At 38.4% G+C, this 141,220-nt stretch overlaps 13 protein-coding genes, 3 long non-coding RNA genes, 3 other non-coding genes and 1 pseudogene across 24 annotated transcripts in view; 9 read left to right on the plus strand and 11 right to left on the minus strand.

The window, feature by feature from the left end:
* Positions 1-11,815: 11,815 nt before the first annotated feature.
* On the minus strand, positions 11,816-13,890 carry LOC116194727. Its single transcript, XM_031523613.1, has 2 exons — positions 13,768-13,890; positions 11,816-13,285 (listed from the first exon to the last, which is right to left on the minus strand). The coding sequence occupies exon 2, from the start codon at positions 12,855-12,857 to the stop codon at positions 12,192-12,194; it is 666 nt and encodes a 221-aa protein (XP_031379473.1). The 5' UTR covers positions 12,858-13,285; positions 13,768-13,890; the 3' UTR covers positions 11,816-12,191.
* Positions 13,891-31,302: 17,412 nt separating this feature from the next.
* LOC116194875 (transcription repressor OFP8-like) lies at positions 31,303-32,588 on the minus strand. Its single transcript, XM_031523782.1, has one exon. It carries the CDS (start codon positions 32,421-32,423, stop codon positions 31,506-31,508), a length of 918 nt encoding a protein of 305 aa, XP_031379642.1. The 5' UTR covers positions 32,424-32,588; the 3' UTR covers positions 31,303-31,505.
* Positions 32,589-42,650: 10,062 nt separating this feature from the next.
* LOC116194771 lies at positions 42,651-44,869 on the minus strand (annotated as a pseudogene).
* Positions 44,870-53,086: 8,217 nt separating this feature from the next.
* On the plus strand, positions 53,087-54,035 carry LOC116197416. Its single transcript, XR_004155034.1, has 2 exons — positions 53,087-53,402; positions 53,879-54,035. It is a non-coding gene; the product is annotated as an uncharacterized LOC116197416 (long non-coding RNA).
* A 2,319-nt stretch (positions 54,036-56,354) lies between these two features.
* Positions 56,355-57,114, plus strand: LOC116197228. The gene is made up of 3 exons (XR_004155006.1): positions 56,355-56,631; positions 56,743-56,844; positions 56,919-57,114. It is a non-coding gene; the product is annotated as an uncharacterized LOC116197228 (long non-coding RNA).
* Positions 57,115-57,312: 198 nt separating this feature from the next.
* LOC116197227 lies at positions 57,313-60,559 on the minus strand. Its single transcript, XM_031527303.1, has 5 exons — positions 60,087-60,559; positions 59,935-59,972; positions 59,196-59,466; positions 58,681-58,967; positions 57,313-57,896 (listed from the first exon to the last, which is right to left on the minus strand). The coding sequence occupies exons 1-5, from the start codon at positions 60,390-60,392 to the stop codon at positions 57,455-57,457; spliced, it is 1,344 nt and encodes a 447-aa protein (XP_031383163.1). The 5' UTR covers positions 60,393-60,559; the 3' UTR covers positions 57,313-57,454.
* Positions 60,560-62,429: 1,870 nt separating this feature from the next.
* On the minus strand, positions 62,430-65,853 carry LOC116198037 (protein CfxQ homolog). The gene is made up of 7 exons (XM_031528345.1): positions 65,570-65,853; positions 64,899-65,009; positions 64,683-64,781; positions 64,466-64,576; positions 64,063-64,366; positions 63,471-63,610; positions 62,430-63,223 (listed from the first exon to the last, which is right to left on the minus strand). The coding sequence occupies exons 1-7, from the start codon at positions 65,708-65,710 to the stop codon at positions 62,687-62,689; spliced, it is 1,443 nt and encodes a 480-aa protein (XP_031384205.1). The 5' UTR covers positions 65,711-65,853; the 3' UTR covers positions 62,430-62,686.
* Positions 65,854-68,833: 2,980 nt separating this feature from the next.
* Positions 68,834-74,998, plus strand: LOC116195282 (DDT domain-containing protein DDB_G0282237). 4 transcript variants are annotated; one of them, XM_031524353.1, is made up of 12 exons: positions 68,834-69,063; positions 69,144-69,248; positions 69,857-70,038; positions 70,252-70,424; positions 71,448-71,890; positions 71,982-72,075; positions 72,194-72,540; positions 72,684-73,105; positions 73,187-73,358; positions 73,464-73,625; positions 73,703-73,791; positions 74,535-74,998. In XM_031524353.1, the coding sequence occupies exons 3-12, from the start codon at positions 69,926-69,928 to the stop codon at positions 74,683-74,685; spliced, it is 2,166 nt and encodes a 721-aa protein (XP_031380213.1). In that variant the 5' UTR covers positions 68,834-69,063; positions 69,144-69,248; positions 69,857-69,925; the 3' UTR covers positions 74,686-74,998. The 4 variants fall into 4 exon arrangements, with proteins under 4 accessions (XP_031380213.1, XP_031380215.1, XP_031380216.1 ...); XM_031524356.1 differs by having other exon boundaries at positions 68,835-68,995; XM_031524355.1 differs by lacking the exon at positions 69,144-69,248.
* A 257-nt stretch (positions 74,999-75,255) lies between these two features.
* On the minus strand, positions 75,256-78,065 carry LOC116195283 (alcohol dehydrogenase). The gene is made up of 8 exons (XM_031524358.1): positions 77,583-78,065; positions 77,103-77,238; positions 76,946-77,015; positions 76,753-76,846; positions 76,385-76,598; positions 76,130-76,271; positions 75,791-75,961; positions 75,256-75,662 (listed from the first exon to the last, which is right to left on the minus strand). The coding sequence occupies exons 1-8, from the start codon at positions 77,920-77,922 to the stop codon at positions 75,471-75,473; spliced, it is 1,359 nt and encodes a 452-aa protein (XP_031380218.1). The 5' UTR covers positions 77,923-78,065; the 3' UTR covers positions 75,256-75,470.
* A 4,739-nt stretch (positions 78,066-82,804) lies between these two features.
* LOC116193643 lies at positions 82,805-83,677 on the plus strand. The gene is made up of 2 exons (XM_031522386.1): positions 82,805-83,018; positions 83,118-83,677. The coding sequence occupies exons 1-2, from the start codon at positions 82,805-82,807 to the stop codon at positions 83,675-83,677; spliced, it is 774 nt and encodes a 257-aa protein (XP_031378246.1).
* Positions 83,678-97,353: 13,676 nt separating this feature from the next.
* On the plus strand, positions 97,354-102,265 carry LOC116196550 (probable chlorophyll(ide) b reductase NYC1, chloroplastic). The gene is made up of 10 exons (XM_031526328.1): positions 97,354-97,959; positions 98,636-98,714; positions 98,858-98,993; positions 99,269-99,343; positions 99,420-99,615; positions 100,132-100,200; positions 100,637-100,776; positions 100,886-101,008; positions 101,340-101,532; positions 101,705-102,265. Exons 1-10 carry the CDS (start codon positions 97,624-97,626, stop codon positions 101,891-101,893), a joined length of 1,536 nt encoding a protein of 511 aa, XP_031382188.1. The 5' UTR covers positions 97,354-97,623; the 3' UTR covers positions 101,894-102,265.
* An 8,334-nt stretch (positions 102,266-110,599) lies between these two features.
* LOC116196937 (proline-rich receptor-like protein kinase PERK1) lies at positions 110,600-114,371 on the plus strand. Its single transcript, XM_031526898.1, has 8 exons — positions 110,600-111,474; positions 111,620-112,168; positions 112,318-112,404; positions 112,520-112,590; positions 112,715-112,791; positions 112,927-113,074; positions 113,294-113,455; positions 113,759-114,371. Exons 1-8 carry the CDS (start codon positions 110,850-110,852, stop codon positions 114,053-114,055), a joined length of 2,016 nt encoding a protein of 671 aa, XP_031382758.1. The 5' UTR covers positions 110,600-110,849; the 3' UTR covers positions 114,056-114,371.
* Positions 114,372-115,866: 1,495 nt separating this feature from the next.
* On the plus strand, positions 115,867-119,932 carry LOC116197631. Of its 2 annotated transcripts, XM_031527810.1 has the most exons (11): positions 115,867-116,157; positions 116,429-116,623; positions 116,723-116,807; positions 116,921-116,996; positions 117,109-117,282; positions 117,358-117,463; positions 117,883-117,992; positions 118,129-118,218; positions 118,305-118,385; positions 118,705-119,448; positions 119,578-119,932. In XM_031527810.1, exons 1-11 carry the CDS (start codon positions 115,920-115,922, stop codon positions 119,668-119,670), a joined length of 1,992 nt encoding a protein of 663 aa, XP_031383670.1. In that variant the 5' UTR covers positions 115,867-115,919; the 3' UTR covers positions 119,671-119,932. The 2 variants fall into 2 exon arrangements, with proteins under 2 accessions (XP_031383670.1, XP_031383672.1); XM_031527812.1 differs by lacking the exon at positions 115,867-116,157 and having other exon boundaries at positions 116,482-116,623; positions 116,730-116,807.
* Positions 119,933-120,158: 226 nt separating this feature from the next.
* Positions 120,159-120,251, minus strand: LOC116198329. Its single transcript, XR_004155265.1, has one exon. It is a non-coding gene; the product is annotated as a small nucleolar RNA snR60/Z15/Z230/Z193/J17 (small nucleolar RNA).
* Positions 120,252-120,376: 125 nt separating this feature from the next.
* LOC116198342 lies at positions 120,377-120,457 on the minus strand. The gene has a single exon (XR_004155277.1). It is a non-coding gene; the product is annotated as a small nucleolar RNA U83 (small nucleolar RNA).
* Positions 120,458-120,747: 290 nt separating this feature from the next.
* On the minus strand, positions 120,748-120,853 carry LOC116198332. Its single transcript, XR_004155268.1, has one exon. It is a non-coding gene; the product is annotated as a small nucleolar RNA Z43 (small nucleolar RNA).
* Positions 120,854-126,371: 5,518 nt separating this feature from the next.
* On the plus strand, positions 126,372-127,336 carry LOC116196067 (dynein light chain 1, cytoplasmic-like). Its single transcript, XM_031525594.1, has 2 exons — positions 126,372-126,672; positions 126,785-127,336. Exons 1-2 carry the CDS (start codon positions 126,535-126,537, stop codon positions 126,926-126,928), a joined length of 282 nt encoding a protein of 93 aa, XP_031381454.1. The 5' UTR covers positions 126,372-126,534; the 3' UTR covers positions 126,929-127,336.
* Positions 127,337-127,746: 410 nt separating this feature from the next.
* LOC116196066 lies at positions 127,747-131,772 on the minus strand. Of its 2 annotated transcripts, XM_031525593.1 has the most exons (4): positions 131,353-131,772; positions 129,368-131,007; positions 129,131-129,275; positions 127,747-128,796 (listed from the first exon to the last, which is right to left on the minus strand). In XM_031525593.1, exons 2-4 carry the CDS (start codon positions 131,003-131,005, stop codon positions 128,171-128,173), a joined length of 2,409 nt encoding a protein of 802 aa, XP_031381453.1. In that variant the 5' UTR covers positions 131,006-131,007; positions 131,353-131,772; the 3' UTR covers positions 127,747-128,170. The 2 variants fall into 2 exon arrangements, with proteins under 2 accessions (XP_031381453.1, XP_031381451.1); XM_031525591.1 differs by lacking the exon at positions 131,353-131,772 and having other exon boundaries at positions 129,368-131,331.
* On the plus strand, positions 128,682-129,373 carry LOC116196068. Its single transcript, XR_004154753.1, has 2 exons — positions 128,682-128,822; positions 129,111-129,373. It is a non-coding gene; the product is annotated as an uncharacterized LOC116196068 (long non-coding RNA).
* Positions 131,773-139,945: 8,173 nt separating the features above from the next.
* Positions 139,946-141,220, minus strand: part of LOC116194300 (probable protein ABIL5) — a 2,982-nt gene continuing 1,707 nt past the window's right edge. Inside the window, exons 4-7 of the mRNA XM_031523081.1 lie at positions 141,112-141,211; positions 140,943-140,970; positions 140,300-140,504; positions 139,946-140,205 (exon numbers count right to left, since the gene is read on the minus strand). Coding sequence (XP_031378941.1) covers positions 140,119-140,205; positions 140,300-140,504; positions 140,943-140,970; positions 141,112-141,211 — 420 coding nt within the window. The 3' untranslated portion in view covers positions 139,946-140,118. The remainder of the gene's footprint in view (positions 140,206-140,299; positions 140,505-140,942; positions 140,971-141,111; positions 141,212-141,220) is intronic.

Consider the following 141,220-nt stretch of genomic DNA (forward strand, 5'->3'; position numbering starts at 1 on the left):
GTCAATACGAGCATAAATCACTGCAAGATGGGACCCACCGGGCGTGCTAGAAAGTTGAACCACCTGAAATGTTTCGCAGGAACTCTCAAGCACACGCGCTTAGTGGTGTTAAGCGTCAGGCATGCCAGGACATTGTCCTCAGGTTATGAGGTGGAGAAAACACTAGCCGACCTCATCGGTCAAGTGCCTAGTGCTTCGGTCCCTGGGATCTGAAGGACTAGCTAGCGACTGGATTTCCTCGAAGACGTGTCAGTTTAGTGTGCGGTGCTTGGATGATCGTCAGACGATGTCACAGCCACAAGGGAAAGGCCGCTTTTGTCCTCTGAAAACATGCGCGTGATTATCTAGCCCGGTCTTTAGTGGAAGACAACCTAGAAGGAGGACTCGAAGCCAACGATTTACAACCCAAGGAGGCCTGCGACTAGCGCTGTCTCGGCTGCAGGTAGCCGAGAGGGATAAGCCAAAGGCCAAAACCTTGAATTGGTGACTAACTTGACCCGGAAGCTAAGATTAATCGTAGCCAACAGATCGGAAATTTGGTGACCCCGGAATATTGATAGATTTGCTTCGGAGAGCGATTTAGTGCATGGTATGTAAATGTGCAATAAGTAAAAAGGTGCAAGAAAATTAAAGACAGAAAAGTAATGAGTTTAATTGATTTGCCGAAGTGTGGTAATACAATAAACGAGCTCGACTTAAATAGGCTAGACATACGAGTTCCACTCAAGAAATAGAAATCGGGAAATAACATAGAAAACTAAATAATTAGCTAACCCTAAGACTATGTGGGAAATAATCCACTTATTTGGAGAATATCATCAACCTAAGTAGAGCAACAAAATATAAAAAAATATATAGAAATCCATCCCATGGATAAATTGCCTTCAAACCCAGCTTGAATTGCGCCCATATTAATTCGCACGCAATGTGGAACTTGTCATAATTTCCTTGATTCAACGAACATCTACTACCTTGGAGCTCCTGCCATTATGCAAGTTAACAAATTTTCATCTACTTGGCAATAATAGATTTCCAGGTGACGAAAATATATGTCTAACCATGAAAAGCAATCTTGATGTATGTCCAAATTCAATCTTCAATTTCTCAGAAATTATCTGCAATTGCCATCTTTGCATAGCCAACCTATTCGCGGTAGTTCGGACTCGGTTTTGCCGCAAATACAGGTGGGCTCTATCATGAACTTCGATCATGGGCCACTCCTAGTAAGTCTCACGGGCTTTAATCGATCCATTACACGTCTTGTGCCCAACTTACCATGAAGTGCGGAAAATGGGTGTAAATAATATTACTCTCGTAATTCCTAGAGATCGAGCATTGAAGATTATTTTTCCTCTTGACAAGTGCGCTTTCCGGAACTCGAACTTGCATTCTCCTCCTTACAACAATACTTTGTTGGTGCATGTAATCTAACTTTAACACCACCCACTACGTAACATGAAGAATAGTTACACCAAATAATTTAAACAGAAAAAAGCAAAGTAATAGGCGGATATATAAAAGTGATAAAAATATATTAAAAATTATAGTTTTAAGTTAACTCCAAGTTGCAAACCCTAGATGTCGTATAGTAGTTGAATTCTCCATTAACATAATATGTAGTACACGATCTTTCCCTTCGTTCCGGCTATAAAGGGACCTTACATAGATGGCTTTCTGTGTTAATTACTATCTAATTTGATCTTCAGCATGAAAATTGAGATGCAGCCCTAGTACTTATTCATTGGCTAACCCTACAAGTGCTCGAATTTAGGCGTGTTAATGGAGCAATACGGTAATGGTAGGTTATTGTCTCCGGGTCAACTATCTTCCAAAGAGGACATATGACACATATATACTTAGTATGTGAAATGTTGTTCCGGACATGGCTTCACTCATTTTGTAGTTCACTACCAACTTCGGTTGTTGAAATTCAATAAACAGAAGTTCACTTATATTGGTGAGAAATATTCAGTGAAGTTCATGGTCCATCATCATAATTTGAAGCATAAGTTCTTTCTCTAGCTGAACCAGAAAAAGAAAATTGAAAAGAAGATAGCCTAAAGTTTTTAAGTGGCCTATAAGTAATTACACGCATGTCCATTCCAAAATCTCAGGCTAATAAGTGGTGTACCTCAAATCCCTTACAAATTCATGATTCTATACTTAATTTTCCTAAGTGAAATATTATAATTCCTAACTAATGTATGCCTTCACGTGGCAAAATATGGCTTTGTACTTTTGCTACACACGGCACATGTTCACTTGAATACCAACCCTTAACAGTTATTACAAGTCGTGCTTCTACTTTCGTTTTCTGATTATAACCACGAGAGGTGGGACTTCATCTTCCACACTCGACGATGGATGATAATTGACTACGAAACGGGTTATCTCTTTCGCATTCGGTCTTTTTTATTGACGGGTGCGGTGATCAGGGGTGTGGGAAGAGGAACAATTGACGATGAAACACCAATTTTCCACTTCCCGTCTCAGAGCTTTTGATAACTCTATGAAAATAGAGTTATTCGACTCTATTTTTGGGCTTAGATTTGTCTTAGTGGTTTTTAGTTTAGTTTTCAATCATATGCGTTTTGATAGGGTTTAGTAGTTTTTTTTAGTTTTTGGCGATTTTAATTGATTTTAAGACATTTAGTTGATCAATCTTTTGCAGCCTCTAAGTTCTTCATTATTTAGACAAGTTTAACTTGAGCTTTTTGGTGCAGATTGCATATGGATAGAAAGCTTATCGAGTTAGGAGAGCAATGGTTTAGACAATTCGTGATTTGGAGCTTGGACAAGGAAGATACGACAAATTGAGGTTTGATGTAAATTGCAGAATTACAGATTCGAAAGGGCCCAGGTCGCGAATTCGAATTCCTAGATCGTGTCTGCTCAGCCCACTTGCCCAAAGTTTGATTTTTTTCTGATTATTTTTGTTAGTCCGGAGCATATTAGGAGAAGAAAATAAAGACAGAGATATTTTGATTTATTTGGGTTACTATTATGGGTCTTAGGAAAGATATTTCTAGATGCTTAAGTTAGGAAATTAGATTTGGGTGAGATTTTAGATAATTTGATGTCTTTGTCCCTTATAAAAGGCAAGGCTAGGGCACGCGTTCTTTGTGGATAGCAGAGGAGAGGAAGACACCATAGAGAAGAAAGTCGACTTAGGTTTTAGGGATTCACGGCAAAACCTTGCCATTCTTCTTAATACTTTTGTTGATTTTTTTTAAATTTAATGTCTATGTTGAATTCGTCTATCTGTTTTCTAATTCCTTATGGGCTAATTTCATATGCTAGGATAGCAATTGAACTCGCATGTTGATAATTCATTTATTTTCTTTTGATCTAATGAGTTTGTGATTCTAATCTATTAAGTCTATTTTCGTGCTTAATGGTTGCAATTGCCTGATCACTAATTGTATTGATCTCAATAGTCTAGATGAACTTGAAAGGAAAATCTTAGATATAGATTAGGGGTAGACTAGTCTAAGATCGGCTTTGATAGATCGTTTTTTGGGGAAATTCGGGTCTACGATTGATTTGTGGGCATGATAGAAATATAACTATTCACCTTAGGTAGCCGAAGGGTTGGTACTTAATGAGCTTGCATTAATTCTATAACCATAGAAATATTGGGGATCAGTTAGTGTAAGTATTTTCTATTGTGATTCGAAAGAATCTTAAGGATCGTTAAGAACCTATGTTAGTAGATAGGATTTTAAACGAATTAGGGGTAGAGGGAATAGTTCGAATTAGGGGAAATATAATTTTAGGTTGTCTCCACCAATTGATTATGGATTGTTCTTGATTTGTTTTATTTTATTTTATTTTAATCAATTGATCTTTGATTTGTTTGACTTCAATTGAGTTGTGAATTTGGATTGCTAGTAGAGTTTTAGGGCAAGTCCTCGTCATTGTAGTATTGTGGTGAGTATTCCCGCTTATCACGCGGGAAATCCGGGTTTGATCCCTGGCAATGGTGCCAAAAACTTGTTTGACGGTTTTTTAACCCCGCAAGTGCACGGCCCGTAACAAGTAATATAAAATGAGTAGAGTATCGTTCCCACGAGGACTTGACCTAGAATTCTACTAGTGTTCGTAATTATCAAAACCTAAGTGAAGTCAAGCTCATCGAAAATCGGTTTTTGAAATATAGAGAAAATAAATAACAACCGAAATTCAATTGGTGGGACGATCTAGAATTATAATTTTTCCCATACTTCGCTAATCCTATTTACTCCCTCTTTCCTTAATTCGATTAAGAACCAACCTACTAATCTCAATTTCACAAGTGTATCCTATGCATCTTCCGAATTGTTTAGAAAAAAAATCTAACTCAACCAATCCTCAACATTCTTACGGGAATTGCAATTAAGCTAAATTCATTAAGTTCCAACTTGAATTGGCTACCTATGGTGTGCAAGTATATTTCTATCTTACCCACTAATCAACTCAATTTCTCGAGATTGAACTTAGACTATTCTATCCATGTTCTAAACCTAAAATTCATCTTCCAAGGTCACTCAGATGAACATATCATAATAATTATCTGTTCAACAGATTTCAAACCACGGAACCCACACTCAGTTCTGGCATGATATGAGTCCACGCGAATGTGTGACTCACTTTGATGCAATGTAATGTTTCATTTAATTCTATAAACTGTTAGGTTATATCAGTCCAAAAAATTTTAGCCGATAAATAATGGCATCCAATTCGTTTATAAACTCGTGATTTAAAAAAAATAACTAAATAAAATATTGTGACAATTGTCCTTTGTGGTGAGGATTATTCCCCGTGTACGTCTGTAGTTCCATTTTTTTGCGTGTGGATGAAAAGGGCAAGACATACATGCGCGTTGGATATATGTTCTTTTCATGATCTCACGACTTTTGGAGCTAGCTAGATAGGTTAAAAGAGTTACTACGACATTAATACTTATCTTCGCAGTATTTTTTATGCGGATCGTTAGCCTTCGAAGCACCAAACTTTATATCAACTAGTAACTACCCCATCCACATTTCATTTGGACGATAACAGATCTAGGATTTTTCGTCCAAAGGGAACAGATACAATGGTGCAATCTCAAGGAATTAATGTGGGAAATATTATTAAAGAATGTGATGACTTAACACTGGCATTTTAACATCTTTTTCTCAATACATATATATCTCGAATTTATGAGCGCACAAAATTGATAAGAGTCCATGCGCATTAGCGTTATCACGTTCTACGAGCCTAAACATAAGTGAATGCGTGCACAATGCAGATGACTTGACATATACTGAAAAGTAAGAGTAGTCGCTCGATACACAATCAGCAGTCTATAAAATATTCAATTTGTTTGTAATTTTCTCATTCTATCCCCTCAATATATTCAATAAATCACTTCCACTGTTCCCGTAATCAGTTTTGATTTCGCTGCCTGATTTGATGCAATGTATACATCCCCTAAAAGGCCAAGGAGGCTAGTGATAACTTATATATACCTACTTCTTTCGTTTGAGGTGAATTATTGGACCACCGCGCCACTAATTTGAGCTAGAGAGCTAGGGTTTGGGGGCCATTGATCAATCATGTGTATGATCATTCTAAAAATTGTACTTCCACATGTTACATGGGGAAGTTCAATAGCTGTACATATATAATATATGGGAGTAGTGAGGAGTTATGCTCACCATTGAATCGACTTTCGCCCCTTTCCTGATTTTCTTTTCCTCAGGTCGTGGCGGCAATTACGTGGAGTTCATCACTTGTCCTTTTCATTCCATGGTTTTTGCACATGCACGTACGCAGAATGCGTATCCAGATGCTAGTGTGTGACTAAACCTTGAAAGCCTGAGCTACAAGAAAAGCGAACTCGATCTCCATTATCTTTTGATTTGAAAGGCTCCTGAGTTTGATGACATGCAAGTAGCTGTAATCCCCTGATTCAAGTTAGTAGAAGTAGGCCGAATTATTTCCTTCAATAATATCAACCTGCAGAACCAAACTAGAACATATTGTCCGTTGAAATTCGGTTTTCTAATACGGTATCATTCCAGCTAGAAACACGATTGCAACTGAAGTAAAACTAGATTAATTCAAAAGGGAGCTTTTCTGCTTGACCCGCAATGCGACAAGGGATGAAAGTCGGCCTACGGAGGCACTTCTGAATGGAAATCAAATTAAACGCAACGGAATCGTAATAACGATAATTAAAATTTTCATCTCATGCACATCGGATCGTAACCCGTAATCAGATTTCGGGCGTGGTATCGCCTTTTATTCGAATTAAACAACGCAGTCTATAGTTTCTATAAGGACAATCGAATTATACCTTTCGAGATTGAATCCTTTTGTAGAGTATTGTAGCCGACCACTCGTGTGGCCTCTAGCTTGTCCACACGAACTTGTTCGTCTCCAAGGAATTGCAAGGCAGTCTTGGACGTCTTTCTTGTAGCTAGGTGAGAAGAACTTTTTCGGTTTCTAATCGGCTAGCAAGCAAGAAGAATTGGAAGTAGGCTTCCATTTTTTTTATTAGCCGTGTACCCTCTGATCTCTTTCTCTCTTTCGATTTTGTGTGTGTATTAATGGCCCACATTAATATATAAAACATATCCCAATATAATTTACATAATGACTCTAAGAATCAATTTGAAATTAATTAATTAATTCACAATTAATTAATTTATTGCCAATATAATACCATTACACACATAAGTCATCTTATGACCAAAATTTCAAGAGAGAAAGACTATTACATCCTGGACGTAAGTTTCCACATCTAGGTTTTCTAATTATGGAAACCTTTCAAATAAGGAAACTCTCGTATTTCCTTATAAGAATTCACATCGATACCGGATTTGACTTCGGGATGTGCTAGCAACTCTACAACTATACTGCAAGTATAATCCGAGAATTGATTCCTAATTAACTGCCTTAATTATACTCAATTTATCATCCGTTAAAACACGTCATATTATGTGTGACTAACTAGGTCCATCACTAAGTGGCAATGAGATTATAATGCCAAACTCCTTCGACATTACCGAAAACTCTTTCCGTAACCAAAAGCTTAATTCCCAAAATGCCTTTAGTTCCCAACGATTATGAGTGATACCTAGCATCATATCAGGATAATCCAAATAGTGGCGAATGTGCAATTTGAACATTCTGGTGAACCAACGATCATATATGCCATGAACTCAAGTCCATTCATTGCAGATCCCGATCTAGTTAGGGTCATGATAAATGTCAAATCCTATAACTGACCATATGAAATCTCTGAGCTTCCATTCATAGATCATCAAGACTTAAATTAGAAACCCCTTTCTATTTTATGTCCAACCACCTTGGCCAAAGATTTCCCGATCAAGAATAAAACTCAAATCCATAGGATCTTTCCCTATTTACTCAGGTCAATGAATCATTTCTCGAAAGGTCACTTACCTCCATACATAATTAATCAGGACCACTGTCTGCTGAATATTCATACTTACCACAAGTACATAAGCAGGAGTAAATCCTTACTACTTATGTATGAGATAAGCATGTCATCTCAAGTATAAGGACTATATGACTTATACGGTCTAGATAATATTCATTGATAACCATAAATCATCATGTGAATATTATCATACCTCACATTCGATTCACTTATCTCCATAAGTATCTACATGTTTGTCTCGATATCTAATATCAAATAGCATGAGACTCGCTATTCCATTTTTGTCAGTATCTATATATTAATCATGGATAAAAACAGAGGTGACGGTCTTAGCCAGAATAATAGTGCCTAGCTAAGATTCCAATGACCAAGAACAATTTAAAGAACTTGTACCAGATAACTTTGTCACTCATATTCTCAACTCTTTGAAAATGAAATATTTGCCAAGTATCTTAAGGATTTATTCTAATAAACATAAACAATTCATGAATAATATAATAAATTTTATTGTCATAAATAGGAAATATTCAATTGCAAATATCAACTCCAGGGCATATAACTAACAACTTCTGAGCTCTAGAGATACCTGTTATATTAACATAGCACTTTCAGGCCCTGAAACTCTTGAGGTACCTTGAGATCTTAAGGAAGGGTGTCGCAAGCAGCAAAATACTTCAGTATTTCTCATTTCAATAGAAGCAAAAAAAGTTAAATAGAGTACTAGTTTAGAACATTCGCGCGATTGCTACCCCTTAGGAGTTTGAGCCATCTTTCCAACTTAAAAAGTGGATTCTTTAAATTCTGTTGGTGATGAGAAAGAAATATATAATATAGTAGCACACGCTTTCATTTAGTAATCTAGCGGTTTCGTATTCGATTCTCATTAGTGGGACTATGTACCCTTTATTTAGTTCTCCTATTTCTATTTTCTTGTAATAGGCCCATAAACATCTTTAATTGTAACCGAAAAGTTGTATTGGTGACATTTGCCCAATCTAATTAAATAACTAAGGGATTTTGTCTCAGGCCCCAACTCGATGTTGTGGTTAACCAATCAGATGGTGTGTGCAGGGTGGAGGATTTCAAAACGGACTCTCCGATTTTCATAGAACTGTAATCATAGTCAGCTCGACCGGAAAATTAGTTAAGGTTCTTATTTTCAGGTACAATTTAGTTCTTATATGAACTGGTTCAAAGATCCAGTCAGCAACTTTACTCTCACTTAGATTGGTAAAGTGCCTGGGCATCTATTTTTTTTTATCAAATCAGTGATTATGATTTAATGAATCATATGTAATTCATTCTCCTATCTCATATGCCCACTGATAATGTTAACGGGCGAATTCCAAACAACTCAGATAATCAAAATATAAAAATTAATACTAAGTAATGTTTGGTTGGGGCCAATTACTTGACAACATTGTCATCGAGTCATTTAAAACCTAAAACGCATTATATGCATTAATTGTCCGAAATTATCTATACAGACATGTAAAGAGGCCTTTATGCGAAAGTCCAGAGGATTTTTTGCATAGTAAGAATCTTTTGTATGGTCCTACACTTGTTTTTAGATGCAACACTTCCGAAGCCTCACAATCACTCTTTATATCAACGAATCCAATTTCCAAATGGAGAGAGGAGAGAGAATTTTCTTGGACATCACTATTGATTGCAGTTCTCGTGCAGAACCACCCACTCTTTTAGACTCAGATGGCAACCAAAGAGAGGTTGAGAAACTGCCCTAGGGAGAGGAAGCAACAGAAAAGGAAAGCGTGGATCTCCGGTTCCTTTGAGGGACGAGTTCTTTCCATTTACATGTACCGTCACATCAGCTTCAAATTGAAATGGTAATTCAACATCAAAAGAGAGTACAATATAGTGATTCATATCCTCGTCTGATAATCAAAAAGTTTTCAGTTTAATACTTAGTGAAACTACCTATGCTCTTTTATTAATTATTCGGATTTTTATTAGATTGTAATAACTTCTTGGGCCTCCGTTGTAACAAAAAAAAAATAGTAGGTCAATCAAAGAGAGTGTAACGCAGAGAAAGGGGATTTGGTGCAATAGCGCAAGTCGTTGCTTGTGATGGCTTTATTAGCTATTGAGATTTCTATTTCATTGTAGTAAATTCATAAGTCTCTTTTATAATTCAAAAAATATTATAAGTCTCGTAAGGAATTCTAATAGGTGAAATCTCAGTAAGACTCCCTAGTTACTTTGTGGGAACGGCCCGTGTCTCTAGTTACATTACATGTTCCCCTCTACTTTTCCATCTGGGGACCTTCCCATTGATTCTAAGGGAATCTTCCTGTTTGCAGCCTCTCATGCCTTAAAGGTGGTAGTGACTAATAAGTGAAGGGGGCCTTGGAAGACACTTTTGCATTCCTTGTCTCTAAGGTTCCAACTTGAGTAAGAGCTGTATGTGTAAGATGGGACTAAAAGGTATGAGATCCACTCACTTATGTACACTAAAGATTCTCCATTAGCCCCATTGCCTTGTTCTTTGTTCTTTTCAGTCCACTAGTATCTTGAAGCATAATGAATCCGGCTAATTCAGATACGAGCTAAGTCGGTCCACTAAAATATACGTAAGACTCTCCAATCACATAATTTTTCCATTCATATTACTTAAACCCGAAATCTTACTCGAAAGGAAGAGATGCCGAATCACTTGAGACTGAGTCGGTCTAGCTCCATTGTCTTGTTCCATGGGGTCATCAGCTTCACGACTTGCCTTGATGCTGTTGAGAAAAAGAAAAAGCGGTACTTATGGAGACGTACAAGCGTGACCCCATATATATATATAATTATATATATGTATGTCTATGCGTGTGTGTGTGTGTCTGTGCATGTCCTGAAAAATATTGTTTTCAGTGAAAAATGTTCCTTGTCGCATTTGAGAGTTATATGAAGGAATTATGTTGAAGAGTGCTATGGGATTGACATATATACCATACATATAGAACATGAATCTCGATTTGCATGTAATCGGGAATCTCTCGATATGCCCCCTATATTGCAAATCTATGTGCTCATACAACTGATAGAGATTATGTCCAGATCTTATTCTCTTCGGTGGGATAACTTCACTATTATATATGCTACCTTTTAAATTAAAGATCAAAGATGGGTTGACATCATCTCGACTCTTACAAAATCTCATCTTGCAAATATGAAAGAAAACTCCGAGCTATAAGGGTCGGACTAAGTTATCGCCTTTATCATCTTTTTGGGCAATATCACCTTTATCACCGAATTTGATATGATACAACTACTGGTAAATCCAGTAGAAGTTCAATATGATATCAGATATAGAATCTACATTCTTCACATCACAAACCAAATTTAGGGTGCTATCTATTCTCATGATCTCGCCAGCAACCGGCGCCCTGCCTATCCGTCTCGTGTTGTCGCTTATGCTTTTGTGCACCTGTTATGCATCTCTAACCACCTTGTTTCAAGTCTATATATAATAGCTAGGACGCTTGAGCAGGTCTCCTCTCACTTGGCATCCACGCTGGATGCTCGTGAATGCACGTATTCAACATCGATCCCACATAAGAAACATAGAAAGAGAAACCTATAGGTTTACATATAGATATCATATGATACAATCACTTTATGGTATAATCACTTAAAAGGATCATTGATTGACTATATATTTATCTCGCATCGTATTTGCCCTTCGGTTTAGATAAATCAGAATTTTTCTTCATTTTCATCAGTCACTCAAAAATGGGGAAAAACGTTGTGCCACCCGCAAGTACAAACTCTACTTGTCGACAATTAATAAAGACTTGCATTTATCTCCCACATTCTTGAATTTATCTCGCCAGAAAAGAATAAGGCCTTCCATAGTATAAAGCTTCTCTGGAGGGGACATTGTGGGCCGCTACAACCAAATGGGCTTCTAATTGGAAAATCTGTCGGACCAATACAATAATGAACTTATGGCTCTTCAAAATGCTCAATATGATGAATAGGCCCTTCTACGCCATTGCCTTCAGGAGATTGTCTTATCAGTAGGCAGTCAAGCTAGGCCCATGTCAAGTGCAATGAAACCCAGCGTGTCACTCGTCACATTTACGGGATTAACCCGTACCTCCGTGCCCAACCGATCACACTCCGGCTGATGCAAACCGAGCTCACGACCTTCTGAAAGAGAGTTCTATGTCATGCCTGCTCTAAACCTCCTTTCTCAAAATTACTTTTTCTCGATAGTACTATTACTAATAGTTGGTTGTTTTGTGTAAGTATTACTTCTAGTTTTACAATGACAGGTCCCCAATGCAAAATGATGTATACTTGCATTCAAATGAGATCTTTGCCTTCTACTCATAAATATTTGATCCATGATTATTCAAGCACAAAACGATAAAATTAACAAACATTGCGTTGAATGCAGAGGATACATTATTGAACAAGTCAAATGGACTAATCAACAGCAAAGGGACCAACTAACGGGGCCACCTGAAAAGAGAAAGCACCATGCCCTGGTGAAAGAGATCCATCAACAAAATGATATTCATGAATTACAACCACATCGAAGTAAGAAAATCCGAAAATCAAATGAAAAAGAAGATTGAAAAATGGCTATAACATATGACACCAAACCCAACAGACCGTGAGCGATCGACATGAGATTGCTGGTAATTAGAATATCACAAAATTATTCGTAATAAAATTACTGCACAGACTTTTACTGCTCTTTAATCTTCGTTATCCAACAGTTAAACTTGCATCATAATTCCGAAGCCTAGGCATGTCCCCGAACTGTCTGTTGCCCCGACTTTGAATTGTGGGACGAACTGAGAGCAGGGGAGCCGAAGAACTCCGCATACAACTCCATGAAGAACTTTTCGACAATGTCTAGATAGGTCGGGCAAGTGAGGAGAGAGTAGTAATGGAGAACCTCTTCAATGTCCAGTACATGTTCTATGTTGCTCACATCAATCATCTCCAACTCCTTCAGCTTCTTTGCAACCAAGCTATTCCTTTCCTCCCTCCCGCTTTTCGAGTTTTGAACAAGATCTCTTCTTGCTCCGAAACGGGCATCGAGATTGCCCATTTTAGGATGATGATCCTCCCTCCGACTCTCCATTCGGGGAATGACAGTGTTGTTCTTCGATGGAACTTCTTTCTTCTCTTGCTTCTTCACATCTAGACTCGACTCAATCTTCCTCTTGCCCCTCCTCTTCTTCAGCTTCTCAGAGTCCCAACGGTTGGAGAAGTCTGCATAGAAATTGTCCAAGTCGCCGTGGGAAGGTTGCGAGCATGCATTCCCATAATTCCCACAAGGGTATGCAAATGGACTCGGGGTCGCAGTGTCCTTCGGTAGCTTTTGATAATTGGGACCCGAGAGAAAAGATTTGACGCTTTCGAAGGTCTTCTGGAAGAACTTCTTGGTGCTTCTCAGGATCATGTTGGCGCTATTGATGTTCTCCCAATAACGTTGCTTCTCTTCGAACTATCCGGGTCTTTGTTGTGATGATTCTAAGTGAAGGCTTTCTTTATACAAAACAATAGAGGTGGAGCCATCGAAGGTTGTTGTAGTTTTTCTTTCTCGAGATATATGCTAATAGGCCAGCTCCATTTAGCTCTTGCCCAATGACAACCATTACCGGCCTAAGCAAAGATGAGGTGAAAGGAAACTGCATATGTTTCAAGAATCAATCGGCTGATAAAGCTGGTTAAAACGACAGAAGGATATTGGCCCCCGGACTCTCTCTTCGATCGAGGATTCTCCAATCGATCGATTGTGGTTATCTTGTCGTTAGACAACGCTCCTTTTGTTGGCTTTATGTTCTCCTCTTTGCCTGCTAGAGAGTCCCCACTCGAGATTTCTTACTCCTAAATCACAAGAGAAATGGGGAAAAGGTTGAGAAAAGTTTTTGATTATATAATTAAGAAGCGAAGTTTTCTTTGCTTTTACTTTTGGTGGGGAAGTTGGTGGTGTGAATTGTCATCTCTCTTTAGGGGGAACAAAAAGGAATTAGGAGCGTGTGATGACGGAAAAAAAAAAAAAGAATTTATAACTTGAGGGTTGAATATATATAAATTTCCGGAAATTAAGAAACTAGTTTAATTTACTGATGTCATTAGAGTAATCTTCTGCTTATTGTCTTTTTTTTTCAATTAAAAACAAGACATGGGTCTGGGATAAATAGAAACATGTAAATAAAGAGCTCCAGAGAGTTCATATCGTGAGAAGTGAATTCAGAATAATGTATCATACTCTGATTGAAAATATGCAAGGAACAGTGTTTGTGATAATACATCTAATATTTTTTCAATTCAAATGGCGGCTGAAGGCTATAAGAAGTGGATCTCACCTCGAGGCCGGATCATAAGCAGTCTATTTCAAGTGAGGTTGGACCTAGCAGTTTCCATGGATAAGAGCCCATCGGAAAGAAATGAGTGAGGTCTAGAGGAACTCCAGACGAGTCGGGACATGGCTTTACTTATGCAAACTCGGAGTAAAGCTGACCTAACTATATGATTATATTAGCTTCTGTGAGCAAAGTACCTACTCCTGGCTAATAAACTCCACCCTAAGATTAATTAGCCATCCTCTACCAATAAAAAAAAAGGAAAAGAAAAGAAATTTTCCGTCCTTTTTTGTTTTTTGCCAGTATTTTCCTTAAGTCCAGCTTAATATCACTTCGATCGACCTAAACGAATAATATATGTTGAATCTAACGTGTCACTGTTGTCTAACAAATATGACTTCAAAGATTTTTCAAATCACACTCTATCCGTTATTAAATCCTAAATGCTAAAAATCCTTTCAGTGCGTTTTTTATTATGAAAGAAACCCATATGTTTGCTGCAAGAAGTAAAAAGGGACACAAATAGTCTCACCACAATAATCGAACGTGAAATCTCTAAATTATCAAGTAAAAATACGTATTAGTATATCATTTATTATAGGGTAAATTACAAAAAAAACCCAAATTTTATAAAATGTCTCAGTTTTGTCCTAAATTTTATTTTGTAACAAAAAAAACCATAAGTTTTCTAAAATGTATCAAAAATGACCTCCGTTATAACTTCCGTCAATTTTTGCCTATGTGTGACCTACGTGTGACCTACGTGGACTGTTAAAGGGACCCACCATCAGCAGCAAAAATTGACGGAAGTTATAACGGATATCATTTTTGAGACATTTTAGAAAATTTATGGTTTTTTTGTTACAAAACAAAATTTAAGACAAAACTGAGATTTTTTACAAAATTTGGGTTTTTTTTTATAATTTGCCCTTTATTATATATTAGAATTTTTATTTTATTATACTATACTGATGAGTCTCTTTTAAAACCAAAGAAAAAATATATATTATTGTACTACACCCCTTTTCTCCAATTTTGGTAATTTTTTTGTTGATAACTACTAATTAATACTACACAATGTACACATAATCCGGCTTATTAGTAAATGGGGGAAAAACATAGCGGACCAAGTCCACATCTGAGAGAACAAGCTGTCCCCACAGGAGTGGCTTTTACAAATCTGGACATTATTTATTCCAATATGGTATTGACAATTTCTTTATGCCCTTTTATATTGGTATAATCATTCCGCAAATCGCGCAGTGGACTATGCATCAAGTATCCGTAGACAAATCTCGTCTTATTCTTATTGTGATACAACTGATGATGTTTCTGCCACACCGAAACAGGTATAGTGCAATGGCACACTCTTTTATTTAGAAATTAATAGGTTGTAAATTCAATTATTTGCTGAGAATGCTAACATCCTTTATTTAAATTTACATTTTTATGTATTATATTATACCACAGACCTCATCTGTGACTAAAAGAAATTATTTTGCCCCTACGTGAATTTAATCTGTAGTTGCAGGGGTATAAATTTACTAGAGAACTTTGAGGCATGACCAAGGCCAATGCCAAAGCGAGATTTTAGTCTTGTTTACACTCATTTTTCGCACTTCACAGTAAATGGGGCCTAGAACTGTGAAGCTTGCGAGATCGACCCATGTGAGGATGATAACCCACAAGCAAAGTCCGTGATGAAACCGATTCAAAGTTGCGGAAACACCCAACCTGGACCGCCGTAAAATGGGTTGGTGGCTCATGGAGGGAAATAGTGGATTATTTCCAAGCATAGGGAGAAACGAAAGTGGACGACATCTTGGCAACGTCCAAAGATTGTGTGTGCACAAATTTATTTTCATCCATTTTGTGATTGATGTTGGGGCGGTAATACAATAAAGAGACTTGGCTTATATAGGCTAGACACGAGTAAGGCCCAAGACTATGCGGGAAATATTATCCACTTATTACCTAAAAAAAAGGTAATTAGCTAACCTAAGACTATGCGGGAAATATTATCCACTTATTACCTAAAAACTCGACTAATGAAAGAAATAAACATTTAGCATATTTGGAGAATAATTCTCCATTATTCCATGACTAAACAAAGCTAAAGACTTAGGAAAGAAAATAAAATAAGTGGGAAAGTCATTGACTTGTGTTACACGTCCATATACTGCCATATGTTCTTCCATGCATATTTCCTTCACTTTCAAATTGGCTCCGTGAAAGTCAATGTTGCCTTCCTTCCTTGGTCGTGAAATATCATGTGCATATTTGGATGCCACATCTCGAACCAAAGGAAACTTATTTGCCTTGGATGAAATGACTTAGTGCACACACAATATTCGTATTGTCCCAAGATCTCGTCCACGTTCATTTGTGCCTACGCTTGGAAATAATCTAGATTTGCCTCCATGAGCGATCAACCCATTTTATGGCGGTCTGAGTCATGTGTTGCCGCGACTTTGGATCAGTTTTATCACGGGCTTCAATTGTTGGCTATCCTCCTCACATCGATCGATCTCGCGGGCTTCACACGTCTAGGCCCATTTACCGCGAAGTGCGAAAAATGAGTGTAAACAGTAGTCAACATTTTTACTATTGTAATTTACCCTGTCAAAAATATTCTTGACCACCCAAACACGGGAATATTAGCTAATAAGTTCCATATGATCCTTTTCTTTTACTTTTTTTATTAATTTTTTTAAGGTTGAGCCGTGCCTTGAGACCCAATGCTTTCTTCTTCTTTTTTTAACTGACGATGTTTCCAGCCTTCTCCCAACTAATCTTCCAGGTCCCATGCACCTATGCAACACACCTGACATATAAACTGGCCATTTAAGTCGAGGCATGTGGCCTCAAGGGGAATCGAACCTAGGTCAGGTGGATACTGGATCTCATTTTTACCATTAGACCAACCCCTTGAGGTTTAAGAGCCAATGAATTGATTCAGATGGTTCGACATATTTTTCTTCTAAGCAAGGTTTGAGTTCAAACTTGGTGAAAGAAGAAAATTCTTGATTATGAAAGTTTTTCCATTTAATGGGTCAACCCAACTTAAACCTGAATAAATAAACAACTATTGAACTTCTAATTATTAGATAATACAACATCACAAAGATAAATCTCGAAAAATCCTTGTCTTTCTCAACCTGACTATGTACGTCCAATTCCAAATATAGAGATACATTTGAGAATGATGATGGAGATATCCTGCAGGCTTTTATGGCTCATATGTTAGGTGAATATTTGTGTAGTAGCGGGTAATTGAATAGTTTAGCTTCCTCTTGCAATGAGACGTTGTACTCTTAATTAAAATAGAAACCACCGTTCAGGAAGAGAGGATCAGATCGACCTTATTAAAAGTTGTCCTCGAATGGCAAATTCTCGGTAAGATCTACCTATAGGGCACTCATGTGAGAGGCGTGATTGCAAACCAACGTGCTTTGGAAGCTCATTTGAAAATGGAAAGGACCACAATGGGTGCGGAATTTCCTATGGCTATCTAGGACAGCCGCTTGCTCACCAACGAGCATAGAGCACAAAGAGGGGTTGGAGGCTCAAGCACCTGCCCCTTTTGCGAGTCTGAGATTGATGTTAGGCTCTGATACCCGTAGAATATCCAACCAGGCCTATAAGCTATTGGGTCCATCTCCAACTCAAAATTTCAAGCTTGTAAGTTGCGGTTTCTAATCTCTTATTCGTTGATTTCTTTTAATTTCTCCGTGTTGGATGATTTCTCTAATACCCATCCTCACGTAGCATCGTTTGATCTTTCTCATCCTTTACCTACACGTGCCAAGTGAATAATTAAACACTCGATCTCAACAACTTACGTAGCGTCTGCTCTTATCTCTTCCGGACTTGGGCCTTAACTACCTTGAGGTGGGCTTCATCTTCCACACTCGAGCGAAGGGATCAAATCAATTACTAGCTAGGCTTCTACTTCCAGACCTTGACCTCACTAGCCACGAGTTCCACACTTCGGCTAAGCGTGGTGTGAATCCCTACATGAGTGCGCAGAAACCTAACCCGTTCTGATAACATGTAAAATTCCATTGGGTTTATAAGCTATTTGGCTCATCTCTAACCTAAAACTCGAGCCAATAGGTGGTACTCAGTCTATTATAAATCCATGGATTTCTCTTTAATTTTTCCATATAAGACAATCTCTATTAACATAAAGTGAATGTAGTATGGAGGCAACTGATTCCTATCAACATATGACAATCTTTTTTCATGAACGATAGAGAGCAGTGGTTGATCAAGAATTTGTCATGCTTAAAACCAAGACCGTATGGTATTTTAGGGGCGCTCATATCCACCATAAGCTGTTGGATGCTTTGGAAGTGGCTCAATTATCAATCTTCAAGCTATATGTCACACGACCTACAAATGTGTGGGGGCTATATTAAGATAATAAAGAGTTGAGTTTACCCCATATCTGACTTGTCTACTAGAAGCTCTCAAGGACATCGTGTATGGAAGTTGGCGGGGTGGACTGCTTCTAATGTTGGGTTCATGAAATTAAATACAAATGGGGCAGCAAAAAGGAAACCCAGGATTGTCAGGTGCTGGAGGTCTTGTGCATGATCATAATGCCATTTGGTTAGAAGGATTTGTCACGATATAGGAATTGCTACATCCGTTCTTGTCGAGCTATGAGCGGTGAAAATAGGACTCGAATTGTATGTGACTTGGGATGAGGAAGGTAATTCTTGAACTTGATTCTAAAGTGGTTGTTCCACTCCTACAATCGAATATGGAGGAGGTCGGTGTCAATGATACCATCATTAGAGATATCAGAGCTTTGCTTCATTGGAATTAGTCGGCCATCTTTGAGCACGTGTATCGGGAAGGAAATAAATGTGCTGACTGGCTGGCAAATCATGTGTTGGAATGGAACTACCTATCGGCATTCAAAGGATTAGCCATTGCCTAGCTGGGCTCAATTTCGTTTTCTTTGGGGATATTATAAGGGCTAGCATACCTCGCTATTGTAATTGTTAATTTTATTTAATGCATTAGGGCCTTGGTTGGGTATTTTCACCAAAAAAAAATTGAAATAGAAACCTCTCATTTTTCCTTAAATCATTATGCTCATAAACTTTTTCAAGAGCCCATTTATTTTATTTTATATATTCATATAATATTATACTATATTAAGCAAAAGCTTAGCTAGATAAATAGTTTTAGTTCTTTGAATTATGTCTCTGACTCTCCCTCTGAGCTTTGATTCTGATTAATCTGATCAACACATCATCCTCCATCTACCTTCTTCACCGTTTTCACCCTCTTACCAAACCTTCTCATCCCTATTTCAACATTCTCATCTGGCTCACCAATTTCCACCAATCCTCCAAATACCAAGCATTTCCTCCAGTCATCCTGGATCTAACCAACCCCTCATCTCCCAAACTTTAACCTTATCCCCTGATCTTCCCGTACTAAAACTCAAGCCTGACTCAACCAAAACACAAGACAGATCATGCAATGCCCCCCACGGCAAAGTTATAGCAAACATGGATCTCCAAAGAAAACCCATTAAGGCCAAACTCATCAAGTCCTGGAAACCTTATTCACGAGGTTGAGGCTAGCAACACTGGCACCAACTTTTATCTTTTCAAATCGGCATCAAAAGCTGAAAAATGCAGACTTTTGTGTAAGCCCTTGGTCAGTCCTTGGATTTCATGTCATCCTTAAACTGTGGCAACCCAATCTCGCACTTGATGAACTCGACTTCTCGATAACAACACTTTGAGTCCAAGCGCACAACCTGTTATTCGATCATCAAACGAAGGAAAACGGCAAATTACCGTCTTCTTGAGGTCGACTCCTCTAGCGGCACCAACTATGACTCGGCTCCCTTCATCCATTTAAGGGTCGAGCACCAAATTTCAAATCCTCTCAAGAGCGGCTTCTACATGGAAAGATAAGACCCAAGAATCTTTGCTTTCAATTCAAGTATGAACGGGTCTCGAAATTTTGCTTCAATTGCGGCAAGTTAGGGCACACCGAGTATAGCTGCTCGATTAAAATCGCTTTCAACACCCAAAAGAAGGATACAAAGTTCGGAATTCACTTCTATGGACCATGGATGCTAGTCCCCCGTAAGTACACATGAGACTCAAAGGAGTACAATAATGATAGATCATTTCCTCTGACCGGATTCTACAGGGAAAGAGAAGACTCTATCCCATTTGGTTTGGCAATCAAGTTTTTAAAATTTTCACTATAATAACTTTACTCACTACACAATAAAAATCAACAACACAATTATTACTTTTCCCTTTTTCTTCAATTTTTTTTAACCATTCAATTCAATTTTTAATATTAAATTCTCTCAACCATCCATTACTTTTTCTACAATTCAACAACACAATCATTACTTTCTCTCAACTATTCATTACTTTTTCACACTTTTTTCTCATAATTCAATAATACAAACATTACAATCAAATTAAAATCAAAACTCAACTCTATTTAACTCTAAAACCAAAAACAAGAATCTTTGGATTCAATTCAAGTATGAACGAGTTTCAAAATTTTGCTTCAATTGTGGCAGGTTAGGGCACACCAAGTACAGTTGCTCGATTAAAGTTGTTTTCGACACCCGAAAGAAGGATAGGAAGTTCGGAATTTACTTCTATGGGCCCTAAATGCTAATCCCCCCTGGTACGTACCCACGAGACTCAAAGGAATACAACAATGATAGATCCTTTCCTCCGAAATAGAACGGCTAGCTATAAAGCTCTTCTTAGAACTAGTCTACTCCGACCCCATATTCATCACCGTGTGAAGATAACTCGCTGGTATTGTGCAACCCCCTCCACAACACTCAATCTGTACTATCCTTCGCACCAGTACCAATCAACGTCCCTACTAGCCTTATGACAAGCCCCCTGACACCCCGTCGCAACCCTGAAGCCCCTCTACCCTAGACATCCAGCATAGTCCCAGTTTCCTTCCTCGGACTCGACACATTTAGGTAACCACACATTTAACCTCACTTATAATATAACAACCTTACTCGCTAGACCCTTTTCTCCCTTCCCCATTAACCCAGCCCACTCATCTGCTGGACTCATGGATCTAGGCATCCTTCTTATTGGTCTAAAGAGGAAAAAAAGTCGAACTTTGGCAAGGCCCGAAAAAGATAAAGCTCAACCCTCCACCACAAGGCCCGTAATTCAGTCCATCTACCTGTATTACATGCTTTACTATCCCACTTCTTCAATCTCTCAATATTCCCGCTCCTGATCCCCAGCTTACCACCAACTACAATCACAGACAATCCCTCAACTCCATCCAAATTGAAACTTCAGCATTCATAAACCACATCGCTACATAGACCATACTGACCACCCAACCCTACCTCTCCATCCCCCTACACAATATCCAGCACAATATCAGTGAGCAAACTCTGATTTTCAAGAGACTAAGTTTAAAGAGACTCACAAGGCAGAAGCACAAGGATAGCTCAGACCCGACCAGTCCAAAAGCAGAGGAGGCGTGCTTAATCGTGCCCCCACCCCCCCAATGTTAATCCTTGCCTGGAACGGCTGAGGGTTGGGTCGCCCTACAACTATTCATTCTCTAAAGACCTTGGTAAGAAATCACGCTCCTACTCGTCTCTTTCTGTTTAAAACTAAATCTAAGTCGGATAAGCTCCTAGGAATTTTAATGGGGCTGGAATGCAACTGCTGTTTTTTTCGACCCCTTCGGGGACGATCAGGAGGTCTCTGCTTGGCACTAAGGGATGGAGTTAATGCAGAAGTCACGACGATCAGTGAGAATTACATAAATGTTATATTCTACTCCTCTCTTGACACAATACCATGGATGCTCACCTTTGTCTATGTATCCCCCACTGCTTCGCCCAAGCCTAGATATTAGGAAGAAATGATCGCGATTGGGAATTCATTTGTCGGTCCTTGGTTATATTTGGGAGACTTCAACGATATCACTTCTCAGAGAGAGAAAAGAGGAGGCAAGTCTTTTGGCACACTACTTCTTCACGATTGTTGCAATTTATCTAAGATTTGGGCATGATAGACTCGGGTTTCTCTGAGAACAAGTTTACATGGTCCAATCGAAGAGAAGGGGATCACAACATCAGAGAAAGGCTCGACCGTGGAATAGACAATCTTTCATGGAGAGAACTGATCCTTAGGGCCTCCATAACCCATATATCGGCGGTAGCGTCTGATCATAATTCCAATAAGTATTACTTGCTTTGGGACTTCGATTCTCCTCATAATTGATAGTGAAAGTCAAAGGAAGTCAAGAACCTTTTTTATTCAAGGAAATGTGGACTTGTGACCAGACTTGTTTCGCCACCATATGGACCTACATTACAAGAGGCTCAGGGATGCTTCGGCTCTGCTTAAAGACAAAGGAAACGAAGGAAGCTCTCAAGAAATGGAATCAAGAAATGTTTGGCCATGTACAGACAAAACTGAAGCAGCTGCTGACAGAGATAGACAACTTGCAACAGGCCACTCCAACAATAGCTAATTTGGCCAAAGAAACATCATTGTCAGCAGAATACCAAGAATGGCTCAGAAGGGAAGAAACATTATGGAAACAAAAGTTGAGGACCACCAGGCTAACTAGCACTAAGCTCAACACTCGATTTTTCTACCTTGCCACAATAATCCATCGAAGACATAATTCCATCGAATTCATGAAGACTCCCTCCAACTAATGGACCTCAGATTCTGAACAAATATCCCAATCTTTCATCAACCACTTCCAGCAACTCTTCACCACCTCTAACCCTAATATCACACCCTCTCTAACTGAGCTATTCCCCCTAATCATCACTCCCATGGAAAATGCCTCCTTATGTGTCATATCGGATAATCTTGAAATTCAACGGATAGTCTTCTCTCTCGGGCCTCGAAAATCACTAAGATTAGATGGTTTTCCTGCACTATTCTATCAAAAATACTGGAAGCTCATTGGGAAGGGCGTCACAAGAGCAGTTCAGAGTTTCTTTCAAATTAAATTTCTCCTAAAAGAACTCGATCATACATTTATAACACTGATTTCCAAAGGAGAAAACGCTGCAACAGTGAACAATTTCAGGCCTGTAAGTTTATGCAATATGGTTCATAAAATCATCCCTTCAATCCTTGCAAAATGCCTAAAACAAGTTTTACCAAAATCATCTCACCTTTTCAATATGCTTTTCTCTCAAGAAGAGGCATTTAGGACAACTCAACAGTGGCTCATGAAATAATACACCATTTGGACACTCATAAAGGCAGGGATCATCTCACATCTATTAAAGTCGACATAGATAAGGCTTTTGATAGAGTAAAATAGTCGCATCTCATTGAAATTATGAGAGCCCTTGGTTTCGAGGAGAGATGGATACAGTGGATTTTCCAATGTATATCGACAGTCTCTTACTCAATACACCTTAACATGAGCCCTTCCGGCTTTTTCAAGCCAACAAGAGGAATAAGGCAGGGGGGCCCTCTTTCCCCCTTCTTATTCATCTTGGCCAATGAGGCACCATTAAGGAACTTAGCAAAGGCTGAATCCCAAAACCATTTTAAAGGCATCAAAATATCTCGAGGAAGTCCAACCTTTACTCTCTTTTCGCAGATGACCTCTTCATTTTCGCAAAAGCTACAAACAAAAACCTTACACATCTTTTCTAGTTTTTGGATGAATCCCTCTCTTGGTCGGGGCAAAGTATTAATAGACAAAAATTGTCTATGTTTTTCAGTAAAACATTTTTGCTCCCTCTAGAATCTTAGAAAAGGTTCTATTAACTCCACATACTTCGGCATCCCCATGCTTATCCTCAAAGCTCGTACAAAACCCTTTACTCCAATCTTAGACCGTATCACTAGTAAACTTGCTTCTTGGAAATCTAAATCCTTTCACAGGCAAGTCAAGGAGTCTTAATTCGAAGGGTAGCTTCAACCATGCTCACTTACAGTATGTCTACCTTTCTACTTCCCAAAACCATCACTACTAACTCGACTCTTTTATTCTGGAATTTCTAGTTGGGCTTTTCATCCTTAAGTTCCCCCAAGATCCACATGAAATCTTAGGACTCTCTTAGTATTCCAAAATAGCAGAGAGGTCTCGGGCTTAAGAAATGTTCGATAACAATCTAGCTTTTCTCTCCAAACAAGCTTGGGAACTAGCAAACTAAAGCGACAAACCTCACCGCCTCCTCTTGAAAGCTAGATACCTTAAACATCATTCATTCTTTTCCCATAAATAAAAAGCAGGCTCCTCCTTCTTTTGGCAAGGTCTTTGTATAGCTCGCGATTTGTTTTTCAAAGGAGCAATCTTCCGTGTAAGTGATAGTCTAAGCATAGATATCTAAAAGGATCCTTGGGTACCTAACTGCCCGTGTTTCTTTCAACGACCCTCTCCTGCTATAAACCCTAACGAGCCCTACCATATTTTCAGTGTCAGTCAGCTCATACTTTCGGACTCCTCATGGAATATATATTTGCTTAACCAAATCATTCACCCTTCTTCCATACCACATATTCTCCTCATCAAACCTCTCAGTCCTCCTACTACTGATAAATTGATTTGGAAACCAAGCTAGAACGGTGTCTTCTCCACCAAATCAGCCCACTCCCTTTGTCGTGAAAACTTCACTGACCAGCCTCATCCCTCTTTTAGTGACTAGAAAATTCTATGGAGGGCAAAAATCCACGAGCGTCATAAGCTACTCCTATGGAAACTTGTATGGGGTATACTATCCATGTTGGATAATCTCTCACGCAGATTCACAACAAATAGCATAGATTGCCTTCTCCACTTCGAGGAACAGGAATCCATTGATCACTTGTTCATCCATTGCCCATTTGCTACTATAGTCTAGTTTAACCTTAAACGGCAAGTAAACTTTGCGGTTCATCCTCACTTGACTGTTGTTAACTGGATATATAAGCTTCTTGGCATTGACAAAAGCTACTAGATTTCAAAGGAAATCCAACACAGCTTCCTCAATCAAGTAATCATCACATTCGACTACCTGTGGTAACTACAAAACAGCAACAAGGAAAAGATGGATAGACTAAACCCCATTCAAGTAGCACAGGAAATAACTAGGAGACTATCAAGCTATGAGGATGCCTAGAAGAAACATCAGAAACTGAATTCTCACCTTCCATCCAGGAGCCACAACTTTTCCATCATGTTCACCTCAATGTTGCTTTCTACAATGGAAAGGTCTGGAATAGCATTATATGCACAAATGTTTTTGGCTCGTTGCTATCTGCTTGGTCCTTCACTTCTGCAGCTACTGCTCCGATGCAAGGGGAACTGGATGGGTTGATTAAATCAACAGAACTCGCTCAACAAATGGAGATTACACAATTCCATCTGCTCAATGACTCCAAAGACTTTATCGACAGCATCCAATCGAATTCCTTCTATCTACCACCACAACTTGCTGAACAGAAAGACCGCCTTCTGAGCAAACCGTTCTCTTTTGTAAATTGGACTATCTCTTACCTTCCTAGGAACTCTAATTTTATGGCCTATAATATAGCTAAATGGGCTAGTCGTTGTAACCATGTTGTTGGCCCAATCAACATCTCCGATCTTCCATCTCGACTTCTCTAGAAAGAGATGGAGATGTAATTGGCATGACTGCTATATGCTTTATGTCATATATTCAATGAAGGAATTACCTTCCAAGCAAAAAAATATATTAAGCAAAAGTTTGATTTTGTAACTCCTATCTTATTTATAGAATGTGGTTGAAAAGTCGGAAGTACCTCTTATTGTTATTTTACATATGATGCAATTTAAAATAAAAGAGGGGCCACTTAGAGAAAATAATAAAAATAAAGGAGTCGAATGACGATATTATTCACACTTAATAATATTTTACCTACTCTCAGCCTCTCATGTGTCATTCTCCGCTTATTTTTGCCCTTCCTCTCAACCTGACTATTCCACATTTTTTATTACATTTTTTTTTCTTATACAAATTCTTATTTTCTTCTTCCCTTTTTTTCTTATCCTTAATCTTTTTCTGTCTCTTTGAAATTGGCCCATCCATGAGAATAATGGAAAAAAGTCATTACAGATGGAACGTAGGACGCGCAGGTTGGGCTTGCTATACACAAATAAATTTCAAAAGTGTATATATATATATATATATATTAATATTGTTGCATGTATAAATCATATGATGTTCGCCACAATTTTATCAAATTTTTTCTACCATCCATATTCCATTATTATGTCATGATCTTCTCTCGATACTTCCCTATCTTTTGAATTGGTAGGTCATCGATATTTCAAATTGTATAGTCAACATTTTTACAATAGCATTAATTTACCCTATCGAAAATATTTTAGGTCACACAAAGCACAGATTACTGTCTAGTTTATAATAGTTTTATCTCATTTTTCTTTTCATTTCTTTTAATTAATTTTTTTGGGTTGAACCGCGCGCATCTCAAGGATTTCCCCCTTTTTTTTTGGTTGACAAGCATTTCCTCCCGATTTTAAGTGACAGCCCGCTGCCACTAGCTTTCTTCTTTTTCGTAATCTAATTATATGTGAAACTGATTAAGATAATCTCACATTGATGATGTAGTTATCTAAAACCCTAAAATCGCTAGTTTAATTTGCTGCTGAATAACACCTCCCCACAATTATATCGGAATGTCTTTTTAATTTTACTCTATGCTGGGATAAAAAATGTGGAAGCTTATATAGTTTTTTTAGACCCCTTTTTCGTGCTCTAGTAGCGACTTTCATTGTCTTAACGAGCCAAGCCAGGTCGCTCCTATCACAAATGACTCGAATTCGAGACTAATCCGGTGACAAACCTCGCCCCTACCGACTTATGGGTGAGTCCTTCTTCTGATGATCCCTCTTACACAAAGATTTGAACTGACCTGTGGGCAAATTGAAGGCTCAGCCGATACACATGCAGCTTTCGCTTTGCAGAGCCCAAAGCATTTGAAATTAATGCAACTTTGCCATTGTTATGGGGGAGAGGGACTCTCAGTACTGTACAGGTCCAACAAAGCAAACATGGCTCGACAACCCAAAATGTAAGACCATTAATGAGAGCGCTAAGGCATGTCTACGCATAATAACAGAATGGCTCATCCACCCAAAAGAGAAGGGAGAAGGGAAGGGAAGGGATGATGCCATCGCCATTGCCAACACACCATTAATGAGAAGAATATAAGAAGACACGACCCTATGGAAACATGCTAACTGTTTGTAGCTCTCAGCCTCTGCCATGCCTTTTCACTATTTCAGACATTCCTCAATTAGATTCCTCTTCCTTTATTAATTAATTCTCTAGTTCATCATCAATTCCTCCCCTCTCCCTACATCCTATGATCAATTGATTCAAACAAAAGGGCATGTCCTACATAGGCTACCCCGATTGAAACATTGCACCAATCAGGGGTAAAAAGAATTCATCATAGATTTACCCGAAAAAAAAAAAAGAAAAAACATCCATCCTAGATTTGTTTCTTCTGTCTTGTCAGTTAGCGGGTCACATTTCACTGTAATATTGTTAGATTTTCTAGTGGCCGAGACTATCTTTATAGCTTTTATACCGATAAATATATGCCAGTAACTCGACCTTGGAACATGCCTCCGGGTAGTTGAACATTCTAGTCCCAAGATCATTGTTATGTCTCGACTACTTCTCAAATCGCACGGCAGCGTCAAAATATTGAGATACTATATTACTGTATCATAATGATATCGGGAACTGAATCATCTTCTGAACCCCTTCTAGAAAAAATTAAAGCATATGTAAGCCACATTCGCTCAATCTTGATCTGCTAAACACAGTCAGGTCAGGAATGGCTCGTTTTCACGGTAAACTTGAAGGGATATCTCTATTTGCATGCCAAATACACTTTATTTGTTGTGAATAAAAGAATGCATTTGGTGAGGAAATTGACGTTGGTAGATGAATGGGAAAACATTAATGACTGGGCAATTTATTAAATGAAAGCTCATTTTGTATATGTGCCCAAATAAATACTATCCATCCTTTGTAGCTATAGTTTAATGTAACATAGCTTTCAATGTCCAGAAGCAGCATAAAGGGTTTACCTTGATTAACAGTCACCCCACCACTTCTAGGAAGAATCAGAGATCAGCGGAACAGTTTCTCTTGTTTTATTTTTATTTTTATTTTCAATCTTTTTTAAAATTTTATTTTTGGGGGTTTGTGTTTGTATATTTCCCTATCTAAACAGTTAATTTGCTCACCGTTTTCTCATATCCTCTGTCCGTTCCTTTTCATTATAACCCCCTATGCTGCACCCATTTAGCAATTTGCCCCCACCCCTTCCTTTGAAATTGACGTTTCATCAGTTGTTTCTATTAATCTCCAAAGCACAATTCCTTTCATTGGATCTGCTTCCAAAACCCCCCTTATTGCCCTAATGTTACCGCCCAAGACTTCATATTGCAACCCGTGTTGTAAATTTGAAAAATACATGGTCCGATTTTTGTTGATTATGAAATTTTCGAAATTCTTAACCGAAGTATATATGATTCTCCCGGTCGAAGAACTACATATAATAAAAAAGCAATCATTTGGAATTATGTTCGAACCTTCACATGTTGACAAGTATATATGGTCATAAGATTAGGACTTTAATTAATTGTTAATTAGTTATAAAATGGGGACTAAATGAATTTTCTGGTATGCATGAATCCTTGTGCTCCAATCAGTTCCAGATCACTGTAATCTACTGTAGAGAAATCTCAGTTAATATCCTGATTGTTTTGTTTTTGGTGAGACAGAAAAGCCCCTCTCCCATTATTGAAAAATGATACAAAATTGTCAGGATTGGGCACTATGCTACAAAATTAAAACGCTGCTCGAGATTTAAAATTATGGGTCCTTTTCTTTCTTTTTTTTTTTTTTTTCCTTTTCTTTTGTCTTTTGGCTCTTTTTCGAAAAATAAGCACCAAAAGGAAGTGTTGTACTATTTGAGGTTTTTTTTTATATTTGTAATACAACAAATTAAGGTGCACCTAACCCTTATGTGGACCGACTAATTTGAATTACAACTAAAAAAAAAAAGTTTCTTGTCTCTTGGAACTCGGCCAATTTCTGATTATTATTTTTTAAAAATTTTTGGATAAATCGCTCAAGGTATTATATGTATTGTTTTGCGTAGAACACGAATTCTTGAGCTACTGTCTTCTTTTGGTAATATAATTTTTTTTTGGTAATATAAATTATTGGGTGATGATTATCTAAAGCATGCGTTTGACACTTAAAAGGAAAAACGAAATAATCTAGCATACGTCGTATTAGATTAACCTTACAGCATAAAGATTTCCTCTATGATTTGTTCCTTTTAAGTTATGTACTCTTATTGTGGAATAGGGGATGGAAGCCCGATTAATTAACAAAATCTAAATGGTACATATATAGTCGAGACAAAGAAGCCCCAATGATACCCTCATAAGGCAAAGCAGAATGTCACGTAAGAATTGATCAAAATATCCAAATTATAACTAACCGGAAGTACACATTGCAAAAATGACGGTATGTTACCCTACGATGTAATACGTCAATGATTTAAATATTTTGACGTTAGTATGAGCATTTACGTTTGATGGAACGAAAAGCCTTTTTTTTTTAATGAAAACTCTAGACAAGTAATGATTTCATATGGTCAACCCAACTTTTAGATAACACCCGACTATCATTATCCAAAAATTGTTTTTAAATTGTGATCTTAATCCACTATAGTATAATATAATATTTTATCATTACGTATGTTTCAAATGTATACCCAATTTGAAAACTTGGTCTAATTAATTCCACGACCGCGTTTGGCCTAATAGTGAATGTTCCCTACATGCTAATCCATTCTAAATTTCAAAGTCCGACACATTTAAGATGTCATATAAATAAATAAATAGATAAATAAAAATTAATGATATATATTAGATATCATCACATTTGTCAACCCAAACGTAAAGAGTTATGGCTTTTGAGACCTTCTTTTTCCCTTTTTTCATATAATTTCATCAAAAAAACCAAAAAAAGTAACGGCTGAATTCTTTCTCTTTAGGCTGCTATTCAAAAAGTAGATTAAAGTGACCTCTCATTTCTTACTTGGAAAACTTTTGGAAGAAGAAGAAATAGGTGGGGATCTTTTTCCTATTCTTTTATTATTACAAATTCATGGGAAAATAAAATTTGAAAAAGTGAACCACCAGAATGTACAAACTGAACTCTCATTAGGAGAATTTAAAATTCAATGAAAGTATTTCGTTGTCATAAGTGAACATGGATTGGTCTCAACTAATAAAATGACGACTGCCCGTATGTTATTGGAAAAAAAAGAGAGGAAAAAGTGAATAGAAAAGAAATTAAGAAAGTCCAAGCCATGGATGGGGAAGAAATGGGGTACAATAGCTATGTATGGTATGTATGTATGGCTTTGTTGTACAATAATATTACAGCCTTTTGCTTTCAAATCGAAGCCAGCCAGTACTCTCATATCAAAGTCGGGAGGGATTGAAAAGTCTAATCCAAAAAGCTTCATTGAGACAAACACCCAAAGACCAAATTGTCCCTTTTGGCATTGTTTTTCTGCTTGTGCCATTGAAAGAAAATTCTGCCATTGAGACTTCTCATCATCATCAGAAACAAAAAGTGTGCTCCTTTTGAAGACAAGTCTTCCTTTAACTGTTCAAACAATCACACGAATGACCCAACCAAACACTGGAAAAAGCCAAGCCGAGGCTTACACGATGGAAAGAATTTATACACAAAAAAAAAAAAACTGTGCTGTCTTCTTTGCTATATCATGTTTCAACAAAAAAAAAAGGACCCCCAAAAGAGACCCTTAGAAATTGTTCATTTTGCGTGGAAGTGTTAAGAGATGAAAACCAATCGAAGCAACAATGAAGTGCAGAGTGAGCGAGCTTTATCTATAATGCACGGGTTCAAACCGTATTGATAGTCCTTCATGCATGTCTACCTAGCAAGTCCACTCTTAGGAGAAAGTCTTATATACAATGCTGGTACCATATGATAATAGCGCAAATCAATAAAAATTTATCATTTTGATCTTTAATATATAAGAAAAATAGAAAAAATTTATTGTTGACAAAAGTAATTCATTGTTGGCAAAAATAATACTTTTTCTATATCTTGTGACATAATATTACGTGATACCACGTTGCATGCAAGACCTTCTCCACTCTAAGACTGAATTAGTTTCACTTTCAATCAATAACTTTTGCATTTCAAATAAAACTCGGAGGCTATAACCTGTGTCCCAATTTTAGCAACTATTCAATTATGAGATATTGCATATGATTAATTAGAAATTCGGTATATTAAGGACCAAACTGCGGTGATGAAATACAGAAAGATGATTACCTTTACGGTTTAATCATTTGATCCATAGATGAATTAGGAAAAGATATTACCTTTATGGTTCAATCATTTGAAATGGATCGTATGATAACGAAAGGAAATTGATGAACAAAAGATCAATAATGACCATATGATCGAACACAATCTATAGTAAAGAGAACTAGAGACCGAATTTTCTGAGAAAATGTAAAGACATTTTCCACTAGAGCTGGAACCAGTCAATACAGTCAGGAACCTAATAAACACGATAACTAAAATTTTATGCTAATAAACGTTAATTAGCATCCTTAATCCTTCAGAAAATTAAAACTTAAAAAAATGAGGTAAAAAAATAATTAGTCCATATTCTTCAACTCCAGCAAAATGGTGGTGATGAGAACAGCGTCTCCCATATCTCCGTGAAGACCTCGACGATGACCCCGTGGTGGCGGCTCGAGTTCAGGGCAAGGAAGCACTGGAGCAGTCGCTGGAGCTCCTCGGCTCCGAACAACTGCCGCTCGACTATCATCTCCACCATCGACGTCCTGAAATCCCCGTACGGGTCACTCGACCGCTTCACAACCGCAAAGCTGTCCTTGATGTTGCTATGTACACTCTCCGCGGGAACATCACCAACTATTTTCCGGCGAGAGCTGGTGGCCTTCCGGTCGCTCAGGCGGCGGCTGCAGCGGCGGCGGTGGCGGCGGCGCCGAGCTGCCGAGGAGTCGTCAGAGGAGAGACTGATGGAAGAAAACGGGGACTCTCTTTCGTCCCCCCAGTATCGACCGTCATCCTCTTCCTCCCTCTCGTCGTCGCTGCTGAACCAATTTCCAGCACCGTAGGTCGTGTTGGTGTCCTGCGACGACGTGCTGATGAACAACGGTCGATGGCTCTGCTTCTCCTTCTTCTTCTCCTTCTCCTTCTCCTTCTTCTTTTTCTGGGTTTTGGTACTCTTCTTCGGGGTTGTCCTGTAGAAGGGGCTGGGAGCAGGGCAGGGGAGAGGGGAGTAGTATTGATGGCTTCTGCGGGGGAGCAGGTCTTTCTTGGCGGAGACGATGCAGGTTGGGTTGATGGAGAAGGTGGGGTCGGGGCAGGTGGGGCGGCAGAGGGAAGGGAGTGGCCGCTGATCTGCAGCAGTGGGGCGGAGTAGATGGGCGGATAGAAGGGGCTTCTGCGGGGAAAAGACGGTCCGCTCGGCCACGTCCGAGAGGTTACGGGGCCTGCAGGAGCCGAAGGAGGACCGGAACATCCGGGAGATTCGCAGCTTCAATCGGTTTTCCTTCTCCATTCAATGAATATTGAACCATCAAAAAACAGAGATGCAAACAGAGAAGTCAGGGAGGTTATCGTTAATGGAAGAAGAAGAAGAGAGGTGGCGGTGTTTTTGAAGAGAAAGTGAGAGAGAGAGAGAGAGAGAGAGAGGGAGAGAGGGGTTTACGTGAATCGTAAATGCTGCTCTGAAGAAATGAAGGTGTGAAATTTGTCTATGGCGATTTTAAACGAGAGGAAGTGTCTCCAAAAAGTCTTTAATTCAAAAAATAAAAAATAAAAAAATAAATTAACTCACGTCTATTGATTTAAAATGTTCGACGCTTATCCCTTTAAATAAGTATTTTTTTTGGATAAATGATGAAACTTCATTGATAACAGATGAATTTACATCAGAAATCAATACCATTTTCCTCTATACGGAGTAAAATAAAAAATACCCAAGAGCTACTCCCAAGTCAACTAGTTGCAGTATCAAAATGGTGAAACATATGCCTCGCAATGATAGAGTGTGCAATTTTGCATGAGAATCGAGGGAGAACAGACAACTTTGCTTTCACATCCGAGAAGATCCTTCGTATTATAATTGTTGGAGGCGAGACTTGATTCCGGTAGAGCCTGGCGTTCCTCTCCCTCCAGATGCAGTAAATGTAGTGAGTCCAGAGAAGTTTAAGACAAATAATATCCAGCTTCTTTCCACGGAGAGAGGAGACCCAGCAAAGTTCCGTATTCCAGTCGACATTGTGTTTGTTCATTCCAACACGGTCTAATAAACTTCTCCAAATCCCTTGGGTGATAGGGCATTCAAAAAAGAGGTGATTTCGGGTCTCCAATTCCAAACTACAGAATTCGCATTCGGGTGCAGTAATCGAGATTCTCCAACTCATAAGCCTATCTTTTGTACTCAATCTATTATGAATACAAAGCCAGCTAATGAAAGAGGATCGAGGAAACTGCCCCTCAAACCAGATTGCGTTCCTCCATTCCATCTTCTGGCTTCTGGGACTAAAGCATTTCCACGCACTAGCAACAGAAAATGTCTCGGATTTGTAAGCCGTCCATGTGACCCTATCACGATCAGAGAGTTGAATTGCATTAGCGAGATCACGGAGCAGGCCAGCTTGCAGATCCGAGCTTCTAGGCCAATGCCAGCATCCATCAACCAGAATCGAACTAACTGTTGCGTGCTCCCTAATCGACGGAAAGCACTGGAGCCCCCTGGTGCAATAGTTTATTAAAGAACCGACCGGTAACCACTTGTCATACCAGAAAGATACATTCGTACCAGGGCCAACACAATAGCGGATATAGGGAGACATCAAAGTCCTCAGCTGCAAAAGTTTTCTCCAGTTCCAAGAACAATCACCAGGTATCCTTAAAGACCAAATACTTCGGTCTTTGAGTTTAATATTTAGCAAAAAAGAAAAAAATCTTGGGTTCGAGTATTATGAATGAAAAAAAATTCATGCTCAAAGAACTTTATCCATTAGTGAATCAACCCGACTCAAATTAAGATAAGTCGTGATCTATTTGGACTTCCGAATATTATGGTATATACTAAGAAAAAAGATTTGAAAATCTAAAATTTTCTATTCACCCAAAACATAAATTTAAAATTATCTGCAATAAAATTCCACCAGCAGAAATGCAGAAAATCTGTCAAGGAATGTGGGATAAAAGAGAGGAATTTAGTGCAGAAAATTCACTCTCGATCTGGGAAAAAAAAAGGAAAAGAAATAATACTCTCATCATTGAGTTTAACACGATTGCATTCATGTCTGATCTGCAGTTAACGTACGAAAGAAGTGGCCTAAAATGAATTCCTTAATCGAATAATGTTGCATCAATACTTGCCTTATTAGTCACCGCTAGCACCCTAATCTAGATGGCGGTACAATATCACCGCATGGTTGGTGATCGACCATATGCCTTTACTCGATTATATCTTCAACATTTAGATGATGATAATGATTCATAAGAGAGATTGCAAGAGGAATCTTACTAGTATCTAGTAAAGACTTTTTTTTAGAACAATTATGAAGTTCAATCACTGAAAATTCAATCAGTTGCCTTTTGTACGAAATATTTTTGTACTCAAGAATAAATGTTTCATACTCAAGAACAAACATTTCGTATAAGATAATCAGCCGACTGCATGCATGAATTAGTCGACCGATGTGTCTGTACAAACATTTGTTCTTGAGCACAAAATGTTTTTTCTTGAGTACATAAAAAAATTTCATACAAAGGGCACCTAACTCCTCCGTTTGGTAAATTTAAAATAACTTAACTTCATTTTACTTTTTAATTAATTCAATAATACAATTATTATTTTTTATCTTTCTTTTTTATTTCATAATAAATTTTCTCACATATTTTTTCTTATCTATCATTATAAATAATTTTTAGGGTAAATTGCACCGGCGGTCCAAAAGGTTATATGAATGTTTCAAGTTTGTCCAAAATATTTTTTTGGTAACTTATTGGTACAAAAAGTTTTAAAACCGTTTCAATGTAGTACATTCCGCCAATTGCCCCTGACACCGTTAACATTTTGCTAACGTGACACATCATATGTGTCACTTTTGCTACGTGGAACCAATCACAGTGCGCCACGTCATTTAAGAGAAAATAAAATTTGAAAAAGTCCAATAAAAATATAAAAAATACAAAAAATAGTAAAATAAAATAAAATAAAATTTTTTAAAAATTTATTTTAAAATTTTTAAAAATTAAAATATTAAAAAAATAAAAAATATTTTTAAAAATTTTAAAGTTATTTTTAAAATATTTAAAATATTTTATTATTATTTTAAAATGTTTTCAAAAATAATTTAATATTTAATATTTAAATTATTTAAAATTTAAAATTAAATATAATAAAATTTATTTTAAATTTTAAATTTTAAATTTTAAATTTTAAATTTTAATTTAAAATTAAAAGTTCCAAATTTTTTTATTTTAAAAAAGTTTTAAAATAATTTTTTATTTTTTCTAAATTTTTACTATTTTTTATTGGACTTTTTCAAATTTTATTTTCTCTTAAATGACGTGACGCACTCCGATTAATTCCACGTAACAAAAGTGACACATAGGACGCGCTACATCAGCAAAATATTTGACGGCATCAGGGCAATTGACGAAATGTACTATATTGAAAAGGTTTTGAAACTTTTTGTACCAACAAATTACCAAAAAAACTTTTTGGACCAACTTGAAATATTCATGAAACCTTTTGGATCATCGGTGCAATTAATCCTAATTTTTAATATACTAAATTCTTCAAACTATTCATTACATTTCTCTTAATTCAACAACACAATCTTCTTCTTTTTTATCTTCTTATTCAATTTTAATAATAAATTTTCTCAACTATTTTTATTTTCATCCTGTGAAATAAAACTAAATCAAACTCTACTCCGTTATCAATCGCAACGTCAGTGACCGAACCTAAGAATTTCTCATTTTTTTTATTGATCAGTTACACTAAGGAGACTTCTCAAAAGCATTAATTTTCGGACGACATATTTATGCTTCAGAGTGTGTACTAATGGCGTTACCGTCATATGAACAAATAATGAACCTCATGTAGTCTGATAATGTTAATTTTATAAAATAGACAGTTGTGATCCTCTTCAGAGTTTCTTATGATATCAACACACAAGTGACAAATACCGGGCACGCATTTGCCTTCATGATAAATCGTGCTTGTTATTGAACAATGTTGTATTAAGAAGTTCTTTTTCTTCTCCCTTAAGGCATAGAATTCTAATTCGAGATTTAGGCCTTATTTGGTTTTGAAGTAATTTTTTTACTCTACTCCACTTTAATTTCACTTATATTCAATTCAACAATATAATTATTATTTTTCTCATTTCTTTTCAATTTTTTTATCTTAAGATTAACTACCATTCAATTTAATTTTTAATATTAAATTCTCTCAACTATTCATTTTCCACAATTGAACAATGCAACCATTACTTTCTTTCAACTATTTACTACTTTTTCCCATAATTTAACAACACAATTATTACTTTTTTATTTTATTTTCAACCTCCACCTTATTATTATAATTAAATATATATATATATACATAGTTGAAATAGAGTTGAATTAAACTCTAACTCCATTTCAAAATAAGGCCTAATTAATTGTGATCTGCCGAGTTCGTGTCGCATGGTGAAAGCTTTTTGGTCAATTTGTCTTTCTCAGTGTCTCATCATGAACAGTGCATAATGCGAGCAGGAGAGGAGATTGTTAATGGGCCCAGCAGATGGCCCCTCAATGGATTGGCCCGTAGGGAATTTTGTTTGACGTCAAGATTGAGGCAATTGACAATATCTAATCATAGAAAGGAAATGATGTTGGCTTGCGGTCCCCTCTATTTCAGCATTTGGCCAATTCAGTATCTATAATTTTCTTTCAATTTTAGGCACCCCTTGGTTATGAAATATAATTTAACTTCACTTAACTCTACTTTACTTTTCTCTCGATTCAACAATACAATTATTACTTTTTTTCTTTAATATAATAATAAATTTTCCCACGTACTTTTTCTTAACCATTATTAGAATTAATTTTTAGTATTAAATTCTCTCAACTATTCATTATATTTTTATCAATTCAACAATTTTATCTTTTTATTTTTTTTTCAATTTAATAATAAATTCTCACACATATTTTTTTATAACCACCATTATAACCCACTTAAATATATACATAAATATAACCTTCACTCCATTACCAAACGTCACATTAGTCCTTCTAGTTTAGATTTAAGCCTCTATTATTAATATTGCAATTTTTTATCAACTTAGGTTGATATAAATGGTTTGACACCTCTTTCTCCTAAGCAAAGTTTCGGGTCAGAGTAATAGAAAAAATTCACAGTTAAGAGAGTTTTGCCTCTTAATGATATAGACATATCTCGGATATGAATTAGTTTCTTCCATTGTTTTGGGACTCTTAAGATGGTTCTTTCCCGAGCTTCTCGTACCTCTCCTCCATTCTTAACAAAGAAAAAAAGCCGGCTAATAAGCTAACAGAAAGAGACGCTCAGTCAAGACATCAACAATTTTGCCGACTAATATCTCAAGACATCAATTTCTCTAATTACCATGGACATTCATATAACGCCATCCTTTCTTCCTTCCTTCCTTCCATTCTTTCATCTTTTTCCTTTTTTTGGGCCAGTTCCGTATTTCCTCCTCGTTATTCGAGTCTTTGGAGGAAAGGATCAAAGTTATGTTTAGTATATTGGAATGGAAAGGAGAGTGAAATAGGTTTTATAATATGAAATATTATTTTATTAAGAGAAAATTTATCGTTTTTCTAATTGAATTCGAAAATGTGAATGATTGTAATAAAAAAAGGATTAACTTATTTTTCAAGATTTAAATTTATATGTATATTTATATATAAGAATATCAATAAAAATATATCACTCTTAAAAATTAGTTGAAAATGTAGAGTATTTGGGCAAAATGGCTTACCCACAAAGTGTGGGTGTCTATATTATATAATGTGTGGTGGTACAAGCATTTTACATATTTGTCGCCTGAATTACACATTCTAACCATATATACAATATACACTAATACACCTCCTCAATCTGTTAGGTTGCAGACACCGGTAGATTGGAACTGTGCGACTGAAATGTCGAGACAGATACGTTCTTCATCAGAATATTTCGCCAACTGTGATAATGTGGGAAAATAACGAACAAGTAGGTCTCCCCGGGAAATCCTCTCCCTGACAAAGTGATAATCAACCGCGATGTGTTTGCTGCAACCATGCTGCACTGGATTAGCCGCAAGATAAGTAGCACTGATGTTGTCACAGCAGGCTATGATAGGGCTAGGAGAATGAAGGCCAATATTAGATAGTAATTGGCATAACTAGATACGAGCCGAGTCGATCCACTAATTGGTAAAAATCTCCCGATTATAGATTTTTTTCATTGACAAAATTTGAATCCGAAGCTTTATTTTAGGGGAGATCAAACCACCTAAGCCAACTCACTATGCTGATGGTTTTTTTTTTTTTTGCCCCCGCATCAAGGCCTGTTATTTTAGAGAAAGCAAATATTAATGCGTTTCAGCATTTTGCTGCTGAGGATTTCATTTTTAGGCTCTCATCGGAAAAATATGTGGCAGTGAAATTGGGATTAAGTGGAAGAGAATTGACTGAGTCATTTCAAGTTCAATGATTAAATCTTGCCCCAAAATTGCAAACAATGTTCTGCCACCTGATCAACAACACATATACAAATAAGGAGAGGTAGCCTAGCAGGGGACCAATTGATCGATGGGCGCGATAGCCATAGGTGGTGAGATCGATAATGCCAGAGAATTTGATTCTGGATGATTTTGAATCATATCTACTAAAGATGATAGAGTTGCCATTCCAAAACAATGCATGAATGACCAGAAAACCAATCATCAAAACGGCATTTATCTACCGGAAAGGAAAACCAACTCGAACTAGCTAGCTGGATTCCGCTGATTCATCGCGTGAAACAGAAATTAATAGCACAAGAATTCTTTTATGGGCAGGCCACACGGAGATTGGATCTTTGCAATCGTATATCGATGGGGTCGGCACATTGACAATGACCATGCATTAAAATCATCAAGCGCTGGCGAAATATCATCAGAATACAAAGGTAATATTGTCACCTCTTCCATGTTTTTTCTCCGGTGAATTCAAGTACCAAAGTCCTCTTCCTTTCCCTATACTCCTGCATATATATATGTATGTGTGTGTGTGTGTATGCAGTGATCCTCCGTGAAGGGATAATTTGTCATCACGTCGGTGTCCGTCTCGGAGCCGTACAATTATTAAGCGACAATAGAGAAGATGACTTTCTTTCCCTGTATTTTTGGGGAAAACTAGAGGAGATGACTTGATGAGGGGCTAATAGTAACATGTATCCTCCCGAGAACTCCAAACTCTTTTATCTTTTTCTTATTTTTTTTCTTTTTCTTTAAAATTGTTTTTTAAGACAAGGACTTCAAACTTGCATACATCTAATTCTCGGATCCATGCCTCTTTTGGAATGGATTTGAAATTCACTCGTCTGCTAAATAAGACTTATATGAAAACAGTCATAATGAATAGTCATGATTGATCGATCTGATTTGGTACTCTTCGTTTATCAAAGTTCAAATTTTCTGAACATCTCGATGTTGGACCATTCATGCGTCTTTTGAATTAAAGCTGATCGTTTCCCTCGCATACTAAATAAGACTGATGCGGGAATTGTAATAATCAACGGTCATGATTGATCGGATTTGATAATTTCATTTTATAAACCGATAAAAATAGCGTTTAAAAGTTTATATGAAGATATTCGATGATAATATAGGAGAAGAAAACCCTTTTTCCTCATGAGCCCCTCTATTCTTTCGAAATCGCTTGAAATATTGAGGGAGAAGAATCTCAAAGTCAAAGTAGCTTCCAACAAGATGAGAACACATCAAAAAGAGGAGCTGTAATTTGAATTTTGTACTTATTCATTTCAAATGACCAGACCAAAGGGCCAATAGCCAGCGTAGGTTAGTTAGTGGGTGTACACCGTTCCAATTAAAGTCGAACTTAGCTTAGTGACAAGAAGAAGAAAACTACACTTGATATACATTTGCTGACCCAACACTCACAAGTGTGTGTGTGTATATATATATATATAATTAGTGGGTGTACAACCCTTCCAATTGAAGTCGAACTTAGCTTAGTGACAAGAAGAAGAAAACTACACTTGATATACATTTGCTGACCCCACACTCACAAGACTGTATATATATATAATACATAAGTGTGTATTATATGTAGATTTTTTTCCGTCTTCTTTCTCAACTTTGTGTCCGAATTGGTGAGCTCCCTCTCTCAATTGAATTTTCCATTTGATGTATAAGTAGTTCGGTGTTTGTCCAATCCAAAAGTTCAACTTAATTATTAGGTGGGGAATTGATTCTTCTTATAAATTCATAGAAAACTTCTTAATTATTTTATATCGGATTTCTAACTTATTAACACCTTACATAGTAATGTGAAGTCACTCACGCAATAGCCCGAGTCCTACCGCGTGCCTGTATACCCGTCTGCAACAACTCACCATGAGGCAACCTGACTCTTTTATGCTCGGATGTAATAAATCACAAGGTGAGCTTTCTTTTTTGTACTCTTTCTAGGAGAGGCAATAGAGATCATGAAGCAGGATTTCTCTTATGCAGCTGAACTTATCGACCTATTCGAGTCTAATGAGCTATAAACCCAAACGGTGCTTAAAACCTTCTCTAATACCTAGTTAAATTTCCACTGTAGTTATACGTTGTTGATCTCATATCTTAATAAAAAAATTCTAAGCAAATTGGATGGTGAGCACAATTTATGTATTCTCTCAATCTAGTCTATGCGTGGCAATGCGGTTTCACACACTTATCTATGCATGTCACATGCTCTTAAACACATGTTCTCGAGAACTAATTATGAGGTAGACCTCCTACTCCAAACTCTAGTTTTAGTGATCACGAGGAGGACTTTCCTCTTGCTTACTCGAATTTTGGCATGGTATAAGCTTACACTTATACATATAACCTACTTTTTATCAAGTTAGAAGTAATCTGACTCATATCAATCCAAAAACTTTAAGTAGCGAAATGCATTCCTCTTATATACCCATGGAGTATTTTATAATTTCCTTCGCTCTTTAAAACCATTCGAATTACTTCGTTATAATTAGACTAGGGAAAAAAAAATCCTTCCTCCCGATCGTTTGAAACATCCTAGACAATTATCACGCCATCAGAGCAATAAGGTACTACGAATATATCAATCATAATTTTACAACAAATTATAAGTAAGTACTTCATATCTATACTGCTATATATAACAAATTTTCTTTTATTTTAATGGATCCAATATCACATGATTAAGTACATCAAATAAAATAAAAATTCGCAAGCAATTCTTGTATATTTTTAATTCGGGCGCTTTCTACTAGGAGCGTGCTAGTACAGGTACCATGTTCATTTCATGATACCCGTACCATACTCTATAAGGAATATGTTCCAAGAATTTGACACCGAACCCTACCATATTGAGTCTTGGACTCCGAACCTGTATTGTATCACAAGTTCTAGGTATCATATTGGAACCCTTTATTTTTTTTTCCCACCAAATAAACAAAAAATGCTCATTCATAATCAATAATTACGCAAAACAGAACGTCAACATAAAAAAAAATATATTTTTTTAAATTAGTAAATATTTATTTTAATATAAGAATATCTCAATATAACTATATATATATATATATATCAGAACCTGTTTTCACATCTTCCTTATTTTAATATTTGGACTCTACCCTATTTTCAATACGAGCTACCCGGACTCTATCATAATTGGTAGATTTCGACCGGTTTCAAGTATATCCGGTATCCGTGCACGCCCCTACTTTTTACCGATGAAATTTCTATTTAATAGCAATCAAAATTGAATGTCACACTCCAACTCGGATGAAATTCTTCTAATCCTCAACTCCACTTTTCCCTCTTTTCTCTCCATCTTCCTTCTTTTGTCTCTTCCTCTCCCCTCTCTCTCTCTCTCTCTCATTCTGCAAGAAGTTTCGGCCACCTTCACATTGTTTTTTTTCTTTCTTTTTTTCGCGGTCCATTTAACTATTATTTTCTATTCCTTGATTAATTATTGTTAACATTGTAATGTGAAAAATTATGTTCTTAAATCTTCATAGATATACTAATTAAAATTGTAATTAAAAAAATCCTTTTTAAGTTTCATAAATAAATAGACTACAGTCTATATTTTGGAAAAGTAAAAGAGGAAACTGTATTTACTTAACACTCTCTACTTTTGCTTGAGCTTATCACTCCCTCTTCGCGTATGGGGTTCGGAGAATGCAAAAGCCCAACTCATGGAACCAATTGAAAGGGCGCAAGCCGAAAGGTGCAAACACTCAAATTCTGGACATTAATTTCGACTTACCGGCCGGAGTATAATCTCGTAACAGAACTCACCCGATTGTCACTGCTCAAATATCAGTCTTTGTTCGCAGACAGTTGGATTTCTCTCACTTCTGGTCTTATGGACTGCAAGATGAGACACCAACATTTAATGGGCCGTGCTCTCAAACCATATATCAAGTTGTTTGGGTAGTTCCGAATATGCGCTGCCATGGATGCTTATTTTCTTGGTTGCTGGTTCTTATCAGAAGTCACATTAGGGGATAGGAGATAATAATGAATCATGTCCACCGATCAGTCATAATCAGATTCGATAGCTAGCCAAGGCTGGGCTGCTCGACATGATCACTTTCACTTTTTTATTAAGCATGCACTCCATGGCCATGGAGAAATCCCTCGAATGCCCAATTTGACTAAGGCATCTACAATTAAAGGATAACAACTAATTACTAGTTACAAAAAGAAAAACTGAGAAATCCGATCATTAACTTTTGCTGCTGGTACTCGGTCTATCATCGAAAAGGGCCTCGATCTCTTCGAGGCTTTTGCCTTTAGTTTCTGGTAGGAAGAAATAGAAGAAGAATGTAGCCAAGGCCATGATTCCCCCTAGCAGGATAAACATGCCTCCGAATGTAATTTCCCTTGAAATGCTTAAAAAGGACATTGCCACTGCCCCACTCACCAGCCTGTTAACCGATATTGCCAGGCTGGTCCCTTGGGCCCTAAGCCTTGTCGGGAAGATCTCGGATGAGTAGACCCATGTAATGGGCCCAAGCCCAATCGAGAAGAACGACACGTCCGCGCAGACCGCCACCACGCACAGCGCGATCGCCCAGAGCGGCTTGCCCGAGCTGGAGCTCCCTAGGAACTTGGAGCCCATGCCTAGCCCTGTCAGGGAGATTGCCATCCCCGCTGAGCCCAGCATCAGCAGGGGCCGCCTCCCGAACCGGTCCAAGAACAGGGCCGAGACGAACACGAAGAACGTCTTGACAAATCCCATGATGATCGTGACTCCCATGAGCTGCTGCCTGTTATCAATCCCCGCATCCCGGAAGACCTCCGGGCTGTAGTACACAACGGCGTCATTCCCAGACGCCTGCATGAAGAAATTGACCCCGATGGCGGCGATGAGGATCCGGCGGACGGGCCGCGAAGGGTTCAAAAGTAGCTCCCTCCAAACACCCTGGCCATGCCGATGGGCCTTATCTGGGTCAAGAGATGCGGCCCTGGCCATCTCCTCGAGCCTGTCCTGGGCTTCCTCCTCCGTCTCCGAGGTCTTGATCAAGATTTGCCTTGCCTCCTCGATCCTGCCCTCCGTTACAAGCCAACGTGGCGACTCTGGCATTGCCATCGCCCCTAGCACCACCGCTGCTGCCGGCAGCGCCGCCAAGCCGAGCATTAGCCGCCAGTTAATATCAGATTGAAGCCCCGACAGGGTGTAGTTCGAGATATACCCAAGCAGATCCCAATGTTGATAAACACCTCAGGCAGGGAAGCCATGAAGCCCCGGGTAAGAGAGGGGGAGATTTCAGCTGCATACACAGGGGCAATCATGAGGGCATACCCGACTCCAATCCCGGCCACGAGGCGCCCCGCCATGAGGAATGAGAATGACGGGGCAAGGCCCATTAGGAGGGCCCCGATTAGGAAGGTGGATGCAGCTAGGACAACGGTGTACCTCCTGCCCAGCCAATCAGATGTCCTCCCAGATGCCAAAGAGCCAACCAGAGACACCACATTCAACGACCCGACTAGAATCTCTACTTGGGTGGATGTGATATTAAGATTCTCTTGTATGAACAATACTGCCCCGCTCATCACCCCGATATCTGCTCCAGCCCAAAAACGGTTAATTATCCGATTAAACACCATAAAAGATATTTCCTTCAGCCACCATATAGGAATTTATAATTTACCAAGTTCCATCTTTGGTAGCATTTTCAACTAGAAAGATATTGCAACCAATCGTGTAAATACTATTATATTTCGTAAAACTATACGACTAGCTGAAGCTCGGTATGGAGGCGACGGGAGGCTCACCGTATCCCAACAGGACGGAGGTCGTCGAGGCCAGGATGGCCCCGCCGAGGGCGTAGCAGTTGAGGCGGCGGGGCCTAGAACCGCTCCCGTATACATGAGAGCGCCGTGACCGAGCATTGACGTGCTCAGTCGCGGGCTGATGATCTGCTTCTCTGCAGCTGCAATCCGCCCCATGCTTCGCACCTGCTTCGCGGGAGAAAAGAAGAACCGGGACATCAGATTCTTGCTCTCCTTCTCTGGGGATCTTCTGTAATAAGGGACCGTAGAGATTCGGCTCCTTCATTAATGGAGGAAATGGAAGGATTGGCGAAAATAGAGCAAATAACGTTGTGGACGCTGTTCAAAGGTTCTCCGACCTCTGTCTGTGTCTGTCTCTCTGTCTCTCTCTGTCTTCTTGTGGGGGGGTAGAGAGAGAAATGCATACTAAAATGGGTTAGCACAAAATCAAATACTAATAAGAATGCATGCAGCATGTGAGGTGGAACTTATCATTATTGCGCCAAACAATTTTGTCTTGGCCACCATTAATTTTTGCATATGCTTTTTATTGTCCCTTTTCCTAATCCTAAAAGCCCGCATGGAAAATGAAGTTTTTCTTTTATTATTTTCCCTTTTTTTCCATTAGATATTTTAAATGATAATTATCTATCTATTTACGTTCAATTTGCTTTCTTTTTTAATTAAGATTTAAATAAATTAGGTTAAAGACTGATTGAGAACATATACATGCACTAATTACTTATTCTTTTATGTAGTCAAACTGCAATTTAGCGTGGAGTGTTTCTTGTAGTAATCGAGATGGCCGTCCCAGAGCAAGAGGATCGACTTAAGGTGGTTTTAAGATACTACGTCTTTATTATAATCAAGTTTAGAGAAGGTCGAACTCCTCCCCGACTATAAATTATTTAATTTCACCTGCGAAAGGCGTTATATATAGATTGTTAAATATTAGGTAAAATCATATAAGTTAATTACATAAGCTTGTTTGGTTTTAGAATAAAAATTTTACTCTACCCAACTCAACTCTATTTTTCCACAAATTCAACTTACAATCATTATTTTTTTTCTTTCTTTTAATAATATTATCTCACTCGCGTTTTTTTAATCATTTTTATAATTAACCTTTTAATAATAAATTTCATATCTAATTTACATCTATATATACATACATATATATATTCTCACACGTCCATATATTTTTTAATATTTGTAACAATTATTTTTTTTATCTTTTTTTATTTCCCAAAAATGATTTGAGTTGAGTTAAAATTTCAATTCAAAAACCAAACACACCAAATGCACTTTCTTCCACGTTTTGTTTCCTGTTTATTACTTTTTGATAATGTCATTTGTTTGTAAGCAAGATTAGACCCTCACGCGTCGATGTTGTTAATATATTTCAATAGAATATACAAAGATAGATCCAAAGTTCGCATTTATTATATATGGTGTAAGACGATTTGGTTAAAAAGTCGAAGAAATTGAAAGAGAAATTTGTGGCATGATTAAAAGAAAAGGATATTAAAATTGAAAGCTTCTTTCTTAATAACAATGATGAATTTTCTATATCGTGAAGTTGATTATTATACGTCCTCTACTTTCCGAAAAGCCACTTTGACCAAAGAACGGTCAATGAAGGTCGGGTCGTGGAAAGCACACGCCTCTATGGATAGAAATAATTGGAAATCTAGTCAATTACGCCCGCGTTAAATTATATAAATTCTAGAAATATCTTAATAATTTATATTGTATAAATTTAAGCAATGAGATTTTGCAGTAATTTATATAGACATTAATGAAGCGATAAAACTAGAATAGTTTTTTTTTAAAAAAAAAATATTGAAAAAAAAAGCATCTATATATTTATAGGTATTTAAGATAAACTCTCGAGCATCGTACGATATGAAGTCTCTGTTAGTATAATAAGAATGTGCTATGTCAGCAATTTGAGAACTTTAGGAGCCTATAAACATGCCACAACAACACCATGAGAATTGCACTTTGAGAATATTGAACGATTAATTGACCCTTCATCTTCTTACCAAAAGAAAAAGAACGTCTCAGGTAAATCTTAGATTTGGGTTTGTCTGAGTGATATCCGCCTCTTGCCTATAGCTAAAGTTGCCCCCTTCATCCGCCATCTTGCCTCAACGCCGGCGGTTGCCACCACATCCTTCATCTGCATTTTCTCTCAATTGTTTTGCCTTCGTCTCGCCCCAGCGCCAGTATTGCCACCAGCATTCGTCTCCTTGCCCCTCTTGCCTATCACTAGTGTTGTTGCCCCTTTCATCCGCCATCTTGCCCTAGTACTGGCAGTTGTCACAACCTCCTCCATCTGCGTTTTTCTTGATCGCTCTCTGTAGTACCTCCATCTCCCCCCAACGTTAGTATAGTTGCCACCATCCACATCCTTAACCCAGTTGTTTACCCCCCCCCCCCCCCCCCCCCCCCCCCCCCCCCCCCCCCCCCCCCCCGATTCTCGACAACTTTATTTTGTATGTATTAGGCCTAATTTATTGCAACTATCCTTATTTTTCAAACTTACCTCTAGGGCTTGTAAAAAAGATCGCGGTCTTGGCGGGTGGCATTGGATGGTAAGGTCTTGGGCACAAGTGTTCGACATTTGTGCTCTGTCTGGTTTTGCAATCAAATTTTTAAAATTTTAACTCTAACTTTAACTCTACACACTACATAAAAAAATCAATAACACAATAATTACTTTTTCCTTTTTAAAAAAAAAATTTAACCATTCAATTTAATTTTTAATACTAAATTCTCTCAACTATCAATTACTTTTTCCACAATTCAACAATACAATCATTACTTTCTCTCAACTATTCATTACTTTTTCACACATTTTCTCATAATTCAACAACCCAATTAAAATCAAAATTCAACTCTACTTAACTCTAAAATCAAATACACCATTGATGTTTACTGGTTCAAATTTTGATTCCAATGTCACTAACCATGGGATGTGAACTCTTGAAATTGTAGGTTTATTTTGTTTCTTAAGAATGCTAAATCAATTCCATTATATGCAAATGGGAAGAGTGTGGAATTGTTTACACCCAATTTTCAAACCTCGCTTAAATTAAGGAGTTCGAGGAGCACGTCGCTGATAAGGTGGGCTTTGTGAGCATAATTGGATCCAAACGAGCAACCCATGATTATTGATGCAAGCAAGCAAGGGCCCAAGCAAGGAGGCCAGTCCCGTGATTAAAACCCGAAGCTTACCCGACCCGAAAATCTCAGCAATATCTTATTCGGCCAGCCGAGTACCGGTTGGCAGCCCTAAGATGGAAATCATGGGAATGATCTTCACGGTAAGGCAACTGCATATGTAGACACTCCTCATGGATGGTGATTTGCGCGGCAATAATGGAAACGCACAGATTTCCTTTTGATTGGAGATTTCTTGCTTATGTGCATGAGATTTCCTTGGAAAGTGAAGATTATATGGAGTTCATATTAGAAAGTTGACTTGCATAGAATCCAAGAGGATTCCAAGGCAGGAGGCGACCAATACATTTTCTGAAGGATGGAGAAGATTATATAGAGGGTTGACTTCCTTATAAAGGAGTTATGCATGAAAGATGATGCTTGATATGAATGGACGAGTTTTGGATTGACATGACATTATCTTTGATATTTTGATTTTCATATCTTAGTTTTGGCAATTAGGAACATTGCAGATTTATTTTCCAAGTTTGCTAAATTATTTGTTCCTTTTATTAGAACTAGTTGATTAGATAATAAATGGAGAGGATACCTCCAAGTAGGTAATTCTAGAATAGCTACTCTTTATTTTCTCTGTTTACAACGTATAGGAATATGTTAGACGCCTATAAATAGTGGAAGTCAAGACTATTGTCCCCCCTGGGGCACAAACACAACATGCTTTGCTAATATATCGATTCGTTCCTTTATCCTTTATTTTTTCCTTATATTTGTGTTCTTGTATCGCACCTTACATATCTACCTTTCTTGCACTTCAACACCATGCACCTTTAATTCCTTTACAACCCCGATCATTCGTCACCTATCACTTCGATCCCTTTTCGAGCTTTCAAACAAGCAATGGACTTTCACTCGAGGTTAGGTTTCCGGACCTAGGTGCGGCTTCTCTAGGCTTTGCGAAGCCGAGATCCACGCACTATGAATCTTTCAGGGTTCGTGATCGCATTGCTCTGAGGATTGGCTTCCGGGGCCATCCATTCCATCGAGTCGATGGTTCCAGCTTAAGGCTCATATCTTTCGACTTGGCAAATAGCCGAGACCCACACTAGCCACTTCATCAGAGTTAAGGCTTTCAGGCCGAGGCCAATATGTCTCACAAGCCAGCCCAGTTTGAGATCCACTTCTCTCATAGGCTAGCTTAGGCCGTGAACCATTATCCTCAGGGCCGGCTTCTAAGTCATCCTAACCATAAAGACCGGCTTTCGGGTCGTCTTTCCACAAGTATTAGGTCACTTAATCACGCGCCACTTGAGAGGAGTAGTGAGATACTAATGAAGATGGAGTAGTAAGTCTCATATTATTCGATATTTGATATCAAGACAGACATGTGAACACTTATAGAAATAAGTGAGTCGAACTGTGACGCATAGATAATATTCACGTGGTACTTTACTGTTATCAATGAATATTATCTTGACTATATTAGTTCATATAGTCCTTAACTTGAGATGGCACGATTATTAATTAGGATTTTCTCCTGCTTATATACTTGTGCTAAGCATGGATATCCAACTAACGGTGGTCGTAATTAGTTATGTATGGAGTTAGGTGTCCAGTCAAGATGAGATTCATTGACTTAAGTAAACATGGAAAAATCCTATAAGTTTGAGTCATGTTCTTAATCAAGAAATCCTTGGATAAGGTGGTTGGACTTAAATAGAAAGGAGTTTCTAGTTTAAGTCTATGAATCTAAGAATAGAAGCTTAGAAGTTCCATATGGTCAGCTTATAGGGTTTACATTAGCCATGACCCTAACTTGATCGAGATCTACAATAAAGGGACTTGAGTGCTTTGCATATATGGCCATTGGTTCATCAAAATGTCCTAACTGCACATTCATCATCACTAATTGGATTATCATGACATGTTGTTAGGCGTCACTCATGATCTTTAGGAGCTAAGGTAATTTTGGAAATTGTGCTTTTAGTGTGGAAAGGAATTTCCGAAAATGTCAAAAAAATTGACATTATAGTCTCATCACCATTTAGTGATGAACATAATTAGTCACACACAATAGTACGTGTTTGAGCTAAAAATTAATTGATTCTAATTAAGGCAGTTAACTAATAATCAATAATAGGATTAGACTTGCAATGTAGTTGCAAGGGTGCTAGCACATCCCGAAGTCAAATATAACATTGAGGTGGAGTTGTTTAAGTAATTATTATATTCGATATAATAGTGTTCTTTAATGAAAAGTTATTATATAGAATGTCTATATATTAGCAAGTGAATTACATTTTTTCTCTTTTGGACCAATGTGAGTTATGAGATAATTCACAGGTGGTTTTAGAAATTACTTAAGTCATTTGGACTTATTTGCAAATTATAGTTAATTGTGAATTAATTATAAATGCTAAGTAATCCTAACGGCTAATTGGCGAATATATAAACATATATATGCGTGTGTGTGTGTGTATGTTATATTTTTGTGAATGGCTGAGTCAGTAGATGACCTAATTCACGCCCAAGGAGAAAACAAAAACAGAGGCACACCGCTGGTCAACACCAAAAAGGAACAGCCGTGCCCATTCTCAAAGGCCGATTGGAGAAAATTGTTTTTTCCGTGGAGTTCACTCCCCGTTCCACATTTACTCGAGAGCGTAGTTTGATCGTGTGGGCGACTCGTGGATACTAGTTCAAGTCGAAGAGGAACAACCCCTTGACGATTGACACATTCGTGTGGCCAAACTAGAAGCCGAACACTTGCGTGACTTGAGTTGAGTATTTGAGTAGGCAATTACTTGACGATCTTGCAGGATGTTGCGAGGTAACTATCGCTAAATCCTAGTAAGATTATCAAGTTAGCATTCTTTAATCATGGGAAAGTGATACCACGCATTCGGAATAAGATTTCGCATATCAATCTTGTATGTTGAATAATAAAATTTTAATTTATCTTTTATTCTGCTTCCGCCATATTTTTTTATCATTTTCTAACCGAAATTTTGTTGGTGGATGAATGAAATTTATATTTTACATACAGCTATTCTTATGAAAAGTGCCTTGGTCCTTTTCTCTTTCTTTTTTTTCTATCAATATTACATTTATTTTTTTAATACTACATGTAAACTACAAATGCCAGCGGCCATTTTAATAAAAATACTCTATTATTTATTTACAAAATATTAACTTTTGTTTCTTTTCTTTTTTGCTAACCTGGGGTGTCCGGACTTCGCTCGACTAATCTCCAGGACTCCGTGAACCCCTAGCGGCGCACGGAGCGGGTAATTACGCCAAAGGCGCTTCAGTGGCTCCAATGGGATTCGAATCCAGGTCTCGAGATAAACTTGGGTGCACATTAACCACTAGGCCGAACCCCTTGGAGTTACAAAATATTAACTTCACATAAAACATAATAAGTAATCAAATCATGCCGAGAAGGATTGGCCTAATGCTATGCTCCAATTTTTCTGTCTTTCTTCTCTATCCCTATTAAAAACACTTGCACACTGTCAGAGCAAGACTTGCAATATAATTACATCAAACATCAGTCTTGATGTTTCGCGATTACAGATTCTCCAAAAAATAAATAAATTATTACATTAGCTACCAAAGAAAAAGAAATAAATGAAGGATAGTAATAAAATAAAAACTCCTATCATTTATTTACAATACCTTTAAAAAAAAAAGTAAGGGTCTACGGCAACGCGCGGGTTTCAGATCTAATTTATTAACTTCGGGTCTTAAAGGGACAGACAATCAATCACGAATTGAGGGATTGCCTAAAAAGCCGACCTGAAAATTTCTCGTTAAGCGGATTGAATAATCTTCTCACAAGAGTTGACTTAATATTCAATGCTCTTTGTTCATTTAGTAGAAACTTTCCAAATAAATTTGTGTAAATGATCTTACCATCATACTAATGGGTGTGCAGATTACAGTCAGATCGCAACAGTGAGGAGGGTAAATTTAATTCAAATCGTCGTACTGTATATAGGATAGACTATACTATGCTATTATTTTAATAGACTATTATAATCTTATTCATTCTTCTTTATTACGACAATTATATGTGTTATTGTAAAATTCCTCAATATATCCCTTATACTCCTTGAATTGCATGTTTGCATATATAGTTCCTCGAAAACGGTTTTGTTGTTCCAATGAATTAAATATCCGTAACAACTATAATCGCAGAACCGCCGACACCAACAACCTCAGGATCATAATCATGTAAGCTCAATTTTAATAACAACCTCACATGGCGTAACTATATGGGTCAAGATCCCGCTGCAAAATGTTCGATTTGAATCATAATTGCACCAGGACTCGAGAGTTTGGATTCATCACCGCGACCCCAATGAGATATCAAATAAATATCATCCATTCGCAAGTCTATAGTCAGTGTACTATCATTGCAAGCGAGTTTGACAACAAATAAGGGGATATTCCCCTCTTATTTCTTCCCAAACCTTCAGGGAGACTTGAACATTGTGTTTGTTTCAACTTAATCAAATAAATATTTAAAAGTTAGTTATAAGTTAGTTATGAGGAAAAATGAATAGGAGATTGAGGGAAAAATGAGAGACGGCAGTCTAAATTTCTTAATCATAAGCTAAAACCCACTTAATGAAATAAATAAAAATTTTAATTTAATGAAATAATTTTTTTTTCACTTATTGATATTTTTAATCTATCACCAAAACATCTTTTTCATTCTTATCATTTCTCCCATCTTTTATAAATTTATTCTTTTAACTAATTAAGTGCTTAAGAATTAATACTTAATTTATTAAATGCAACCTTAATGTTTGTAATGTTATAATTGAGTTACGTCTGATTGGTATGAAAGCTCAATTAATTTGATACTTCAACAATGAGCGAAAGAAATTTCTTTTTTTTTTTTAATTTTTGGATGAACAACGAAAGAAGATATTTCAATTCATTAATTGTTGCTGTCGGGGATCAAATAATTCCCACGTGGGGTTTGAACATATAATCATTTCTTTTCTTTTAAGTTCCTTTTTTTATTATTATTATATCTTATCAGCTGGACTGATCTGACATGTTTACATTTACTTTTGGGATTGTATTGCCTGGCAAATAAGATGCTCTTTACAATTTACAAGCTCATCAACAGTGTTTAATGCATTTACTAGGTTTTATAGTTGAAATAGAATAAAATCATCATGTTGCCTTTTAACTTTGCATCTGCTACTTGCATCGATCATTTTTTCATACAAACTAAAAATTAGAGCTAGGACTCGGCCTTTTACTTTTAAAAATAAAAAAAAATTGGAGCTTACCTTTTCAAGTTAAGATTAAACATGACAAAGGCGAGCAATATCGGCTCCTATTCATACGCGGTCTTTATAATAATGGTTAAGCTAACTAGAGTGCTAATTAAGTAGTTTTCTAGATCAATTTATATTATATTAATGCCGACTCCTCCGGCCCGAGTGATGAGAGGGTTTCGCTCGGTTTAAGACAATTTGCCTCATCAGCATTTTAGCAATTTTATAAGTATTTGGTTAATCGTCTTTTTAACTCCTATCGTAATCTCTCTGTCATCGTTACAGTTTTTACCTGTCTCCCTTCCCTTCTCCTTCCTCTAACCTCACTCGCAGACCTCTTTCTTCCTATTTCTCCCGGAGCATGGAAGTCCGATTCTCCATCGCGAGCTCAATGGGGACCCAAGAATCAGTCAGACCCTCAGCAAGCCCATCGCTAGCCGACTCAAGAAACAGGCTGCAGTCCATCCTCGGTTCCGCAAGTTCATTGTCAGCATCGCCCAGGTACTGATCATCTACCCATGACTATCGCTCCAATGTCAGCGTAACCGTTAATGTGATCTATCTGTTTATTGATATCATTTGATGGTTTAAACCGATCAGCGCTTGAAAATGGGATCTTTTTCTCTTGGGGTTGTCCGCGCTTTTCCGTGAGCCTAATTTGCTTTGATTCACCATTTGACTAACTGATAAGGTGTATTTCAAATTTGTTTTCGTTGAAGCACATGATTCACTTTGAAATTGAATCAGCAATTGGCAGGTCCAGCAACTCCCGAGCATGTCTTCATAGCAGCGCAAAATTCAAAAAGATTAGCTATTGTAATTTTATGTCATCATCTGAGTCCGCCATTACTATTTTGTCGTTGCTGATGGACTTCCACTTCACTGTTTCTTTCTGTTCTTATTCTAATATTGGTTCCATGCATATTTCTGCTGTCAGAACTAAGGATAATTCACATGGTTGTGTTGATGATGAGCAGGCAGGATCCAAGGGCTGCACTGGGCTGTGAAATATTTAGCTGAGGTCTCTAATGTGATAATTGTCCAGCAAAAAGCGGAGGGCATAAGAAGGATGTTACCTCCCAACATATTTTGGAAAAAAAAAAAAAAAAGAAGTTGCCTACCTGACCATACGAAGCATGCGTACCTTTAGGCAGCATTGAAAATGTATGCATATACTATCAACATATATGTATATATATAACAGAAAAATATTCACCGCAGTTGTTATTGAAATATATTTCTTCTCCTCTAATTAATGTTACTAATAGAATTTGTATATAACAAAATACCAACTAAATACAAAAAAAAAATGCGGGTATGCCTGACGGGAATCTTCCATTCATTTGATGAGAATTTTTCACATAAACATTTTGGATAGATGCTTAGCTGATGATCAATAATCTCTTCAGCTCTCCTTATTGAATATATGTGTAGGTTTTTAATATAATTACCTAATAACGGAATATTTATTAATTATCCTTAAATTACGAAAAATCTCTATGTTCTACATCATATTTTTCCTTTGACATTTTAATGAAGATCCGTTGGGTGTTCTGCTTGAATAAAAGAACAAATAAAACACATGAACATATATATAATATTAAAAGGCCTAGTTTGGTACCCCCGCTACCAGGAGCTCAAGTCCTTTGATGAGTCAAAAGCTGGAGTTAAAAAGGCCTAGTTTGATTGATATTTGGCCAAAAGAAACACACACACGGCAATGCAACTTGCGCTTTTGCTATTTGTTTTTTTTTTATACGATTTTTTTTGGGGGAAACTCCAAGCTACAACAGAACAAAGAGACCACATGGAACAATCCATTATCCATCAAATAAAAAAAAAATCCATTATCAGCCGATTCCATTTTCCAGGGACGGCCGATGGTTTTATTAATAATAAACGGATATGAAATTGATAGTAATTAAATAAAGAGAGAGAGGAAAAAAAAAGAGCCATCTTTTTTCAATAAAGGCTTAAAATAATTTTATCGACATGAGTGTTATATATATATAAAAAAAAAGAATAAAAAAAAGTTTTTCTCGGTAGAAGCAATGACTTCCAATTAGTGGACCACTTTAAAAACAAAACCTCCGACTATTAAAATTTTACGATTTAATCAATAGAAATGGTCCTGCTTCATACAATCCCAAATAAAGTATTAAAATTTAAGTAAAAATTTAATATTTCATTGAATAATTAAATTCCTTAAAACTCGTCTAATTTATTAAACCCTGTATGTTGCTTACATATAAAGTTATTCATAATTTTTTTAGAAAAATGAATTTATAACTTCTTGTGAATCATGTAATTTTCAAAAAATAATTTCTAATACATTAAATTTTAAACTAATATCGGACGGTTAAGTGATATTTTTTTTCAACTGACTCATATCTAATGTGCATTGCATATTTATTTAATTATTTGTTTATTATGCTAAATTGTTACATACATTAAGTTCTAATGTTTCTATTAACATATGGTAAATTTTCACTTTTTATGTCACCCTAATTTTGTAGAATTAGTACTTGTCATATTGTTTTTAAAATTCCTGCAGCATTAATTATTTTTAAATGAAAATTATGCTCACTAAATTCTAGACTGCTTATTTTATCTAATATGCATGGCATATTCATTGATTATCAAAAATAACACACATATAAATCATAAATGTTGGTGAAGATGAATTAGTGGCCTTGATATTTCAGTTACGTCTATGAATTAAAATCAATATTTTAATCTAATATTTTATAACATTTTTCTTTAAAATACTAAAGATATATATATATATTGACAATTTTTGTAAGAAATAAGTGACTTTTAGTCATTTACATTTTAATTCTATGCGTGGAATTGTATATACAAGATGTGAACTTATATGTTGAATAATATGCTTATTTATTCTTTGGGTAATATAACTATATATTTATTTAGTAATTGTAGTATTTATTTTTAAAAGATTGGTAACATTTATTACATGCATTTATTACTTGACCTAATTTGTTTTACTATATATATATATAGATATAGATTTATATCGATTACTTAAATCTATGTAATTTATTTTTTTACTTAACTTATTATAGTAACAATCATTTTAAAATAATTATACCACAAATCTGCCCCTGTTCTCATTGCTAGTATAATAGCATTAATATATTATGGAATAAAATGCACTAACCTCCCTTGATGTTAGAGGAAATAACGCTTAGCTCCATTTGTTGGAAAATTAGGCGCTTAGTCTCATTTGACTTATTTGATCAAACTATTACTTTTGAGAAAAATAACAATTTGGTTCATATCTTATGGATTTTTCTTTTCAAGACCATACATTTATTTTTTTATTTTTTAATGATTGAAGCAACCACATTACATAAAATATTTGTAACACCTTGATTCACTGTTGCTATTGCAAGATCACATCCTATACATATTTTCTCCCAAAGAAAATGGTGAAGCCTTTCCTTTCAGCTTACATTGATTTATTGAATAAGTTTTTCTCTTAATTTAATTCTTATTGTAATTCTTGGAAATTAAGCCAGCGAAAAGGATCTCTCTCTCCTTTTTTTTTTTTCCCCTTTATAATGTTTCTAGTTTTATTTGAGTTATTATGTGCTGGGCAGGGGAAAGGAACAAGACTCACACGGTCACACCCTGTGCGTGTGCTGCAGCTGCCGCAGCTTCTATCTCCAGAAAAGCCGCTGCTGATTCCACCCTCGCCGTATCCGAAGATGTAAGCTGCATGTGGATCCTGTAAATATTCAATTCTATATCTACAAAACATTTTTTTTTCTTTTTCTGGGCAGTGTGCTTGTTGATATTGAATTTCTGAATGTTTGTTAAGGTAATTGAATCAAGGAGGCTATTTGTCGGAAGACAACTGAAACCGGCAGGATGAGGTACCTGTGATACGTCTCGTTCCGGTTCAAGAGCTGTTTCAGTGAAGGTACACACCAAAACCTACTTGATATCCTCCGAATTCTTCATAATTGATTTAGTTCTGACTAACATTTGTTTCAGGCACTCAGGCAGCTCCAATGAGAAGGGGATCCTCTGCTTCCACTTGAAAGATGGCCTCTCAGGCCTGAGTAGGAAGTCAGGAAGCTTCATTTCCATTTTCTGTTGTCTTTTCCCTCGTCATTTCCCAGTTTTAAATTGGTGTCTTTTGGTTACGGAACCACAAAATGCTGAAATCCCGGTAGTTCATTTCCCAGTTTACATTGGTGTCTTTTGGTTACGGAATCACGAAATTCTTAAATCCCGATCAAATGACCGAATAGAAGAAAGCAGCACATTGTTGACTGTTAGGTTATCACTTACTTGGGACAACCGTATTTTATGAAGGCCAAATCCATGACAAAGATGTAGGGAGTAATAGAAAAACAAAAATCAATGGTCGACATGAACCGCAATATTGATGCAAAGCTGTTGAATATATTCACTGTGACAAATAGATGAATTGTTTAATCTACCAGATTCAATCATCGTCCATGCCAAATCATTTGCAGGTTGAATAATCATATTTACATTGGCCCAGTGGGTACCCATTGTTGTAACTACATCACCTGTACACTGTCAATGTAACGAGAAACCTCCATTGCGATCTCTGAGACCCAGTTCACAGTGGTCCCGAAGAATAGCTCCCAGAACCACAGATCAACTGCGAGGACCAATGAGAAGATCAGAAGAGCTAGGGTCTGGTACCGGTTCAGTGGCCACCCAGAAACCTCAGCCATCGTCTTAAGGAATGGGATAGGACTGGTCTCCACGTCCCGGTTCCTAATGGACCATGCAGTCACCCACTGGACCCGCGAGGGAACCAAATCAAACTCTTCCCTCAGTCGCCTCCCCAAGTCGGGCATGTGACCTCCTCCGTAGAGGATTGCTATTCTCCTGTGCCCATCTTCAATGGCCCTTCTCAGGGCATCAATTGCTGCTTTGTTCCGCTGCCCAATTATAACAGACTTTTCCTCCACATCTGCGGTCACTTGTGTGAACCTTCATGAAAAGCTCATGCATCAGTTTCCCAAGCAGAACATGTTATGAGCCAGGGAGAATAAAAGGTGTTGACTGGGTGTTGTTTTTCCTTTCCATCTCTTCTTAGTTGCACTTTTTTAAGGAAATTTTACAGAACTGTCAATTGTATACTCGTTGCACGCATAAATGCTTCATGAATAGACAGGGTATCATGATGGGAAGGATGATGCAGAAGATTGACAAGAGGAAAGACTCCTTCCTAGTGCCATGAGCTGTAAAAGCCCAGATCGTCTGCACAAATAGAAAGGAACAAGTCTCATGACATTCATTGCCATTTGTACGTTTTACCATTAAGATCTCGTCACTCTCTGTACTTGGACTTTCTTCAGTGTCGCCAAACATGTCGACAACAATAACTATAACAAAAACCATTTCATTTATAATGCCATGTCTTATATGTGGAAATGGAGAGGAGACTCTACTCAGTATGCAGAATGGGACTACACCATTCGATGATTCTATTCCATGCATTTTCTACTCCTTTATACCAAATATGTCCCTACTGCAATTCAATCAGACTCCCCATATCACTATGTTTTATCAAAATCAATTATTGCGAAGACATATATAAGCAGGTGTCTCCCTACTCTTTTTTCACATGACCTTCTGTGTATAGTCATAGGTGCAAAGTCCATATCTGAATCTAGTAATATCATGTGGCATTAGCAAAAGATGCACTGTTATTGCGAAACATTGTGCAATCTCTATGAAGAGTAAAAGAAGAGAGAAGAGAAGAGACGCTCACTCAGATGTCAGTCTTCTAGCCAAAAACACCTTCAATGCAGAACCCAAGTCAAGTCTCGATAGAGCTTCGAGTTCAGGGTACTCTGTTGCCTGACTTCCTCCCTCGGCACAAACACTTCCAATAATAAGTAGGCCCACCAGTGGCATCGGGAGCACCCGTGAGGCCCATAGAAGTTTGGATCTCCAAGGCCCGAGGCCTTCTGGAACTGTAGCCGTTTGGACCATTGCTTTTGTTGATTTGATGGTCATATCCCTTGCAAACGTGAAGAAGCTTTCACCTTTTTCAAGCTGAAAAGTGATCACGATTGATTAATTCTCAAACCACATCAACCCAAAAAGAAGCGTTCTCTTAAAACTTCCAATGAATGCAGCAGCATGCATATCGGCCTATCTGCTGTTAACTGACCTCTCTCTCATTTTTAAGCATTTCATCTACTATGTTTTCTCAAACGGGCTCGAAAATCTAACAGGGTATGATGGGCACACAGGTCTTCAAGCTAAGGTGCAGATACAAACCTGAAGTAACTTGAAAGTCTCGAAATCGAGATCAGCGTGGTACCAATTCTCAGCCTGATAGTCAATACAATCTAACTGGAAATCAAGCATTAGAATTCGGGCCATCTGTCTCTGGATGCAACCTAATATGTTAAAACCCCGTGAGCGTGAGCTCTTGAGTCTCTTGGTCGCTGCTGGATTTCGTCGGTTCTCCAGACTCTCTCGACTGGCGACCATCTCGTAAAGCACACAATCATATGGCTCTAACTCTTTCTGGAGGGTCGAGAAGTACCTTCATAAACAGCCATACAACAAGCAAGAACGGAAACCATTATTCACTTGATATCACACATAAGAGAATTGCTAAAATAATGGAAACGTTGGCACATTAGAACTATTTATTGCCCAATTGCGTGATAAACTACATTCAATATGATGCCCCTGCTCAGTTATGTACGGACTCATCACTATCAGACATATCGAAAGATCATAGCCTACTGGAGCTCGTCAAAAACAAGATAAGAAAATTGTGGCAGCATCCAACCAAAGCATCACCAAAACATTATTAGCCCCAAAAATATGAACAGCAGATAATGAAACATCCTCAACCTCGTAATACGAAATGGAGCAATCGTGAGTAGCTAAAACCCGAAAACGGAAAAGGCCAAGTACATATTCCGTTTCAGAATGTCTAAGCATATGTAACAATAAGCAGCACGAGCAGTAACTTGTGGTAAAGAAGAGTGTGACATAGACATACTCCTTATCGGCAATATGAATTGTTGACACCAAATCAACCTGCAGCACACCAAGAACAGGAAGAGAAAGGAAAACAATTTATTCGGGTAAAACAACAAGAACCCATCTTCAATAACTTCAGAAGAGGAGCTAGGAAACTGGAACTCAGTTTACCTGAAGAAAAGGCCAGAGAAGGGACCAAGGGAACTTCTTCCGGTAGCTGACGACGGCGGTCTGCAGCTCGCCGCTGCCCTTAACGCTGCCTTTCTTGAACCTCATGAAATCCGCGATCGAGATGCTGTTCTGCAGGAACTGCTCCGTCGACCCATCTTCTATGGACTGGTTCGCGACGACCCGCAAAGAGAATCTGTGCAATCGAGGGGTGTGGTGCTTAGAGGAGGAGGAGGAGGAGATGGTGGTAGAGAAGTGTCCGATTCTAATGGGTGTGTATGCGGAGGATGGGGAAGAAGTTAACACCATAGTTTTTTCTCTCCACACCCACCTCCTCTCCGCAGCCAACCCAACACCGATAAGAGAGAGGAGCAGAGCAGAACAGAGACAAGAGCTTCCAGTTGAAGAACGAAAGGGACGGAGGGGAAGAGGAGGAGCTGAGCCTGAGCTGCTTCTGTTTCCGATTGCGGTTATTAGCCACACCGTGCGTTATGCTGCACAATTTTATTTTATTTTTCCTTTTTTTCTTTTTTTCTGCAGGCATTTCTCTCCATTTTTTTCACCATTTATATAAGAAAAATTCTTAATGATAAAATTACTCCTTTTTTTTTTGTTAATGTCATCTCATTACTTTCTTTTTTGGGATTTTTTGGTTAATTCAAAAAAAATGTAACTTACCCTCTTTCCTAAATGTAACGAAAAATGAAGAATGTTAAAAATTAAGGGCTTATCGGTTTTGGAGTAATTGTTTTTACTATTCTCCACTTATCTTCAATTTAATAATACAATTATTACTTTTTTCTTTTTTTCAATTTTTTTATCTACCATTCAATTCAATTTTTAATACTAAATTCTCTCAACTATTCATTACTTTTTTCACAATTCAATAATACAATTATTATTTTCTCTCAATTATTCATTATTGTTTCTCACTTTTTCCCATAATTCAACGACACAATCATTAATATTTTATTTTCCCTTTTCACCTTATTATTACAACCCAATTAAACACACACACACATATATATATATATAAAGTTGGAATGGAGTTGAATTAAACACAATTAAAACTTAGTTTCAAAATTTGCTTTTTAACTTTCCTTGACTTTTTCCTTTAGAAATTTAATACTCTTAATTTTTATAAAATAAAAATAATTTTAGAAGATATGTAATTGAAATATTCGAAAATAACAAAATAAATAAAATGGAAGATGCTCGAAGAGGAGCTTGGTAGGAGGCCCTTCATCTACCATGGCACCCGGATTTTCCAATTTGTTATATGAAAGAAAGAGAGGATAAAATCTTAGCAACGGCGGGCCGAAGTCGACCACCGCCCGAGTAAGGTTGCATGATGTTGTGCCCCTAACTAGCATCTGCTTGCTCTACCTCTCCTCTATTATTGCATATGTTTTTCTTTTTACTATTTTTTCTCTGTTATTTTTTAAAGAAATTAATAGAAAAAACTAGTGAAAACGTGGATGAAAAACATATATATATATATATATATATAAACTTGACGGAAAATACATATTTGGCTATAAAAATGATTTTCAAAAGGGTATGGTTTAATTTTTAATAACTTCCATTTTTTACTATATTTAAAAAAGAGTAAAGTATAAATTTTTTTCTAGAAATTAACTTTCTTTTTTTTTAGGGGAAGTTTGTGTTGCTCCATTTTCCTTCTTTGAAAACTTATACGATTCTTCCACTTAAGCAAAATTATTTTCGATAATATGGCGGGACATAACAAATCATCTCGCTTTTACTAAACTTGCAAGCCACGTGACATGACAGGATCCCAGCAATTGCTCATAACAGCAATATGTTCATTCAACATGACCACATAATGTAGGTATTATGCGTGTGAAGACTTATTAAACTGCAATCACCTTAAGCTGCAAATCACTTTAAACAATAGGCATGCATATAGTAAATTGCTCAAAAATTAAAATTGCCTACGCGTTGCATAGTGAGAAATGAATTACTTAAAAATAAAAAAAAAGTGTAATAATTACACACATTTTGAGTAAATCACAAGTATTTTTAAAAAGTCAGTTTGAATAAGTTATTCAAATTATCCAATAAACTTTTTTTCTTTTTTTGCCCAGAATTTCTAATAAGCTAAAAAATTTACTTACTAATAAATTACATAGATTTTCAGTACATATTTGGCTTTCATAGTTGTACCAACTACGGGAGGAGGGACGATAATTTCCTAAACGTCTCCCTACATTTTTTGTCAGGTTATGTAAAGATTCAAAATTCTAGCTTGCACGCGAAGTTGCAGTTGCAGTTGCAGCAAAGCAAGACTCAGAAAGAGAGATTAGTGATAGCAAAGGCACCTCATACAATAAATATATCAATCTTTATTTTTTCTCACAAATGATGAATGAGTTTATGCAAAAGAATGATCCCGAGAACAGCGTCATGAAACAATCGACTGAGTCACACCCTGAGCTTATGTTACAAATCAGGACGCAAAACCCTCTCTACAAACAATGTTGACATATATTTTGAGCTCATCCACCCCGAGCCCGCCCCTAATCCTAACAGCAACCAATCATTTTGTATGACATAAATAAAAATACATGGGACACAGGTTTTTAATGCGATAGCAACTTAAGCCCCGCCTCTAAATCCTCCAAAGTGATTGTTCTCAGTTCTTCCACATCTATGCAGTCGAAATCAAGACGAAGATCCAAATACTCCCTGGCATTAACAAGAACCGTGTCAACTATACCTCCATTCATTTCCCGGCGCTGCTGCTCTGTAGTTCCCCTTTCTATTAGTTCCGCCACAGCTTTTCCACTGCAGGATTCATGCAGCTTAAACCCATAAAGCAAGCTGTCTTCTCCCTGATTGTTCATCTTGATGTGGAGAATCTTAGCCAAGTCTTCCGAGGAGAAGTCATCGAACTGGAAAAATTTTGTCACCCTTCTACAGAAGCCTTCATTGGAAGATATAACCCGTTTCATGGGCTCACTGTAGCCCGCGAATATCACGACGACACTTCCACTGTCCATTACAGACATTATTTCCTCCAAGGCCTCCAACCCATAATCTTTATCGTCCGATTTCTGCATAGGGATTAAACGGTATGCTTCATCCACAAAGAGAATCCCTCCTTCGGCTTCTTTAATCTGCACATTCAAACTTGCAAGTTTAGGATATACCACAAAGAGGATACTACTTTCTGCATCTTCAATTAATGCAAAATTCAAGTCAATTTTTTCACGAGCTGGAGTTCACATTGACCTCGTAACTAGGCCTAAAACTAACCAGAATCTATGGGCCTCTCTGGAGAAGTTCATGAGCAAGGTACTGGTTCCATAAGGAATGCCGTATTCAAAGAAGAAAACAGAGTGAACTGGGAGGGAGGAAGATTACCTTTCTCCTGGTCTTCGGTCCAGTGTGGCCAACGAATTCCCCAACCAAATCTGTCCTTTGTACTTCAGTTACCTTGTCCGTGGGTAAAATCCCAACCATATGTAGTAATTTTCCGAGAATTCTTGCTACCATAGTCTTACCTGTAACATCAGATGAAGCAATAGATGAAAATTAGTCACATACAGCTAGAGCAAGCTCTTAATGCAGAGCTCTCAATATAATATTTGGTTCAAGAAAATTACATAAATTTTTTCCAGTTTTCCATTTTTCCATTCTGACAGACAACCACCATAAAAGTGCGTTGAATCACACTATTGGTTACCAGCATGTAGTAAAGTGTGTTTACCTCTTTTTTTTCCCTCCTACTTTACATCATAATTCCTCAATTCTCCCTAATCAAACAAAATATCCTTGACAACATTCATTGAGCTATTGACATAAGTAACATCTCCAATTCCTACAAACGGACATCAACCCAAGTCTCTTTCAAAAGCATTCAAGAATACAAATGCTATATCATTACATTCCATTTAACAAATGAACAATATACAAATAAGAGGACAAAAGCACATGTCCTGTATCCAGCAAGTACCTGTTCCAGGATTTCCAAGAAAGGCCATGTGAGGAGGCCTCCTGGCGCCAACTTTCAACCCGAGTGCTGTGCGCCTCTCATCCAAAAGCATGCCCTTGGCCCATTTCCGTAACTGCACCTTGAGTTCGTGGAGGCCCACAATGTTTGATAGCTCTCTCTCAAGTGCATCCATCTTGGCTTTTGTTTCACTGCATGCTTGAAGAGCTTTTCTCCGTTTCTGCTCTTCCATGTAGTTACTTAGCATTTCCCGCAACTTCTGACTTGCTGAACCTCGCGATAGATGATTCAACGGGGTCATGCCCTCCTGCATTTTAAGTTCAAACACCAAAAGCTAGGTTTAGGACTTCTATTCGTTTGAATAATGATAGAATAGAAAAAGGAAATTTTAGAAAGTTTTCATTACATTGTCCTCGGCACTGCAGTCGGCATTATGCTCAAGCAAGACCTTGACAGTTAGGCAGTCCTCAGCATGGAGAGAATACCAAACAGCTAGGTGCAATGGGGTCATTCCATTCTGTAATATAGCAATAAAAAGAAGAATATTTAATCAGAAAAGAGGAAAATATATGTGATTGATTGCAAACAAAGTAAATCAGAAATGAGGTGACAAGATGGTACACATTTGCTTTGGCTTCGATGAAAGCACCACGAGCAAGGAGTAATCGTGCAGTATCAGCACATCCATTCTTCGCAGCCATGTGCAATGGAGTTTCCCCATACTGCAAAAAAAACAAATTGTACGATACAGTAAATAAACAAACAGACAAATGATATAACCATCACGAAAGAAAGATATCTGCATTACTAATTTACACTGCGAGTCTGATTCTACTTACCATGTTCATGGCTTCTATCTCGACCTTTTCGGGTCCTTGCCATTCGAGCAGGAACTTAACTACATGCGCTCTATTGTTACCCGCAGAAACATGAAGGGGTGTCTGTGCCATCTGCAACAAGTACGAGTATTAGTGCAGCTAAGGGGTGCAATAAAATTCAGGCCTTGATTGAAGAAATCTGAACAAGAACAAGATGCTTTGGACCTAATCACATTTCATAAACCCTCTGAACGCTCCAAACTCTTCCCATTCCCTGACAGGGATGTAAAATATATATCTCCCTCTTTGATCTATGTGCAATTTAACTCTCATAGATTTCATGGAAGTGACCAATCATAGAGATGTCAAATCTTGCGAAGCAATGCATTAAGCAACCATTTGGGAACGTTTGCACAACAGAGGCATTGACCCAACAACACAAATCTGCACTGAATATAACAGAAACACAATTTGAACCGCACAAGCGCACCAATGCAGAATCGAAGACCATGGGATTGCACCGGAATTCTCCGAACGAATTACTCGAATTATAAATCTAATGCCCGCAATAAGTGAACGACGATATCGAATTCACCCAAGTAACCAACTTTCGAGCAAATCTATCCCATTCAAGCGGTATTCATTGGTGCTCTCAAATCGGGCAAGTGAGGAAAGGGAATGGGCGATCTTACGACGGGGTTTCGCTCATTGAGGAGAGAAGGGTTGTCGCGGAGTAGCTTCTGGAGGGCTGGGAGGTCCCCGGCCTGGGCGCAGCCGTGGACGGTGGTGGAAGGCTTCGCAGATCTAAAGCGGTGGTCCTGCGGCCGCTGCATTGTCTTAGAGAGAGAGAGAGCGATAAAAAGAGAATTGTGGGCGGGGCGGGTGTGCTGCTGTGGGAGGGAGTCGTTAGAGGTCAAGAAGGAAGGAAGGAAGGCGGAAAATGGAACAGAAGACCCCCGCGTCCGGCTTTCCCCACTAATGGAGCCATCCTATGTATATGTAAAAATAAATAAATAAATAAAAAGACAGTTGATACTTGATAATAAGTCCTTTTCTTCTTTCCCATATTTTTTTTAACTTTTTTATTTTTATCTTTTCTATTTCCAGTATAAAAAAAAAAAGATAATTGTTGTGAAGGTCAAATGGGTAAATGGCCCCTGAACTTTGGGACTCTTTTAATTTTGTCCATCTGCTTTATTTTAGTTGCTCAACTTTGGAAAAACATTAACGATCTTTCGCTCCTCTATCAAAAATTCCATCCAACTTTTTGGTCTATCTCACATTGTGACACCAAGTCGCCATGTAAATAGAAGAAAGATATACAAATATCGGGGGTCAAAGTGGAGCCACTGGCGATTGTCCATGGTTTCTCAATTGATGTGAAAGGGGATTCAATCGGGGTCAATCTAGGCACTCATTATTCCCACTTAAAAGAAATTCTATTTTGATAAGAGAATTAATACTTAAAATCTGATTTCACGATAGGTTCTACTGTTGATTGAGAACTGACACTTGAAAACATCATATACGTGACATCGTCTTGGATGACGGTTGTAAGAGCTATCGGGGTGATTTTCGGTGATAGTTATTGGTCCATGTGGCTACTTTATTACGGCAGATCATGAGATATATGTGAACAAGTTGGTGATTTTTTAATGGAGGGGCAAGATTTGACATTCTTTCAAAACTTTAGGGACCGAAATAAACTAAATCAAAGTTCATGGACATAAAAAAAGGTAACCTGAAGTCCAGGGAGCATTTCCTCCTATTTGACCTCATGGGGATTCCTGGGATGTCGGATCCTAATCTGCCAACAAAAACAAAAACAAGAAGATATACATGATGCATAACACCACATTATCCAGCAAGAATCGAAGCACTTATCTGTAAAATTTATCTTCTTCTACTGTGAGTAAAGCTTTAAAGTTATCCTAATTAAGTCGACAACAAATTGAGCTCACAATTTAAAATTTTACTAGTTGTCTCAAGAGTTCAAAACTCCGAAAACACCTCATGGTTAAGATTGAATTAACACCTAAACTAAAATTAGTCTTATCCAATTGATTAAAAAAGAATCAACAAAAAAGATCGAAATATACAGTGCCAGTCTAAGATTGCCCTTCACCAACGAGCATAATTTATTTTCTCCTTTTTAGGTGTCAAAGAGCAAATAGGGGCAAATTTCACTTCTTTAATAATAATAATAATAATAATAATAATAATAATATCAATTATGAAGCAATATATGTCTAAGGACCCCAACTGGTGCCAACTAAGGTTGCATTTGCAGGATATGCAAATGGCTTACGCAATACGCAAAATTATCATATCCAGCTCAATTAACCATTGTCGTTTTCATTGCACTAGCAGATCTTATATTTTATGTTTTTTTACCTTCTTTTTTAATATCTAATAATGCCAATGCCAAAACGTGCTACGAATCTATAGATAATTGTCCAATAAAAAAAACTAACTTTATAACTGAACTTGGGTCCAAGTACCCTTTTGTTTTTTAGGGTACCTGGATCTTATAAGACCGATTCTTAAATTTAGAATTCAAATCTTATCCTATTGAATAATGGAATTGAACCATACCCAAGACCTGTATATCTCATAAGTTCTGAGTACCCATTTGAAATATTTCTTTTTGGCACTTCTTCTATAACAATCCTATAAATAATTAAACTAGTAAATTGGTTTATTCAAGTAAATTGAGAAAATAATCAAATCAATATAGCAATATAGGAATATAAGTGCAAGACAGATGATGAATTATTATAAGAGCCCAGAAAGAAGAAACGAACACGAAAATCTACGAAGGGTCGGGGGTTGGAAGAGGGGAAGAATGTAGCCATGGAGGGGACAAAAAGCAATTATTCGAATTTCTTATTTTATTTATTATTTATTTATAGTTTTATTTATTATTTAGCATATATAACATTATAACGTATATGATACGTATTGCATAATTAAAGGAAATTGGTTATAAGTGTCGCTTCTATTTCCAGCTCAATGGAAGTGGCCACTGTCGAGCTCCACCGGTCAGTTCCAAACTCCAAGTGAGTGACCCCAATTTGGGTTGGGGGTGGGTTGCCGGCGTTCCCTACTGATCGGTGAGTTCTTCGATTCCAATTGGTGGGGACTTCTCGGAGGCCACTGACTCTCACTACCGGCCACTTCCCCTCTTCCTTTTCAGGGCTTTGATTTATTTTTTTAATAACTTTTATTAGGAAAAACTTTTGGGACCTACTCGGTCGATCACCGTGAGCCACATGGTATCATCGAGTACGCATAAGCAATTTCAGTTAAAATTAACATAAAATTTGACGACATGCCAACATGGATACTTATGCAAAAGAAAAATATTTGTGTTAGGATTGATAAAATATATAAAATTTGGATTTTTTTATTATAAACGCTTTAACTTATTATATCAGATGCTTCGTAATTTACAGTATGGTGATTATTAATTTAATGTCAATATCTTTATAATAGGTAATTTGAAAAAGAGAATGTTGCACAGAACTTTTATCTTTCCATTAAGCATTACTATAGAAATCGAAACATTTTTTTAGGAAAAAAACCAAATTAAGTATTTCATAATTACAATGATGATTCCAAGATTTTATAGTATTTTAGCTAGCACTCTCTTAATTGTTGAAACTTTATTATATAATTTAAATAAAAGTCATAAACAAAAAAAAATAATGTGGAAAAGCTAATATGTGATCTAATAATGGACCAGAAGCTCGATGAGAAAGTCCGGAGGCCCATATAGAGCACTTCTCATTTTCTCTTTCTCGATCCAATCGCCGGCCCATGGATGAACGAAATGAAGGGGCCGCGGCATTGGCTACTGCAAAAAAGAACACGTGCGAATCTTCCGCTCCCTCCCTCCCTCCCTCCCTCCCTCCCAACCGCGTCTATATATACGTAACTCGTTGCTTTGCCTACGTCCTTCTCGCTCTCTCTCTCTCTCTCTTCGTCTGAGCTCTCGCTGCCTCCCTCCCTCCCTCCTGAATCTGGACCACATAGCAATAGCTGCCTGTATCTATGGCACTGCATGTACGGCTCAATTTAGCTTGACAAAGGATCTCTCCCTTTCCGCCGAGCCAAAGGTACTGCAGTCAAACCTCCGGTCCCGTTTCTGGCGGGAACCGCCTATCCTCGCTCTGTTGGCCTTCCGGTGAGTACTGTTGTTGTTTTCTACGAGTTTGGTGTTTTACTGAGGTTTAGTACGTCCAATGCTCGTCGTTTGCCCCCCAGGCCAACGGAATCGGACTGTTGCGTGTTCCCATTGATGATCGCTCGGCATTTGATTGTGCCGATACGCTGTTTCTTACTGGACACATCCTAGGGTTCTATCTGTCGGTAATTTCCGTTTCGTTTATAATCTATTATCAGATTCTCATCACCTCTCCATCCAACCCTGTATTAATTATCTGCTCTGACGAATTGTTGCCTTCCATTGATTGAGTCGGCATTGGCTTCGTCTTGATTCCTTTAGGTTTTCGTTCATTATAACTTTTTAAATTTCTCTCATTTTTTCGAGTTGGCTTAGCTCAATCTAGATATAATTACCCTATATGTTCTTTCGCTCGTTGTCGCCGCCTTAGCATTCTTCCTGACATTGAATCACTTTTATCTTGGTCGTCTAAAGTCTTTTGTTATTGTGAACATCATGTGTACCGTGCAAGCAGATTACTCTGTCCCGGATGATCGAGGCTCTGACTATGAATGCAGCGTTTTTGCATAAATTGATCATGAATGAATGTGCTCCAACTCTGCAATCCCTGAGTTTATTGTTTATTTTCTTTTCTTTTCCTGTTATTACCTTAACTGCTGCCACTTTCTTTCTAATACAATTGTTTTTGGTGCTTACTGTTTTTTCCACATTGCTTCCTTTACCTGACTTAAAAATGCTCCAGTTGCAGTTGTTCTGCTGTTTCTAATCTTAAATATTCAATTACCTGTAACAGGAACTTACTTCCCCGTTCAATTCAGTGCATTGTGCAGCTCTTACTGCTTTTGTGTATAGATAATTAAGGATGCCTCTCTACAAAAGAAAGCCCTTCTCCGTGGTAGAAACGCCAAAACAGTTGGAGCCCACAGAACTAGTATACCAAGTTCGTTTCACGAAAGAGATATTCCGTGATTATCAGTATCCTTCTTCAAGTGCTGCTCCAGTCATATCTTGGTACTATTTCAGCCAGTTGGCTTTTTATAAACTTTCAGTGCTTGAAAGGCCAACTCAGACGAGGATTTCCCTTTTTCCCCCTTGCAAGTCCACGGTCTTGTGGAATTCCTTTAAGCAGCATGCTTTCTTTGATTAGCTGGACGATTATCTTGCAAGCTTATCCTTAACCTTAACAAGAGACTATTTGAACCGGATTAATTTGTATCGCCAGAGGCTATGGACATGTAAAGCCACTGGAAAATCTAATTTGACCTATGAAGAGGCTTTGGTATCAGAGAAACGCGCTGCGGAGAAGGTTCAGCAGTTCCCTCAAGAGCTAGTGGCACCTGCACTGCGCATAATTCAATTCAGTGAGTATATTGATACTAAACTCATGAACTTAAGTTAACATCATCATCTACACTGCTTCACTCCTTGTTTGATCCTTAGAGCAAAAGTGAAGAAAAAAATATATGGCACATTGCAGTATGAAAAGCCAAAAAAAAAAAAAAGGTCGCATGTTTGTATTTGTAAGTTATCTTAACATATATATTGAATAATGCCCAATATCCATTGCCTTTGGCTCAGAAAATGTTCCATTTAGTCTAATGATAAACAAATGTAGGTGAGATGTTATATTTAGGTTATGTTAATGAGTGGACATGTAATACCAATGGCATTTGTGATTGCAAATTGCTGATATTAAGTTGCTTGAACAAGCTGTTGCAATACCTTATATTGTTATATGATGGGTATTTTTGGAACTTGATAACTGCACGCCAGCAACCACTGAACTTGAAAAGTGAGTTAGGGAAAACAATTATTTTGCTTCATGATTTCTATTTATTTAAGAATCCTCATGAAACAATTATTCCCATGCTTGGTATAAATGTGCTTCTTGGTTCACGCATCAATGTCAAGGTCTTTTGGTCCTCAACAGTCCACGAGGCTTGGTAATCTGACTTTGGTTCCATCAGTATCCAAGCAATTAGTGTAAGGTAGACCAAATCATGCATGAATCCATGATATAATGCTGGATATATTGAGCTGCGTGGTACAATGTACTTTTGCTAATTAACTCTTGGATAATTTACGATCAAGTGTCACTTTCATTTCTTTATGATTTTGAGTGCCATATTTTGCTACTTTAATTTTTCAAAATAAAATCTGCAATCTTCTAGTATTTTGACAAAGTTTTCTGTGTGCCCTGACATTTTATCAATCTTGTTCACTTAGTTTTGCTGAAATCAAATTGCCATTGTTATTCTTGTTTTACTCTGTTGCTTCTTTAGGTCGGTACGCTTCTATATCTGATCTCCTGATTCTAGTCATTACTTCTTTAACCTTATATAGAAGTTAAATTATACTTCATTTGGTGATATATCATCTTGCAGACATGCTTCCCTTGAAAGATCTTGCAGACACGATTGCCATGAAATTGCAGGACTGCTTGTATGAAGGTGTTGAACTGTATGGAAAAAAAGAAGATGGTGTGTTTCCATGCAGAATAGTGAAGGTACGAAATCAAGGGGCTAGCTCGATCCAATATGAGATATGCTGGTTGGGCAGAGATAAGACACCAACAGGAAATGCTCTAGTAAATGAAGAAGAGCTAATTAAGAAAAAGCTTCCCTTCAGTAGAAGTATGTTGAAGTCTTTTATTCGGGAAACTACTTATCGGAGTGCACCATGGGTGCTTCATGATAGACTGGCGGAAAAGCATGGGATCTCAAACAATCTTCCAGAAGAGCTAAGAAGCAAATTTTATTTTCACAATGGAGTTCTGGTCAACTTCAGGAAGAGAGTGAAAAATGCGGAAGAGCAAAATGGAAATACGGTAGTCTAGTTCTTTTTCTTCGTTTCTGTTTTTCAATTTGTTACTGTCTCTCTGGAGCACTAACAATATGGGTCATGATATTAAAACACAGGTCGGGCAAGAATTATGTCGTGTATATAAAAGGAAGAAGAAAGTAGCGGGGGAGAAACTTGAGGACTTGGGAAATGAGGGGAAGAATGATAAAGGTATCTTGAATGATTCCTGTTCTGCTTCAATGTCGTAAGTGCATCTGGTTGAAAACCAACTGTGTTCGTTAAACGTACTAAACTTTTTTTTTCTTGTACTGTTTCTTTGGTTTTGCAGATGGTGATCAAACAACAGTGGAGGTCATTAAGTATCCCATTGAGGACCTCTTAGTAAAGCCCGGAGCAGATGATCCAGCATTCACCACTCGTCCTTCTCCATCGAGGGACTTCAAAGTTCCCTTGGACTGTGTTGGGGATCTTTTAATGGTTTGGGATTTTTGTTCTTCTTTTAGCAGGCTGCTGCATCTGTCTCCATTTTCTCTTGAAGATTTTGAAAATGCCATCTGCCACAAAGACAGCAATTTGGTTCTTATAGTAGAGACTCACTCAACACTACTGCGGTTGCTTATAAAGGATGATGGTGAATATTCTGCATACATACAGGGAAAAAGGCGCAAGTCAAAGGTCTAAATTGAAACTTTATTCAGAATAATTTAGGTCCTGAGAATTAACTTTGCTTTTTAATGCTTCATTTAATTATTTCTTTGCATGCTCATTGTTTGGGATTTTGGTGACAAATCAATCTATTGCTCATACGTTCATTGCAGATTACATTGATAACATGGACAGAATATCTTTGTGATTTCTTGGACATGACTAATGCTGCTGATTTACACTCTCATATTGCCACTATCAAGCGGGGTCATTATGGTCTTATAGAACCTCATGCAAAATTAGAAATTCTCCGGTTGCTGGTGAATCATGCCCTTGAGACTGATCTTGTTAGAGAGCTGTTGGATGAGTACATAGACCAATGGCATGAACTTGGAGCCACAAGAAGAGGGGAAGCACTGCAAGAAGCCAAGAAAAGAAGAGAAGAGAAGGAGCATTTGAAGGCCCAATCTGACTCCAACGCTGCCATTGATGAGAATAGCCTCAATGATGTAGACAAAGGCGGATTGGATAATAATAATGGGAAGCAGAGTGGCGAAATAGCATTGAAGAAACACAATCATGTGTCGAAGAAAAGGTTTGGCTTAAGAGATGAGAAGACTTTATTTTGACAAACATCACATTATGTTATATTCATTATCTCCTTTTCCTTTGTCAGTGTGAGCGACCGTGCCAATGGTGCTTTCAAAAATAATGCCAGGTTGCAGAATGGGGATGCCGCAGTTAGGGATGGCAGCATGCAGCATTCGCACAGGAAAGGATCGCGTCAAATGGTGTTGAAACAGGGCACTGATGAAAGAAAAGTTCCCACAAGCAGTAAAGAACAGAGGGTTGGCCTAGTCTATCTTTCTTTTATCTTCATTTCCATGCCCATATCTGCTTCTTGGATGAGTCAAATGAAGAATCCTTTTCTCTTTGGCTGGATGATTATTCAGAAACAACATTATGAGAGGGAGATGGAGAAACGCTTTATACGTACCAATCCTCTGGGGAGAGATAGACACCACAACAGGTATTGGTGGTTTCGGCGTGATGGAAGGATACTTGTTGAGAGTTCAGATCACAAGCTGTGGGGATATTACAATACAAAGGAAGAGGTATCTTAGCTTGCCGCTTTGTTTAAGGCCGCATGATTTGCGTGAATTTTTTATCCCAATCTTGACAATTTCTGCAGCTTGATTTGCTGATCCGCTCATTGAACTGCAAGGGTGAAAGAGAGAAGGCTCTTCATAGACAGCTTGAGAAATATTACACCAGAATATGGTATGTCTCTTACTTTATTAGCAGAAGTCTAGTTGTTTGTTTGGCCATTGAAGAGTGATAACACCTGAATATAAGCTCACTTTGATTCCAGGACAGATTGAAAACATTTTCTATTTGCTGGTTTGTGATATCACAGAAGTTGCATCTGTAGATCTGAATGTTTCTATATGTAACAACCATAGTTCTCAGAGTGCATGCATGTTGCAGGGCATGCTTTAACCTAGAGTGCGTTCAGAGTCCTTTTTTTTTTTTTTTGGCTATATGTCTTGGAGATCCTAACGGAAAGTAATAATATCTGGCCCACATGATAGAGGCAATAAAAAGTTGTATGTTTTGCTAGCGAAAGTTTGTAAACAAACATGGTGCAGTCAATTTATTCCAAAAGCTTAAACTCGTTTTGAGTGTGTCCCATTTATGTACGCTAGAACAGTATTCAAACATCCCTCCACTTGGTTAGCTGAGTTTTTGGTGCATGAAAAGTCCAAAAGGAAGTACATCAAATAGAAACAGACAGCTGGCAGTGATAGGCCTTGCCAACACAAGTGTGCGAATTGACCTTTCTCCCAAATGATTATAGTTTGTAAGACGTGCATCTGAAAGTTACCCATCCTATTAGCCCCTGTTTAGCTGGTGTGTAAGCTAATATGTAATTTCTGGAATCCCTGCATATTATTGTGTCATTTTGTTTCTATGTTTTGTTGGGTGAGAAATTAATTGTTGTAAATGATGTGGATACGTTGTAGCACGGAACTGCAAAAGAGATCAAAGGAATTGGCTGACAAGATAGCGATGGAGGAGGCAGTGGTTCGTCGGTCAACTCGTGTGCGAGCACCACCAAGGGATAATCCTGCTAATGCCTTTCTTAGGTATGTTAACAAGTGGAAAGAAGAGTAGCGCTCCTAGTCTAGCAAGTCTAATTGGATGCTATTGTTTAGTCTAAGAATTGAGTATTAGGCCCTTCAGTGTTTTTTCCAGTGAGACGGGCGGGCATTAGTTCAATCCTCCCTTTTCTTGACTTGGTCTCTCTGCCTTTGTTGGAGAAGGCTCTCCTTCTCGATTGGACTGCATTTTATAGGTTTTGGCTCTTAGGTTGGGATGACATATTTGTCTTCAATTGAGTAAGACTGTACAAGCAATGAAGATCATGATGTGAACTACAGTGATTGTTTTTCTTTTTAGCATAAACCTTGCAATTTTTTTCTTCTTCTGCTGCCGTCTGAAAATAAAAGACCGATGAAATCTTCACAACACATTTTTGCACCTGACATTTTTTCTGAAAATCAGCTGTTTAAAACTACTTTCCGTTTTGTTTCAGTCCTTTTTTTTGTTTTCCTCATGTCCCATGGACTGGACTGGAGTCCTCCTGCACTAAGGGGACGAAAAAAGAAAGGGCTAGAAAAGGAGAAGCTAATTCCAGAGTACTGGTAAGATTAACAGTATCTGCCGAAACATGGCCCTCTCGGATGGAATGGTGCAAAAAGCATCATAAATATCACTTGTTACCAACATGTTATGCAGCAACATCAACAAACGCAGAACCCATCAGTCAGATTAACGGTTTAGTTTGAAATGTGATAAGCTCAAGGGCGGGGGGAGGAAGACAGGCTTGTCCTTTTTATTTCTAAAGAAACTGTGCTGGGAAGGGAGAGTCTCCCGCTCTGCTGGACTTGAGAGTGCACCTAAGCAATCTCGACAACAGCTCGACCGATGATTTTTCCTTGATCCAAATCCTGAAATGCTTTCCCAGCCTCCTCAATTTTGTATTTTCTGGAAACGGCACTATTGAGGTCGAAAATTCCAGATTCTGCCAGCCTAACCAGCTTGGGAAGATCCTGCCTTGCCCTAGCACCATAGGACCCGATGACTTTAATCTGCTTACAATATATACATGCATAGACATTAGACAGAGAGAAATCAGTGCTTAGTTTACAATTAGTACAAAAGGCAGGCAGATTCTCAAATCCAACAAAAGTCTCTTAATTAGTATCATTTCCTGCACCTTTCTACGGACGAGCCGGTTAATATCTATCTCCCCGACCGAACCAGCTTTTGCAAGTCCAATCATCACAGCCTTTCCTCCATCTCTTACGGACTCTACGCACTGTGAAAATGTCTGTGGCTTTCCCAAGGCTTCAACAGCAATATCGACGCCCGCTCCCCCAGTTATTTCCTGCCCAATGAATGCAGTAAACAGGCGATGCATATGTATATATATGTCCAGAAAGAGAAAGAGAGAGGAGAGTGGACCATCCACTGAGATGAGGTCATAAACTGGCAATCAAAGTCATTAACAGGAGATCTATACATATATTACATTCCAGAGCTTTGACATACATACCTTTATCTTCTCAACAGCGTCCTCTTTAATTGCATTCACAGTATGAGTGGCGCCGAGCATTTTAGCCTTCTGCAGCTTTTCATCATGAATGTCTACAGCAATGATATCAGAAGCACCATATGCCCTTGCCATCTGCAAGCAACTGAAGTATTTGCTGTACAGTCATACCTAGGCATCCAAGTGATCAGAGCCAGATGCAACATTTCCCCCAGTATCAAAGTTCGTACCACCACAAGAATAATGTGCAAGTCTTACCTCGATCCAACGCCTCCAATACCTACAACAGCAACAGAATCCCCGGGGCGCACCTCAGCTGCATGGGTCATAGCACCATATGCTGTAAAAACTGCGCATCCTAAAATTGCTGATTCTGTGTATGGCAATGAGCTGGGAAGTACAGCTAGTGCATGTGCTGGAACGACACAGTACTCAGCTAGGCCTCCCATGCTGTACATGTAGACGGGTTTTCCTGCAAATAATATAATGTTGTTTGGTCATTATAAGAGGAATCAAGCTGCAAAAGAGCCAATAAAGGCTCAGAGGATTGACTCAAGAACAAATTTCATGAGGGCTCCATTGTAGAACTGATGATACCCAAAAGTACGAGTAAAAGCAAAACTTGCCACTGCTATGAAGAAATAGCCTGGTTTCACCATCGTATAGGGTTCCTTTGGCCCGGTTATAAGCAAAGAACTCTTCGCATAAATCATCATGACCCTGTTTATCAGTTCAACTACAATCAATAATAATCGCATTGTCACAATATTTAGAAACATATAATTGAAGGCATATGTCTAGAGTGGCTGCCAATGTGACCTTGGAACAGTAGAAGCAACCGCCACAAGGCATGATGAAGGCTCCAACCACATGAGATCCAACTGGTAATCTGCAAAAAACGGTGAAAAACAACGAGGCATGTGAACCATGATTCTCCCTCTTACTGGTCAAGGGAAACTGGGAAAAAGAAGAAAACCTGTGAGTGATCTTTCGGTCGGTGAGGGGGCCATGCTCGACGACTTCCCCCGTTATCTCATGACCAATGACACAAGGAGCAGAGAATGGGATTTCTCCTTTAAGAACATGGAGATCAGAGTGACAAACTCCGCAGGCTGTTAACATACCCAATACAACACCACTTAACATCTATCAATCCAAGCTGGAATGCGATATCTATTTGACTCAATCTTTCCGACATCATCCGAGTTGCAAAAATCTTATTTTTGGGATCAACCACCGGACATAGTGCCGAATGGGACCGACTGTAACCGTGAAAGCTTCATCCTTGTTTTCATTTTCGTATGGCGGAGATTCAAATAACTGAATGGAGCATAGTGTATTCACTCTATGCAAAAAGCAGAGGAATCAATCAATCAATCAATCAAATATTGAAATGAAACAGCAGCAAAGCAAGAAGGGGAGGTTGATGATGATGGTCGGGGATGGTTTACTTTACCCTTGGTCTTGATAAGAAGTTCGCCTGCTTTGGGGCGAGGGAGCTGGAGCTGCTCGAGCGAGAGGGGCCTGTCGGGCTCCCAGAAAACAGCTCCCCTCATGAAGGATGATGGGCTGACGTGATATCCAGCAGCCGACGACGACGAAGACGGTGATGATCGGTCACCGGCAGCATAATGACGAGCAAAGCTCGTTGTGGGCTTACTACTCGTGGCGGTATTAGTAGTCGTCGGAAAGGAGCAAGAAGCTGAAGCAGAAGCAGCAGCAGCAGCAGCAGCCCACCACCGCACCGCCGAAGCTCGAGTAGCAAGAGGACGGAGCATAACCGGCACGAATCCCATTGGACCAACACCCACTCCGATCAAGAAATGTAAAAGCAATTTAACACCTAACCCCACCGAGATCCGAAGAGGAAGAGAGATGGATGGATGGATGGATTCCAATTTAAATAAATCCGGACAATGCTTGGATTCCGTTGCTGAATTTTACGCCAAGCACGTAACACTTATTATTTACTTATACCGTATAAGAATTTTGGTTTTATACTTGGCCCGTGACTGAGAATGTTTAGCCCCGGATTTCCCAATGAATCCCTTTCACTTGGAGACTCGATTAAAAGTAAAATGACATGATGAGAATGACAACGTTGGATTGGATTATAAAAAGCGAACGGCTCTTATCCATTTCAATTTTTTTTAAAAAAATTTAATTGACAAGTTGTATGCGTAATATAATTGTGATGACAACATAGTTCGGTGGGGTTAAAATAATTCACATATTTAAAAAATTACAAAATAAAATGACAAAATTCAAAGATCCTTTAAAATTAATTTTAATTTAGGTATGACTCTAAGAATTGAATCCAACCTAGCGAACCAGTTAATTTTTATCCAGGCTTTTTATATTTTTATTAGTCTAGCCAAAAAATGGTTATTATTTTTTCTTAAATTTTTTACTTTATATAATTGATTCAAAATGAGATATGGGGGTTATTCTTTAGGGTGTTTTCAAAAGAGTTTAAAAGACATAGGGGTTGAATTGAAAAGATTTTCATACAAAAAAGTCTTATTAAATTATTTTCCAAACAAGATTAGTATTGATATAAAGTTTTACATATAAAAAAATTAAAATATAAATTACTAAAAATCATTCATAAAAAAGTTACTAAAAGTCATTTTTAATCACAATAACATCGATAGATTCAAATTAAGTATTTAAATGAGAAAGTCGTTTCGAGCCAAAATAAAAAAAGGAAAGAAAGTCACAAAATACTATTGTTATCATAACCGGATCAGACCAATCGGTTCAATCGATCAGATCGGGAACCGATACCATGACTGGTCTGATTCCACCTTCAGACCGAAGATGCACATTTGAACTGTTGAACCCACGGACCGGTCAATTTGAATCTAAAAATCCACTAAACCGACCGGTCCATGGGTTCAATGGTTGAACAAATATATAAACAAAATTAGTTGAGAATGGATGGTTTTGAACCTCTACCCTCACACTCTACGTGCACAACTATAGCCTACGCGCTAACCAACTAGGCAATATCTGCTTGCTACTTTATTTCTTCGTCAATTAGCTTTGTTCCCTAGATATTATGCATTTTTTAATGAAATTATATAGATATTATGCATTTAATTATCATTAATATTGCTTTAAATAATAAAATATTATGATTAATTAAATATGTGATCAAACCCATCGAATTTCCGGTTGAATCCATTCCCTATATGGTTCGATGTTCGATTCGGTTTTGATAACACTGAAAAATACTATTATAAAAATAGTCACTAAACCATTTAAAATTAATCTAAAGTCTTAGATATTATTGTTCAAAATTAAAATAGTCAATAAAGTATTGCAATTAATCATTTGACAAATAACGAAATTAAAGGATTTGTTGGAAGACTAGAAACGCAAAACTATTATTGTCTTATTTGGGAGCAAAATTCTGTTTCCAAACATAACCTAAGTTTTCTATTAAAATCAATAATAATTTTTAGTTATTAGTAATTTCAAATTTCAAAGCAGTATTTTTTCATATTTTTTTATTAAAAATAAGAGTTAAGTATTTCAAAATTAAAAAAAATACAATATAAAAAATATAAAATGTTTAAATATAAATATGTACAATGCACAGGTAAAAAGCTAGTTTATCACCAAAATGGACTCCTCCCTCAAACTATTTACAATAATGGACGGACTCTTCATCATATTATTATTACCATAATGGAGTCTTCTTTTCTCTTTCTATTATTTCTCCAATGAAAAACTAAAACCAAAGCACAAACACACGGTTTTAAAATCCTTTAGCCAAAAAAAAAAAAAAAAAAAAAGGACCCAAATCCAAAACTGCCGCTCACTCCCTTGGCCGGGCACTTTGACCCTCCTCCGACAATGATACGACCAAAGTAGCCTTGACAAGGGAATAGAAGTACTTATAATAATGTTTGCTGTCCATTTAATAAAACCGATATTCTTCTAAACATAAAATCATTTGTATCTGTAACCAAAAAAAAAAAAAGATCTCTTATATTTGTACAGTCCGGTACTTGTAACTAGGGTAAGGCACTCGCGCTTCGTTGCGAGAAGGAGCAAACAACAGCTATCTACAGTTCCGCACCCAGAAATCGCTTACTTTTTCCTTCCGGCAGCTGTATTAAGTTCAAGCGTTCGACCTCTCCTACCACGGTACTCCTTGGGGCATTTAACGGTGTAAGTCTTCCCAGCATGTTCAACGATCGCTCGTCTTCGCGAGTTTTCGGTTAATTCTGCGAAATCTGCGGCGGGCGTAATAATAAGGCTCTTTGCAAGATCTTCGTTCCTAAGCCCACGCTGAAATGCCGACACAGCCTCTCGCTGAAATGTTGTCGACTTCTGCAACCACATCGAAGAACCTGTTGTACCACTGTCGTAGAGTTTCTTTCTCTTGTTGCTCCATAGCGAAAAGCTCTGATACGTCACGCTTGAAGCGACAAATACTCGAGAAACGCTCCCCAAATTTGTCACGTAACTGCTCGAAATCACGTACAGATCTCGGAGGAAGTGAATGGAACCAATCTGCGGCAATGCCAATAAGGGTTGCCGGGAATAAAAGGCATTGTAATTCTTCGCTTGCTCTTCTGCCAAGCAAAGACGTTATACGCTTCCTAACATGGTCCCTCGGGCCGGTTTTTCCGTCATATTGCGTGATCTGAGGCACCATTAATTTCGGAGGGAGAGTCGCTTCCAAAATCTCGGAAGAAAAAGGCGATTCACTATCTTTGAGCAAAGTCAAACCCAAGTGTCGGCGCTCAGATGCTTTTATCGTCTTCGATATTTGATCGGCAGCAATCATACTATGCACATCTTCAAAAGATAAACTGGCAGGGGGGGAGGTTTGTCGTAATATCAGGGCTGAAGGATCCTGTGAAGGATGAAGATGAGCACCATCATACACTGTCTTTCTTCCACGCTCTTCTCTAACCTTTTCTCTAGTAAACCATGATTTTGGACTAAGCGCTCATTCCGTGGAACGCTCTCCGAAATTGCTTCTCTTTCGTCGCGGTTTGGTAATGGATTCATTTCCGGCAAGACCTCCCGACGAGATTTCTCAGCGAGAAGAGTAATTCTCCTGTTGATCAATGCGTCGACCGCAGCCCGAACCTCTGGAGAAAGAGTTTCCAGAATCTTATTCGGGTTAGAAGTTTCTCCTCCTGCAACAGGTTCGAGGGAAGGAGGTTGATTTCCATGGCTGGCTGGCTGTTGAGCGCGCCTCCTGTGCCCACTTTCGAGTCACTACGCGTTCGAGCCATGACCTTTCTAAGCCACAACGGGAATTCCGATGAGAATTCCCACAGACGGCGCCAATGAAACTTATACGAACTCGGGGGCGAGAGAAATGTCTGCAATCCCCTAGAGAATGTGATCTGTCCCTTGTTCTTTGGTGTTCTTCTCCTATTCATAATGGTCTTCTGTCAGTTTTTTACCGTTAAAGGTTTTTTGACCATTATGCTTCCAACCGTTACTGTGTGAGTTAAATTATGGATCCACGGGGGAAGTTCTGAGCCCATAGGCCTCGTATTGTCCGAACCCACAATTCACGAGCCCATGTTTGGTCTTATTCTTGATCCCGTTTCCCTTTCCATCAGTATAAAGACTTCCCCTCCAAGGAAGAAAGCCCAAAAACAGAAAACCTCCAGCTAACAAACGGCTTCTTGTGATCTGAGAGAGATAGAGATGAGAGATGGAGGAAACGGAGGAGAAGCATCTTCACGAAATGTATGATCGGCATTCGGAAGCATTCTCCTTCGAAATAAAGAAAACTAAATCTTACACTCAATGTCCTGTTTTCTAAGAACTCGCAGCCGGTAAACAAAGGAAGTACTTGAAGTAGCCAAAGATTTCAGCAAATAATGCCGATTCCATCCAAAAAAGTGATCAAATATACCAAGTGACTGATAGCAGGAGGGGACCTAAAGGAACTGTAAAAAGCAGCGAGAATTAAAATTGAAACAGTTTGAAACTTTCATGACTAAATAAGGAGAAAAGGTGACTTGAGGGGCCAAATTGAAAATTCCCATCAGCATATATAAACTTTCCCTCCAAGGAAGAAAGGCCAGAACTCCCCAACTAACTAACGAACGGCTTCTTCAGTATAGAGAGAGAGAGAGAGAGAGAGAGAGAGAGAGGGAGAGATGGAGATCCCGGAAGCAGTGATAAAATGTCTTCATCAAATGTACGAGCAGCATCTGGAAAATTTCAAAAATGGCCACCAGGTTCCTCTCTCGGAGCCCTCGGATACTTGTATTACCCATGAGATCGAGATGCACCCGTCCGTTTCTTTTATTTTAATTGGGTGAATTACATGTAGGAGTCGATCGACATCCCACCAAGTGATCCTCGACGAGGTCTCGTCATAGTTGCTTCCAGGATCAGCATGCAAGCTCTTCACAGTAAAATTCTTTATTCCTATCAATCATGCGAAAACTCATCATTTACTGATGCTTTTGGGAGGAAAAAGATTTGCTGAAAGGAGGGGGAACTTCAATCTTTTTTCCTTCGTTTTCTTTCCAAGGAAGAAACTCCCTGTTGATGAAAAGGTCGAATAACATCTGGTTTCATGTTGTTCTTGTTTGTCTTTTTGAATTCTCGACTACTGGATTTAGTTGAAAATTCAGTACTTCTTCTATTATGGCACAAACTGACATCAGCTTTTTTATATATATAGTCGTAATGCTGCACTATTTTAGGGGAGAAGTATGGGCTGGCATTGTGCTGGAAATTATGCAAACGACTTTCAATCTTCTTCGAGAGTTCATTTGGAACTTTCATCTAGCCCTGTTCAATGCGAGACCTACCCTTTCTCGAATACTCCGCCAGTCGATGAACGAACTTTGTGATTGCACCTTAAATTTGCTCAAATGCACCATCAGTTACGAACCTTATGGTGAGTGATTGTGCACATATCTCGCATAGCAGCATATTATTATTAGTATTAGTTTCTTTTAGTGTGAAAGAACAAGTCTGACATAATTTATTGAATAAGGGTCTCCAAGTGATCGCAACAGAGTCCCTGATTTGGCTAGAAAAGTGGTCAATGTGTCTGACTCCCTCGTCAAAGGTCCGAAGACGAATTCGGCTGCAATCAAGAATGCCCTTGCACGGGTTGCAAATGACATCGGGATAGTCCTCCGCGAGGTGGAAAATAAAGCTGGATCCTCGACTGGCCAATGCGATGAAGAAGCTTCTACAAGCAATTCTGAGTATACCCTGGAAGAAAAGAGAACCATCACAGAGCTGAAAATTTGTGTTGTGGATGATGCATTCCAGCTAATCAAGCCACTGACCCATCTCGTCAAGATATGGAATGATGCCGGCGGACTTTCCAAGACAATCGGAATTATGGAAGGCCTGCTGATAAGGTGCATCAGCGTTAGGGATCGCATCAACGAGATTAAGGACTGTATATGTCCAGTCAGAGAGGTCGACAAGATTTGGGAGGCTCTTAAAGACATGAAAAGTTCTGCCAGTTATCTTGAAAAGATCTCTGTGGAGCTCGGTGCCATGTTGGCACAACTTGTCCTCCACCCGAATGGGATTTTCTGATTTAGCAGACGAATTGAGGGGCATAAGTTTGAGTTGTTAAGCAATTTGTTGTGCTGGAAAACGATAATGGCAGACTCTTCGCGATTCTCTTCCTTCTCATTCATTCCATTGAAATGAACTTGAAATCTTTCATTCAATAACCAATGTTTCCCTTGAAATAGAGTTGTATTTTGCTTTCAGCCTTTCCACTATTTTTGCCCTCAATGACAATTCCTCCAGAGAAAATTAGCCTTTTAGGTCGAAATATAGAGGCTTGGTGGGCAGAGCCTGTTAACAGAAGTAAAACTAGGTGCAAGACCTGAATTGAGAAGGTAGACTCGGCAAAAGTCTGAGCTAGACTTCATGGACTTCCGGATATCAGGCCAGTCCCAAGCCCGGGCATGATCCATTTGCGATCCATCCAACTTAATTCACTGCAGTAGCATATTATGTGACCGATGAATTCATGCAGAAAATCGATCTTATATGTCCTGTTTTCTAAAAATGCATAGCAAGAAAACGAAGAAAGTTATTGAAGTGGCCGGAAGATTTCAGCAAAAAATACTTGACAGGTTCTCCTGAATAACATTTCGAAGACGATTTTGTATACATCTAATTATTGTCCACACCACATAGAACCGTCACGTATCTGGCTAGCTAGACCTCTTGTGAACTTTGAAGCTTCCTTTTGAGGACTACGTTCGGTCTACTCTACTTCAAGATCTTCTGCTTCAGGTTCTCAACCTGCTGGTTCCAAATGAGCTTCTTTGCGCTTGAGCAAGCTTTGTTCTGCTTATTAATACTGCACTCAAAAAATGAAAATCTGTTGAGACTAATCATCTGCACAGGACGTGGTCTAACGACTATCAATGTTCCGGCTAAGTTAAAAAATCGACCCACATTTTCCTTTCCAAATCTTGAAGTTTCTTAATCAACCTGTTCTTCTCCTCCAGTTCGAGCAGGGGATAGTCCCTTGAGTCTCGAATCAATCTTGGCTTGACCTGTTAAGAGGAGAATGAGTGACTCCATACACTACATATGATTGCAAAATTAGTATGTGTGTTTCAGGAGTTAAGAATAGACTTCTTCATTCTCGGAACTCACACTTCGAACTAAAATCAAATTGCACCTGCTCCAACCTGCTAGGCAAAGATTGGATATGCCTCTCGACAGCTGCTAATTCTTGGCTGAGATGATTTAAAGTCACTTGATCCCATTATTTTTTTTTGGCATTCAAAGCATCTAACATCAACGGGCACTTGTTCTTTAGCTAAAGAAAGCATTAATGTGTATTGGAGCGCACTCGACATCAATTTGAAAAACTGACCTAACCTGAGCCTCTTATTATCAAAATTTTGCTGCATAATCGTGCTTCAACCCCTTTAGAGTTATCGTATGCTCCTGCTCATGGAATTAATAATCTTTTGAAAAAAATGATACTATTGGGCCAAAAAATTCGATTTAACAAGCTTTCCAAGTATTCTTCTGCAAAGTTCATGGAATTCAGAGCAGGAAAATTCTATAAATGGACTAATATAAATAATTTAAAAAAAAGAAAAAAAAAAAAGAAGACAGATTACGATTCTACGTTCTGAATATCCTAATGTTCAGCAATCACCCTCTTTAGCTCCTCCCTCCAATCTTTGACATTTCAGGTGGTCTACAAGCTGTAGATTGCAATGAATATATGAGGACAAAGCTCCAAAATCGGGCCATAACTCATGAAAAGATGTCCAGTAGAGCACTGCTAAAGGAACTTTGGAAAGAAATATCTGCAGGTAGCTACAAATCCAGACACCAGGTCAGCCGAATTCTTCATCGAATTCGTGTACAGCTTTGTTAGTCTCTTATTGTCTACAAAGTTTAACAAATCAAACAGTTCCCATGGATCTCATATCACTGCAGGACAGTAACGATATTCTCTATACAATAGAAAGAAAACTATTGAGAGCACAAGTAAAATAAACAATATATTTGGTTGCAGGCCTCCCACCATAATGCAAAAACTCGGTTTCTCATAGTCAAGAATCACTCTTTTAAGCTGGTATTTAGTTTACACAAGAGAAAAGATGCTTAGATAGAGTAATTAGTGAAGTCGCATAATTACTTCTGTAATCCGAAGTTGCTTCATAAGCATAAAAGTATACTCTAAATAAGTTATCTCCATTTCCACTTTTATTAATGCTCTCTGGTCCAATGTTCATGGTTACAAATTTTCCAATGTAGATTTCACTTAGCATGAATGTTTTTACACCACGAAGTTTCTTTTTCAAATGTATTGTGCCATGTAAATTGGTAGTAGCACCCCGAAGAGAACTTACCGAGTGTGGCTGGAAAGACCGTAGCACTTGATCAATGTAACCGACAGATTCCAGCATGAAGTCAAGACTTAGGTGTCTGGACTATTTTCTAAACCTATCGATGTGGTGTAATCCTTCCTTTGTAAGAGAGCAGAACAGTCCTGTGATCTAGAGGATGCTAAAAATGGCTCAAATCACCAGCTAGGCGACCACTCTCTGTTGTCCATGGAGAGGTCCTAACCCCGGACTTCTTCTATTGCAAATGTCGAAATTAGACATTATATGATTGCTTTAACGAACCACATTATAGTGGCCCAAAATATGAAAATTGATCTTGCTTAATGTATCCTGTTTCTTAGCAATGCAAAGAAGGAAACACAGAAAGTAGTTATCATGGCTTAAGATTTCTATCACGTTTGCTGAGCGGGAGATTCAGGTTAGTTTCCAGTACGCTCTCAGGGATCACTGAACTGATCACTGGGAATGTTTCTTGTGGGGAAGCCTGCTACTGGTGCAAACAAAACAAGCAATCACACCAACAAAATGAGGGGCAATTTTTTTGGTGATGGCTCCAGCATACAGCAATTCGAGGCTCTGCTAATTGCTGGAATGAATATAATGGACCAAACTCATGACTCTGTATATTATCTCAAGTCGGATCAAAGATATTTTAGTTCGGGAAATATCGATTTAACATGGCGAATTTCCTTTTAAGTCGTGCTGATATTGACATCTTAAACAGGTTCTGCATGTAAAATGAGGTCTCGTGAGCGAAGAGGACTTACAGGAATTGTAGATGGGACAAAAATGCATAATTGGTAAAGTAAAGAACCTAATGTGCATATATTTGCTCCAGTTACTCTTTACATCTGAAACGATTTGAAACTTTTAACGCCAAATGAAAACAAAGGTAACTTCAGGGGCCAAATTGAAAACTACTCATCAGTATAAGACTTTCCCTCCGAGGAAGGAAGCCCAGAAACGGACTCCAACTAACAAACGGCTTCTTGTGATCAGAGAGAGAGAGAGAGATGGAGGAAGCAGAGGCGAAGCGTCTTCATGAAATGTATGATCGACATTTTGAAGCATTCGGAAAAGCCTACCAGGTTTATCTCTTGAAGCTCTTTCCATGTAATCGTATGTGTTCTTTATAACTCTTGAGATCGAAATACACTGGCTGGTTTCTTTTCTCTTACTCGGATCGGGTGAATTACCTGTAGGAGTTGCTCAGCACCCCATATGATGATTCCGGGGTTGTGCTGGACCGAGAAGTTCTCGACAGAATTGGTTTCATGATTGGCAAGCAAGCGCTTCTTGGTAAACTTCTTCATCAGTATCTATCTTTCATGCAAAAACCCACCGCTGGCTGAGGCTTTCACGAGAATTTCTCTTTCGATTTCTTAGAGAATTGACTCCTTGTTAACAAAAAAGTCAAATGACATCTGATATCATGTTTGCTTGCTTTTCTTTTCTCCTATTGTCAAACTGTGGATTCAGTTAGAACTTTCAGTACTTCTAAGATCGCACGACCTAACACCGGCTTTTGTTTAGTCGCATCGCTGCACCAGAAAGGAGAACTGAGGGCTACGACCCTTGAAAACTGCATCCAAAGGATATTCAATCTGCTTCGAGGGTTCTTTTGGAATGTCCACCGAAGCCTGTACATTGTAGGACCCATCCTTGCTCGTATTTTCTATGAGTCGATAAAGGAACTTAAGGATTGCACCATAGAATTACTCGAGTGCACTGTCGCTTGTGGAACTTATGGTGAGTAATTTGTGGACGTATCTTGCATTGCAGCGGATTATGTTTGTTTTGTGAAAGAACGAGTTCTGACATCATAATTTCTTGAATAAGGGCCTGCAAATGGTTGGGACGGATTCCCCGATTTGGCTATTAAAGTGTTCAATGCGTATGAATCCTTCATCAACAATCCAAAGATGAGTCCCGCGGAGATTGGTATAGCTATTCTACAGGTTGCAAACGATGTAGAGGGAGCTCTCAGTGAGATGGAAAAGAAAGCAGAATCATCGACTGGCAAATCTAATGAAGAAGAAGGTTCTACAAGAAATTCTCTCATAGAAGAGAAAACCGTCAGAGCAATGGCAATCCGTGTTGTGTCTTCTACAGTTCCGGTGATGAAGGAAATGACCTGTGCAGTCAGGATATGGAAAGGCACCGATCTCCCCGGGTTAATCATGGTTATGGAACATCTACTGATGAGTTCCGTCGGCATGAAGGTTTGCATCGACGAGATCGGGACCTGTTTATGTCCACTAAGAGAGGTTCGCATTCTGAAGGCTCTGATTTGCATGAGGACCTCTGTCAATTACATAACCTGCCGACTACAACCTTCTAAACATGGCTTAACAGAATTCGTTCAAAAACTCTTCATGTTGAGGACATCGATGGGGGAACTCGAGGATGCCTTGATAAACTTGTTCATCCGCCCGAGCAGGAGTTGCTGATCAGGCAGACAAATTGCAGGGGTAAAGTTTGAGCAATTAAGCAGTCTGTGTGTTGGAAAACGAAATTGGCAGGCTCTTCACAATTCTGTTTCTCCTCATTTGCATTGAATAGTACCCGATATCTTACATTCGATGAGCTATATTTCGCTTGTAAACAAGTTCTTTTTCTGCTTTCTAGTGTTCCATTATTGCCTTGATGAGGAATCTTCCCGAGAAACGACAGAACTAGGTCCAAGAACTTGATTGAGAAGGTAGATTTGGCAAAAGTGATGGTCCCAACCATTCGTCTGAGGTAGAATTAGATGAATTCAGGAAAACCAGGCCAGCTCCAAGCCAGGACATGATCCCCTTTGCAGTACATCCAACTTAATTCACAGCCATAACTATTTATGAGACAAACGAATTTGTGCAGCAAATCGATCTTATGCTAGATGTCTTCTTTGCGAAAAACGCATAGCAGGAAACGAAGAAAGAAGTATGAAAGCAGGCAAAGATATTAGCAAATAACGCTTCACGAAAACATTTGAACAGGATTTTGCATACATCTAATTATGTCCACAGCAAACAAATTGCATCAGATTTCAGGTATCTGACTAGCTAGCCCTCCTCGATCGGAACTTTGAAGCTTCCTTTTGAGTTCTCTCCAGCTAATCATAGCAGAGACATCCGAAAGGTTTGAATCTTTTGTGGCTAATAAAGACAAAAGGGTAACTTCAGGGGCCAAATTGAAAACTAACCATCAGTATAAAGACTTTCCCTCAAGGAAAGAAGGCCCAAAACTGAAACCCCCAACTAAACTAACGAACGGCTTCTTTATCTTTGTGTGTGTGAGAGAGAGAGAGAGATGGAGGAAGCAGAGAAGAAGCGTTTTCGTGAAATGTATGATCGGCATTACGAAGCGTTCGGAAAAACCTACCAGGTACATCAGTCGAAGCCCATTCATTGCCATCTCATACATACTCATATTACTCGTAAGATGGAAATGCACACGTTCGTTTCTTTTTTTTCTTTTAATTGGGCGACTTACATTACATGTAGGAGAATGGACCGAGAAGTTCTCGACAGAGTTGGCTTCATGATCAGCGAGCAAGCTCTTCTCAGTAAGCTTCTCGATCAGTATCTGTCTATGTGAAAACCCTTCATTTGCTGAGGCTTTCATGAGAAAAGGTATTTACTGAAAAGTGGGAGGATTTCAAGCTTTTCTTTTATCGTTCTTTACGTTTTCTTTCAGAGAACCGGCTTCTTGTTAATGGAAAAGTTTAATGTGACCGCTGATCTAAGGTTCTTGTTTTTGTTATCCGGATTCTCGAATTGTGACTTCAGTTACAAATTTCAGTACTTCTTCTAAGATTAAACGAACTAACATCAGCTTTTGTTTAGTCGGATCGCTGCACCAGATAGGGAAACTAAGAGCTACGACCCTGGAAAAATGCATCCGAAGGATTTTCGATCTGCTACGAGGGTTCTTTTGGAACGTCCATCGGGTCCTGTTCATTGCAGGAGACCCCCTTGCTCGTATTCTCTGTGAGTCGATAAAGGAACTTAAGGACTGCTCAGTAGATTTACTCAAATGCACCATCGGATATGGACCTTATGGTGAGTGATGGTGAATATATCTTGCATTGCAGCACTTATGTTTGTTTTGTGAAAGAACGAGGCCTGATGTAATTTCTTGAATAAGGGAAGGGTTACCAAATGATTGGGACGGAGTCCCCGATTTGGCTATTAAACTGTTCAATGTGTATGAATCCTTCGTCAACAATCCAAAGACAGTATTGCGGTGACAGGGATAGCTACTCTACTGGTTGCGAATGACGTGGAAGGAGCTCTTGGCTAGATGGAAGAGAAAGCACGATCGTCGATGGGAAAATCTAATGAAGAAGAAGATTCTATAAGAAATTCCCTCGAAGAAGAGAGAACTGTCATGGCACTGGCAATCCATGTCGTGTCTGTTACAGTTCCGGTGATAAAGGATCTGACCCGTGTCGCAAGATATGGAAGGACACTGATCTCTCCAAGTCAATCAAGGTTATGGAAGAGCTACTGATGAGGTCCATCAGCCTGAGGGATGGCATCAACGAGATTAAGGATCGGTTATGTCCACTCAAAGATGTCCATATTCTGCAGGCTCTGAAATGCACGAAAGCGTCTCTCAATTGCGTAACCAGCAAGCTACAACCTTTTAAACATGGCTTAGCATAATTCAACCATAAACTCATTGTTTTGAGGAGATCGATGCGGGAGCTCGACGATTTCTTGATAAACTAGTCCCTCCACTCCAGTGCGAATTGCTGATTCGGAAGATGAATTGCAGGGCGTAAGTTTGAGAGACTTTTCACAGCTCTGTTTCTTCTCATTTGCATTGAATTGTACTCGAAATCTTTGTTGGGTATCCCTCCAATTTGGAGGAAGTTGGGCTCAAATTGTATTGGGCTTTTATCGGGCTTTAATAGGCCCAAGAACCCATTTTTGTTAGAGTTAATATTTCAGCAAACTAGCTGAGGAATAAATAGCAGCAGAATAGCTGCAGATCAGGTGTGTGCGGCAGCAGCGGTAGAAGAGAAGCAGTAGATCAGCAGAAGCAGCAACAAAAAAACAGAGCAAAATCGGATAAACAGGGGCAGCGCGCAGCTGGAGATCAAACCTCGATCGGGACATCAAACGAATTCCGATTGGGACGAAATTTTGACAGCAGCTTCACAACACGTGGGGCTAACTTCTGAACGGTCAGAATTTCTATTCGAGCTCTGTAGGTGCTGTTTCAGCTGATTTTGTGAACCACCCGGTGTGGGTGACGAATTTAGTATTTGGGTGATCCAAGAGAGTGTTTCTCTTGAGTTTGGTGATCCAAGGGTTTACCCTTGATGAAAGACATTGTATAACCTTCATTCATAGTGGATCGTTGATTCGGAGTTGGTCCCGTGGTTTTTCCCCACATCGGGGTTTTCCACGTAAAATTATTGGTGTTCTTTTACTTTACTGCTTGTTGGTTGATTTGATTAGTTCCTATCTCGATTACACTAGAAGGGGAGGAAGATTAATCGCTGCGTTATTGTTTGGTTGAGTACATCCCTTCCCAACAAGTGGTATCAAAGTCTCGGGTTAGAGAAGTTTGAGTTTTTCGGTGTTTTCGAGATGGAGGAATCTACAGGATCTATGTTCAAGTTGAATGCAACCAACTACTCTATATGGAAGTCTCGGATGGAGGATCTTCTATTTTGCAGGGATTTGTACGATCCCATTGAAGGGGATTCCGCGAAACCCAAAGATAAGGATGACAAGGCTTGGGAACGCACAAATCGGAAGACTATTGGTTTGATTCGGCAGTGGATAGACAATAGTATTTATCATCATGTTGCTCAGGAGACAAATGCAAAAGCTTTGTGGGATAAATTGACAAATCTCTATGCGAGGAAGACACCGCAAAATAAGGCATTCCTCGTGAAGAAGCTGGTTCATCTTCGTTTTCAGGATGGAGGTGATATGGCTGCGCACATGAGTAATTTCCAGGATATTATTAACCAGTTGACGAACCTGGAGATAATATTACCCGATGAGTTGCAGGCTTGTCTACTTTTAGGGACTCTACCGGATAATTGGGACACACTCGTGGTTGCATTAAGCAATTCTGCACCAAACGGGAAGCTATCGTTGGCCACGGTGACAGACAGTTTATTTAATGAGGAGACTAGAAGGAAAGGCTCGGGGATTTCCATTCAGTCTGAAGCTTTGGTTACTGAACAACGGGGGAGAAGTCAAAGCAGAAATTTCTCTTCCAAGCATAGTAACTCACGTGGCAAATCGAGGGGTAGATCAAAGTCGAAGACGAGGAAAGTGGTCACTTGCTATCACTGTGGAAAGGAGGGACACTACAAAAGGGAGTGTAGAGCTCTGAAGAAAAATCAGAATGGCAACGGTGAGAGCAAGAAGGAAGAAGGCACTACAGCAGTGGCATCTGATGGAGAGACCTACATCATTTGTGATGAAGCCTATGTGAATTTCACATGTCAGGACTCTACCTGGGTTGCAGATACAGGTGCCTCGTTTCATGTCACTCCTCATCGGGATTTCTTCTCATCTTACACTACCGGGGACTATGGTTATGTGAGAATGGGAAATGGACAGTCATGCAAGATTGTCGGTACTGGTGATGTCTGTCTAGAGACCGAGCTTGGCTGCAAGTTGCTTCTGAAGAAGGTGAGGCATGTTCCAGAAATTCGCCTTAACCTAATCTCGACGGGTCAGCTTGATGATGAAGGCTACAGTAACGAATTTAGTAATGGGAGATGGAAGCTCTCCAAGGGTTTGTTGATTGTGGCACGGGATCAGAAGACCGACACTCTCTACAGGCTGCGTGCCAAACACAATTCCGGTCAGGTTAATGTTGCTGAGGATTATCCTATCGAGCTATGGCATAGGAGACTTGGGCATATCAGCGAGAAAGGTATTCAAATTCTTGCTAGAAAGCAGTCTTTGCCCGTTAAAGGTATGCACTTGAGCACTTATGATCACTGTTTAGCCGGTAAGCAGAGGAGAGTTTCTTTTGTTAGAAGTCGTCCCTCTAGATGCGATCATATACTTGACCTTGTGCATACTGATGTTTGTTTCATGTCGGATAGATCTCTTGGTGGTGCTCTCTATTTTGTGACCTTTATAGATGATCACACCAGGAAGGTTTGGGCTTACCCTATGAGAACTAAAGATCAGGTGACTGAGATTTTCAAGAACTTCCATGTAGCAGTGGAAAGAGAAACGGGCATGAAGCTGAAATGTGTAAGAGCTGATAATGGTGGTGAGTATAGGGGTCCTTTTGAGAACTATTGCAGGACTCACGGTATCAAACTTGAGAACACGGTACCAAAGACACCACAGCAGAACGGGCTTGCAGAGAGAATGAACCGCACAATTGTTGAGAGAGTTCGTTGTATGCTTTCTCAGGCGAAACTGTCTAAGCCTTTCTGGGGCGAGGCAATGAGGTCAGCGGTTGATCTTATTAATCTTACACCGTCAGTTGCACTTGATGGAGATGTACCCCAGCAGGTGTGGACCGGCAAGAAAGTATCATACAAGCATCTCAGAGTCTTCGGGTGCAGGGCATCTGTTCACATTCCTCGAGATGAAAGATCAAAACTTGATGCCAAGGCAAAACAGTGCATCTTCTTGGGTTATGCACATGAAGAGTTCGGGTACAGGCTTTGGGACCCTGATAGCAAGAAGATCATCAGGAGCAGGGATGTTGTCTTCTTTGAGGACCAGACAATCGAGGATTTGCAAAAGTTAGAGAAGGCCAAAGTAGGCAATCCTCACGAGATCTCTATTCCTGTACCGGTTGATGTAGAGCATCCAGTGGAAGAGGTACCTGGTGAGTATGAAGAAACCACGACTGGGGGTGAGATTCCTTAGGTAGATGATGATGTGACTACGGATGATACAGGCTCGCGGTTACAGTTAGAGCCTGCAGATCTACCTAGACAATCTGATAGAATAAGACGACCATCTACAAGATATCCGCCTCATGAGTATGTGCTACTGACTGACGGGGGAGAACCTGAGTGCTATGATGAAGCTGTGGCACATGAGCACAAGGAGCACTGGTTGAAGGCGATGAATGAGGAGATGAACTCCTTGTCTGAAAATCACACGTATGACCTAGTGAAGCTACCGCAAGGTAAGAGAGCATTGAAGAACAAATGGGTCTACAGGTTGAAGACAGAGAACTCGCGACCTCGATACAAAGCTCGGCTGGTAGTGAAAGGTTTCAACCAGAAGAAAGGAGTTGACTTCGAGGAGATCTTCTCGCCCGTTGTCAAGATGTCATCGATCCGAGTTGTTCTCGCACTGGCAGTTAGTCTGAACTTGGAGATCGAACAGCTCGATGTAAAAACAGCTTTCCTGCATGGTGACTTGGAGGAAGAAATATATATGGAGCAGCCTGAAGGATTCCGAGTTAAAGGTAAGGAGCATTTGGTGTGTAGGCTGAGAAAGAGCTTGTATGGGCTTAAGCAAGCACCTCGGCAGTGGTACAAAAAGTTTGACTCTTTCATGTTGAGCCATGGCTACACACGGACAACTTCAGATCATTGTGTGTTCGTGAAACAATTCTCGGATGGTGATTTTATCATTTTACTGTTATATGTGGATGATATGTTGCTTGTCGGTCATGATATGAGCAAGATTGCAGAGTTGAAGAAAGAGCTCAGCAAGTCCTTTGCCATGAAGGATTTGGGACCGGCAAAGCAGATCCTTGGGATGCATATTTCTCGTGACAGATCAAGTGGAAAATTTTGGCTTTCTCAAGAGAAGTACATCGAGAAGATTTTGGATCGGTTCAACATGGGTAATGCTAAACCAGTTTCATCACCACTTGCTTCTCATTTCAAACTTAGCTCGAAGTAATGTCCTACAAGTGAGAAGGAGAAAGAAGAGATGAAGAAAGTTCCTTACTCATCAGCTGTAGGAAGTTTGATGTATGCCATGGTCTGTACAAGACCAGATATCGCTCATTCTGTTGGTGTGGTTAGTCGTTTTCTCTCCAATCCGGGGAAAGAGCATTGGAATGCAGTTAAGTGGATTCTGAGGTATCTCAGAGGAACATCCAAGGTGTGTTTACACTTTGGCACTGGTAAGCCGGAGTTAGTGGGCTATACGGATGCGGATATGGCAAGAGATATTGATTCCCGGAAATCCACTTCGGGATACTTGATGACTTTTGCAGGGGGAGCTATCTCATGGCAGTCAAGGCTTCAAAAGTGCATCGCTTTGTCTACAACGGAAGCCGAATACATTGCGGTGACCGAAGGTTGCAAGGAGATGTTGTGGTTGCAAAAGTTTTTGCAGGAGTTGAGCTTGAAGCAAGAAAGGTATGTTCTACACTGTGATAGTCAAAGCGCCATTCATCTTTGCAAGAATCCCACTTTCCATTCGAGGTCGAAGCATATCGATATCAAGCTTCATTGGATTAGAGATGTGTTGGAGTCCAAACTGGTGAAGCTAGACAAAGTGCACACCGATGAGAATGGAGCTGATATGATAACAAAACCTCTCGCTAGGGAGAAACTTCATGTTTGCCGAAGTATAGCCGGTATGCTTGAAGCCTCCAAATAGTCGGGAGGGGGAGTTTGTTGGGTATCCCTCCAATTTGGAGGAAGTTGGGCTCAAATTGTATTGGGCTTTTATCGGGCTTTAATAGGCCCAAGAACCCATTTTTGTTAGGGTTAATATTTCAGCAAACTAGCTGAGGAATAAATAGCAGCAGAATAGCTGCAGATCAGGTGTGTGCGGCAACAGCGGTAGAAGAGAAGCAGTAGATCAGCAGAAGCAGCAACAAAAAAACAGAGCAAAATCGGATAAACAGGGGCAGCGCGCAGCTGGAGATCAAACCTCGATCGGGACATCAAACGAATTCCGATTGGGACGAAATTTTGACAGCAGCTTCACAACACGTGGGGCTAACTTCTGAACGGTCAGAATTTCTATTCGAGCTCTGTAGGTGCTGTTTCAGCTGATTTTGTGAACCACCCGGTGTGGGTGACGAATTTAGTATTTGGGTGATCCAAGAGAGTGTTTCTCTTGAGTTTGGTGATCCAAGGGTTTACCCTTGATGAAAGACATTGTATAACCTTCATTCATAGTGGATCGTTGATTCGGAGTTGGTCCCGTGGTTTTTCCCCACATCGGGGTTTTCCACGTAAAATTATTGGTGTTCTTTTACTTTACTGCTTGTTGGTTGATTTGATTAGTTCCTATCTCGATTACACTAGAAGGGGAGGAAGATTAATCGCTGCGTTATTGTTTGGTTGAGTACATCCCTTCCCAACAAAATCTTTCACCCATTGAGCAATCTTTCTCTTGAAACGGAAAATAGCATCAACTTAAATTAAGAATGTACGTCTGGAATGGCAGGTGCCTTTCAACAAGACCTCAGCATCTGTCCTATTGAGCCGGCTGGCATCCCGAAAATGGTTATTCTGGGTCGACGTATGGAGGCTTGTCCAACTTATTTCACAGCAGTAACGTATTATGTGACCAACAAATTCATGCAGGAAAAAAAAACTAATATGATAGAAAAATATACAACATGCATACGCTATAGATAAGAAATTGTAATGGAAATAGTTATCAATCAATTTAAATTTAAAATACGTAAGAGCAAACCGGTCGTGAAAGAAATCGGTCGAGATAAAGTGTAGGAAGAAATAAGAGTAGAGTGGAAAAGGAATTTTCTCTTCTTCTATTTAAAGAATATATTGAGTACACGGAATTTACGAGATCATTTCACATTTTGAAAAAAGCTTTTAGATCTTTAAAAGAATTTCTAATTTTTCAGAAAAAAAATCTTTGAATTATATTCCTAAGCACAAATAATGCAGACGCATATCTAAAATTCGTTAAACCGATACGTGTAATATCTGACAAAATTCATTTAGCTTAAATTGGTAGAGACATGCATCTATTTTTTAAATTTATTGGATTTTTCAGTTGATATATCACGTAACGAAGAGCTAAAAAATTTTATATTTTGAGTTGTCTGCGCAATTAGGTTTGATAATTCTGGCTTTTATGTATTGTAATAATTGATTGATTTGCGTGTCGTATCAAGTTCGCCTACTTTGTTATTTTTGGGAGAATATGCCATAATTTTTAGGAATATCTACTGAAATTATCCATGCATGTATCAAATCCCATCCCCCCATGAAATACTACCCCAAATTCAATTATGTATTAATTAATTAAATAAGAACAGAAACAGGCCAAACCGACCACGAGCCAAACTCCCCCAACAAACTAACCAAACCCCCGAAAACAGTTAAGTGACCATCCTTAGGCAAAAATCAGCGGGAACAGAGGGACACGTGTCGGCCACGCACGGCAAGGATGAGGTTTGCTTTAACGTGTGGTCATCACACTCTACTCCTTTCCGGACTCTCCTTCCATCGCCATCGCCATCCCTCCGTTCGTTCTCCCTTCTCCTTCTCCTTCTTCCTCCTGTCTTTCCCTTTGCTTGCACATCATATCTTCCTTCGCGCACACTGCAAGAAAATATCCCACAAAACCCAATCAGCAAATTTGCTCCAATTTATCTGTTTAATTGAATTTTCACGTGCTGGCGGAGTCATAAATAATCCCGACAAAGCTAAAAGTTCGAGCTTTACATGAATCATTCCCAACTCTCTGCTCCCAATTTCTCGGAGGATTAGCAATGGCCACTGTGTCGACTAAGCTCCACATATACGCACCTCAGAGCTTCGACTGCAGTGCCCAGTTGAGAGATTTCCCCAGGACCCGGCTGGGTTTCCGGCGCCGCTGGTTCCCGGTGCGGCACCGGTGTCGGTCGTTTAAGGGCAAGGAGGAAGGAGACAGGGAGGTCGAGAGTTCGAGAAAGTTTGATGATTTCGAGGAGGACGAGGTGAAATTGTTGAAGGGTCGTGAGAGAGGTGGGATATTGGACCAGCTGAGGTCCGCTGTTCTGGCTTGCTCGAGAGCGGATGATGTGTTCAAGGCTTCAATAGTGAAGATTGAGGAAGTGTTTTCCTCTGTGAGTTTCTCTGCGCTTGGTTTGGCTCTTTGCCCTTCTTGTTTGCAAGGCTTGCAATTTCTTGAAGGTCACTGTTTTGAATAATTTCAAATTAGGACTGTGATTGGTAAATTCTCGAGATTGTCCTGCAGTTATAAATAATTTTGTGGTGTGCAATTTTAGAGGTACTCATTGTTTATCCTCCTTCTAGAGTAGGAATATTTCCCAACCAAGGTATAGAAAAAGAAAATCAGATATCTATAGTAGTTATAGCTTGACAGTCACTGAAAACCCTTTTACAAGATAGCCGGATCTCGGTGGACATCCGAGCTTGGTAATGTATTTATTTGGCCATTATGGAATCGCCCTACAAGATGAGACCGGTTCTTTAGGAAAATGATGTTACTTTGTGATATTCACTGTGTGGATAGAAGAATGATCAGTTTCCACATGAACAAACCTATAGGATTTTTTAGATGGGTTATCACAGACACAGTCTATCTTCAGTGCTTGGAATCTCCCATGTATGTAAGATGTTGTAGTGATACTAGCCCCTGATTGGCCAGCTCAAGCTTCTGGATGGATTGGCTGTGGCTCTTTATTAGTATGGAGTTACTGCTCTCAAATCTCGGTTGTGCTTCTTACATGTAAAAGTTTGCTCTTTTGCTAAAACACTCTCTCTCTCTCCCTTTCTCAGATTGCCGTTCAAGTGGGAAGATACATCGTGACAATGATGGGCACGGGAGTAATCCTTGCGGTCGGGTTTCAGCTTTCAGGTCAGCACAAATACACTTTACCTCGAGAAACCTGTCGATAACTGGCAGTTATTATAACTGAGGAGATGTTCCTTATAGGACATAAACATAGTTAATCAAATGTCCTTGTTAAGAAACGAGAATTGTGTGCGTATCTTATGAAGGCGGAGACCCCCAGATGAATGAACTGATCTGGTACAGCTGGCTCGGAGGAATTATTATCGGAACGATGATTGGTGCTAACATGGTCTTAGATGAACATTGTCGAGCAGGCCCTCGTAATGTTGTCATCACAGGGAGGTACAATCTCTCCCTTGTACTTGGCTTCACCGATCATTTCTATAACTATCGATGTGCAAGATCCTTCTCCATTAGTTGATAAAAATGCATTAAATAGCCATTAATTAGTGCAAGTTCCTAATACGCATCGTGCATTCTTAAGTCCTAACTTCAATTTAATAATGTGTCCAGCATAAACTATGCAAGATGTGCATAGTATATGCATGATAGGAAAATCCTTGCTATATTATGTTTGTATATCTTTTCTTCTTATTGCATTTAACTGTGTGATGCAGTACGAGAGGACTTGGAAAGGCTCTTGCACGCGAATTTCTTCTTTCCGGTGATCATGTGGTCATTGCTTCTCGAAGGTGATTCTCCTGAGGATGTTGTATATAGTGATAATTTATTCTGTAAATTCTAACAGCTTTTCTTTCATGACTTCAGTCCTGAGTCTGTGGATTTGACTGTCAAAGAGCTCGAAGAGAATCTTCAGGAAGGGAAACTTGCTGCAAGTGGCTCATCCAGGACAGGTTTGGCGCATGCAAAAGTGGTGGGAATCCCATGCGATGTTAGTGAGCCTGATGATGTACGAAAGCTGGCAAATTTTGCTGTTAGGGAACTCGGTTCAATAGATATATGGGTGAGTGTTCACTTCTTAGTTTCTCCATCAAGCTACATGTGGCTTCTTCTGCAGAGATTATGGTTTCTGGTGGTCTGAGATGATTTAAGGTCGAAAACTCGTACAAGTTTTAAATTTTTCTCCAGTTTTCCCCTACAATATCATTCACTGTCTTCTTGACCAAGCGTGTTTATTTATCACCAAAGAAAAACTAATTATTGAGCACTCCCGGCACAAAGCATGCCTGTCTACCCTACAAACAACAGATTGACTTGTGAAGAAACAGTTACAGCAATTATGATGTTCATTGCATATATTAATAGGGATTAGCCTAGTAAATGATGTAGAGTGCCCGGAATTTGTAATAACTTTCCTTGGGCGGACATGAGTCCATGACAAAGGATTATTATTCGTTTCATGTTGTGTCCACCGCTATGCTCAATACCACATAACAAGATCTCGAAGATCTGATACTATATATGTATTTCCAGTTGATGTGCAAAGTCTAATCACTTTTATCAAATGTTTGTTTAACAGATAAATAATGCTGGCATCAATAAAGGATTTCGACCATTGCTGCAATTCACTGATGAAGAGATCAAACAGGTAATGTTATTGACTTGTCTTTTTTTGCAGAGTGGTGTACAAATTATCTGGAACGGTAGCCAATTGCACTTTAGCAGTTTCTTCTTGATTTACCCTAGTTGCACTCTCAACTAAGAAAATACCTAACTTGGACAAGGCTAAAAAGACTTCTTCTAGACCAGGTCGATCTCAAACTGTGTAGCCAATTGCACTTTAGCAGTTTCTTCTTGATTTACCTTAGTTGCACTCTCAACGAAGAAAATCCCTAACTTGGACAAGGCTAAAAAGACTTCTTCTAGACCAGGTCGATCTCAAACTGTCTGATTATTCATCATGGGTCCACCAGAGTATATGGTTGCTATTGACAGTGTAAAAAGATCAACATTCATATTGACATAGTCCATCATATTACAGCTAATCTAATGGAATTAGCTTTTCAATATTATGTTTTTTTCAGATCGTCTCGACAAATTTAGTTGGGTCGGTTCTCTGTACGCGTGAAGCCATGCACGTCATGAGGAATCAGCCTCAGGGGGGACACATCTTCAACATGGATGGAGCAGGGTCAGGAGGGTCAAGTACTCCGTTGACTGCAGTGTAAGTTCGAGAATTACGGTAGTGAGCCCTTGAGGTGAGATGATGCCTCTTTCATTTTAAATTTTTGGATTTTTTAGTTATGAGATTTTGTTATATTTTGTGTTTGTAGATATGGGTCAACAAAGTGCGGTCTTAGGCAGCTTCAGGGATCATTGTTGAAGGAATGCAAGAAATCTAAAGTCGGGGTGCACACAGCATCTCCTGGGATGGTTCTCACGGACTTGCTTCTGAGGTGGAACAAATGCCTCTTGATCTTTCTTTCACTTTTAGGCCCATTTGATCATGGAGAGTCTTTACTTTCGTCTCTTTTTTCAGTTTCGGCCGCTTCTTGATAAATGATGTGAGGCGGGAATTTACTTGCTGTTTGCTTTCTTAGTAACCGAAAGAGGCGGTTATATTCTAAACAATTTTTCCTGTTCATGAAAACAGAAAACTGGAAAAGTTTGTCATAACTTCATAACGTACTGACCCTGCACAACTCTCTAAGGCGGTTTCATTAACTCTCTTGCTCTCTGGATCAATTATTTAACATGATATCTCAGTCAGCTGTTTACTTGTTGCAGTGGCTCGACTATCAAGAACAAGCAGATGTTTAACATTATCTGTGAATTGCCTGAGACAGTTGCCAGAAGTCTAGTTCCTCGGATGCGGGTTGTGAAGGGTTCAGGGAAAGCCATCAATTATCTTACTCCTCCGAGAATATTACTTGCTCTAGTCACTGCATGGCTGAGAAGAGGCCGCTGGTTTGATGATCAGGTAATATCAACTTAATTATCAAGTGTGTTCAATGATGGATTTCCTGAAAAACCAGTAGGAAGATGCAACTAATCATGCAGATCAGCAGGAAGTGAAAATTTCGATCTGGATTCTTGTCTCTTTCTTCTTCTTCTTGTTTTTTTTTTAAAAAAAAAACTCAATGAAACTGCAGGGGAGAGCCCTCTATGCAGCTGAGGCTGACCGGATCCGAAACTGGGCGGAGAACCGAACGCGGTTTTCCTTCACGGACGCGATGGAAATGTATGCAGAGAACACCTGGGTGTCTGTCTTCTCACTCTCTGTTGTCTGCGCCTTCATCATTCTCTCAAGCACTGGTGGAAACTCATTCCCAGGCACTTGAGTTCTGTACGGTCCCTGCAGCAGCAATTCCAGAAGCAGTTCAGCTCACACAGAATCCGTAATAAGATCCTCCATTAAAAGGCCAGTGAAAAGGTCAGAACTGGTATCTGCCATTCCATTTTTTTTCAAATGAATTGCAGATCCAGAGATCACAAGGATAAAGCAGGTTATTCATTAGTGTTGGGTCTTGACCTATACAAGAGCCTCTGCATCAATCTTGCTGTAGGTTCTTCTGTATACCGAAAATGAACTATTCCGGGGCATTCGCTGCATTATTTGTAACTTTTAGCCTGTACATGTACTGCCTGATCTGATTCAGATATATAGTTCAGTGGTTTTAGAAATCCCAGTTTTAGCTCTCTTATTTTACCTGGGCATTCTCCAGATCTTCGATGTGCTCGATTCTTGTTTGTTCGTTCTCTCTTCTCTTTGTACGAGGAAACCTAAACCAATGAAATAGTTTGAGAAAGTGGTTCTCTTGTCGGCTGCTGCCATCGGGTTCGACATGGAGATCTCCAAAACCTATTCGGGAAAGTTTATATTAAGCGAGAAGTTATTAGGTAATCCTACCTCGTTATATGACGTGAGGAAGCACTAATCAAATTGCATGAAATTAGAGGCTTGGTGCTAATCACTCGGATAATTGTTATAATTATTCTTTATTAAAGAATTCGTATTGATTCTTTCTCACCACGTCATTTGAGGTATGATATCTAAAATTTTCCCGTATTAAGCACAGATGGATGGGCTCAATCCCATGATCCCCATCAAGAGGAAATGGGCATATTTGCAAAAGGGGCGGAAGTTTCGGGATAATAATGAGATTCCCGTATGCGTGTGTTGCCAAATTTGGATTTCCAAAACATCGGGTAACTACCTGAGCCCTGATGACAGAAGGAATATCTTACAATAAATAAGGCATTTTTCGCTTTTTTTTGTTATTTTTTGTTTCCTTATTTTCTTTCGTCAATCAATAATGGCAGAAAATGGCGGAATATTTGACTCGCCGAGTCGAATGTCATGCCGTCGATTATGAGGAAAGGGACGTAATGATACCACTGCCATGTGACCTCTCATGGTCCCCCCACATATGCATATCATTCTTTCTTTGGGATAGGGCCGGCCCATAAATCTCGAACGGGATTAAATAGATTAATACGAAAGGAAAAATACGTAGGAAACTCATAAATGAGAGTTTAGAATCTCTGCATAGTTAACTCGAGGCGAGGTTGGCGAATACGATGTCGACTATATTGAAATTCCCTCTCTCTTATTAAAAAAAAATCTCGCATTTGAATTCCATTCTATACCTCCGTGACTCTTATTTTTTTAAGTAAGCAAAAATATATAAATCGAGAAATAAAAAGAGTTTTCAAAGCTTTTAGTGAAAACTGAGGAACTATGTGCACGCGCTCACTAGGGTATCAACTTACTATCTTTATTATGCAAGTAATGTCCAAGACTTGTGAATTATTTGGTATAGTTACATTCTCATGTGACACGATGAAGTACTGATAAAAACTAGTGAATATACGCGTGCGTTGCACGTGAAAAGGTTCTCGATTCAGTAGTAAGATATAATAATTATATGCTGGAAAATATATAAAAAAAGATTAAATTTCATCCAAAAATATATAATTAATTAATAACATCACCAATAATCTTGTTGGTTGATTTGAAGATACCAAATCAATGAATATGAACTACTTAGTATCATTAATGTATATTGATATTTTTTTATTTAGATATAACGTAATTTATAATTTCAATAATTATAAATAATTAATTCAATTTTTTACCAGAATTAAGTCAATTTACCTTTTAAAAATTAAGGTTAATATAAGAAGTCAATGTATCATCTTTTAATATTGCACATTTTCAAACTATTATATATTTATTGAAATTTTGAAGTAGTTAATTGGAACAAAGAAAGAGAAGAATTTCAATTCTGATGTTTAATAAAAATGAATTGCAATAAATACTCATTTTAATTACATTAGTAAGTTAATATTACACATATAATAAACTTTAAAATACGCAAAAATAAAACGTAAGCAATAATTAATTAATATAAAAAGCCTAAGTCGAATGCAGGATTGAAATCATGATAATCAATAGCAAAAAGAGTGAATACTATTAAAGGAAAATGAGAGAAAAACATAATATAAAAAAAAAGATTGTCTAATTGCTTATAGTTCTAATTCTTTGTAAAAAAAACCTCAAAAGTAATGAATAATTATTGCTAATCTTCTTTTATATGTGAATAACATATAATTTCAGTTTGTTCTCAATTTTCATTTAGAATAGAAACCAAAAAAATAAAAACATTCAAAATATTTTCTCTTTCAAACCAAGATGTTTATTTTTGTATAAACGGGACATAATATTTGTTAATATCTTAATAAAGCCTTTCCAGTATTTTGAATTTTTATGTTTTAAAAGTTAAACCTAAAATCTGTAAATTTAAAAAAATTAGAACAATTGTATATATACACATAAAGAGCAAACTTACGGGATTGAAAAACAAAAGAGAAAAGCAGATTGGGCTGGTGGTGGTTCGTCGACGGGCACCACTGCCCCTAGCGAGGTCGTCAGCGGGTGTGGTTGCTATCCAAAGGCCCCAGCTTCTCAATTTCCTGGTTTTCATGAAAATATGATCAAGAGTAGGGAGAAAAAATTAGAAAGAAAATGCTAAAAGTTAATCAAATAATATCTCCAAACAGATAGGAAAATCTATGATATCATAACAAGAGTAAAATTTATGAATAACGATAGATAAAGAATTATTCGAGAATTATACATAAATATTATATTTTAAAGATTCATAAATAATCTAATTTTATAAGAGATGACGTACCTTTTGAAATATAAGCACACGACCATTGTGATTTTCAGACAACACCATTGGGAATTTTTTGAGACTTCACCATGAAACTATCGAGGAGAAAAGAAGGGAGAATGGAGTTCAAATGGTTTTTCATATATCTAGTTGAAAACTAAAAAGTATATATAGCAGAAATAAATGCAATTCTTTAAATATTCATATCCTTTTAGTAATTACATTATTTCACCGGAAAATTATTTCACCAATATGAAATAGTATTTGATGATTAAATTTATTTATACTAATTTAACTATCAAATATACCTTTTTATTAAATTATAACTTTCTCTTTATTTTTCCAATCGAATCTTTATAGTTTTTTATTATACTAAAGAAGATATAATTTTCTAATAAAAATAAAAAATTAAGTGATGTATGAATTTCCTTTAACCCTATGGGATGCAAGAGTCTCTTGAAATGTTATTTGAAAAGTTGTTTCCTATATTATTTGAATGAAGGAACGTTTACCAAAAGGTACAATGATTTCAGGAATTATTTTAGTTTTGTTAATTATGTAAAGGGGAAAATTTGTATTGTCATTATTTAAGAAATGGAAAAATATGAAGAATAGTTGGAGAAACACCTCATACTTTTATTTTTGCCATTAAAAGCGAGAAAGGGTCCAAGAAACAAAGATTGTGCGAAATCGTTGGGCAACAAACATATGATACATCAAAGTTTTGAAATTATAAAGCGATATTAAAAACAGTATGACCAACGCATCTATAATAGTGGCTAACTCTGAAATGGATGTAAGAGGAAAAAAATGTCAAAAATTAATGAAAAGAGAAAAAACTTGAATATAAGAATTATGAAAATATACGATCAAAAGTAATGAATCTAAATTGGTGCAACAAAAAGTCACGAAGGTACAAGAGTAAATAATGAAAATTGGAGAAACTTCTTGTACTTTATATATAATATAGATTATAACAAATAAAAACTAAACTTGTTAGTACATCGTGGTCATTTATTAAGAGTTGCTCACGAACTGAAATTCAAAAAAGTTCTAATCTTGTTTTTCTTATAATAAAAAAAGTAAAGGCAGAAAAATAGTAAAGGAATTCTTTTCTTTTTCCAGTAAAAGTGGATCTTTGTAATAAAAATATATAATGTGATATTTAGGAACTTGTTTCCGAGAAAAAGCAGATAAAAGAAAAGATATAGAAGTTAATTTTTGTTTCCAGATCCATCGGAGATTTATCTGATCTGAAAAAGTGCCACGCAAAAATCTGATATGAAAAAGGAAAAGAAGAAGATCAATTCTGCTGTCTCTGATTTTTCACTTTTCTTTTTTCTTTTTCTTTTGGATTGGGAAAATTCTGACTTGGCCTCTTAAGTCTCAAGTGACAAATTTCCCAGGTCAACAGCCTGCTGCCTCCCCTCACACGTTTGAAGTATATTATATATATATTTATTTATTTAACAAAAAAACGTTTTGTAATACAGCTCACCTTGTCGTTTTCAACATTTATATTTAGATATAATGTATCGTATATCTTATAAAAATACAAAAATTCACCGATTTTCAATTTTATAATCGGGATAATTGGGCTTTTGCTATATGTAATTTATCCGTTAGAAAATAACTGATGGTGGTTCAAGCAGGTTTGATATTTGTTCTTTTTAAATAATATCTCGAGTTCAAATATTTTGATGAATAAAATCTTTGATTAGGATAATATTTCTTTTTAATGAGCCAGTCCGGTTTGAATTAAATTAGTTAGGGCTCATTAGTCTTTCAAATATCACGATTCATCGAAAAAAATTCGCCGGTGAGTTTCTAATAAGGGAAAAACAAATCCCCCAATAAAAAAAGTGTTCCTAATAAATCAATTGATTAAAGGTTTTTCCTTACTATGGAAAGAAGAACCTTCCGAAGATTGATCATGCAAGCATGTTATTATATAGATGACAAAGAAAAAGTAAATGCATATTTTTATTCTTTTATTACTATAAAAGTTTTTAAATAATCTCACTCCGTATTAATATTAATCATATGAAGTGATGGAAAAGAATTAATAAAATTATAAAGGATAATTACGCAAATTGTTCACATATTCACTGCTTGATATAATCTAATTGAGATTTTCTCACTTCAAGAGTCAGAGATGAGACTGCCTGAAAATTTCTTTTTATATGACTTGTTAACATTTGTATATAGGCAGAAGCATTAAGTTTCTTATTCAAAACAAAATTGATCGGGCAATAGTTGGCCGGCTAGCTAGTGGCCCATATTGTTTATAACGGTCGACTTTTGACCCAGAACAAATTATCTCCTCGATTTCTTTGATTTTTTTTAAAGTCAATTTAGCTATTTGGATAATTAATTTCACTTTGAGACAGAAGCAGCCTCATGCCGAAGAAAGTTGAAACAGTCCTCAAAAAAGACATCGTGAAATGTATAGAGCATCTGAATTTCATCCTATAAATTAATATTAATATTAATTAGGACTTCCATAGGAATTATATATATATATATATATATATATTATGGGATAAATTGAAGGGTTCATAGTACTCTTAACGGTACGAAAGAGATAGAATTAGATAGAATAATATGGAATTTTCTAATTTATATCCTAAGGTCATAAGATAAAATCAAGTACTATGATGAATATGTTTATCTCAATTCGAAAATAAATGTAATTCTTGCCCTTAATTGGTAAAAAAAAATTGATGAGTGCAGTTAGCAAATTGACTTTATTTAATAGATATTAGGATAGGAAAATACTGATCATACAGACGTGATCACCTAAAATATATCTTGGAGAAGCAAATAATTACGAACTAAATCCACTAGAAGCATGATGAGGCGAGTGACAAAAGGAAGGTGTAGCGACTGATTACCCAACTAATATTCATGCATGAAATTTACCGAAACGTGCGAGGGAAAAGGAATCGAAGTATAAAGCTAACAATCACTTTTTGTAGTCGCGTATAGCTACAACCCTTATGGTTAGATTCAACTCGAGATGAGGTATTGTTTTACTACTAGTTTGAAATTTTTGTTTCAACTAAAAAAGCTAAGATGTTGAGAGATTAGCTCTTTCGATTGATATATATGTATGTCAGGAAAGGCGTCCTTGTCCTAATTAAGTAGGTTTCTCTTTTATTTATTTATTTTGATGAATTGTTTCCCTTTTCCTAGGAGCATAGAAAGGGTTCTCCCTTCTCTTAATAATGGAGGAAAAACAAAAGCAAAACACAGCAATTAAATAAAAAAAAAGGGGGAAAACAAACAAACAAACAATTAGAAAACAAAGTGAAATAATAAAAATGTTTACCTAACCCTTCACCTTATTCAATATTTATTGGCAAATTGCATTATCCTCATATACTAGCATTTTGGGATAAATTTGATTAATAATTGAAGGTTGTAATACCCTCAAAGAACAATTTACATTATGATAACCTAAAAAAAAAAAGAGTAAAGAAAGGTAGGAAATTCTATAATTAATTGAATTGCTTCACAAGGACTCAAATTCACCATTTTTCTCTTTTCCAGGCTTAAATGTTGTACAAGTATATGCATGCTTTAGATTAAGGATAGGGAGTTAAGTCTAATTTCATTCTTAGTTATGAAGAAGTATTTAATGATTCATCTGACTTTAGAATCTAACCTAAGAACGAACATAATCATATATAAACCTCGACATATGTCAAGTTGTTCAGTATTTGTTTTATCCTCTTAGAAATATTATGAACCGAGTGATATATATATATACATATGTCTTGGTGTAGGACTATTATATACTGACCGTTAGACATATGCTTGGGCTTCGACCCCATATTTCAAAAAGAGACAAACTAGAAGACAATACATATGCAAATCATAAGAGTATTGCATCTTAAAGTCGGGATTCGTTTGTCACTACAAAACATCCACATCAAGAAGGAGGAACAAAAAAAGAAGAAGAAGAATCTCTAGAAGAACACAAGAAACGAAAATATCAAAGAAAATACTGAAATTCACTGAAGTGCCATTGGCCAAGACGATGAAAACGGATGGCGTGATTTGCTGAAATTGAAAGAGACGACTCTCACTTGGCAGTCACCCCTCGCGAGTAACTTTTGGAATTTAACTAAACAACCCAATGATCTATCAGAACTTTTTATCACTCATTACTTATTTTTTTCATAAGAAAGGAATACGTATCAATTTCGTTAGTCTCTTTTTATTTCGATTACAACGAAAAATTATGGACTTAGTAAAGAAATAAGAAAGAAAAAAAAAATGGACAAGAGAAATCTTCATTATATTATATTTATAGGCGAAAACGTGTATTATTGTATGGCATCTTTTTTTTCCACATGTTCGTCTGGTGAAGGTGGACTCTTTCTTTTTTACGTGTGTCTATTAATTTCCATTTAGCAGATTTATGATTTCCAAGCTAGCGCTTAATCTATGAGCTAGTACTTATTATTATGCTTAATAGTTAATTGAGTAAATTTTTGCTGCGATAGTATTATAAAACCTTTTCATATTCATAAACTGAATGCTATTAAAAAAAAGGATATAAGTCGCTTCGAAATATTCATCATGTACTCAAGTTGGCTGGAGTACCTCGCTAGAGGAGTGAAGAAACAGCGATTATATTGCAACATATAGATTGGTATACGTGGATATTTGGTTTAAAAAAAAAACAAGAAGAAGAAATGGGAATGGGATATGATGCAAACATCATACAAAATTGCTGCATTTTGCATGACGATTCCATTTCATTTCAATTTTCATCACCACCAAATATGCACTAATTTTTTTTTATTGTAACGATATTTGTCATTTTTATTTATCACGTCATTGTAAGATATGACTATTTAAGATTTATTTTACTAGCTTTAACTGGACTAACTTTATATAGCTGAAAACATTTATAGTTGCAGAATAACGTTATTAGTTGTATAATAATAACTTTGCCAAAAAAAAAGAAACACATATAGAACATTTTGAATAATTCTTCATCAATATAAGGTAATGAGAAAGAATTAATAAAAATAGTTTATTATACAAATTTGACCCATCACCGATGTGGTTATAACTCCATTCATTTGTTTTGTGTAATTTTATTAGTATTTACCCGTATCATATTGTTGAATGTAATTTTTTCGATTACAAGGGAGGTTCGTGATTCTAATATAATAAAATAGAAATCCTATAATTAATAGAGAGTACGAATAATTTAATTGAATATCAAACTAAAACCTCTTAATGATCGGACGAGATTTTATACTATTAACTACATTCTCTTTTTATTGTTGTTGAATGTAATTTACCAACTAGTTCTGGAATAAATATAAAAAAAATTGCCATGTCTCCCTCTACAGTACAGATGAGATGGAGATTTATCCATATCCGGATGTTTCCTTACATCCGCAGAGCTCTCTTATATTGTCATTACCAGAAAATACAAAATCCAATCATCCAGATAGCGCTTCCAAATAAATTTTAAAATTAGAAAATGACAAAAAAAAAATCAGGCCTCTACTAGTTACTGATCAGAGATTAAAAATAGCGGAGGTCTTACATGGCCTCGTGTCATGTGATGAGAGGATCACAACCGTTCATTTCGCATGAACTTTGCATTTCACTCAAAGGGCGGACTGCTGTGATATGGGGATTATTTAAGAGCATCCCTCATAATACTTGAAAAAGAAAAAAGGAAATAAATAAAAAATTATCGAAAAATCCCCGAAAACGAGTAGGAAGAGGGAACAGCCAGCCGGAGCTCTTACGCGGGTCCAATCGCGTGGGTCCCACCGACCACTTTTTGTCTACACTGCACCCAAAAAAAAAAAAAAGAACGACGACAACAAACCCTCCCCCTCTCTCTCTACCTCTGCTCCACCATTCATTCATTCATTCCCTTTCAATCACACTCTGCACATATTCGCCGATTCCTCGGAGAGATACAAAGGGAGCCGTTGCCGGGCCTTCACGCCGGCGGCTAACTGCTTCCCCGCACCTTCCGTTGTCGAGTCTGGGAATTCTCGGGGGTTTCGGGTTCTTTCTTTGTTTGCTGCTCCATTCTCACTGAAGTGGGTGGTGATCCCTGATTATCCAGCACTCGGCTATGTCTACTCCTTCTCCGGGAACCTCTCCGGCTCCGGCCTCGCCCCCTCCCCCGGCCAACGCCACCGCTCCTCCCCCAGCCACCCCTTCCGCGCCTCCTCCCGCCACCCCTTCAGCTCCCCCTCCATCTCCCCCCGCCGCGCCGCCCCCGGTGACCCCGTCCCCTCCTCCCCCGGCTACCCTGTCTCCTCCGCCCGCGACCCCTTCCGCTCCTCCACCGGCCACTCCGTCATCCCCGCCACCGCCGGTGACGCCCGGTTCTTCCCCTCCGCCCCCGGCTGTTTCCTCCCCTCCCCCGTCCACCACCCCGTCCCCTCCCCCTCCGACGTCCTCCAACTCTCCCCCATCGTCCACCTCGTCTCCACCGCCGCCGAGGACGCCCTCAACAACGCGGAGCCCACCACCGCCACCTTCTAGCTCGGGAGCCAAGAGTCCCCCGCCGCCGGCTGCGGCTTCATCGCCGTCAGGCAGCACAGTGTCGACTGGCCTCGTGGTGGGAATCGCTATCGGCGGGGTGGTGGTGTTGGCGGTGCTGACTCTGCTGTTCATATGCTGTAAGAAGAAACGGAGGAGAGATCCCGACAGCGGTTATTACGCTCCGCCGCCGCCGCCTCACGGTCCTAAAGGTGAGGCCTTTCTGGTGTTTCTTCTCCCTGCTCAAACAATTCTGAGGTCTCAGTAGAAAACCGAAACCACATTCTGGAAAACTGGAAATTCTGAAAAACAGTTTTCCTAACTCTTCTGACGGCCTGTTTTCTGGCAACTTTCCAGCCGATCCTTATGGCGGGCCGCCGCAGTACTGGCAGCAAAACGCTCCTCCGCCCGCTGATCACATGGTGGCGATGCCGCCGAAGCTCACTCCTCCGCCAGGCCATAACCCCAATTCCCTCCCTCACCCGCCTCCACCGCCACCTTACATGAGCAGCAGCGGCGGCTCTGCTGGCTCCGGTAATTATTCAGGCTCGGACAACCCCTACCCTTCGCCTTCCCCACGCATGGCTCTGGGTTTCTCCAAGAGCGCATTCACATACGAGGAGCTGAGAATGGCCACTGATGGGTTCTCGGATGCAAACCTTCTTGGGCAAGGCGGGTTCGGGTTTGTCCACAGAGGAGTCCTTCCGAATGGGAAAGAGGTTGCAGTGAAGCAACTCAAGGCTGGGAGCGGGCAGGGAGAGCGGGAATTCCAGGCCGAGGTTGAAATCATTAGCCGAGTCCATCACAAGCATCTGGTGTCCTTGGTCGGGTACTGCATCACCGGTGCCCAGAGGCTGCTTGTCTACGAATTCGTCCCAAACAACACCCTTGAGTTCCACTTACATGGTAAGAACTAATGTCAATTCGTGATTGGCATCTTAAGGCGTCCAGAAAATCCGCCACTGATGCTTGGAAAGCCTGTAATGTTATTGCTTGACGTCGAAAAATAGTTTATTTCGAGGATTTTAGTGATAGATGGAGTTAATGTGGTGCAGGGAAGGGTAGACCGACCATGGATTGGCCCACGAGAGTGAAGATTGCTTTAGGATCCGCAAAAGGACTTGCCTATCTTCACGAGGATTGTGAGTACTCTTAGCAATTGCTTTTTGCGCTTCATTGTTAAATGGACAAGTAACTGTCAACAGATTTCAGAACTAGTGCTGTGATTGACTGAAGATTGATATCCTGGTATTGCAGGTCACCCGAAGATTATTCATCGTGATATCAAGGCATCTAATATTCTGTTGGATTTCAAATTTGAGGCCAAGGTAAGTTTATTAAATTTGTTGGCTGTTGGAGCTAGTTTTGTATTGTTATTATATAGTTTTTGATTGTTCCAATTTCAATAATCTCATGGACAGCAGATTTGAATCTCTCTGAAAATGCTTGCAGGTTGCTGATTTTGGACTGGCAAAGTTATCTTCAGATGTTAATACTCATATCTCGACCCGAGTCATGGGAACATTCGGGTAAAGATTATGCACGGCATTCTCACTCGTGATTTGTGTGGTTACTAGTATATGGGGTATACGGTTATGTACCCATAAATGATAATACGCGATATGGTTTTTGGGTGCTCAATTTCATCCTTGCCATGTTTGCAGATATCTTGCTCCAGAGTATGCCTCAAGTGGGAAACTCACCGATAAATCAGATGTTTTCTCATTTGGTGTTATGTTGTTGGAGTTGATCACTGGGCGCAGACCTGTGGACACCACAAACACTTACATGGATGACAGTTTGGTCGATTGGGTGAGTGATGGGAACTTCTTAGCCATTCGGGATTCACTTTTTAGAAAGCAAAGCTCACTTATCTTCATTCAGTTTTGGAGAAGTAGGAAATTATTTTCGAGCATCACATTGTCTTGTCTTGAAAAACTAGGATGATGAGGGGAAAAACGTGTTTGATTGCACTTTGTATTTATGATCCAATGTGTTTGTTTCTAACTACAAATATGTTGTGCACTTCAGGCAAGACCCCAACTGACACGAGCTTTGGAAGATGGGAACTTTGACTCCCTAGTTGACTTTAAGCTGCAGAATAACTACAGCCACGAGGAGATGGCTCGTATGGTTGCTTGTGCTGCTGCCTGTGTTCGCCATTCAGCCCGTCGCCGGCCACGAATGAGCCAGGTAATACCTTGGTAGTTCAAAACTGAGTCTCTTCTAATTCTTAGAGGCTGGAAACATAATATAGATGCATCGAAGACATTTTATAGTTCAGAAACTCTCGTGCAATGAATAATCTGAAGGAGTCTCCGATCCAGATCGTATTAAAAGTTCTAAGTCTCTTGATTTTCCTCATATAAGAGGACAACTGAAATACAAATTTCAAAATGCTTCTTCCCATTTTGCTGGAACCAAATACATATATCAGTTACTGGGTCAAAAATCATGATGATGTGAGATGATGTTTAATTAAGTAAACATGAGCAGGTTGTTCGTGCTTTGGAGGGAGATGCTTCCCTCTCAGACCTCAACGAAGGGATCCGACCGGGGCACAGCAATATCTACAGCTCCCACGGAAGCTCAGACTATGACACAAGCCAGTACAATGAGGACCTCAAGAAGTTCCGCAAAATGGCTTTCGCGAGTCAGGAATACGGAAGCAGCGAGTACAGCGAGCCCACAAGTGAATACGGAGTGCACCCTTCGGGCTCGAGCGCCGAGAACACCCGAGAAATGGAGATGGGAAGAATGAAGAACAGCCGAGGTTTCAGCAGCGGATCTTGATGGGGACGTCTCACCTTCCCCGTGTCTCGTACTTTCCGGCCAGAAGAGTTGTAATATTTTTCAACAGGTGTAATATTTTTCAACCAACTAACACGGATTTTTTTTTTTAATTTCTTTTCTAATTCTCGTGGATGGCGGTGGAAATGTATTGCTCAGTGGTATTCGTATACAGCAAAAACAACAGATAAATCTTCTCATCGATTCTTTATTGTTAGTAGTAGTTTGATCCCTTTGACAATACTCAGTAGCTTTGATTGGCTTCGAAGTTGGGTCGTGTCGGTCGAGAAAGATGTAAATGCATTGCAATCTACTGCTACTGGAATTATTTCGAACGTCACTTATACTGCAACCCAGCAAATGTTCATTCTCGACCCTTTCATTTACCGCAGCTCAACTGTCGGTCATGCAAGCCATTTTTCGATGATCGAGAGGACCCGATAATTGTTCGAACATTGCTAGCTAGGACCATTAATTTTGATGCTGCAAAACGCGAATGTGAACTGACTGTTTCAGAGTCAAAAGGAAAGTCAAATTCGGTGTTTCAAATTGGAATGGAATCATTGAGAGGGACATTGACATTGAGGTGGGTCGTAATATATCTCCAGAAGAAGAGAATAATGTGGACAGCTCACATCTCATGCGGGCATTTTTCCATTAACGCACGCTTCTTCAAGACTCTTTGGAAATTCAATCCCTCGACTTCTGTATTCTCGCAAAGTCTAATGTCCTTCTGGACCTTCCTAGCTTGTCCGCTTTTCCGAATTATGCCGGGATTATCGCGCATTTCACGATCACACGGAAAATACTCTCGGAAAGTTGCAGCAAAAGATGTCGTCATGTCCCCAAGTATATGGAAATTGGATCTTTAAGTACGTTTGCGCAAAAATTTCAAATTGATATTAAAACCTGTAGTATCGATCTGTTAAGATATCAATTTCTGTCTGTATATATATATATATTTTTTAATAGAAAGCAAGAAAAATCAAATGAGGGGAGCAAGTCATACTTTCAAAAATCTTAACTGGAACCCAACATATGTCTGAATAATTATTGCCGGACTCCTTATCTTATATCTAATAAATATACAAATAAAGAAAATCAAGTCTCACCCCTTTTTTATAATATATGTTCGTGAAGTTGGAGGGAGGTTAGTTCTATAAATATAAAGATTATTACTGACCCTTTCAAACCACCCAATTATTACCCACAATCATTGACTTTCAAAGTATAGGTTAGTCCATTCCCTTTATTTCTAATCCCTCATTACCAAACCTTATTATTTGGGGAAAATTATAGTACGTGTTTGGTATTTCATATCATCTGTATCTCATTCCTGTCAATTGCACTCACAGCATATGCTTATCTTGGTTATTGTAACTAATTGTCTTTCTTTCTGTAGGCGTCTTCTTGCTTACTTGATATATGATCATAGAAAAAATTGATGCATCCTTCTCGTAGAACACATTACTTGTCGTATAGAGATAGCAGACACAAGGGAGACCATGTCTTCTTACGCTTTCTACTAGGTAATATACAATGTAGGTTCCACATGTTTCATATGACATGATCGGTCCGTTATATTTTTCGTGTACAATAAGCTTCGACCCTTGACGTAAAAGGCGATGTGATACCTAAATAATTACTCCCTATCCTAATGGGCAAGGCGAATCTTCGGTTCCTTTTGGGCTCAAATGCTGTGTCGGCCCATGAGGAACTACAAGGAGTTTAGTTCTTCCGCGTGGCCCGGCCCAATAAGTTTGCTCGATGATATAGAACGACGTCGTATCCATGGCCAACCTCCATCCTTTTGCTCTGCTAATGCAGGGGAACCGAACCAGGCGGGGAGAGCTCGAAGCTCACAGCTATGGCGCCCACTTCAACAACGGCATTCGCCCATTCAATCCCCAGGTTAGCTTCGGCGTCAAGGCTGAAGCTTCCATTCATTTGCCACGGACCCATTTCATGTTCTTCTTCTTCACTTGTCGCCGCTCGCTTCCTCCGCAACTGCGTCCTGCAAGAGCCTGCCCAGGACATGTCAACTTACAGGGAGAAGTTCTCCCAGAGAATGGCCATGGCGGGGCTCAAACCCCACCACCGGATTGGTCAGTTCATTCTCTTCTATTGCTCGTCTCTTCCTTCACGTTCCCTCGAATTTGCGAGGAAATGAACCAAATTCTTATTGGTTGTTTTTTTTTTTTTTTTTTTTTTCTGGGTGTTACTCTTACTTAGGACTTACAATGCTAAAGGCCCCTTCCTCTGTGTTGGATGAGATTATTTCATGGCAGTGTCATTGAAAGTTCCAATTTTGAAAGTTCGATTTTCGTAAAAACTAGAGATATTGATGTTTTATATGTTGTTTCGAAAAATTGTCAGCTCTGGGTGTGTCAGGAGGCCCTGATAGTATGGCACTTTGTGTGCTGGCTGCTGCTTGGAAAACCGCTGGCCCCGATTCCACTACTAGAACCAACGGGTTTATTGATGGGCTGTTGGCAATAATTGTCGATCATGGGCTTCGCTTGGAGAGTGGGGAGGAAGCCAAAACTGTGCAGCAACGGGTTTCTGACATTGGTATAATCGATCAGTCTTTAGTTTTCGATTTAAATTGAGGTAGCTTTAGTAGTGAATGTGAAGCAGATGGATTCTGTGGCTAAGGTGGAGTTCTTGTAGGAATCAGATGTGAGATTGCCCGTTGTGAGTGGACTGATGGGAGGCTGAAACAAGGGCACCTGCAAGAAGAAGCCAGGGAAATGAGGTGACGTCTTTTGCATTAAAAGATCGAATAAATTTTCTAACCAGTGGTGGCAAGATTTTCCTTTGCTGATGAAGACGAAATGGTTCTGAAGTTTGGCATCCTCCCTATGGCAGGTATCAAATATTTCAGAGACTTTGCAATCAACAACAGTTCGGTGTCCTTCTTATTGCACATCATGCAGATGACCAGGTCCCATTTCCCTTTGTTGATATTTCACATATTTGTCTTATACTTGATATGAGAAAGCGGCATATACTCTTGTTGTGGTTCATTTAATGGATAACAAGCGGCGGAATTGCAGGCCGAATTGTTTATTATTAGGTTATCACGCAATAGCGGCGTGCTTGGACTTGCTGGCATGGCTTTGACCTCAGAATTGTTCTCCAAATTCATGCACTCTCGTATTATGGACTTGAATCATGGGATTCTTGTAGTTCGACCCCTTCTGGATTTCACCAAAGAAGACTTATATGAGGTAATTCGAAACCAATATTGTGACAACAGGAGCCATCATCATCAACATTCATTTTCCTGCATCAATATTTCGCAGATATGTCGAGCGGATCGGCTGGACTGGGTAGAAGATCCGACAAATCGAAGTCCATCATATGTCCGTAACAGGATTAGAATGTCCTTGCAAAATTTCTCATCTACAAGTGAGTTTCTGTTGGAATTAAATCATGTCATGTGCTTTTACAAACTGTAGGGATCAGTGATATCCTCCTTTGATATAGAAAACTGGAAAATATCCTTGGAAAAAGGCAAAAAATGTTGTATAGTGCATCAGATTACACTGAAAAAGTTGGTTTCATTTCTTATGTAGTCGACAAAAGCATAAGAACTTGTCTTTGTTTTATCAAAAGTTTGAAAGGACTATAAATGCTTTTTCCATGCGAGAGGATAAAAGAGAGATGTGGAGTAGTTCTTGTTGGCTGAAAAAATGCTTCTTCTTTTTGCGGTATTTGCTAGGAATAGGATTATTTCGGCTTTCTGCAGCTATTCTTTATTGATATATGCTATGCTTCTTCTTATCAAATGTGCAAACACTGGATTTCTCATGGCAAGTCTCTGTCAGGCACCTTCATGTCCGAACTGCAAGCTCTCATCTCTGCTTGTCGAAGAACGCGCATATATGTAGACAAAACTTGCTCTGACCTGATAAGCCGGTCTCTAACTATCACGGATGTGAGCAGCCTTGCCACAATTAACACCTTCTGCTTTCTCTGGAAAAATACAAATTAAAAGAAAAAGATAGGAACCTTCACTCTTCAATATTTGCTTTGATTAATATGAATTCTTATTTTTAAGCTCTTATGTGCAGCTCGGGTATGCAGTCATTGATCTACCAGTCCTCAATGCTTCGAAAGTTGATGATATATCGTTGGCAAAATTTTGTTCTATAGTTGTACAGGTACTACTGGTTTTGTTTATTGACCTCTTTTCTCATCTTTTCATATGGATGATGTTTGCTAATAAAATAATGATCTCAAATCTCAGTTCATCTCACAAAGGCATCGACCAGTTCGAGGTAGCACTTCAAAGTTGCTACTGAATTACATCCGTACATTTCCATGCAAGGTAATTCTGCACTAAGGTAGTGCAGCTTCTGCTCTCTTTTCGTCGTTCTTTACTTGTTAGAACTGGGAAACATTTTCCTGCTTATCATTATTCAATTGTCAAGAAACAGAGATGAAGGGGACAATCTGTCAGATTGCTCTTTGTAAGGTGTTTTATGATATATCATGTAAAGTGCAACTCAACGAATTCTCTAATCGCCATGCTGTTTTCTGCCTTTTTAAATTCTTCAAGAGGAGCACAAAGTTGGTTTACACATGATTTGCCTATTTTCGGCTAAAAAGTAGTGAATTGACTCCAGAAGCTTTCGGAATTTGTGCAGACTTCCCTTACTGCTGCTGGTTGTTACCTTTCTCCTGCTCCGGGATCTAAAGGCACTAAGGTCCTCGTCTGTTGTTCAGTCAACTGCCCTTTGCCTTCGAAAACAGAACTGTTCTGTTTGGAAGATAGCAAAGAAGACCATGAAGATGATTTCATCTCAAACGAATTGCAGGGAATTATTGATCTTGCAAATTCATATTCAGATCTCTATTGTCCCGATGCATCAGATGTGCGATTTCTAGATACCTCAAGTTCAGTTCTAACTGAAGCCAAAAGACTGAACATGATCAGTGAGTCTACCTATAGAAGTATTCTCTCAATGCAGGAGGAAGAAATGAAACGATTCAAGCCCAAGTATGATTCTGATTATGAGCGAAAATCACTTGTGGGATCTGCCAACTCTTCTGAGGCCAAACTGCTAGAACCAGGTCAGACGGGAAAATTCATGAACAGATTCAGTATTTCGTGGAGATGGCATGAGGAATTTGCTGGTAATTGCTGTAGATCATGTCTGGTCGGGCAGAACAAGGTAGCTGTGAAGGTTCGCCACATGGAGGAGCGTGATTGGCTGTATCTCTCTCAGCTGTCGAGAGATCAGAGTTCAGAAAACGGTTTGGCCAAGTCATGTTTAGACCGTGCGATATCAGCAGGTCATTGTCTCAGATTTTTGAAAGCTCTTCCTGCGGCTGCTCGGAAGAGCTTGCCTGTCCTAGTCGATTCCGATGGACTTCTGCTAAGCATCCCGGTATGTAGTTCCTTTTTCTTTCATATATCTGTTGCTCTTGCTTTTTGGTTCTAATATGCTTCATCTGTGAAAGTGTACATGAGGTTCCATGAGAGCTGATCTGGTTTTGGGCCTACCTTCCTTATTCAGATTATTGGCTTCAAACATTGCCCTTTATTGGAGGTATCATGCAAGTGGAAGCCAACAGTGCCACTTGGAGGAGGACACAGTTCGTTTATTTAATCATCCTTCTGCAGAAATTAACTCCTTTTCAGCAATGAGCATATTGTAACCTCGGTTTAGATAGTTGCCTCAGTGAAAAAGTAGACTCGAGAAATAGGAGGAACCCCGATTTTGTAGCTTCCATTCTACGATTCAACCCGAACCCAATGTGGAATGTATGAATACATAAGAAGTCATAATTTTGATTAACATTGACACGAGTGTCCTTGTAAATTCTCTCATTGTAACATTGACATAATCATCCGCAGGGTAAATTCTGTCATCTGTTATTGGGACAGTTTATGAAGTCCTTGTATCATAGTGTCCAGTTCAGTTCCAAAGCTTTATGGCTGGAGTTCTGTGTGGTGCAAACTCGAATAAGACGGTAGACAAGCTTCGATTTGAAATGAATGAATTGTCGGAAAACCAAAATCTCTGTAATGAAAACACGATGTTTAAGTGAAGAGAACTCGAATAGCAAACCGAAGAGGAGAGAGATGCTGAGGAAGGTTGGTCATCAGATAGGAGCGAAAGACTAAAGATTCTGATTAATCACAGATTATCATCTGAACTATGCTTCTTCAAATCATCACATGACCAAGCAATCCTCGACCATTCACAAATGCATAATCTTCAGAAGAAAAACGACAGATAAATCAATCGAAATTCTTAACCGTATACAAATATTATCAAGGAAGAAATGGATTAAGATAAAGGCTTTGCTTTGAGCCTCAGAAGGAAGGCAGTAGGTGAATTGTTGTAATCACAAATAATATGTCATAAATACCACTACCATTCATCATCGGCATATTCACAAAACCCATTATTGATATTTGCTCAATCTTTCATCAAATTCCCAAAAAAAAAAAAGAACTACAAAATTGAAAAGAAAAAGGAAAAAAGAAAAGAGGTAAATTTGGCCTCATAGAGAAGATTAGGTCTGTCAACACAGATGGTTTCAGACATATGCTTGTCAAAAATAATGAATTTAATCATCGGCCGGTAAAAAGAAAAGATTTTGACGACAAAATTGAATTGGAAAAACAATTAAAAGGTTAATTTTTAGTTTTTTGGGGGGGAGGGATGAATGAAGGGAAGGGACTCAGAATATGGGTGGTGATATATCAGGATGGTCGGCAAGGCCCCCTTCAACGGAGGCCAATTACGACGAACGAGACCTTTCTTGATACAATCGTCACCGTCCCCTAACAAGATCCCCCGGCGGAGGAAAACTCTTCAAGAGAAAACGAATCGAATCAACAATTTCAGAAAAGCAAAAACCCTAGCTTGCGAACAGGAGAAGATGCGATAGGAAAGGAGGGGCGTGTTAAGCAGGAGAGGATAACCCTAGCACCTAAACCATCGTGACGCCATTGCTTTGGATTGGTACGGGGAGAGATGACGGTGATGGGTGCTCGCTTAAATAGGGATCGACGGGAGTCCGGGAGCTAGGGTTTTGGGATTTGGAGGGGGGGATTAGGGTTTGTGTGGTTTTACTTTTATGCCCCTCAAGCCAGCCGGTCAAATTACATGACTGACTCTCTGGCTGAACTCGAGGGATGGGATCTTTCTTGTCCAACGTTGTTGAATCAAGAACCTCTACCAGCCATCGACCCATACCATACCATACCATACCATTAATGAAGTTTTCTTTCAAGACGCAGATGAGACTTTGGGTGCATTTATCACGATACGATTGAGGGTGTCTTGATCGCGATTTGGGTTGTATGATCGCTACCTCATCTTCAATGATACAGTTCCAAATGAGATAGTACGAATATAATTTTTAAGTCCTATACTATATGATCTTATTAGATAAGATCCTTTTCTCTATCTTTAGGAACCAAATTACAACATTTTTAGACACTTTGATAAGTTAACTTTGAATGTCCAATCTAATGTTCCTGAATCTAAGGAAGCGTAGGTTAATTGAAAATGACAAATAAGGACATTTAGAAGAGGAGGAAGAAAATTAAGTGCACACAATTCGCCGCTCGAAACCATGAGATATCGGATTCAATTCTTATCAGTGAGACTTTTGTGTTCATTTATTTAGCTTTGTCATTTCTATTATTGTACTAGATCATCGACATTCCTTATAACTGAAGGAAAAAAAAAAGGACAATTAGAAAAGACTCAACGGCTTGGACAAGTCCGTGCCTCGTGGAATAGAATTATAATCTATTGACAATTTGTAAGGGTCATCCATCTAGCGATTAACGGCATAGCCTTGCCAGATTTGAATGTTGGAAGACATCGCGTTGGAGGAACTGAAATTTGCCAAGGTAAATAGCATCACATCAATCCCACAAACAATAGTAAATAGCATCAATATGTATAAATTATTCTTTTCATACTCCACAAGCTCATAAACTCAAGTAACTTCAAATACATATTCATATATGGCTGGCTAACAACGATAGCATATTTAAGAATGCATTCGAACCCATGACCTTATGAACTATATTTGTGAGACGTACGCACGTTCTATTCACTTACTCTAACTCTCGAAAGTCATCATAATATAATCTTCTTCAAGATCACCGTGCTAGATTTTCATGTATTTTCCCTTTAGTCGATCGTTCATGGCCATGCCAAAGCGCAAAAAGCGATCGATATCAACTCAAATGATATGCACATGCGCAAGAACTATTTGTCATTGTTTGCTATAAATTATATCAGCTCTTCAGTTCCTCCCATAAGAGCGAAACCGAATTTTGTTAAGAGAGGCGAAAGAATGGACCTACTAGATGGGCCAAGGTAAAATTTGGGCTTGATGCAATAATGACTCGTACAGAACAAAATGAAGTCCCGTTTGGCGGAGTACCACCCCGTGTTGGTAATCTATATTACCACTTTGTTGGTAATTTGGATTATCAGTAATCTGATTCAACCAAATATGTCAATGTGGTGAACTCAGATAATCAACCTCACATCATCGGTACTTTAGATAGATTGCTGCATATCAAACGTCACCTAAGTATCATATTGGTGATGACGAGTGAGAAATCCAAGTTTACGTTCCGCATATTCCTTCGATTCGGGATGTTCGAACCGCATGGGTCCCGGCATGGACTGGTTCAACATGTCATATTTGAATGTTCTGAGATTTTGACGACTGGTCTACATACGGGCCTGGGCCCCCATTGGTGTTCTGGACCAAAGGGAGGAATTGACCATTGAGGAGAGGATCTTTAACAATAGATTAATTAATTAATTATAGTCAGACAACAGGACAAAGTCAACGTCAAGGGGAGCGGCCATCATCGACATCCGACCGTTCAAGGTTTCCTTGATCCCGTGGACGGTTTCAACGATACAACCGCACTAATGGATCAGATTGCACCAGGAAAAGTAACTATGCAAAAAGTGAGGAAATGCTGAATTTCTTATTTTATTATCTTTCTATTTCATTGATGAGGTTTTTTGAAAAATATTTGTGATTTGTTAATTTGTTGAAGTTCTAAATCGAAATATTTTTCTTATTTTTTAAAAATCTCCTCCCTTTTTTCTGATTGTAAAGGACAAAACTGTGGATCTCAAAAGATATGAAAGAAAGATCTCCCTCCAAGCCGTACATATGACTTTCATTGAATACGACTTTCCACATAATTCTATATGTATTCGTGAGATTGAGTATGGAATTTTGTTTACTCACTTTAAATATAAAATTTCTCTTTTCAACTTCACATGTGTGAGTTGATTGAATTTTACACAATCATGTAACTGTGTAATAGTTATCGAATATTTATATATCATTGGTTTTTTTTTTATGGGGTTGCTAAGGAAGATTTTATGGTATTGCTTCCTCTTGGAAATATATTGGAGTGGATCCCTACTAAATATGGGGACTCAATCCCACGGTTGTATGACCATTACTATTCAGCTGAACTCGGAATTTTATGGTGCAGTTGAAGAAAGTGGTTGCATTGCACCATATAATTAAGTGATTTGCCAAAAAATAAAGTAAAACTCCCATAATTTACGACCTAAAATTCATGGAGATATGTATAATTTACTTAGCAATGTGTGTAAGTTATTTTTCTTGTGAATAATTTAGAACACAAGAAACTCTCAGTTAATTCACTTTAATGGCATATAAATTACTGGAAGTACATGCAATTTACTTGATATTGGCATATTTTACTTTAAATTAAAGTAATTTACTTTGATCGTATGGCTCGATCATTTTTAAAGTGATCTTCCCGCCGAACCCGTCTGGAAGAAGAGACGAAAACCTTTTCCACCCATACATGAAAGATTTCTCGTAGGGTGAGGATAGAAGGTTTTCCTTCAGAAACGGTAGAAACTCGGTAAGGAAGATATACTGTGAAGATACGCTATTATGTGACAAAAATGAAAAGAGGTGAGAAATAAGAGCAGATTACAGTTTTGAACCCCACCACGTTGGATCATTCCCCAAATAAAATACCTACTACAACGTTGGATATCTTGAGAAAAAGAGAACATATAATTGTTGCGAAAAATATAATCATTTTTCAATAAGTAAAAGAGATAATTACCTAAAAATATATAAATTTTACACATTTTTTCAATTTCAGCACGGACTTTTTTTCTTGAAGATGCATAAAAAATCTATTATAACGTTCGTTATCTTGAGAAAAAGAGAAAATATAATTGTTGCGAGAAATATAATCATCTTTCAATAAGTAAAAGGGATAATTACCTAAAAATGTATAAATTTTACACATTTTTTTCAATTCTAACACAAACTTTTTTCCGTAACCTAAATATGAACAAACTATTTATTTAATATCAATTCTAGCACGAAGCAAATTTTGTATTAATTTGAGTGGAAATTGCTGACATATGTTATCAATGACATGTGGCTGAACATGATGGGTCGAGTGGGATATACAGACATTTCTTAATAAAAATTTTCCAAAAAAAGGGAAAAAAAGAGGGAAAATTCTGGGTGGGATGGTGGCCCGCGATGGGAGCCTCAATCTTGGCCACCACCCCCTGATTGGAGTTGGTGGTGACCACAGAGGGTGTCGCTCGACCTATCATCTTCAGTCACGTGTCATCGAAAACATATGTCATCACTTTCCGTTTAAATTAATGGAAAATTTGATGTCGTGCTAGAATTAATATCAAATACATAGTTTGTACATTTTTAGGTCAACGAAAAAATTTTATACTAAAATTGAAAAAATGTGTAAAGTTTGTGTATATTTAGGTAATTAATCCTAAATAAAATGTATAACTATGTTAATTGGTTACAACTAGCATTGGACAAGATTGTCTATGAACACCAACGAGAGGCCTACGTGCATTTTCACTTCTTTTCAATTCAATTATCACCACCGTCCCAATAAATCTGCGCCACAAATAATAACCACTAAGAAAAATTGCCAAAGTTGTGAGATACCTGGGAGTGCAAGTCGCTGCCCCTCTCATTTCCTGATAAAGAATTTTTCTTTTTCTTTTTTTTGTATTATACAAGGGACTCATCGACTTTGAAGGAGATATGAAAATTTTAATTTTCTATTTTTTATATAAAAAAAAGAATTTGTCTCTATTCCAACTACTCAAAAGCTCGAACTAATGAAATCAATTCTTGTATATACCTGTGGATATTTGCTCTCTTGGCTGGTGTGGGACAAACATATTTACCCTATAAATCCAAAAACTCGAATTAATAGATGATATAACTCATGCCCCACACACACATATATATATATATATATATATATATATATAATTTGCTCTCTTGGCCGGCGTGGAACAATTTTACATTTCACCCTCAATAGGAAGAAAAAGGTGAACGGGCTCGGCAGACAAACTAACGAAAACTGAACTCAAACCTTTGTAGCTCTGAGTTAACGGAATACGGCACCATTTTTGTGCTGAACTTATTTTCCAAAAAGACCCAGATTTTTCTTTTAGAGTCCATGTCTTTAATCCTTGTATAAATTACGAATATTGAAATCATATCGCGAGGATGATCAGATAAATACCCTCAGTTAGTTGATTGATGACACGTTGTAATCTCAGTTAAAAAAAACGTAAGAGTTTCACTAAGAAATGCAGTTTATTGTCGCGACGTTGACTCTCAATTTGAAATTAAGAGTTTTTAGATGCAATTTTCATCAATAAAATTTTTATACCTCTTTATTCTTTGTCTTTTGGAGTTTACATCACTTGATATCCAAAAAATCAATGGGCTCTAACTAATCCAAATTATAGCAAGATTATCCTGCTAAGAGATAAAACTCTTTACTCATGAACTTTATTCATTCACAAGGTTCAAACTTAAAGGCTTTGTTTAAAATGTTAAAATGAGCGTATGTGTCCACCAAATTTCAGATTCAGAATCCCGTGGGATCAGCCTGTATGTCTTTGGCCGGTTTACCTTGTTTTGTGAGCTTACAGGCCTGTGTAGGAATTAGTTGGGTGAATCCTGAATACCTTAAGTTAGCGGAAAAGGAAAAGAAAAAAAAGAACCTCTCACGTTAACCTTTTAAATCTCCCTGTAATAGGAAGAAAAAATAATTTCCCATAGGAAGAAAAGCAATTTTTTTAAATATATATAAATTACACATAAAATTGGGGAAGAGACTAGAGAGAAATAAAGGAAGAAAAAGAGCCGTGGGGGGGAAAGAAGATGGAGAAAATGAGAGCATCCCGACAAATGACAAGGCGTACAGGTCGAAACTCCGAAACTACACGTAACGTGACATAGGAAATTCCCTGTCCCCCCTCCTCCTCTGTATGTACACACACTGCAAAGCCAGGCTATATATATGCCAGTGTGCGTGGCACAACTTTCTGGGTTCATTGAGGCTGCGCTTGGAACATTTACAAGTGTATTAAGAAGATTCTTTGTTGGATTAGTTTTAGAGAGAGAGAGAGAGAGAAGAGATGTTGGAAGGGAAGGCAATGGTGAAGGAGACAGACATGGGGGAGAAGATGCAGAGTAAAGCAATGGCCTGTGCTTCTCAGGCACTTGACCTCTATGATGTCTCTGACTGCATCTCCATTGCTGCCCACATCAAGAAGGTCGGTCATGCCACACTCCCTCCCTTTATTCTCTTTGGATTTTCCTCTTCTCTCATGGCCTATTTATTAAAGTTTACGTTGATTGGTCGGTCTCGGTCGATCAATGATGCAGGAGTTCGACAAGGAATACGGGACGGGGTGGCAATGTGTGGTCGGGTCAAACTTTGGCTGCTTCTTCACACACAAGCAGGGGACCTTCATCTACTTTGCACTGGAGAAGCTCAATTTCCTCATCTTCAAGGGGGCTTCCTCTTGAAGACACTCGGCTTAGAGAGTGCTATGATATGCTGCTCGGGTGACCGAGAGAAAGTACAGTCGTATTTCGAGTCCCCTGTGAAGGTCCGGGAGGATCTGCTGCTGGATAGAATCTTCAGCTGAAATTTTTTACGCCGATTCCGTCTTAACTCTGCTGCGAGTTCAAGAACGGCCCGAGACCGGGAGTGGGAGTTATGGGATTTGGATTGTGTAAGATAAGATCAGTAGTTGGTTTGGACTAGCTGTTGTGATGTCCTTATCTTGTCTATCCAATCATACACCATGCATCCTATCAATTATTTGAGCGTCCATGACTGAAGGATTCTATATTCAGTTCATTTGTTTAGCTTATCCCTTCTAAATTCCAAGTCCTACCAGGAGAGGACAAATACATTCGACTTTTGAATTATGTGTGGATCCAGTATGTTCTCGAAGCAACTCACTCATGTCGGGATGATCTGCCAGTTGCGGAGACTTGGATGTGCAGATGCTAGTGTACTGCAAAAAACAGTACTAATCATGAGCTCGGACCGCGAGAAGCTGGGGCTCCGGCTTTGGTGACCTTGCTGGAAAGGTCAAGAGCTGCAGTTCCAATTGGCAAGCTCAAGGTGAAAGTGGCATAGGCAAAAAACCTTTGCATAACGATACACGTATCTACTCCCCATTTCTGATAATTGACTCACGGATTTCCGTTCGGCTAAGATGCCAACAGGCAGCTCCCAGAAAGAACTTAAAATTCACCTTGTCCTTAAGATCAATGTAGAAGCTGTACTCACCAGATCCTTCCAAATCAACCAGAAAAATCAAAATCATCTCAAATAGCTAACTGGCAGACCGATATATAGAATCGTAACAGACTAGCTCGGAAAAAAGAGGATGCTAACCTTACAAATTCAGCATTCAGCTGGATAACTCGCTGCTAGAAACTAACTTCTCAAAGAGAAACTTCGATTCTCGAAGATCATTATTCATCATTTCAGTGGACAGTTTTATTTACACACAAGAGGCTGTTACCCCAACACCCATTGCGGACATCATTCGAACCTATTCTTCCTTTTCTTCTCCTAGTCCCATTTCTGTTCCTTGATTCTCTCCTCAGAACAGACTATACATGGCTTCAGATTACAAAAACACACCAGTCATATTCTCCAGTCGGAGTATTCCTCAAATGTTCTGGGAACTAAAAAAATTGGAAACCTTTCATTGTCTAGAATCATAGCACACTTGTGTGTACAGAGCGATCTTATTGCACAAGCCCGATTAGAGTTTCTTCGATCAAACTGCTTAAGACAGTCTCTTCCACCTCTTTCACAACATGCTGCACATCTTGCGAGCAAAACCCTTTAGTCCAACCCGCATCCCATAATATACTCACCGCTCCTCCTCGATGCAAAGATAAATCTCTCTGCAACTTTGCATAGAGGCCGTCCATGAGAAGGCTATCGCTTGCAAACTTGCAGTAGCTGCTGAGATTCTCAATCTCCTTCAGTATTTCCTCCAACAAATTATCGAGAGAAATGCGAGTTCTTGGGTTCCTTAAGCCAACTATGAATAGAGAATCGGTTGAAGCATTATCAGTTCTGCACTCTATATATTCGTTTGCATAGTCTATGAGGAGCCTCTCATTAGGAGAAAAAGAATCCGCATCCGTCGGCTTTTGCAAGAGAGGAGGAGGATCCAAAATGATTGTGGAGAGATACTCCGCATGCGAAAGAAATGATGGACTGCTCAGTAGTAGAGATTTTATGTGGTCTCCTGTTTCAGACCCTTCCAGATCTGATTTTTGGCCATTGGTTTCTGATCCAAGTTCTGCAGTTGAGGGAGAAAGAACAGTAGGAGAATTCTCCATGCCACTGATTGTTTCCGTGTCTGCATTTATTGACAGATGAGCTTCTGTAAGTATATGGGTTAATACATCTAGCAACAAGCATATTATTCGTCTGGTCAAAGAAAATAATCTCACTGGCACCATGTTGCTTATCATGACAAATTTTGGCAGAAAATTGATGTGTTTAGTTATAGTAAACAGTTTCAGATTTCTGATCTTCAGTCTTTTCAATCTTGAAGAAAATATTTCTCCTATCATTTTTCAAGATAATAATGAAGACAGAAAACTAGGAAAGCTTTCTCCTTTATGTGCAAGCAAGCAGACTATCATTAGATATCTGTCTTTCTTTTTCCAGCAAAAGGAGTAGAGCCTCACCAGCAACTCCAGATTCAGATGCAACAGCAATTTCCACTGTGAACTGTGTATCCTCATTGCCAGGGCCCGTTTCAAGCTTATCAGGATCGTTTCGACAAAAGATATTAATCTTCATGCCATCTTCCACTTGTGCAGCATTGTTTTTCTGCAGAAATGACAGTGGCATCATAAATGATTACTGATATAATATATATATGAATAATGTATCACGAAAGAACATACGGGATTTCAACTTACATCCGATTCAGCTACTGTGGGCTCCTTAGGCTCGTTTGCAGGTGGTTTCTTTCTAGGGCTTCTTCTAAGGTCTCCACAACTTCGATTGGAAGCAGTCTTCTTGCTTCTTTGCACTTCTGGGGGCGAAGTTTCCTTCTTTGTCTGATCCTGCCTACTACTCCGAGTCCGTTGAGGAGAAACATCCCTCTTCATACGATTCCGACTATCCTCCGGCCTTACTGTTACCGGAGCATTTGCCTTGACTTGATCTACTGACTGCTGCGTGCTTTTAGCCTTAGACTTGGCCTTCTCCAATGATCTTCTGCTGCTCTTTGTCGCCTTTTCAATCTCCCCAGATTTCATTTCATGCTTTTCTTTCTTAACTCGCTCTTTAACTGGAGGACTAGGATGTCTCGACTTGTTAGAGTCTCTCTCAGCATTTCGTTCCCTTTGTCGCATGGTGATTTCCTCTTTTGGGAGTGTGGATCCTCTTCTCTCGCAAGAAGCAATGCCTGCAACCTCTCTCGGTTGTGGTTTTCCGTGTATTCTTTCTGAATCATGGACAACTTCTCTGTTAATTCTTCTGGTTGGGAACTTCTCATTTGCTTTCAGACTCTTCATTACTGTTATCGAACTGGAGGCTTCCTTTCCTTCCAGCCACCCACTCGATTCAAAGTGTGGTCCACAAGAAGGTTTTATTAGCACGATCGGAGGGACATCATCCACATAGAAAACTGGAGCCTTCCTGATCGGATTGCTCTTTAGAAGCCCTTTACATTGCATGGTCTCGAGTACTTCCTTGAGTGTCCTTCGATTGGGCTCATCAGCCTGAACTTCAGGCTCGGGTTTCTTAAGCTTCGCCACATCGATGTTGAACTCAGGCTGCTTCTGCTGCTGCAAGCTCTTCTCATCCTGCAACTTCCTCAGTACCCGTTTCGAAGACATCTCTTCCAGGCCCATAAGCTTTGCTATCAAGTTTGACCCTTTGGCCTTCTTCTCGGGACCCAAATCGATCGTTTCATCATAATTTACTGAAGAAGACTGGCTCGAGCTTGTAGAAGGGATCTCCAATTGTGATTCGAACTTTCTCTGATCGAGCTGCTTCTGCCTCGCGAGGCCGCTCCTGATGGCTTCCCTGAGCTCATCAATCTTCTTCCTTGAAGATTCATCCCCTGGTGAAACGTCCAGCTTCCCAAACCCGAATTCCCGACCATGGCTGAGATCGCATGGCAGCCCAGAATTGTCCGACTTCTCCTGCTTCCGCTTCAAACGGGCCACATACTTGGAAGCCGCCTGCAACTTCCCCAGCACCATCAATGATTCCTGCAGATCGAGAGCCCCTTTGAGCAGATCCTTTGCTAAGTCCTTCGGTTGCCCTTCAGCGGTTATCCCCTTAGACCACGACTCGATCATGTGGTTCAACTTCTGAGCCCCCTTAGAGACCTCCAACAGCTGGAAGGAGGCCTGACCGAGCTCCCCTCTATGAACAGCTCTGTTCGAGCTCTTCGGCCTAATAACTCGGGCTTCACTGCTCGGTTCCATCTTCCGATAATTACACTTGTTGGACTTTCTGATTGTCCCACATTCCACAACCCCTTTCGGATCATCGCAAGTGACAAAGGGTCTGTACCCGACCGATCTCCGACCGTCCTGCGGCATATCTCTAAGGCGTGAAAGAGCCCAGTCAAAACTCATGCAGGAAATTAAGATAAATGCAACAGACAAGAAGAATTGACAGTTCCTTCAAACGCTTACAGTAATAAACATTATCAGCTGCCGTTCACAAACACAAACCACAGACAAAAAAAACAAAAAAACAAAAAAAACACACACACACACAAATGTTCATTGTCTTCTCATCCTCCTCCTCCTTCAGATGGCCCAAACTGCACAGTGAACTCTCCGTAGCAACTCAGAGCGTAACGCAAAATCAAGCAGCTTTCTTCATGAAATCAGACAAAAATGGAAACTTACAAAAGGGAAATGATGAAGCTTTGAAAGGGTACCTGAATTTCTGTCTCTCTCTTTCTTTTGGGCTCTGTTTTTATCTTCTGAGCTCTGTTACACCAACTCTCTCTGCCTCACCATCTTCTAAAACAAGAACAGAAAGAGAGAGAGAGAGAGAATAGAGAGAGAGAGAGAAGCAAATCAAGATCCACAGAAGAAGGGGGGAAGGAGGACGAGTCGGTGCATTGACTAAGAGGGCCTGTGAATGAATACTGATGAAGAGAGGAAACCACTTGAGATTTTTTGGAGGAAAAAAAAAAAGGGTTGACAGACTGAGAGATTTGGTCGATGTTTTTGTATATAAGTAATTAGTTACACAAATTTGATTGATAGTAAAACAGATACAGATCGTCCGGTGGAGTGGTTTTGCAAAATTTGGATTGCTGTCGTAACATCAATTATGTGTTTTTTGCAGACAACACGGGGTTCTAATTAAATATAAACGAACAGACATGGCCAAATCTTAGACCAAACCCCCTGACATTAGAGAGAGAAAACGACACTGAGAGGAAAGAGGTGCGAACTTAACCCAATGAAGGAAACATCGTACAGCCCGTCCTAAAAGATTACCCTTATTGTACAAATTCGAAACTCACCAAAAAATATGTTATACATGTTCAAATCCAAGTGGATATGAAAATGTGGATCAGTTGTCTAAGTTAAGTTAATGAATCGAGCACAATTCGTGATCTCAAAAAATTAATTAAAAGAAAGAAAAAGCAAAGGCAACTATCAGATTGCCCGTTTTAGGTCTTTTCGCACAGTATCTATATATTGTTTCCTCTTTACATCGGAAAATTTTGGGGTTGACACTTAGATATCATAATTTTCGATATTCATTACATGTGAATAATCCTGTGGTATATATATACAAATAACAAAATGCTCGGGCATCAATTAATATAAACAAGTTGTATGCGCCTCAAAGGGAAAAATTTAAAGTTGTATTTGGTATTAGAGTTAAGTTGAGTTGAATTGAGTTTTGATTTTAATTGGTTTGTAATGATTGTGTTGTTGAATTATGAAAAAAAGTGTGAAGAAAGTAATGAATAATTAAGAGAAAGTGATAATTAAGTAATGATTGTATTGTTGAATTGTGAAAAAAGTAACGAATAGTTGAGAAAATTTAGTATTAAAAATTAAATTAAATGATTAAAAAAATTGAAAAAAAAAGAAAAGTAATAATTGCGTTGTTAAATTGAAAATAAGTAGAGTTAAATTAAAAAAAATTTCTAAAACCAAACAGGGATTTAAATGATTCTATCTTACAATAATGTGATAAGGAAAAACCAATAATATTATTTCAATTAAGAATACTTACTATAATTAATAGAATAATTAATAATTATTATTTTATTTATTATAATTTAATTTGTAATTTTTCACGTTCATGTCGAGGTAGAATCGTAGAAGAATCTCCCACGTCAGAGGCAAGACAACTATTCACTCATGGGGAACTACTCTCGATAGGCTCCCGGATGTTCTGCCTTTGATTATCAATAATATAAAGAAATTCATCATCTTTCTTTTGTCCTCATGTGAGAATGGGAATACACTATGGCCGTGGTAGCGTATTTTAATTTCGGTTTCTCTGGGTCAAAATATTTATTTTATTCCATTTCATATATATTCTAATTTATCAAATAACAAAAAAAAAGGGAGAAAAAGATAGGGTGCTTTCTCATGCGTTGATTGTTGACAATGCTAAAAAAGAAAAAGAGAGGAGCATCTTGATATCTAAATTAAGGATTATCATTCTATTAGTTTGATCTGCAATTTTTTTTTTCAGGTACAAGAGAAGGACAGTTAAATCCACAGTTTTCTTTAACCTGCGATATTTTTTTCTTGACCATGGGTTATTTTCAGTATAATTATAAAAATTAAGGGTATGTTTGTTTCAACTTAATTAACTAAGTGCTTAAATGTTAGTTACAATATAATTATAAGAGAAAATGAATGTAAGGAAAAGAGAAAGATGAGAGATAAAAATCTAAACTACTTAATCATGAAACAAAAAATCACTCAATGAAATAAGTAAAAAATTTTGACTTAACGAAATAAATTATTTTTCACTTACTGTTTAATTTTTAAATACTTAATTTATCAAACACCACCTAAATTCTGAATAAGTATAAGCTTATGTTGCCCACAAATTCTGAATGAGCGGATGCTTGGTTTTGTGAGCACTAATTAATGTTGACATCATGAACAAATCAAGAACTCTTAGATTGTAGAATGATTATTACCCTAATTAATAAAGTTATCGATGTGATTCACATGCTAGTGCAACGTCGGTTTTCTCAAAAGCAAATTACGCAACATATAATGAATGTTATTAATATGGCAGTCATATCTCTATTTTTTAACCTAACCTACCGGCCAGTTCTATCTAAAGTGAATAACACTGGCTCGAGATATGTTTAAATGTTGTGTCCAGCGGTTCGACGGATTGGCAATAGAAATTCAAGACATGCTATGCTGATCGGACTCGAATCAGTTTATGATTTGTGCTTGTTATTCTTTTTTCTTGATAGTCAAAACTGTTAGTCTCATAAGTCGGCCTTCGTGAGAGTAACAGTTTTTGGTGGCCTTCGTGAGAGTAACAGTTTTTGGTTTGTGTGGGGTGACGAGTAAATAAAATAAAATTGATGATATGATATATATAATTGTACGTTGGAGCTCGATCGGCATTTAAATGCGGTCACAGGACTCTTGCAATTTTAACAGCTTCTTTTTGTTACTTTTTGTGACTCCAATTAATGATTATTTAATATCCAATTTGTCCTTTCTATACCTATGTTCGGTTTCTTGAAGAATTATCGAATTCTCTTAAAAAAAACGTTATTCCTTTTATCTGTTGGTCGTCATATTAACTTTTTTAATATAACTTTCACCATAAGAAATCGATCAGAATGACTTAGAATTGTAAAGAAAAGGTTTCTTTTAAGCTTCCATGGATTCACAATCACATGTAATGAATTCGTGACGATGAATTTGTCTAAAATTTTAAGTTTGGAGCTTTTAGTCCCTCCGACCGAAAGACTACAGGCGCAAAACCCTTGAAATCATATCTCATATTCTTTTATCCATTTATTATGGCAGCAATTTGTAAATAATAATAATAGAATATTTCCATTTAATTTAAATTTGTTTATCATATTATTAAAAAATAATCACTTCCAGTTAATTTTTTTATGAGGAAATATTTCCAAATATGATTATAATATCAATATTGTGCATAGACCTTAATTAATCTTGCTTGATCTTTCACCGAGGTTTGCTTGTTATTCACAGGGGCAGCTTGGAGCAGTCAAGCAAGTTAATTGCATATATATATATATATACACGCACGCACATACATATGTATATATAGGGTATTTTAATTTTTTAGTGAGGTAACGAGATACCCGTAGTCTAGTGACAGAACTAAGCCCTATTCGCGCATTGCTTTGTCTTAGTAATGAAATGATTTTAATGGGTTTTGAATCCTTGTGTTGCAGGTAATGTAAACTCATTAACATCATTAATTTGCCAACAAGACCGCTTCTCTAACTGGACCTACTATAGTAGGAGTAAATATGACCAATTAGTTGTAATCTATGTTAATAGCAACAAGAAGTAAATACTTAATAAACAATACTAGTCACTGGTAGTAATCATATTTTAATATCATGAAACTAATTTATTGTGATAAACCAATATATATATATATATATATATGAATGTATAAATGTATGTATGCATAAGAAAGTTCATTGCAAATGATCTATCTCGACGTACTATTATTTTGACCATTAGACTTATTCCTTCCGTTGATCTCAAGGCTAACTCCAGAGATAAAACATGTATGTTAAGTCAGGTTTTGATCTACTTGTTGAGTACTCTAGCTAGTAGGCTCAAATAATACTGTCGAGGTCTAGAAAAATTCGGTCTTAGATACGTGCCTTCCTTGTGTGTTTCATGAACCTCGAACCTCCATGAGCTCAGCACGATCTGCCCGCAAAAAGGGAGATTGAGAGGGAATTCCGATTTCCCTCTTCGATACTTAAAATGATAGTGTGTACGAGTAAGTAGATAGAATTAAACTTAGGATTTAGTGATACTCGCAGGATATTTATAGAGACTGTAGGAAATCTCTATTAGAATATCGTAATCTATATCATATATTTAATTGCATATAATAAGTAAATATAGTTGCCAGATATAGGATTACAAGTAGAATAATATCTTAGAATATTGTGGAATATCTAAGAGATATATCAAGGATATCACCAATTACACAAGAGATAATTGTGGAGATATTCTCATAATTGGATTTTGTTACCTATTTGGGTGTATCAAGGTGGGCTCATGATGCTAAATCGTGCCTAGTGAACCGGGTCAATTTTCTAATCCCTAGCATAGCCCCTCACTCCTGTGAGCTCGAGATGTCGTGGAAGTAGATCAAATTTCATGACCGAAATTATCACATCGTAAGCGATGTCTTTGCTCGAACGTAAACTTTGTTTCGCTTGTTCAGTCCTGCAAAGGAAAATTCCGCCATTGTTTATAGAACGTTGTCGCTTCTGCGAGGGAAGGCTTCATCCTTGGTTGTCTGATGTTCTTGCTTCCGCTAAGGAAGGCTCCGTCCTTTGTTGGACATTCATGTTTCTGTGAAGGAAGACTCCACTCTCGGTTATCGAGCGTTTTTGCTTCTGCGAGGGAAGACTTTGCTCTTAGTTTTAGAGCGTTGTTAGTCATCGGGACGTGCTCCTTGGTTATCGGACCTGTTTTAGCTTAGATTTTAGTTATCAAGCGTTGCCCCATCATTTGTTATCAGATGTTCATGCTTTGGTTATTGGGATATAGTCCTTGATTATCGAACTTATCTCGACCCTTGGTTATGGGGCTATAGTCCTAGTTTATTGGACTCAGTTGAGACCCTTGATTATCAAGTTTGGCCTTTAGTTATCAGGTGTGATCTTTGTCAGAAGCGTAGCCCCCACCGAAGGAAGATGTTCAGATGCATCACTTTTTTTGTGCATGAAGAGTTAGCGAATCACAAAGGAAGTTTCATAATTCAAATAGATGTATTGCTTTGCAAAAGATTATCCTGTTTACAGGGGTTGTCAACGATATGTAGTTTCAATAATGTAAACTTATCAGTAATGGATGACATAAAGCAATGCACAATTCAAACGCTTATCTGCATTATTTAAAGTGTTGGCGCCTGGGTCGCGAGCAGTGCGAGGACCGTCAAGCAACACAACAGTTGAAGCATGACACAAAGGTGGCTATACCGGTCGAGCGAGCCATCGTTCATGTTGGCCTTCGCTTAGAAGTATGGGCGATGAGATATCAGCCCCCCTTGCCTCTTGTCATAGCCCTCCTTGCCCACTATCGTGAAATGGGTGCTGTGGCCATCATGCGATGAGGGCAACATCGCTCTCTTCGGGTCTGACTTCGTCCATAGTCTCCCAACCCCTAATCCTCAAGACATCAACAATATCTTTTGTGGTGAATAGTGAAAATTTAAACTCAATTAGCAACTGAGTGCAAGGAATCAAGTAATGAATAATCATACGTTGAATTGGAAAAAAAGGAATATATTTGATATTTGATCAAGCAAAAGCAGCCGAGATTGAACTTGTGAAGAAAAGTTGGGAAATTATAGTGCAACGAAAATTTGAGGGGAATTGATCAAGACTTATGGCAAGATTTTCCAAGTAAATATTGATTTAAATTTCAAGGATCAAAATTTTTTTTTGGCCGAATCTTGAGAACAAAAGTTGAGAAGCGGAGACGCTTGCGATATCCTTAGAGCAAAAGCATCACATATCTTTCGTGAAGAAAGTCGTGGTCGTCATGAGGTAGCCCTATCGCGTGATCTGCCGAGTCGATCCATGAACCTTGCTGTGAGGGGTATGCAGCCACCCATTCCCAGCTTGAACTTTGCTTCAATTCTTGGTGTAACTATTGTCAATTCTCAATGTGGTGGGAAACGACCGGTGTAGATGAATTTTCATGCAATATCTCAAAGATGACGCCAATATTGGGGTTCGAAAAAAAATCGGTCTTGGACACGTGCCTCCCTCATGCGTCTCATGAACCTCCACGAGCTCGACAAGATCAACTTGCAAAAAGGGAGATCGAGAGTGAATCTTGATTTCCCTCTCCGATACTTAAATAAGCGAGTGTACAAGTAAGTAGAGAGAATTGAACTTAGGATTTAGGATACGGGGATATTTATCGAGACCGTAGGAAATCTCTATTAAGATATCGTAATCTGTATCAGATATTTAATTGCATATAATAAATAGATATAGTTGCGAGATATAAGATTATAGATAGAATAATATCTCGTAAAAATATTGATAGAATATTGTGGAATATTTAAGAGATATATCATACATATCACTAGTTACACAAAAGATAATTGTGGAGATATTCTCATAATAGGATTTCATTACCGATTTGGGTGTATCAAGGTGGGCCCATGATGCTAAATTGAGCCTGGCGAATCAGATCAATTTTTTGATCCCTAGTAAATGCAAAATTAGGGCCGAATTAGACTAATTATTGAATGAATGCTTGATCTCAAGGAGAACATATAGCTACAAGGAAGTTGGGATCTTAAAGACACATCTAGGAGAATAGTGGCAACAACTTACGCCCATAACTACATATATCAGTGTTACCATCAATCCAAACTTGTGCCCAACTCCAATCACCCGAATAGTGGCAGCAATGCTATTGCTGTCTCTCGCAATTATACGTGGTCCTACTCAATCGTGGTCGATAGAGAAGTTTGGACATAATCCATAATATAATTATTAAGGATGAGAGGGACACGTATAACGTGAACTTCTCATACGATGAAGCGTCAAACATCGAACCATTACCGGAGCTAGGGGAGAAAACTTTTGCTCCATATAAGGAATATAACTGGAATCATATGAGACTTCGGGATAGAGAAAAGTATCAACAACTACAAGTGGACTTGGTGAAATATATCTGGCAATTTCTCAATAATCGCGAGATTAACAGCTAAATTGTCGTTCGTCATGTATTTTTTTTGCTAATCCGTTATGTAATTTTATTTTCTTGATAATAAATTTTAATTAATATAATAAATTTAATTATTGCCTATTAATTTAAATAAATTTTTATTTATGTTTAATTAATATTAATAAATAATACTTTTATATTAATATTAGTTATATTCATTTAATTAATATAATATGTATGTGAGTCATCATCAGATACTTGAAAACATAGACTCTTATTGAAGTGGTAAATCTCTCTTTTTGTTGAGTGTGTTTGAATGATGTGACACCTATATGACAGAACTGGGTCCACTTCAGACACTTTGAATAGAGACCTTTGCTGGAGATGGTCTTACAACTGTATTTATTTATTTTTAATGGTACTGCTGTCATCGAAATTAGGTTAGGTAAGGAGTGACAATCATTGGATTTTGCTGAATAAATCATGGGCTCGAAAATCTCACCATACGTTTGCCATAAATGGTTTTGACAACGATAGAGGTTAACGCCAATATCCAACGTACAAGTAAGGGAATAATTTAATAAAACTGTTGATTGGCTTCCACTTTACATTACAACGAGAAAAAGAAAGTTGGTACAGAGTAATATCACACTATCCGAATAATTAAGAGGTTGCAAGTTTTAACTCTCATCCTAGGACTACCGCTGCTACTTTATTTAACTTTTGATTTTCATATATTAAATTTATAATCCTCTTTTGTGATCGAATATTTTACATTACATTTCATAGTAGTTTTTTTTTTTCGATTACAAAGAAGACATATGGGTTTAGCACAAAGATATGGAAAGAAAACTTAAATAAAGGAGCACAAATTACCTCCAATGATAAAGTCGAAGTTGAAATCTCGAGATTATCAAGTAAGAGCGTGTTGCTATATCTTTTTTCTGCATTTCATAGGATCAGTTATGCTGAGGAGGAGTATAGTAGAAGTTTCAGAATAGCCACAAACCCCAAATTTCTTGATTTATTATTCTCAAGAGGAGAGATCTCATCTAACTGCGGATACGGGCTCTAGCCAAGTCGTTTAACCTCCCTGGCCCGGTCCATATGTCGATTATTATTCCAGTTTTGGGATTTCTCCTGAGCCGAGGTATTGAGTCACTTACAGCACTACCAGGGGCGAAGCTAGAATTTCCTTTCAGGGGAACTCATATTTTTGGATAAAATTTAAAAAATTTAAATTTCAGGGGGGCAAAATACTAATTTTACATTAAAAAACTCATAGTTTTGGGGTAAAATTGAAAAACATCATAGTTCAGGGGGGCAATTGGCCCCCCCCCCCCAGCCATAACATTGGCTCCGCCCCTGAGCACTACATATGTCGATTAGTGTCTTGGGAAGATTTTTGCCTCGATCGGCACGTGAATTTGTAGTACATACTCCATGCTACATGAGTACCGATTTCATTAGATCTTTGGCCCCGGTTCGTGGGACCAATTTATTATTGCTTGAAATGTTGGACCGTCCGAGGCTAGATTCAGGGATCTAATCATACTGGAGAGGCCGTCCATGGACCATGGGAGCGTGAAGAAAAGGTCCTCTCGGTCTCATCAATGCACTTGATTCAATTTCAGCTACCAATATGCACTTCGTTAGGGGAAAACCATAGATGTCCACACAAAAACTACACATCTCTGCGCGTCTCTTCTCGAGAAAGGATTGCTATAGTTACATCATCTGCAATCTGTTCCGGGATCGAATGCACTCTTTATGACATCTTAACTCGTTTGGGTAACACGTCGAATAAGAGCTAGGATGTCGGAGCCCTGAAAGGATCTCCTTTGCCGCCCATTCTTCTGATTACCCTGCAAACAGAACAAGGCCATATGGAGCTTACTATTTAGCCGACCGTCTGATATTGAAATTAGACCTAGAAATTCCAAAACCGAGTCTACTGACCTGGAAATGAAAAGTGGGGTTCGGGCCTTTGGATAGTATCGAAATGCCGTCGCGGACAGGAACGGTCTTGGTATCTCCTGCTGAACTCCAAGTTTTCGCTAGATAAGGCTTCGGGTTGCGTGTGTACAAGAAAAGTGGCAAACCTTCGCCGGTATCAAATTTATGGTCTTGATCTTGGATTTTTGAGATCCGGTCAACAGAGTCCCTGCATTTGATTTTGATGACAAGGGAATTATCGAACTTCAATGTTCGATACTATGAAGATTCAAGCAAAAAGGAATTATTTTGACAGATTTCGGAGGTGGCTGTGTTGGTAAACGGATGAGTGCAGCGTTTCCAGGAGACCTGTCAAACACCGAACTGCCTGATCGATGTATAACAGTCGCCATTTTATCAAAAAACAACTTTTCGAAAATGTGGAACAATTGACGCTTAAGACGATGGGAATGATCGAGGTGATAATCAGCCGATCGGATAAGAAAACTGGGACAAAAGATAGGTCAGTGTACTCATTGTATGATCCGGAGCAATGGCCGACCAGACTGGCAAAAGGTCTGATCTCGGTCATATGCTCCGGTTTTTCGGAACCATGTTCAACCTCATAGTTTTTGGAGTGATCAGAGAAGGTAGAACTCTTGTGTACCTTGTCACGATGTTCGGTTTCTCAGCATCTGTGCAGGCAAATCGCAAGAGAGTTAATTAAATCGGAATTCAACTGAGATTATTATGAGCAATTTTCATATCTTGCATATTCTTGATGACATAGCAAAGTAACGATCAAAATATGCGATAAAATTTCGAGATTAAATCACCTGCCATTAAGAAGCGGGGATGATGTCTCGGATGAACAGCACTCCATGTCGCTTTCGTTAAGGCAAACTTGTGTCCGAGTTGTTCGCACGATAGGATCCTCTGTTAGAA

Source organism: Punica granatum, chromosome 2 (genome assembly GCF_007655135.1).
Source record: "Punica granatum isolate Tunisia-2019 chromosome 2, ASM765513v2, whole genome shotgun sequence".
Taxonomy (NCBI): domain Eukaryota; kingdom Viridiplantae; phylum Streptophyta; class Magnoliopsida; order Myrtales; family Lythraceae; genus Punica; species Punica granatum.

Bases quoted from the DNA above. Each gene is read 5' to 3' on its own strand.
- LOC116197227 (XM_031527303.1), bottom strand. From the start codon at position 60,392: ATGGTGTTAACTTCTTCCCCATCCTCCGCATACACACCCATTAGAATC. The intron at 59,973-60,086 runs GTAAACTGAGTT...GGTGTGCTGCAG, and splicing joins TTCTCTGGCCTTTTCTTCAG to GTTGATTTGGTGTCAACAAT. The intron at 59,467-59,934 runs GTATGTCTATGT...CTGTTTATGAAG, and splicing joins ATTCATATTGCCGATAAGGA to GTACTTCTCGACCCTCCAGA.
- LOC116194875 (XM_031523782.1), bottom strand. From the start codon at position 32,423: ATGGAGAAGGAAAACCGATTGAAGCTGCGAATCTCCCGGATGTTCCGG.
- LOC116196066 (XM_031525591.1), bottom strand. From the start codon at position 131,041: ATGAGTTTTGACTGGGCTCTTTCACGCCTTAGAGATATGCCGCAGGAC. The intron at 129,276-129,367 runs GTAAGTTGAAAT...TCATTTCTGCAG, and splicing joins CCACAGTAGCTGAATCGGAT to AAAAACAATGCTGCACAAGT. The intron at 128,797-129,130 runs GTGAGGCTCTAC...CAATAAATGCAG, and splicing joins ATCTGAATCTGGAGTTGCTG to ACACGGAAACAATCAGTGGC.
- LOC116196067 (XM_031525594.1), top strand. From the start codon at position 126,535: ATGTTGGAAGGGAAGGCAATGGTGAAGGAGACAGACATGGGGGAGAAG. The intron at 126,673-126,784 runs GTCGGTCATGCC...TCAATGATGCAG, and splicing joins TTGCTGCCCACATCAAGAAG to GAGTTCGACAAGGAATACGG.
- LOC116196550 (XM_031526328.1), top strand. From the start codon at position 97,624: ATGGCCACTGTGTCGACTAAGCTCCACATATACGCACCTCAGAGCTTC. The intron at 101,009-101,339 runs GTGGAACAAATG...TACTTGTTGCAG, and splicing joins CTCACGGACTTGCTTCTGAG to TGGCTCGACTATCAAGAACA. The intron at 101,533-101,704 runs GTAATATCAACT...ATGAAACTGCAG, and splicing joins GCCGCTGGTTTGATGATCAG to GGGAGAGCCCTCTATGCAGC.
- LOC116194727 (XM_031523613.1), bottom strand. From the start codon at position 12,857: ATGATCCTGAGAAGCACCAAGAAGTTCTTCCAGAAGACCTTCGAAAGC.
- LOC116195283 (XM_031524358.1), bottom strand. From the start codon at position 77,922: ATGGGATTCGTGCCGGTTATGCTCCGTCCTCTTGCTACTCGAGCTTCG. The intron at 76,599-76,752 runs GCAAGTTTTGCT...TATTATTTGCAG, and splicing joins GCTATTTCTTCATAGCAGTG to GAAAACCCGTCTACATGTAC. The intron at 75,663-75,790 runs GTGCAGGAAATG...TATTGTAAGCAG, and splicing joins ACCGGCTCGTCCGTAGAAAG to ATTAAAGTCATCGGGTCCTA.
- LOC116197631 (XM_031527810.1), top strand. From the start codon at position 115,920: ATGGCGCCCACTTCAACAACGGCATTCGCCCATTCAATCCCCAGGTTA. The intron at 116,158-116,428 runs GTCAGTTCATTC...AAAAATTGTCAG, and splicing joins CAAACCCCACCACCGGATTG to CTCTGGGTGTGTCAGGAGGC. The intron at 117,283-117,357 runs GTAATTCGAAAC...AATATTTCGCAG, and splicing joins CCAAAGAAGACTTATATGAG to ATATGTCGAGCGGATCGGCT.
- LOC116198037 (XM_031528345.1), bottom strand. From the start codon at position 65,710: ATGCAGCGGCCGCAGGACCACCGCTTTAGATCTGCGAAGCCTTCCACC. The intron at 64,367-64,465 runs GTAATGAAAACT...CTTAAAATGCAG, and splicing joins ACTGCAGTGCCGAGGACAAT to GAGGGCATGACCCCGTTGAA. The intron at 63,224-63,470 runs GTAATCTTCCTC...TTGAATGTGCAG, and splicing joins GACCGAAGACCAGGAGAAAG to ATTAAAGAAGCCGAAGGAGG.
- LOC116193643 (XM_031522386.1), top strand. From the start codon at position 82,805: ATGCTGCACTATTTTAGGGGAGAAGTATGGGCTGGCATTGTGCTGGAA. The intron at 83,019-83,117 runs GTGAGTGATTGT...TTATTGAATAAG, and splicing joins CATCAGTTACGAACCTTATG to GGTCTCCAAGTGATCGCAAC.
- LOC116196937 (XM_031526898.1), top strand. From the start codon at position 110,850: ATGTCTACTCCTTCTCCGGGAACCTCTCCGGCTCCGGCCTCGCCCCCT. The intron at 111,475-111,619 runs GTGAGGCCTTTC...GCAACTTTCCAG, and splicing joins GCCGCCTCACGGTCCTAAAG to CCGATCCTTATGGCGGGCCG. The intron at 112,792-112,926 runs GTAAAGATTATG...CCATGTTTGCAG, and splicing joins CGAGTCATGGGAACATTCGG to ATATCTTGCTCCAGAGTATG.
- LOC116195282 (XM_031524353.1), top strand. From the start codon at position 69,926: ATGCCTCTCTACAAAAGAAAGCCCTTCTCCGTGGTAGAAACGCCAAAA. The intron at 72,076-72,193 runs GTATCTTGAATG...TTGGTTTTGCAG, and splicing joins TGAGGGGAAGAATGATAAAG to ATGGTGATCAAACAACAGTG. The intron at 73,626-73,702 runs GTATCTTAGCTT...CAATTTCTGCAG, and splicing joins ATTACAATACAAAGGAAGAG to CTTGATTTGCTGATCCGCTC.